Source organism: Dermochelys coriacea, chromosome 2 (assembly GCF_009764565.3).
Source record: "Dermochelys coriacea isolate rDerCor1 chromosome 2, rDerCor1.pri.v4, whole genome shotgun sequence".
Classification (NCBI taxonomy): domain Eukaryota; kingdom Metazoa; phylum Chordata; order Testudines; family Dermochelyidae; genus Dermochelys; species Dermochelys coriacea.
The window spans coordinates 181,670,846-181,815,024 of record NC_050069.1 but is presented as its reverse complement, the minus strand read 5'-3'; the positions used below and the strand labels follow the sequence as shown (position 1 = coordinate 181,815,024).

General features: G+C 41.6%; 1 protein-coding gene across 3 annotated transcripts; it reads right to left on the bottom strand.

Moving 5' to 3' along the window:
* Positions 1-37,217: 37,217 nt before the first annotated feature.
* DPY19L1 (dpy-19 like C-mannosyltransferase 1) lies at positions 37,218-136,659 on the bottom strand. Of its 3 annotated transcripts, XM_038390117.2 has the most exons (23): positions 136,111-136,652; positions 134,984-135,049; positions 127,909-127,933; positions 126,373-126,460; positions 125,583-125,720; positions 121,074-121,194; positions 119,083-119,176; positions 101,551-101,608; positions 94,354-94,445; positions 89,782-89,881; positions 85,866-85,943; positions 80,181-80,267; positions 78,382-78,441; positions 75,395-75,475; positions 71,455-71,556; positions 70,464-70,535; positions 69,678-69,727; positions 66,760-66,784; positions 64,986-65,105; positions 53,323-53,497; positions 46,272-46,371; positions 44,245-44,370; positions 37,218-39,130 (listed from the first exon to the last, which is right to left on the bottom strand). In XM_038390117.2, exons 1-23 carry the CDS (start codon positions 136,409-136,411, stop codon positions 38,974-38,976), a joined length of 2,316 nt encoding a protein of 771 aa, XP_038246045.1. In that variant the 5' UTR covers positions 136,412-136,652; the 3' UTR covers positions 37,218-38,973. The 3 variants fall into 3 exon arrangements, with proteins under 3 accessions (XP_038246045.1, XP_043364685.1, XP_043364686.1); XM_043508750.1 differs by lacking the exon at positions 85,866-85,943 and having other exon boundaries at positions 136,111-136,653; XM_043508751.1 differs by lacking the exons at positions 37,218-39,130; positions 44,245-44,370; positions 46,272-46,371; ... (1 more) ...; positions 64,986-65,105; positions 66,760-66,784 and adding an exon at positions 66,795-68,040 and having other exon boundaries at positions 136,111-136,659.
* Between the last annotated feature and the right edge of the window lie 7,520 nt (positions 136,660-144,179).

Here is a 144,179-nt window from a genome sequence, read left to right as displayed (position 1 = left end):
TTGAAGTGTTCTCCGACTGGTTTTTGAATGTTATAATTCTTGACGTCTGATTTGTGTCCATTTATTCTTTTACATAGAGACTGTCCAGTTTCACCAATGTACATGGCAGAGGGGCATTGCTGGTACATGATGGCATATATCACATTGGTAGATGCGCAGGTGAACGAGCCTCTGATAGTGTGGCTGATGTGATTAGGCCTTATGATGGTGTCCCCTGAATAGCTATGTGGACAGAGTTGGCAACGGGCTTTGTTGCAAGGATAGGTTCCTGGGTTAGTGGTACTGATGTGTGGTGTGTGATTGCTGGTGAGAATTTGCTTCAGGTTGGGGGGCTGTCTGTAAGCAAGGACTGGCCTGTCTCCCAAGATCTGTGAGAGTGATGGGTCATCCTTCAGGATAGGTTGTATATCCTTGATGATGCATTGGAGAGGTTTTAGTTGGGGGCTATGCTGACAGCTTGTGCCCCACACTCTCAAAGAAACTGCGGAACCACCTGATCAACATCCTCTACAGCAAACAGGGAAAGATTAAGAATGAGCTCTCAAAACTGGATACTCTCATAAAGAACCAACCTTCCACATAAACTTCCTCATGGCTGGACTTTACAAAAACTAGACAAGCCATCAACAACACACACTTTGCTTCTCTACAAAAGAAAAAGAACACTAAACTCTTGAAACTACTTCATGCCACAAGGGGCCACAACAGTGGTTCCCTTAACCCACCCAGCAATATTGTTAATCTATCCAACTATACTTTTAGCCCAGCAGAAGAATCTGTCCTATCTCGGGGCCTCTCCTTTTGCCCCTCCACCCCCACAAACATGATACAGTTCTGTGGTGACCTAGAATCCTATTTTCGACATCTCCGACTCAAGGAATATTTCCAACACACCTCTGACCAACATATTAACCTACAGAGACCTTCCTACCAACACTACAAACAGAAGGATTCTGGGTGGACTCCTCCTGAAGGTCGAAACAGCAGACTGGACTTCTACATAGAGTGCTTCCACAGACGTGCATGGGCTGAAATTGTGGAAAAGCAGCATCACTTGCCCCATAACCTCAGCCGTGCAGAACACAATGCCATCCACAGCCTCAGAAAGAACTCTGACATCATAATCAAAAAGGCTGACAAAGGAAGTGCTGTTGTCATCATGAATAGGTCGGATTATGAACAAGAGGCTACTAGGCAGCTCTCCAACATCACTTTCTACAATCCATTACCCTCTGATCCCACTGAGGGTTACCAAAAGAAACTACAGCATTTGCTCAAGAAACTCCCTGAAAAAGCACAAGAACAAATCCGCACAGACACACCCCTGGAACCCCGACCTGGGGTACTCTATCTGCTACCCAAGATCCATAAACCTGGAAATCCTGGACGCCCCATCATCTCAGGCATTGGCACCCTGACAGGAGGATTGTCTGACTATGTAGACTCCCTCCTCAGGCCCTACATTACCAGCACTCCCAGCTATCTTCGAGACACCACTGACTTCCTGAGGAAACTACAATCCATCGGTGATCTTCCTAAAAACACCATCCTAGCCACTATGGATGTAGAAGCCCTCTACACCAACATTCCACACAAAGATGGACTACAAGCTATCAGGAACAGTATCCCCGATAATGTCACGGTTAACCTGGTGGCTGAACTTTGTGACTTTGTCCTTACCCATAACTATTTCACATTTGGGGACAACGTATACCTTCAAATCAGCGGCACTGCAATGGGTACCCGCATGACCCCACAGTATGCCAACATTTTAATGGCTGACTTAGAACAACGCTTCCTCAGCTCTCCTCCCCTAATGCCCCTACTCTACTTGCGCTACATTGATGACATCTTCATCATCTGGACCCATGGAAAAGAAGCCCTTGAGGAATTCCACCATGATTTCAACAATTTCCATCCCACCATCAACCTCAGCCTGGACCAGTCCACACAAGAGATGCACTTCCTGAACACTACGGTGCTAATACGCGATGGTCACATAAACACCACCCTATATCGGAAACCTACTGACCGCTATTCCTACCTACATGCCTCTAGCTTTCATCCAGTTCATACCACATGATCCATTGTCTACAGCCAAGCTCTACAATATAACCGCATTTGCTCCAACCCCTCAGACAGAGACAAACACCTACAAGATCTCTATCATGCATTCCTACAACTACAATACCCACCTGCTGAAGTGAAGAAACAGATTGACAGAGCCAGAAGAGTACCCAGAAGTCACCTACTACAGAACAGGCCCAACAAAGAAAATAACAGAACGTCACTAGCCATCACCTTCAGCCCCCAACTAAAACCTCTCCAGCACATCATCAAGGATCTACAACCTATCCTGAAGGATGACCAATCACTTGATCTTGGGAGACAGGCCAGTCCTTACTTACAGACAGCCCCCCAACCTGAAGCAAATACTCACCAGCAACCACACACCACACAACAGAACCACTAACCCAGGAACCTATCCTTGCAACAAAGCCCGTTGCCAGCTCTGTCCACAAATCTATTCAGGAGACACCATCATAGGGCCTAATCACATCAGCCACGCTATCAGAGGCTCGTTCACCTGCGCATCTACCAATGTGATATATTCCATCATGTGCCAGCAATGCCCTTCTGCCATGTACATTGGTCAAACTGGACAGTCTCTACATAAAAGAATAAATGGACACAAATCAGATGTCAAGAATTATAATATTCAAAAACCAGTTGGAGAACACTTCAATCTCTCCGGTCACTCGATTACAGACCTGAGAGTGGCTATCCTTCTTCAACAAAAAAACTTCAAAAAACAGACTCCAGCAAGAGACTGCTGAATTGGAATTAATTTGCAAACTGGATACAATTAACTTAGGCTTGAATAGAGACTGGGAGTGGATGAGTTATTACACAAAGTAAAACTATTTCTCCATGTTATTTCTCCCCCCCATCCCACCCCACCCCCCACTGTTCCTCAGACATTCTTGTTAACTGCTGGAAATGGCTCACCTTGCTTGTCACCATGAAAGGTTTTCCTCCTTCCCCCCCCCCCCGCTGGTGATGGCTCTCCTTACAGTGTGTATGATAAAACCCATTGTTTCATGTTCTCTGTGTGTGTGTATATAAATTTCCCCACTGTATTTTCCACCAAATGCATCCGATGAAGTGAGCTGTAGCTCACAAAAGCTTATGCTCAAATAAATTTGTTAGTCTCTAAGGTGCCACAAGTACTCCTTTTCTTTTTTGCAAATACAGACTAACACGTCTGCTACTCTAAAAAAAACTGAGATTCTCATGAAATCATTCACTTGATTTCAGCAGCTGGGGATTAAACACCAACCCCTCCTCCCCCTGCAAAAAAACCCCCAACACCTCAGAGACACACTAAAATGGTAAGAGAGTTGATAATGCTGTATACTACAAGATCTGCCTTTCATATTGTATTTTGGCTCTTTGGCTTTCTGTCCCTGCTGGAACCAGGAAGTGCAGACACATGAAAATGAATAACAAAAATAGTTACACAAACCCAAAGTTTAAACTGGCATCACCTAGAGTTTTTGCTGCTTATCTCTGCTATTAAAGATGGATCCATGTTGCAAAGTTAAGATCCGGATTGTTGGCAGCATCCACATTCTCTCCCTAGGCACTTATACTTCACCCTGCATTGTGATATCTGAGCATCTCACAAAGATAACCATTGAAAAAGCTCATTGTTTGTTTGAAGCAAATGTAGGTAGCAGAATACCTGCCTGATGTGATCTCAGCTGCTGGGGTAGCAGAGCAGGAGGGCTGTTGTATTTTGGATTAATTTAAGTTTTACATTTCCATAGTGCTCAGACTTAAGTAGCAGGCATTGCAATAATCCATCTTGGAGGTCGCAAACATGGAGCTCAGTTGTAGGGGGGTGGAATTTATGATTTATGACCCTCTTTTTGAGAACTGGTATGGTATAGTACTGCAGGCAAGAGTAGCTACATTTGATACCAACCATGGGCAGTGAGTATAAAGGCCAGGGCAGGCTATGGCCTGACCCAGGCTATGGCCCTGTCCATGTTCTGCCCCGAGGCCCTGCCCTCCCTCCCCCTCTACCCTCAAGCCACTGGGGATTCACTTAGATCCAGCTGGTGGCCTGGAGCTTGGGCCCACTGGCAGCCTGGAGTGGTGCTCAGGCTGGCCCAGTGGCCAGCAGCCCAGGGCAGTGCTGGACCCAGCCTTGTGGTGCACTAGGGCCAGCCTGGCACTGGGTGGGGGGGAGGGCTCATGGGCGCAGCTAGAGCAGGTAGGTCAGGGATCCTCTGACCATGGTAGGGGCTGTCTCGGGGCTTCTCTGGCCGCAAGGGAATGGGGCCTCGGGTGGAAGGAATGGGGCAGATAGGCTAGCCTCCCCCAAAATGGGGGTTCACCCACCACCCACGATACCACCAATATGTTCTCTTTCTTCAGATATGCATTTTAATTAGGAGAGGAAGAGGACAGATCATGAGCACAGTGTTCTCAGAATATTGATCATGCCACACAGTGTACTCACTACAATCATTAGTTATCACAATTGGATTGGACCTGGGCCCTTCTACACTAAAAACATGAGTTCTAGCACTTGAGCTAAAGGAGTAACTCCTTTAGCCAGTAGCAGTGATAGACTCCTATTCCCTGTCAACCACGTTGACATGGTGACATAAGCTAACGGTGTATACAGCTTGATCATTCTAAATTATTACTATTATAAGCAGGCCTGGTAGCACTGCCTAATATTAAGGTTGCCTGACATTTTCCTTTTAAAATCCTGTTTTTAAGTGCTTGTACCTTTGTTAAACCTTAATGGTTCAGAATGAGGCAGGGGACTGCAGGAAGAGAAAGGACAGTCTCATGCTTAAGGCAGTCTCATGGTGCCCTGGAGAACTGGATTCAATCCCTAGCTGTGCCACAGAGTTACTATGTGACAATAGGCAAGGTGGTGGCCATAAATGGCGTGTTCCTCATGTTGATACCCTGGGGTCTGATTTAGCAGAAGTGCTGAACTCTCACAGCAGCAACTGAAGTTAGTGGAGCTGTGCTTTGAGCACAGAAAGTGCTATATAACACTAAGTACTCTGAATAAATTAGGTCCTAGTCATCGTACATTGGGCATTGTAACAGAGTGGCAATCACTCTCATGAGCGCCCCCTGGCGGAGTGCATGCGCCTGGACTCTCACTCTCTAATTGCAGTGGGTCTTCAGCAACTCAGCCCTCCAGCCGAGTCACGCACAGTCAGTCTGTGAAGCAACACAAACCCCTTCCGGGGTAAATAGTCCAGTAGGGGCCTCATACACTGCCCCTCCTCTGTTGGTCTGCATCTTTCTGCCGCCCTCCCTGGGCTCAGTCCTTAATCAGTTCTGCAGACCCTTCTGGGCTAGCTTTCAAATAGTCCCTCAAACCGGGTATGGGGCTGTGCCCCCAGGGCTTCCTTCCCGGAATCTCGTGACCCTATCTGGCCCTGCTCTCCAGTCAGACCACTAAACAGTTCAATTCCCCTTCCAGGTGTGTATCCCAATTCAATACCCAGTGGTTAATGGGAGGCGAGGAGGGGATGACAGACGCAGGCCCGCCCAGTACTCCAGGTCCCAGGGACCCTATAGAAAGCCATCTCCTGCTGCGTCCCTTTAACTAAACTATGTTTCTGTTCCCTGGGCCACTTCCCCATGCCCTCAACACCTTCAGAAACGCTTCACCCTTACCGTAGGCCTTGGAGACATGGACATTTTAAAGGTATCCCAGATGTGAAACAAAGTCCAACAACAATCAAGGTTGCCAACTCTGATTATCAAAAGATCTTTTATCAGAAGAGATATTAAACTGTACTTCAGTGGAGTTTTTGAGACCCACAATTCTGTCATTAAGGATCTGTCACCACTTTAAAACCATGCTTCCTTCAATCTATGATCCAGCTTTCAGGAAAGTGATTTTTGCATTTGAAATGCTTACAATGGTTAAGGTGAGCTATCTGGAAAAATCTCTGTGGGTCTGAATCTGATATCAGTCGGGGTGGTGTAAATCAGGAGTCACTCCACTGCAGTCAATGGAATTAGCCAGCTTTATACCTATGACACACCACTGACTTCAGGGGAGTTACTCCTGACTTACTACCAAAGTAAGAGTTAAGTTACTGACTCTCTTCAAATCTTGTCTCAAATAACCATTACCCTGGCCTATATAGTATGGCTTCTAAATAGACTGGTGTAAAACCTACCAGTTTTGGTTGTCAGAGGTATTGGCTAGAACTAAATGAACATAGCAAGAAGCATTTGGGAATATTTTTATGAACAAAACCTATTATTTGCTTTGCTGCTATTCATGACTCCTCTTATTTACAAACATTCAGATGACTGAGGAATCAATAACCTGCTGGCCTTTTCCCCCTGACAATGCAAGACAGGTCAAACTGCAGGGCATAGTCTGGGCTATACTATGCTATATTTTAATTATAAGTAGTTCAGAACACTTGAAACTGCTCTTTAGACTGCTAAGCTACAAATAAAGTACACTCACTAGACTGTCCAAAGTGAAAACCATGGTTCTGTGCAGTTTTGCTAAAACTCAGAATGGTTTCAGAGTAGCAGCTGTGTTAGTCTGTATTTGCAAAAAGAAAAGGAGTACGTGTGGCACCTTAGAGACTAACACATTTATTTGAGCATAAGCTTTTGTGAGCTACAGCTCACTTCATCGGATGCATACGAAAGCTGATGCTCAAATAAATGTGTTAGTCTCTAAGGTTCCACAAGTACTCCTTTTCTTTTTTCAGAATGGTTTGTTTGTTTTCCTGGAATCTCAGGGAAAATGTCTCCTATAGCTGGAAATTATGCCCCAAAAATTTTAAGGCAAAAGGTCCTTTCTGCACATAGTCATCAGGATATAAAAAATAAACCCTGGAATAGTTGTCTCATTGCAGACTTTATCGTGAAGCCACATTGGTGGTTCCTACCTTGTACCACAAATCTATTATATAGTCTAGTTTTTAACTAGTATAGGAATAATTAAAATTATTAGAGAGACAAGTTGGGTGAGATATCTTTTATTGGACCATCTTTTGTTGGGGAAAGAGACTTCTTTCACTAACAGAAGTTGATCCAATAAAAGATATGACCTCACCCACCTTTTGTCTCTCTAATATCATGGGACCAACATGGCTACAACAACGCTGCAAATAACTAAAATTATATTTAAGACAAGCTTGTTATTCTTCTGAGAGAAAGAAAGAATTTCTTCCATCTGCCACCTCCTTTCAACATCTGCTTCATTGACTGTGCACCTATTCAGGTCTCTGACTGGCTGCTGACCTTTCCAAAATGAAATGATCATTTACACTGTTAGAGATATCTTGTCTACTTTGTTTTTTCTACCTGAGTTTTCAGGGCAATTGCCATGTAGCCTATTGGCAAAGCATTAGATGTGATTCCTTTGTTGTCTGCTGATGGCTTCTGGGTTCTTGATGTCAGTCACTGATTTCCAAAAAAATATTTTATTCCATCTTGTTTATGAAACATTTTTGCTGTTGGCACATGAAAAAAAATTAAGAGGACCAATAACCGAGCCCTGGTCTACACTAGGCGTTGAGGTCGAATTTAGCAGCGTTAGATTGATGTAACCCTGCACCCATCCACATGACGAAGCCCTTTTTTTCGACTTAAAGGGCTCTTAAAATCGTTTTTCTTACTCCACCCCCCGACAAGGGGATTAGCGCTGAAATCAGTTTTGGTGGGTCGAATTTGGGGTACTGTGGACGCAATTAGATGGTATTGGCCTCCGGGAGCTATCCCAGAGTGCTCCATTGTGACCGCTCTGGACAGCACTCTCAACTCAGATGCACTGACCACGTAGACAGGAAAAGGCCCGCAAACTTTTGAATTTCAATTTCATGTTTGGTCAGTGTGGCAAGCTGCAGGTGACCATGCAGAGCTCATCAGCAGAGGTGACCATGATGGAGTCCCAGAATCTCAAAAGAGCTCCAGCATGGACCGAACGGGAGGTACGGGCTCTGATCGCTGTATGGGGAGAGGAATCCGTGCTATTAGAACTAAGTTCCAGTTTTCGAAATGCCAAAACATTTGTCAAAATCTCCCAGGGCATGAAGGACAGAGGCCATAACAGGGACCCAAACAGTGCCGTGTGAAACTTAAGGAGCTGAGGCAAGCCTACCAGAAAACCAGAGAGGCGAACAGCCGCTCCGGGTCAGAGCCCCAAACATACCGCTTCTATGATGAGCTGCATGCCATTTTAGGGGGTTCAGCCACCACTACCCCAGCCGTGTTGTTTGATTCCTTCAATGGAGATGGAGACAACATGGAAGCAGGTTTTGGGGATGAGGAAGACGATGATGAGGAGGCTGTAGATAGCTCATAGCAAACAAGCAGAGAAACTGGTTTTCCCAAAAGCCAGGAACAGTTTCTCACCCTGGACCTGGAGCCAGTACCCCCTGAACCCACCCAAGGCTGCCTCCCAGACCCACCAGGTGGAGAAGGGACCTCTGGTGAGTGTACCTTTTAAAATACAATAAAAGGTTTAAAAGCCAGCATGTTTAATGATTAATTTGCCCTGGCATTCATGGCTCTCCTGGATGTACTCGCAAACCCTTTGCAAAAGGTTTCTGGGGAGGGCAGCCTTATTCCATCCACCATGGTAGGACACTTTACCACTCCAGGCCAGTAGCACGTACTGGGGAATCATTGTAGAACAAAGCATTGCAGTGTATGTTTGCTGGTGATCAAACAACATCCGTTCTTTATCTCTCTGTATTATCCTCAGGAGAGTGGTATCATTCATGGTCACCTGGTTGAAATAGGGTGCTTTTCTTAAAGGGACATTCAGAGGTGCCCGTTCCCGCTGGGCTGTTTGCCTATGGTTGAACAGAAACGTTTCCCACTGTTAGCCACGCTGCGGGGGCGAGGGGGGGGGGAATTGCGACCTTGTAACGAAAGCACATGTGCTATGTATGTAATGTTAACAGCCAGGTTTACCGTGAAAGAGAGCGTACCCATTGTTCTATAAAAATGTGTCTTTTTAAATACCACTGTCCCTTTTTTTTCCTCCACCAGCTGCATGTGTTTCAAGGATCACAGGATCTTCTCCTTCCCAGAGGCTAGCAAAGATTAGAAGGCGAAAAAAATGCACTCGCGATGAAATGTTCTCTGAGTTCATGCTGTCCTCCCACACTGACAGAGCACAGACAAATGCATGGAGACAGACAATGTCAGAGTGCAGGAAAGGACAAAATGACCAGAAGGAGAGGTGGCGGACTGAAGAGAGGGCTGAAGCTGAAAAGTGGCAGCAGTGTGATGAGAGGAGGCAGGATGTAATGCTGAGGCTGCTGGAGGATCAAACTAATATGCTCCAGCCTATGGTTGAGCTGCAGGAAAGGTAGCAGGAGCACAGACCACCGCTACAGTGTCTGTGTAACCAACTGCCCTCCTCCCCAAGTTCTATAGCCTCCTCACCCAGACGCCCAAGAACGCGGTGGGGGAGCCTCCGGCCACCCAGCCACTCCACCCCACAGGATTGCCCAAGTAACAGAAGGCTGGCATTCAATAAGTTTTAAACTTTTAAAGTGCTGTGTGGCCTTCCCTCCTCCACCATCCCTCCTGGGCTACTTTGGTAATTATCTCCCTATTTGTGTGATGAATTAATAAAGAATGCATGAATGTGAAGCAACAATGACTTTATTGCCTCTGCAAGTGGTGATCGAAGGGAGGTGGGGAGGGTGATTAGCTTACAGGGAAGTAGAGTGAACCAAGGGGCGGGGGATTTCATCAAGGAGAAACAAACAGAACTTTCGCTCCGTAGCCTGGCCAGTCATGAAACTGGTTTTCAAAGCTTCTCTGATGCGCACCGCACCCTCCTGTGCTCTTCTAACCGCCCTGGTGTCTGGCTCCGCGTAACCAGCTGCCAGGAGATTTGCCTCACCTTCCCACCCCGCCATAAACGTCTCCCCCTTACTCTCACAGATATTGTGGAGCACACAGCAAGCAGTAATAACAGTGGGAATATTGGTTTCGCTGAGTTCTAACCAAGTCAGTAAACTGTGCCAGTGCGCTTTTAAACGTCCAAATGCACATTCTACCACCATTCTGCACTTGCTCAGCCTGTAGTTGAACAGCTCCTGACTACTCTCCAAGCTGCCTATGTATGGCTTCATGAGTCATGGCATTAAGGGGTAGGCTGGGTCCCCAAGGATAACAAACATCCCTAACAGTTATTTTCTGGTCTGGGAAAAAAGTCCCTTCCTGCAGCTTTTGAAACAGACCAGAGTTCCTGAAGATGCGAGCATCATGTACTTTTCCCGGCCATCCCACGTTGATGTTGGTGAAACATCTCTTGTGATCCACCAGTGCTTGCAGCACTATTGAAAAGTACCCTTGCGGTTTATGTACTCGCCGGCTTGGTGCTCCCATGCCAAGATAGGGATATGGGTTCCGTCTATGGCCCCACCACAGTTAGGGAATCCCATTGCAGCAAAGCCATCCACTATGACCTGCACATTTCCCAGGGTCACTACCCTTGATAGCAGCAGATCTTTGATTGCGTTGGCTACGTGCATCAGGGCAGCCCCCACAGTAGATTTGCCCACTCCAAATTGATTCCTGACTGACCGGTAGCTGTCTGGCATTGCAAGCTTCCTCAGGGCTATTGCCACTCACTTCTCAACTGTGAGGGATACTCTCATCTTGGTATTCTTGTGCCTCAGGGCAGGGGAAAGCAAGTCACAAAGTTCCATGAAAGTGCCCTTACGCATGCGAAAGTTTCGCAGCCACTGGGAATCGTCCCAGACCTGCAACACTATGTGGTCTCCACAGTCTGTGCTTGTTTCCAGAGCCCAGAATCGGCGTTCCACCGCATGAACCTGCCCCATTAGCACAATGATGCCCACATTGGCAGGGCCCGTGCTTTGAGAGAAGTCTGTATCCATGTCCTCATCACTCTCATCACCGCGCTGTCGTCGCCTACTCGCCCCGTTTTGCTTTGCCAGGTTCTGGTGCTGCATATACTGCTGGATAATGCGTGTGGTGTATAATGTGCTCCTAATTGCCAAAGTGATCTGAGCAGGCTCCATGCTTGCCGTGGTATGGTGTCTGCACAGAAAAAAGGTGCAGAACACTTGTCTGCTGTTGCCCTGACGGAGGGACGGGTGACTGACGACATGGCTTACAGGGAATTAAAATCAACAAAGGGGGTGGCTTTGCAAGAAACTGAATGGCCGCCTCAAGGATAGAACTCAAAACCTCAAGGAAAGAACTCAAAACTGGGTTTAGCAGGCAGTCGATTTCACAGAGGGAGGGAGGGAGGAGAAAATGAATACAAAACAAATCTGGTCTATTTCTTGTTTTGAGCCACTTCATCTATCTTTATACATCATGCTGGCAGCAGACTGTGCAGTACGACCGCTAGCCATCGTCACCTCCTGGGTGCTCGGCCGAAGACGGTGCAGTATGACTACTGGCCATCGTCTTCTGCTAGCTGCAGATTAAAAGACAGTGCACTGCCGGCAGGACTCAATCGGCATGAGACGAAACAAGGGAAATGACCTGGCTGAGTCACTCCCACGTTTGCCCAGGCGCCCGGTTAAAAGGGCACCCAGGACTACGTCGACGACGGCTACCAGTCATACTGCACTGTCTGCTGCCAAAAGGCAATAAACTACTGCTGTGTAGCAATGCAGTGCCACATCCGCCAGCACCCAGGAGACATATGGTGATGGTTAGCTGAGCGGGCTCCATGCTTGCCGTGGTATGGCATCTGCACAGGTAACTTAAGAAAAAAGGTGCAAAACGATTGTCTGCCCTTGCTTTTACGGAGGGAGGGAGGGAATGGGGGCCTGACGATATGTACCCAGAACCGCCCGCAACAATGTTTTAGCCCCATCTGGCACTGGGATTTCTACCCAGAATTCAAATGGGCGGTGGAGACTGCGGGAACTGTGGGATAGCTACCCACAGTACAAAGCTCCGGAAGTCGACGGTTGCCTCGGTACTGTGGACACAGTCTGCCGACTACATGCACTTAGAGCATTTGTGTAGGGACACACACACTCGACTGTATAAAAACGCTTTCTACTGAACAGACTTCTATAAATTCGACCTAATTTCGTAGTGGAGACATACCCTGAGAAACCAACCCTATTTCAGTATGTTCTGATGTGCATTCCATAAATCCAAGAGCTTTGCTCTTGTATTTACTGAACTTTGTTTCATGTTAAACTGAGACCAACTGGTGTTAGGTCTATTAAGCAGTTATTATTCCAATGAAGTAAACTACGCTCTTAGATTTCTGCTCTGAACTGCAAGTAGATCAAACTGTAATTTGCTTTATTTTGCCATTGCAGTGAAGTTGATATATAGTTCAGGGGTTATGTTTTCTTTGAATAAATATCCAAAAGTTTGGATAGTCTATAAAAGTCTGCTAAATCTGACCAGAGAGGCTCAGTTTGGGCTCACTTCTAAAACAAAGGCTTACGGAGGGAGATTCATATTCTTTTTGGAACATGTTCACCCATCCCTAAACTTTTTTCTATAGGTTGATTACACCATGTGTGAAGCTGTGCTTTACAGGCACTCCTTTTCTCTCTCACACAGTGGGGGGGGAGGATGCCTAAAGCAAAGAAAAACATCTACATTATACTCAGTCTATCAAAAAATAAATATATCTACATACACTATACACCCTCCATCAACCTATACCCACCCATACAGCTGCTGGTGATTGATCATGGAATAAACTGCATTTATCTTGCACCTTTGACCATCTCACCTGCACTCTGCCCCCTAATCTATCACCACCAAACTTCAAACACTCCACATTTCTAAATAACCTCAGACAGCTGCCATTTAAAACAAGAAATCACCCTGTCACAAAAAATGTTTTCTTTTCCCCTAAGTGTGGAATTTCTTCTCCTTTTCCCTGCAAATCAGACTTCTGGCATGAGGTGTAGGATGCTCCGTCGTCAGTTCTCCACCAGGGACACATTTAAAGTTTGCTATCTCCCATGAACTTCAATTGCAGTTATGAGTGCTCAGCTCTTTGGAAATGAGACTCATGTGTCTCAATTTAGGCACACAGAAAATGAGGAACAATTAGAAAGGTTTGGTTTAAGTGACTTGACCATCATCCATAGGCGGAGAGAGGCAGGGATATGCTTTAATTCTCCAAGGTAGGTAGCAACACTTATAGTTAAGGTTGTCGGTCAGTTCCCATTTTAAGAACTTCTTTTCAGTTACTTAAACACAGCCAAATTTAACTGTTGGCATTGAAATTTTCCGTGGTGGTGATGGTGGTGGTGTGTGTGTGGGGGGGGGGGGGGGTGGAGGGGTATTGGTCTGCCTCATCTGACTTTTTTCTTTTGGAAATTTCTGCAAAAATGGTTCAGCAATTTATCAGAACAAGATTAAGAAATAATATATTGCTTTACCCTGGTTAAATTCCTACCATTTCCCTGAGAGAGACTGGCACCTCCATTCTTTGGAGCAGGGACCTGAAAATGGGCAGTGAGGAAGTCACCCTGTTGGCTTTTTGTGAAGATTTTCCAATTTTGGGTAAGTCACACATCTCCAAAAAAGCTCAGTTCACACATGGTCAGTTCACACATGGTCAGTTGTTAGAATTTGGCAGCTAAGTTTTCTGAAGAATGTCTGTAGTAAGCATGCTCCAGTAGCAGAGTAACACTTCCCCTACAGTTGCTGACCCCAGCTTCTGCTAACTGCTGAAGTGCCAGGCCTAGGAACTAAGAGCCAGGAGACTGCCTCTCCCGTGCTCCCAACCTCTCACTGCTCCCCATGCAGGAGCACAGCCGGTATGCGGAGGAGGAAGCAATACGAGTCAAATGCAGAAGGGATAAGAACTGGACTTGGTGGGAGGGACTAGGACTGGCTGGGCAAGAAGACTGGAACAAGGGGAAAATGAAACTGGATGAGGAGCCTAGGGTGCTGATGAGACTGGGAAAAAGAGTATGAGGGCAGACTGAGATGAGGAGAGGAGGGACACACAGGATGTGTTGGTGGGGAACAAGTCTGAGACTCAGGCAGGGACCTCAGTGATGGAGATTGGGATTAGGCCAACGAGTTGGGGAGGGGGAGACTGGGCCAAGGAACCATGATGGGGAGGGGAAAGAAGAAGGGACTGAGAGAGGCTGGAGGGGATGGGACTAGAAAAGTCTATAATAGTAGTCACCAAACTGTGGGGCGTGACCCATAGGTGGGCAAGGAGGAACATTCGGGGGGTGCAGCAGGACTTGGGTCGGGGCCTCCCAGCCACAGCCTCGGCCCCTGGCTGCAGCTCCGGACTCTGCAGCTTCCAACCCTGCTACTGCCTGTGGCCCCAATCACAGTTCCTGACCATGACCCAGGCTCCTGACCACAGCTCCTGGGGGTGGGGGGTGGACAGACTAGATTATGGGCAGGTAGGGTGACAAAGTTTGGGGCCCACTGGTCAATACACAATAGAATACACTCCCCTCCACAACCTGGAATGGAACCCAAGATTCCTGAGTCGTAACATTCCTCTGTCATCAGCAAATAGCTGTGAAACCCACTTGCAGGGGCAATCTTAATTCTGGCATTTCCTAACTTTTCAATGCTTATCTTTGCAAACTTTATATTCTTTAAATGTAGTTATTGTGTGATAAACATATACATTCACACTCTGCACACCTGCCATACATAATGGTCCATGTCCTCAGCTTGTGTTAATCACTGTAGCTCCTCTCACTTTAATGAGATGATTTACATCAGCTGAGGATTTGGCCCTATATATCAAAGCACTAGATTTGCTATATGCTTACATCCTATTTATATGTTGGAACAATCTTGCTAATTTATATGAACAGTGCATCTCACCCACCTGCTGAGCTGTGACCATAGTAAACAAATAGCTTCAGCAAAACCATGTATTCATTTACAAGGGAATAAAATCTACCTAATTAGCAAAATTGTATCTTTCTATAACTTTAAATTTACTGAACTGTAAAAGACTTAAAACAGCACACTATATTTAATGGTCTAATGCTTGTACATTTCATGTCAGTCATTTGCTAATTAGCAGGGTTTTACAAACATTTTCTGCATTCATGCTGTTTAATTGCCTTTAGCACTTAACACATTTAGGAAAACATTCATAACTATTTTGGTCCCAATATGCTAGTCTGGTTGCTGGTATCTTCCACACTTACTCTGTTAAAGGCAGCTGTTCTGGGAGGATATACGCTTATAAATTGTCCCATTTCTATCAGTGTTTCTGGACTATAGCTTTTTACAGTTACTCAGTTTCCAGTTATCCTTAGGGATGAAACTTTCATCATAGGGATGCTGGGAATATACACATCTGGAAAGAGTTAATTTATACTCCCCTAGAAACAAACCATCCAAATCTGATGCTCTAGTTTAGGGGGCATACAAATTTTGCCCAGTTGACTTGTTCTCTCTTTAAGCTGCCCTGGTGTAGCCAAGATAAGGGAAGCTACTCATAGGACTGCATTTGGCCTGCTGCTTTCATATCAGCTACCCCTGCTGTAAGAGAAATCAATCAATTTTGTTATGGATGGATGAACCCATGTTGAGGCCAATGGAGATGTTCCATATTGTACCTCTTCCTTTACAATTCTTCATTAGGCCTCTGAATGCTTCTCTATCTCTTCTGTTTCCTCCTCTGCATTTATTACCTGTAATGATGCTGGTTCTGGCAGGACCCAACTGAGAGTCCCAATTCAGGACAAATTGCTTAAAGCAGGGCAGTTACAGCCCAAGGCTGGGATTTCTATGCACACCAAGGCAAACCAAACCAGCCAAACAGAGAAGACTTTGGTTTTACCCCAATGGCTAACCACAAGTCACACAAGAAATGCTCTTAGATGCTCCAGTGCCACTCGTTATGGTGACAAATGGTTATGAAAACCAATACCCCAGTAACAGAAAAAAGGTTCTCTCAATCCCAAAAGACCAAGCCCCAGACCCAGGTCAATATACAAATCAGATCTTACCCACAAATCACGCTGCTGCCAATCCTTTAGAATCTAAAATCTAAATGTTTATTATAAAAGGAAAAAGATATACATGAGAGCTAGAATTGGTTAAATGGAATCAATTACATACAGTAATGGCAAAGTTCTTGGTTCAGGCTTGCAGCAGTGATAGAATAAACTGCAGGTTCAAATCAAGTCTCTGGAGTACATCCACAGCTGGGATGGGTCATTCAGTCCTTCATTCAAAGCTTCAGTGTAGCAAAGTTCCTCCAGAGGTAAGAAGCAGGATTGAAGATAAGATGGAGGAGCTGCAGCAGCTTTTTATGTTGTCTTGCCATGCGATCTGTCTTTCTTTGTTCCAAAGACAAGCTGTCCATCACATGGCCTGGAAAAACCTCAGAGTTCTGTCCATAGGCATGTCCCTGCACACCTTGCTGAGTCATAAGGCGAGTCCACCTTCTCTCAATGGGTCAACTGTATAGCTGATGGTCCTTAATGGGCCATCAAGCAGGCTAGCCAGAGCTGACACCAACTTATCTGGGGTGTCACCCAGAAGCATAGCACAAGTTTGAACTACAGACAGTATAGAGCCAATATTCATAAACTTCAATTACGAAAATGACATATATAGACAGCATAATCATAATCAGCAAACCATAACCTTGCCTTAGACACCTCATTTGACCCTCTTTTATAAGATTTGGTGCCACTACAGGACCTTGGTTGCAACGATGATCTACACGGTCCCAGATTATGTCAATAACGTCACATTACCCCAGATCTTTTTCCTTCCCCTGGCACCATAAGGGAACCAGATGTCTCCTCATCAACATTCTCTATAACAAAAACTTGAAGCTTAATGTGGTCAGTCATTTTTGTATGCTGCATAAACTTCTCAGCTTTGTGTTTCTCTTCCTTATAGGTTACTCCTTACACCTTGCCCTTTTCTCTCAGCTGTGAATCAGGAGTCACAGGGGGATGACGTTACATTTACAGGGTTCACTCCAAGTTGGACAAACAAGTTGGGAAGGATCTGCTGCTAAGGCTACCCCTAATCTTTTAGATCTGTCATTGATAATATGGAGGGAGAGACAATGGTGGCATGGAGATTGATGGAGAGGGATCCATTAACAGCTTAAGTTGCAACAAACATGAGCCCGTAGGAGGGGGTTTTGGCTTCCTTTTTATTCACCTTCACATGGTTCTTCTTTGCTCCTCTACTCCATCTAATTAATTCTGGTGACAGCAGCAAAGGTTGGCCTGACATGACAGTGCAACACAAAGAAGGGAATATTTTGGAAGAGATCATCAAAGGGCAGAAAATAGCTGACTGGTATCTGTCCTTTCATCCCACCTTTACACAGGGAGTGCTGTAAAGTCCCTCATGCCTACATCCGCCTCATCTTGCTCCTGACAGCAGTGACAGCCTCTGTAGCTCTCTGAATATTTCTGGCCTATGTGTTAGAGGATCTTTTCTCCTGAGATTTCCTTTCTGCTCTTGTGGACTCAAGAAATGTGCACGTCTCCCATACTCAGGAGGTTATCTGAAATGACCTATACTATAAACCTTTTTGTTTTTCCATCACCACCAACTTTTACACACACAAATTTTGAGAACATCAAAGCAAAAGCAGATCAGTGCTGAAGCTGGCCATGGGCCTATAATGAACAGTCTCCTTTTTGTTTCTCTTCAACATAAAGACCATCAGAGAAAATTGCCTTTATCTGGGAAACTTTTGGTACAAATTAGCTGTGTCTTTCTTGTATTTGTTTTCTCACAAATTCCCAGGAAAGAGTCAGGAAGGGGAATGTAGACACAGGGGGTTCTCAAACTTCATTGCACCACAACCCCCTGCGGACAAAAACAAAATTATTACCGGACCCCAGGATGGAGGACCAAAGCCTGAACCCACCTGAGCCCTGCTGCCCTGGGTGGGGAGGGGCCAAAGCCCAAGCCCCACTACCCTGGGTGGGGTGGGGGGGAAAGCCCAAGCGCAAGGGCTTTGGCCCCAGGTAGTGGGGCTCGGGCTTCAGCTTTGGCCCTGGCCCCAGCAAGTCTAAGCCATCCCCGGCTACACCATTAAAATGGGGGTGTAACTCACTTTGGGGTCCCAACCCACAGTTTAAGAACTGCTGTAATAACGTGAAATGTAAATAGGAGTGCACAGAGCAGACAGTTTCAGTCACAGTTATTTATTTAGTACAGCTGGAATGTAAAACTTTTGCCACCTGGACTGTGGGTTGAGTTGTCTGGAATTCAAAGGCTTTGGGAGGTGCAACCTGACAGTAATAAGATAATTAAGGAAGTAGTGGAACATTGTGCCAGGTAATATATGGAACAACAAAGATGTAATGGTCCCAAAACTATATAGAAATAGAGGATGTCAGCACCAATGGCCATGAGATGATGTTTGCCCAGCAAGGACAACAGGATTTTGGGGATGTTATGAAAATTTTAAATAGCAGACTGGTTCAATACCGATGCAATGACTAAGCAAGCAAACAGTGCTACTGTAAAACAATACAAAACTCTGCCCAGCCAGCAATAGCTTACATACTTACTTTAGTACCACATCCCTCATACATTTCATCTTCTATTTCAACACAACGAGCCCACAAGGGAAGTTGATATAGTTTGTGATTTCTGCTAATACAAAGTTTACCTACGCAGTACTAACCCCTCTGTCCAAATACCTGGAAAAGCAACACAACAACCAGATTTGCTTCTTCACCAGTGGCTATTCCCCATCTGCTCTTATATTAATCTTGAAATAATTGTGCCTGAGGGAGTTATGGATGGTTGGCCAGTGCCATAACATCATTCCTGAGAGGTCTATCTTTTAGAGCTGATCTAAAACCATGGCAACATCCCCAAACCCCATCAAGCAAAATACCAGCACGTGAAGAGGAAGCTGGATGAGTGTCCAGTGGAAAATGAATGTGCTGGTGTTGAGTCACAAATACCACCAACTCAGAAGCTGCAACAGATGGGCAGAACACAAAAATATCCTGAATGCTTCTTTCAGCTTTCTACTTTCTGATCTTTACTTAATACTCAAATCTAACCAAGCACTTTCTTTTTTTACTCCCATGTTTCTTTACCACCATCACCACCTCTAACTCTTCAGACATTTCCTGCAACCATAGTGGTAAAACCTTGATGTGAAGTGGACCAGTGGCAGGGGGTTGGTTTCTTCTTTTTACAGGGTTCTGGAACGCTTGGCCAAAAGTAAATGGTGGTTTTTGAGTACCCAATTTGGAGACACCTTTAAAGAGGCCTGGTTTTCAAAGCACTTTCTGAAAGTCTGAATTGGACACCTAAAATCATTAGTCACCTTTGAAAATCTTGGCCCTTGTCTTTTCTGTCCCCTGAGGTCTGTCCCACTTACTCCCTGATAATCCACAGCTCCAAGGGTATTTTCTTTCCCAAAGACTCAAGAAATAGCTCACACTGGAAACCAATTTTAGAGCTAAGCCATAACTCATCCACGTTTTTTGTAATGACTTCCTTGCTGTGGCTGATGCATATGAGACATTCATCCGGTCACCAAAATATCTCCTCACTGCACTCCTGTCGCTCTTACTTGGTTTGTTGGGCTTACTCTTCACCACTCTCTGGATCATTGCCCTGCTACTGTAACAGGTTGCTCTGGCAACATTCTGTATAACCGTTACACTCCCATCCTTCCTGCCCATGAGCCAAAGTCTTTGCTGGAACATAGGCCAGAGTTCTGTCTTTTCAGGATTTTTCAAAAAGCATTACACAGCGTTAAGACACACGGCTCTTGAAGAAAATTTCTGATAAATGGATGTTAATGTCAAAGTGAAAGTACTACACACTTCCTTAGTAAAACAAACTTTTAACGCATACAACACATTGTAAAAAGAGTATAAAATATTGTAAATATTTGGAATATTGTGAATAATTTTTAAACCAAAGTTAAACGGTACATGTCATGGGACTCCTTATACAGACTTCCCCCCTTTTGTTTCTGTTACAAACATTAAAATACAGCAGAACCCCATTTATCTGATCTAATTGAGACTGAACAGATTGGATAATCAAAAATTCAGATAATCCAGAAAATGGGGAAGTCCGAGGCTACAGTGCCATCCAGTGGCCACAGCAGGGACTGCCCATTTCTGGACCTGTGCGCAATGGTTGTTCGGTTAATACGGACAGCCAAATAATGGAGGGACAGATAAACGGAGTTCTACTGTATAAGGGCTCAACGTAATATTTTCTGTACATTAGCAGATGCATCAAAACACATTCCCTTCTGACTCTCTCTCTCTGAGACGATTTCTCACCTTTTATATTTTGAATTGGCCTTGTTAGCACTGACCCCACCCCCCCACTTTGGTAAGGCAACTCCCATCTTTTCATGTGCTGTAATATATATACGGCTTACTGTATTTTTCACTCCATATATCTGATGAAGTGGGTTTTAGCCCACGAAAGCTTATGCACAAATAAATTGGTTAGTCTCTAAGGTACAACAAGAACTCTGCATTGTTTTTGCTGATACAGACTAACATGGTTACCACTCTGAAACCTGTCACTCTTTGTAAAGTGACCCTAATATGTAGTGTGCGCCAACTGGACTCTACAGTGCTTGAGAAGAATGGTAGCATCTGAGTCCTTTCAAACGCATCATAACCCTGTCAGCAAATAAACAGTGTGGTGATCTTCACAGCTAGCAGCATTCCAGCCCTCGGGTTAATTGCTCACTGGTCCTTTCAGCTGCTGGTGAAGCAGAAGTCTGTAGCTTGTATCCAAAGTGGTACAGGTTCATATCCTGTATATCCTGTAAATATCCACTTGATGGATCTCTATAATGACAGGTTTCAGAGTAGCAGCCGTGTTAGTCTGTATTCGCAAAAAGAAAAAGGAGTACTTGTGGCACCTTAGAGACTAACAAATTTATTTGAGCATAAGCTTTCGTGAACTACAGCTCACTTCATCGGATGCATTCGATCAAGTGAGCTGTAGCTCACGAAAGCTTATGCTCAAATAAATTTGTTAGTCTCTAAGGTGCCACAAGTACTCCTTTTTCTTTTTGCGAATACAGACTAACACGGCTGCTACTCTGAAAAAAGAACATCTGAGGAACAGAGGGGGGTGGGGTGGGGGGGAGAAAAAACATGGGGAAATAGCTTTACTTTGTGTAATGACTCATCCATTCCCAGTCTCTATTAGAGCCTAAGTTAATTGTATCCAGTTTGCAAATTAATTCCAATTCAGCAGTCTCTCGCTGGAGTCTGTTTCTGAAGTTTTTTTGTTGAAGGATAGCCACCCTCAGGTCTGTAATCGAGTGACCGGAGAGATTGACGTGTTCTCCAACTGGTTTTTGAATGTTATAATTCTTGACGTCTGATTTGTGTCCATTTATTCTTTTACGTAGAGACTGTCCAGTTTGACCAATGTACATGGCAGAGGGGCATTGCTGGCACATGATGGCATATGTCACATTGGTAGATGTGCAGGTGAACGAGCCTCTGATAGTGTGGCTGATATGATTAGGCCCTATGATGGTGTCCCCTGAATAGCTATGTGGACAGAGTTGGCAACGGGCTTTGTTGCAAGGATAGGTTCCTGGGTTAGTGGTTCTGTTGTGTGGTGTGTGGTTGCTGGTGAGTATTTGCTTCAGGTTGGGGGGCTGTCTGTAAGCAAGGACTGGCCTGTCTCCAAGATCTGTGAGAGTGATGGGTCATCCTTCAGGATAGGTTGTAGATCCTCGATGATGCGTTGGAGAGGTTTTAGTTGGGGGCTGAAGGTGATGGCTAGTGGCGTTCTGTTATTTTCTTTGTTGGACCTGTCCTGTAGTAGGTGACTTCTGGGTAATCTTCTGGCTCTGTCAATCTGTTTCTTCACTTCAGCAGGTGGGTATTGTAGTTGTAAGAATGCATGATAGATATCTTATAGGTGTTTGTCTCTGTCTGAGGGGTTGGAGCAAATGCGGTTATATCGTAGAGCTTGGCTGTAGACAATTGATCGTGTGGTATGATCTGGATGAAAACTAGAGGCATATAGGTAGGAATAGCGGTCAGTAGATTTCCGATATAGGGTGGTGTTTATGTGACCATTGCGTATTAGCACCGTAGTGTCCAGGAAGTGGATCTCCTGTGTGGACTGGTCCAGGCTGAGGTTGATGGTGGGATGGAAATTGTTGAAATCATGGTGGAATTCCTCAAGGGCTTCTTTTGCATGGGTCCAGATGATGATGATGTCATCAATGTAGAGCAAGCAGAGTAGGGGCATTAGGGGATGAGAGCTGAGGAAGCGTTGGTCTAAGTCAGCCATAAAAATGTTGGCATACACTACAAAAAGAAGGATTCTGGATGGACTCCTCCTGAAGGTCGAAACAGCAGACTGGACTTCTACATAGAATGCTTCCGCTGACGTGCACGGGCTGAAATTGTGGAAAAGCAGCATCACTTGCCCCATAACCTCAGCCGTGCAGAACACAATGCCATCCACAGCCTCAGAAAGAACTCTGACATCATAATCAAAAAGGCTGACAAAGGAAGTGCTGTTGTCATCATGAATAGGTCGGATTATGAACAAGAGGCTACTAGGCAGCTCTCCAACATCACTTTCTACAATCCATTACCCTCTGATCCCACTGAGGGTTACCAAAAGAAACTACAGCATTTGCTCAAGAAACTCCCTGAAAAAGCACAAGAACAAATCCGCACAGACACACCCCTGGAACCCCGACCTGGGGTACTCTATCTGCTACCCAAGATCCATAAACCTGGAAATCCTGGACGCCCCATCATCTCAGGCATTGGCACCCTGACAGGAGGATTGTCTGGCTATGTAGACTCCCTCCTCAGGCCCTACGTTACCATCACTCCCAGCTATCTTCGAGACACCACTGACTTCCTGAGGAAACTACAATCTATTGGTGATCTTCCTAAAAACACCATCCTGGCCACTATGGATGTAGAAGCCCTCTACACCAACATTCCACACAAGGATGGACTACAAGCCATCAGGAACAGTATCCCCGATAATGTCATGGCTAACCTGGTGGCTGAACTTTGTGACTTTGTCCTCACCCATAACTATTTCACATTTGGGGACAACGTATACCTTCAAATCAGCGGCACTGCAATGGGTACCCGCATGGCCCCACAGTATGCCAACATTTTTATGGCTGACTTAGAACAACGCTTCCTCAGCTCTCATCCCCTAATGCCCCTACTCTACTTGCTCTACATTGATGACATCTTCATCATCTGGACCCATGCAAAAGAAGCCCTTGAGGAATTCCACCATGACTTCAACAATTTCCATCCCACCATCAACCTCAGCCTGGACCAGTCCACACAAGAGATCCACTTCCTGGACACTACGGTGCTAATATGCGATGGTCACATAAACACCACCCTATATCGGAAACCTACTGACCGCTATTCCTACCTACATGCCTCTAGCTTTCATACAGATCACACCACTCGATCCATTGTCTACAGCCAAGCTCTACGATATAACCGCATTTGCTCCAACCCCTCAGACAGAGACAAACACCTACAAGATCTCTATCATGCATTCCTATAACTACAATACCCACCTCCTGAAGTGAAGAAACAGATTGACAGAGCCAGAAGAGTACCCAGAAGTCACCTACTACAGGACAGGCCCAACAAAGAAAAGAACAGAACGCCACTAGCCATCACCTTCAGCCCCCTACTTAACCCTCTCCAATTCCTCATCAAGGATCTATAATCTATTCTGAAGGACGACCCATCACTCTCACAGATCTTGGAGACAGGCCAGTCCTTGCTTACAGACAGCCCCCCAACCTGAAGCAAATACTCACCAGCAACCACACACCACACAACAGAACCACTAACCCAGGAACCTATCCTTGCAACAAAGCCCGTTGCCAACTCTGTCCACATAGCTATTCAGGGGACACCATCATAGGGCCTAATCACATCAGCCACACTATCAGAGGCTCGTTCACCTGCGCATCTACCAATGTGATATATGCCATCATGTGTCAGCAATGCCCCTCTGCCATGTACATTGGTCAAACTGGACAGTCTCTACATAAAAGAATAAATGGACACATCAGATGTCAAGAATTATAACATTCAAAAACCAGTCGGAGAAAACTTCAATCTCTCTGGTCACTCGATTACAGACCTGACGGTGGCTATCCTTCAACAAAAAAACTTCAAAAACAGACTCCAGTGAGAGACTGCTGAATTGGAATTAATTTACAATTAATTTAGGCTTGAATAGAGACTGGGAATGGATGAGTCATTACACAAAGTAAAACTATTTCCCCATGTTATTTCTCCCCCCCACCGTTCCTCAGATGTTCTTGTTAACTGCTGGAAATGGCCTACCTTGCTTGTCACCATGAAAGATTTTCCTCCTTCCCCCCCACCCCCCTGCTTGTGACGGCTCATCTTAAGTGATCACTTTCCTTACAGTGTGTATGATAAAACCCATTGTCTCATGTTCTCTGTGTGTGTGTATATATAAATCTCCCCACTGTTTTTTCCACCAAATGCATCCGATGAATTGAGCTGTAGCTCACGAAAGTTTATGCTCAAATAAATTTGTTAGTCTCTAAGGTGCCAGAAGTACTCCTTTTCTTTTTGGGTCTCTATAAGGCTCTCATGCTATATGGCACCATCTTCTCCCCATAAACCCAACTAAGTCAGGCAAGAATTCACAAACCTTTACTAACAGACAAAATCCCAGTTTAGAGCAGTTATCTGACAATCATATGTGAGTTCCACAGGCTCTGTAACCTCCAGGGTAACAAATGCTTCCCCCAAGCTCTCCTTCTAGGTCCATCAAATACTCTGGTAGACCACACACTATCCTCATAGAGGGCTTACCTAGTAAATAAAAGCTAGAATATCACTGTCCTGTATCCAAAGTGCTGCAGGGATTAGGACATCAGACACATCTCTTAGTCCTGTGTTGATTAGCCACTGAGTCCACTGACTTTAGCTCCTGTAATTTGTAACCTTTTGCCCCATGTGCTCTGATTGGTTCAGTTCTGAGAGGGTGACTAGTGCATGACCTGCCAAGTGGGTTGCCAGCAAAACGTAGACAGCTGCAGAAACAGTGATGGAGCATGTCTAGTAACTGTCATATCCTGTTCTAGATGTTTCTGGATTCTTCTAGCTGAGTTGCCAGTGCTCTGCTATGCTCTCTACACATGTGCAGAAACATGGAATATCCACTAAGATCCATGTTTCCTCCCCACTGTTTTTCTCCCTCTCCCTGAGAGAGCCAAAGTCAAGACCTGAGTATAAAGCATGTGGGTTACACTACACCAGTGGTTCTCAAACTGTGGGTCAGGACCCCAAAGTGGGTCACAACCCCATTTTAATGGGGTTGCCAGGGCTGTCTTGCTGGGGCCGAAACCAAAGTCTGAGCCCCACCGCCCAGGGTGGAAGCTGAAGCCAGAGGGATTCAGCCCTGGGCGGTGGGGCTCAGGCTTCTGCTTCAGCCCTGGGCGGTGGGGCTTAGGTTACAGCCTCCCTGCCCAGGGCTGAAGTCCTCAAGCTTTGCTCCCTCTCCTGCAGGGCAGTGGGGGTCGGGCTTCAGCCCCACCACCTGGAGTGGCAGGGCTCAGGCTTCAGTCCCTCTTCCTGGGGGTTGGGGGTTGTGGAGTAATTTTTGTTGTCAGAAGGGGGTCACAGTGAAATGACGTTTGAGAAACCCTGAGCTACACTATATGATTTTTACTCAGAGCTTTTTTTTAAATCAGAATTCCCACTCTAGAATTAGAATGCTGGTGACATTCCTGCTCTGACATCCATGCCTATCTAATGTGTAAGGCTTGGAATAATGCTTACCCAAAACACATCTGATATTTATTATTTGTTCAGTATCAGCAACATGATCAGCAGTGTACAGTATTCACAAAATAAAGACAGACTTTGCCCTATAGAGCTTATTGTCTAAGACGCACAGAAGGCAAGAGCTACTAGTCTTAATCAGTATGCACGTTCCTCTTCTAATCATCAGATACCATGCATTTACGACAGTCTACTATAACGGGTGTCTAATACAGACAATCTGAGGGGACTCAAGAAATGTGCAATATATGGCCACTTTACTGACCTGGAGTGATTCCTTCAAGGTTTATATCCAGATAAGCCTTATCTGATGGACTCAATCCTGTTTCCTTCACAAGAGCTTGCCTCCCTTTCTGTAAAGTCTGGTCTACACTACAGGTCTATATAGGTGTAACTACATTGTTTGGGGGTGTGAAAAATCCACACCCCTGAGCGACGTAGTTATACCAACCTAACACCCCACCCCACCCCACCCAGTGTCCGGGGTGCTGGAACAATTTGTATAGTGGGGGTGCTGTGAGCCATTGAACCAAACTGTAAAGTCTCTATATGATGGAACCCACTTTAAACTCCCCTCCACCCTCCGCACAGCTAGTTCCAGCACCTATGCCCCATGTAGACAGCACTCTGTTGGAGAGAGAACTTGTCCCACTGACATAGCTACTGCCTCTCGGATAGGTGGATTAACTACACCAATGGCAGAGCTCTCTCCCATCAGCCTAGAGCATCTTCATTAAAGCGCTACAGCACTGAAGCTGTGCTGATGCAGCGTTTGAAGTGTAGACTTTCCCCAAGTCACTACGTCCTGATGCTGATGTGCACTTCAGTTCTCCCTTTCAAATAATTCCAATTAACAAGGTCTAGCATGGAGAATAGTTTTTAAAGGGCCCAGTTTACCTAGAGGAGCAGCAAGTGTGACCAATCTGTGACAGAATATCCAGGTATATGTACACTAGCTAGTCTGCACAACTCCAACAAATGGCTCCTCAACCTAAACCAAGTGTATTAGCTGATTATAGAAGAGACATGGCCATGCTATTGGAGAACAAGATCCTACACTACTTTTAAGTTTGCAATGATTGTTTTGCACATGCCTCTTATTTCCATAGTTTATTTTTGAGTGGTTGGCACGAGACACAATCAGTGGAAGGCAATCTTGTTCCAAGTGCAGTCTGAGTTCATTAAGACCAAGTTTCATTTCAACAGTTCTATTTAGAGGGAATAGTGACCAAGAGCTTATGAATACAAACACAGGGCTGTATTTATGTGAATTCATCAATTAAGGGCTAGATTCTGACATCATTACTCAGACAAAACATTCATTCTGGAAGGAGTCCCACTGATTTCAAGGCTTTAGGGGTAGAAAAAGCTGAAGCAAAGAGAACAAGTCACTAGAGAAGCATAAAGATTATGATATAAAAAAAGTGTCTGATAACAGATTTAGCACGTTCTCTCTCCTTTCAAAAATATATTTGATCAATTTAAATTGACATGACCTCAAAGCAATCAGTGAAGAAAACTTCTTCCAAATAGTCATAGCAACACAATACAGTGCTTAGCCTTGCTTGAAGGAAGTCTAACCAAAATGCTGATTGTGATGCTTGTGTCCTACTGAGAGGATTTGTGTGTATGTAGCTAAAAGATGTGGAACAAGGGCACCAAATTATGGTTAGTGCATTTAAGGTCTCTAGGGCAGGCAAGGCCATTGTAAATGAAGGTGCATTCTTTGTACAGCCTTGGACTTTGCTGAAAAAAATGCTGAAGCTACAACTGCCAAAAATATTTTCTTGTGACTAGCTTGAGTGGCCCTTGAAATACCACAGGAATGTAAGAATTTTTCCAATTACTAAACTAAATATTTCCTCCATCCACAACCTGCAGAACGCATTCCTAATTGAATGGGGATGAGAGTACAACAATGAGTGACAGCAACAAACTAATTTATCAAGAAATTTAGGAATTACCTTATTCCTGGATATTCTAAATATCTCGGCTATCTGAAGGGAGGCTCATCAAAATCTTTCCAGAAAGAGTAACAGTAAAGGCCAAAATTTTCCAAACTGTATCCTAAGGCTAGCCTAAGGGCAAGATTTTCAGAAATGACTCATTATTTTAGGTGTCAATTGTTAGGTACTCAATCTGAGTCATGTGTGCTCACTACTTTCTGAAAATCAAAATCCTCGAAGTTTGCACTGAAAAATACCCAAAATCCACAATCTCGGTCTAACTACATACATAGGCAATAAGGGTGGGATACACAAGTGGGACTAATTTTTTGGTGCCCTACAGCCAACGGGAATTCACAGTCCTGAGTTAGGCACGTAGGCTCCCAATACAATGCACGGGGAGCTAGGCCCATAAAAACGGATTTTACAAAAGACAGCATGCTGACTGGGGAGCCACCTATGCTCCAACCCCCAAAAGGAAGTTAGGTTAGAGGGAAGCATCTCTCTCCACTCAGGATTCACAGCTGCGTGCCTCCCAGAGCTAGGCACCTATGGTTGGTCAGCTTTTTTTCCCCCAAGAAAAATGGATGAGGTGGTCTCTCCCTTGTAACTTGTAGCCCAATGGCTAGACCACTCCCACAGGATGTGGGAGACCCAGGCTCAAGTTTTCCCTTCTATGTGATATGGAGAAGGGATTTGAACTTGAGTCACCTACCTTCCACCCACCTCTGGGCTATGGTGGACAGAGCCCTCTCAATCTCTTCTGGTGGAGCTGTTCCACTGCACATAAAATATTTATTGGGCAACAGAAAGAGACCGTGTATAGCCCAGGGGTTAGGACATTCACTGATGAGACTCAGATTTTAAGACTAGAAAGGACCATCATGATCATGTAGTCTGACCCACACATTGCAAGCCACAAAACACCACCTACCTACTCCTGTAATAGACCCATATCCTCTGGCTGTGTTACTGAAGTCCTCAAATCATGATTTAAAGCCTTCAAGTTACAGAGAATCCATCATTTACTTTAGTTTAAACCTGCAAGTGACTGTGCCCCATGCTGCAGAGGAAGCAAAACACCCCCACCCTGAAGGTCTCTGCCAATCTGACAAATAGAGCAATTCCTTCCTGACACCAAATATGGCAAATCAGTTAGACCCTGAGCATGTGGGCAAGACCCACCAGCCAAACACCTGTGAGAAAATTTTGTGTAGTAACTCAGAGCCCTCTTCATGTAGTGTCTCATCACCAGCCATTGGTATAGCTGCTACTAGCAGTTGCAGATTGCCTGCAATGGCATGTAGCCAGTCTCATCATGCTATCCTCTCCATAAACTTATCAAGCTCAGTCTTGAGGCCAGTTCAGTTTTTTGCCCCCACTTGAAGGGCTGTGTCCACATTGGTGCTTAACTTAAATAACTCCTCTCCTTCCCTGGTATTTATCCCTCTGATGTATTCAGATATGAGCAATCATATCTCCCCTCAGCCTTTGTTTGTTTAGCCTAAACAAGCCAAGCTCTTTGAATCTCCTCTCATAAGGTAGGCTTTCCACTCCTCCGATCATCCTCATACACCCCTTCTCTGCACCTGTTCGTTTGAATTCATTTTTCTTAAACATGGGAGACAAGAATTGCACACAGCATCCCAGATGAAGTCTGAGGTTCTAGTCCCTCTGCTCCAATAGTATTTGTTTATACACTGTGGAACAGCTTCTAACAGAAGTGATTGAGAGAGACCTAGCTCAGTGATTAGGGACCTCTCCTGGGAGATCAGAACCCCAAGTTCAAATCCCTTCTCCACATCAGGCAGAATGGGGAATTAAAAGTGGGTGTCCCATGTCTTGGGGGAGTGCTCTAAGCACTAGGATGAAAATTAACTACTACCACCTGTTTTGTTTTGAGTGCCTTCATCGGTCTGGGCCCTGAAGATAAGGTAGGTGGGGGGAATACCTAGTTTGTGAATCCTGATGAGGTTTGGGCATCAGTTAGGCACTGAGTTAGCATTACTGGGTGGTATCAGAACTCAAGCAGCTGTGCACATTCTCAGCTGGTGAAATATAGGTGTCTAGCGGACTTTTAACAATGAAAATGTATATGGTGACAAAAGCTAGATTTCCCCTTTTATTTTTAATATTTTTTTTCAGTCTTATCTCCCTTGTACCTCAATTGAGCAGTAACATACAAATTAGACTTAAAAGGACAAAATCTTGCTTCAATTATCTTGCAGGAAAAGGTTTTACTGAAACTTTAGACCAACAGTTCCATAGTTGCAGAAATGTATCCATTAATCTAACCACCTCTAGTCTCTTAACAGCAAAAGGAGAGGGAACTGCCATACAATGGCCGGTCAGTGAGGTCAAGAAGCTCAAAAGCTACAGCTGCAGCACTAGAGGGCTAATCCAAAACTCATTAAAATCCATGATAGCCTTTTTATAGACTTCAATAAGCTTTTGTTAGAAGAAACCTTCTCCTAGGGCCTGAACTTCAACAGCTTGGAAACAGGTTAGCCAGTCTCCAGGCTTTAGCCACTCTCTTTTTAAATCGTATATAAAATCAGCCACAATTTCTGCAGCATGTTTTTCTACTTGCTACTCAGCAGAGGAGCTCTTGGCAGAGACGCATATTTTAATAGAATGTAACAAAGCTGCTTAACTGCTAAATTATGAACCCTCTCAAACAGCTGGTCTGTCAGTTTTGCACATTTCTTGAATCTTATCTATAATTAAAACAAAGTGCTGGTTTTGAAACAGATGCCAATTTGTTCAGAGAAAAGATGAAGTCTTTGAAAGTGGCAGATGTATTTTGAGAATTATTTTGATAAGGTTTTTTCTTTCAGAATTACTCAACATAATGTTCTTTTTTTTTCAGGGAGAAAACAGAGCTGGATCAGCAAGAGTTTTTCAACCAAGAAACAAAATTAAACTCTGATATTTTGGTATTAAGACATACAAAAAACCCCAATCTTATGTGTAAGGCTTTCATTTTCAAGGAGCTGTGAAGTATATTTCTATTTGATCAAATACAGTGAGCATGTGTCCTATTAAACATGACATGCCAGGCTTTGAACAATATAAGATGAATAGACTGTATATCAAACACAATAGCCACGATATAAATCCAAGTGTAGCTGAATAATGTGAAGAACAGATCAGACTTATAGGTTATTTCAGAGTTGGCACAGATGTCCTAATCTCCTATAGATCTCAAGTGGGCAAAGGGGCAGGGGAGGAATCTGGGAGGTTCAGGGGGCCAAGTTAGTGGTTTATTTCTGACAAATAGAAGTTGCGTGCTCTCCAGCATAAGAATTTGGAGGACACTCCATAAACAGAACCAGTTTTCCTCCTGTTGAGTTTACCAGGGGGAGTAAGAGGAACCTGATCTAACTTATGGAACTTTAGGAAAGGCTAGAATTTAGGGCCTCCCCAGCAGCATAGTCCAGTGGGTAGAGTTCTAGATTAGGACTGGAAGGTTCCGATTCTATTTGTGGTATAGTAGAAAGAGAGCCTGAAACATAAGGCCTTGCATCAGGGGCCTGGTGTGAGGCCTAAGGCCTGAACTAAAGCAGCACTGAAGCTTTGCTGATGTAAAGCAAAATGAGAAGTCAGGCTCTGCCTGCTTACAAGCTCTCAGAATCTTGCAAGAACAAGGCTGATATTGCAGAAACACATTTCTAAGAGGAGCTAAGCACATTCCAGAAGGGTGATACCAGAACATCTCAATACCAAACACAGTCCCTAAAGATAACAGGAACCCAGTGACACATCCTAAAGATGAAGTCAGAATGACTGTGATGGATAGAGATGTACAAGGGGATGAGTTGTAACTGGCTAGGTCAGAGGGCGTCAACTAACTACATCATAGGGGCAGTACCTAACTTGTTTGCATTCATGTATGAAATGGAGTCTCAAAGGGAGTATCTTTGGCCAGCCTAGGGGGCAGTGGAAAGTCCTGCCACTGACAGAGCTGCATCCATTGTCACGGGCATATGCTAGTGTAACTGCAGGCATTGATCCGGGGAGCTAGGGCTGTGTTTCATCGGCAATAAACCTGGCTGGATGCTTTCATACCTTAACTGATCTTGTGGTTATTGGGCAGTTCACTCGAGGTCTGCTGTGCCAGTTTTCTGCGCAGAGCTGGGAGGCGCACACAGAGAACACACACGCGCAGCCGAACATCTAGCAACATCTGACCACACCGTTGATTTGTGAGATAAAATGGGCAAGTTATTTAATCTCTCCGTTCTTTTGTCTCCCAATCCTTGGTCTGTTTACACTGTAAACTATTCAGGGTAGGGATGGTCTCATGTATTTGTACACTCAGGTTGGGCATCTAGGCACTACTATAATACAAACAAATAATACTCATTGGGTATTCAGAAGAGCAGCTCTGTATAAGCTCAAAAGCTTGTCTTTCTCTCCAACAGAAGTTGGTCCAATAAAAGATATTGCCTTGCCCAGTCTTTCCAACATCCAGGACCAACACAACACCACCATTTCCTGCATTATAAAAGCATGAGTTTAGTCCCTCATGCCTACATCCCATGATTTTGTGGAGACAAAAAAGTTACTGCATATTCAAACTTAAGTCAGTAAGATGCTAACATTTCCCATCATCATTGCCTAAAGTCATAAAATGTTCTCTGATCACTTCCCCATGAATTATATTTCATATCACATAAAAATGGTGTCCAAAGTACAGTCTATACCTCCTCTGTGATGTTTTAGGATATTGTAGAAAAGCTTTTAAATAGCCATAATAGAGATGAAAAAGAACTTTTGGCCATTTAGCGTCATTCTCTGCCAATGCAACATTGTACGTTGCAATATAATTCCTAGTCCTTAGTTCAGTGAAGGGCCCAAATCCATTTGCTGTGGATGCAAGATCTTAACTACAGTTTCTGCTAAAAACTTTTCATATAGGCCTGAATGACTAGCTGACAAAGAACAATATATAGCCAAGAGAAAGCTGGGGTCAACAGATAACTGTGTGTTTCAAGTCAGTGAGCAGAGTCAGCATAACTCAAAATGTAATTCGGTGTCCTTATTGTGAGTTATAGCCACATGAAGCACTGAGAAAGGCCTCATGGTTACTCCCTAATGCAGGGAAGAGATAGTGGTACAATACCCCTCAGATCCCAGAGTTCGGGGAGAGGCCTAATATAATTGACCTGAGTTATGACACCCACCTCTCACAGATGTATGCCAATCCTAGCCCAGAGAAATGTAAGGGTAAACGTCTAAACAATTATTATTGTTTAGTACTAATTACTGCTTTATTGCTTTAAATTTCTAGGAACGTACCTGTGGGTCAATAGAGAGCGGCTACCTCATTCCCTTGGACACCAAAATTAGGATTTAACCTGTATACTTTAATAGACATAGTTTGGGGGTAATTACCTGTGTGTCAGCAATATGTTAATTTGGTCGTTGGACAAAGACATTATGTAATTTTTTAGACAATTGGCTTATTGAGCTTATCTTATCTTGCTGTTGGAACCTATCCAGGGGCTTGGGAAAACCCATCCCCATTGCTTCTCTCCGCCCAGTGAGCGACCTATATAATCTATTGTAATTAATTGTTCTGCAGTGTCTCTGAGCCTGAAAAGCAAGGTGACACTCTGCCAGTGCAGTGTATAATAAATTCCTGTGCTTGACTCTACAGTGTCCATTTTGATCCTTTATTCAGACTTGGGTTTAATGAAATGCAGAAGGACCCTCCACTATTTGGAAGATTGTTCCACAGCTACTAGCTCTCATTGTAGGGAGATTTTAAATAAATGTAGCATAATTTTCCATTTCATTCTATCCCATTGCTCCAATTATCACCATAAAAATAATGATCATTCCTTAATGTATACACTATTCAAATATTTCTATCTTTACACCTTCCTCCACCCCTGCAATCTTATTAGTTATCTCTAAAGCTGGCTATACTTAGGCCTTTTAGTTTTTGCTTCTAAATCAAGCTTTCCAGTCCCATGACCATTTTTGTTGCTCTTCCCCGTACAACCTATGTGTTAATCAAGTATCAGAACTGAACACAGTACTCACCCGCTAGTCTCCAGTACTAAATTCTTTGCTTATACTAGATCCGCAAAGATCTTAGAAAAGAGCATGAGTATTAACTCAGTGTTTAATACCCCTTCCAGATAGATCCCTGAAGTGATTCTTGATTATTCCCATATCCTCAATTGTTCATAACATTTGTTCCCCCCCATGGCCTATAATTTTCAAATGATGACAAAATTGAAAAATGTTTCCACTTAGACAAATAGACCTAGTAGATGGTTTTCTACAATTAAGCAGGGTTTTCTGAACTGCTTTGAGCGTTGCCCTTCCTCCTCATCTAACCACGTACCATCCACGTTGTGAGGGGCAGACTGTGCAACACCAGATGAACAGCTTGCTGTGGTGCTGAGTCAGCGAATTAGGAGGGAGAGGATGAGGTTTGGGAGGTCAAGCAGACAAACTGAGAAGGTCAGAGAACCCACATTGTCTTGGCCAGGTTGGTGCAATAAGTATCAGGTTGGCACAATCCAACCTGAGTTTGATGATAACCTGAGGGATGAGAGGAATAAGGGGAAAAAGGCATACATTAGGTCAACTCCCCAGTTCAGATAGGAGGCATTGAGTTCAGGACCCAGGACTGAGTCCTGCTCAGGAACAAAACTGATGACATTTCTTATCCTTTGTTAAGAACAAGTCAACCAATGGAATGTCTCATTCCCTGCAAATGGACCTCGTTATGGTGCTCTTTAAAGATCATTTGCTGTTTGAGAAAGTCCTGCTGAGTTGGTTGGCCAACAGGTTTTGAGATTCCAATAAGTATGCTGCTGAGAGCATATCTTCCTTGTTCTAAAACTCCATTGCCTCCTGACAATGGTGTTTGGAATGGGTTCCTCCCTCCTCCTCGGATATTACGTTGTGATGGCACTGTCAGTGAGTATGTGAACTGTTGCTCCCTGATCTGATTCAAGGGGTGATACACATTGTAAATGGTCCAAAACTCCAATATGCTGATATGACAGGACACTTCCTGCTCTAACCGCAGACCCTAAATGTGCTTCCCAACCTACTGTGGAGGCATTGGTGACTACTGTTCTGGTCAGCAGAAAAACAGACAAAGGGGAAACTCTTGCACACATTGTTTTGTTCTGCCCACCATTGTAACAAGTGCAATATTTCTGGAGGCACTTGGACATATCTGTCCAATGACTGGTAACTTGGGCAATAGACCAACTTCAATCATGACTAAAAAGAACAAAGATACAATCTTGTGTGTTGACTCATATAAGGGCATGTGGCCATATGGCTCAGTAGATTCAGGCATAGATGGACATGGTCAAAGGTGCCTAATTGTCTGGAATGACTTGAACAGAAGAAAGGCCCTTGAATTTGTAGATTCTAGTAGGGACACAGAGAATTTGATTTTTTGAGTTGAATTCAAAATTGACTTTGCTCCATTCAAAACCAGCCCCAGTCAATCGAAGAAGTCCAGTGTGACTGAAGAGTTGTTCCTTGGATGTGCCTCCGAGTTGGCAGTTGTCTAAGTACAGAAAGACATGAATTCCCCTTCTTCTGAGACAGAGTACTACCACTGTCATGCATTTATTAAAAGAAACATGGGGCTGATGACAGGCCAAAAGGGGACAACAGTATATTGATAATGCTGACCAGCGACAAAAAAAATCAAGAACTTCCTGTGACCTAGGAAAATTGCCACGTGGAGATAGGCATCGTGAAGACAGAGCAGCAAACCAGTTGCTGTGATTCAATGTGGGACGAACGGTAGCCAGGGTAAGCATGTGGAATCTCATGTACTTAATAAACTTTCTGAGATTGCAGGGATTGAGGATAGGTCTCATCCATCCCTGAGGCTTGGGGATGAGGAAGTACTAGGAGTAAAATCCCTTTCCCTGATGAGGAATCTCCTCTATAGCTCCAAAGCACAAAGAATCTGGACCTACTGAAGAAGCAGTGATTTTTGAGAAGGGCCCTTGAAAAGCAATGTGGAAGGGTGTCGGATGGAGAGAAAGTGTGTGGCGTAACTTGATCCCACAGGCTTAGGATACATCTGTCCATTATTATAGCATCCCAAGCACTGTAGAAGTGAGCCAGCCTCTCCTGGAACTGAGGAGACAGGGTTGAAACATTCACAACTGGGAAGCTGCTCTTGATAGGAATGTCAAATAGGCTGCCTGCCTGAAGATGGAGGAAAATGGGCTGGTTGGGTAAAACTAGAACCAGAAGATCTCTGTGATCTATGCCTTTTTCTAGGGAAGTTCTGTTGCCTATCAAGGTAGGATGGCTGTCAGAAGTATTGCTGGGAGCGATCTTGCTGGTGTTGCTGCTGACCCCCAAAATTATGTCTCTTTGAGGCCCATGTGTAAACCCCCAAAGATTGTAAAGTAGCCTGGGAGTCCTTAAAATAATGCAATGTCTCGTCAGTTTTCTGAGAAAACTGAAACCGATCCTCTATGATCTGTTGAACCTCAGGAGCTGTGCCAGAATTCTGTAACCACGAGGCCCTCCTCATTCTCACAGCTGATGCCACAGCTGATGGACAAGGCATCCATTACATCCAGCAAGGTTACTTTTCCTTGGGGGAGCAGAGGAAGGGGAACAATCCCTTTTCCTCCTGAATGAAAAAATCTAAGTCCTGATGTAGAGCCCCAGTCTGCACTGGCACAGGCACTCTCTGGGGGGCCTGAATCTGCGATGCTTCTCAGTACCTCCTCCATCCCCTCCTGCACCCTAAAACTATTATTATATTTTTACACTAATATTCTGTTAGTATTAGAAGATTTTTTTTGGCTTTGAAATTGAAAATCCCTATGCCACTCAAGAAAGGTCAAGAGGATAAGATAGTGTAACCTTCAAGATGCATTATTCACTTTCAAAGAGAGATGTGCCTCAATCAGTCTCAAAATAATGGCTGGGGGTACAGTCACTGACACCTCTACAGGTTCCTCTTTGAAGACTAATGTTTACAATATATATTTTTTTTTATTAAGAACATATCTCAGTAAATTGACTAATTGAAACTTGAAATTTAGGAATGAATTTCCACTCCAATCACATTTGGGGGTTAGGCTCATGATTATGTTTTGTACCTACATTATTAAGTGACATTTGAAAGGAAAGGAAAATGGAGGTTGACAGAATTTTTTTTAGAATTTTTTTTAAAGCATTAGAGACTCCTGATCTGTTCCATATCATTTGTCAAAGACTATTAATCTATGTTGTCTGTATCTGACATGATCATTATAATAAATTCTGTAAAATGTGATGTTTATAGTGAGTAAAAACACAAACATTCCATGAATTTTTTTATTTAGCTACATATAAGTACATGTGAACAACTGAAATAAACCCCATAAAAATACAGTACTTTTTTGTGCTGTAACACTATTTAGTCACAATGTTTATATAGAAAGATATCCTTTTTACTGCTTTCTTGAAACTCATCACCGTATTTTAAAAAAATTCTCTTCTCCTAAGCCCTTTTTAGTGATTGTTTCCTTATAGAAACTTTACCAAAACGTGTTTTTGTAAAAGTTAAAAAGTTAATATATATTTTCAACTCTTTATCTGAACCCTCCCAAAAAGCAATTTTTTTAAAAAAATCAAATACATAAAATACTGATCAGCTTTTATTCCACAGTTTTCACATATGTTCAACATTTTATTACTACTGTCACAGCTGTAAAAGAGGTTTATTCCTACAACATCTATTATTGCTAGATGCAGTCAGGGCTGAATATCCAGTATAGCCACCTAGACCACTGTCATGTCATTAGGCTGCTGACTGAACATTTATATAGTCTCAAAAGTTACAAATCTAGATTACTTGTGATGTTTTCCAGTGGCTGTAACATATAGAATTTATAACATCTTGTTTGTTAATAGTCTGTACAATATCCTTGCTCTAGTACACTGGGAAGTGAATTCCTCTGTGAAATTAAGTCCTGTACCATCCACAATGTCAGGGTCACATTATGGTGATAGAAATAAGAAAAAACTTCAAAGCAGGAAGGATAATTGCACTCTACATGGTCAGACAATTCAAGGAAAGTATATCTAACATTTGGTTTAGTGATTAAATTTACACAAACTTTTGACCATAATCATAGTAAGGTCAGGTTAATTTTGTTACAAGGGGTTTTTTCAATATTATTTCGATATTTTTAAAAAGCAGCATTAGTTAAATAAAGCTAGATGTCCAATATACAACAGAATCCTTAAACGGGATTTAATAGCATCTCCTACAGAGTTAAGATGAAACTTTAGCACTGAGGCAGTGCAGAGTTTATTCTATTACCTTACTAAAGCTACACAACAACAAGAATAAATGATGGATTATGCCTGAATAAAATATTTTTTCCCTTATTAAACTTCGCATGTGCATGTCTGGTTGTTTTGAATATACTAGAATGTTAAAAATCCTTGGGCAATCAGAGGCTAAGATATTGCTCAGTTGCAAATATTCCTCTCATTGCTTTAATTATTTTTTAAAATTAATATTGAAGTTAAGGTTCCAAGCACATGCAAAGTGCACAACATCTAAAATGTGCAGTTTCAAGACTGTTTAAATTTGTCTTTTAAATGGAAATAGTTTTTAAAGGCCTGACATGTTTTTAAAGTGATCCAAAATTTATCAGCAACCCTTCTTCAGTTTCTCTTAAAAACATCTTTCACACAGATATGGCTAAAGAAATTGTGTGACTTCTTCAGAAATGTGTGATCAGTATCAGATTAGCCAAAGAGGAATACTAGGAGGATCATTATACTGTGATGGTGATTTAAGAAGTCTGCTGCTAGGTGCTACAGCACCATCCATTAGTTCCCAATTACTAGCACCAATGGTTTAAATAATCTTGCTTTGCTAAGACAGACTGATAGCATTGTTTCACAATGTGATTGGTTTTGAGAATTGTAGTTACTTTCTACAGCCACTTAACTTTTGTTTGGATCAGTATTGATTAAAGAGTGTGCAAACATATAATCATTTGCATAGCAAACCTCAAGAGACTGATTCTGAAATAGAAATCCAAACTGTCTTCTATAATCAGAATTCCTTTAAAATGACAAATATTTAAAAATACACATTTCCTAATTTTAAGTTTAGTATAAAAGGTGTTTCTGATTTAGAACTTTTATACAGTTACCAGTTAAAAAGTTGAAAAAGCTTGACAGTTCTTTGCATTAAAGTGTTATTCCCTAGTAACCTTCAAGACTCTGTAAATACTGTTCTGGAACACTGGGTTGAAATATGGCCTGGGGTCCTTACTCATACGGTTACATAAAGGAATTTTGCCAGCATTGGCAGGTTCTTCCACATCCCATATTTCAGGCATACTGCAACCGGGCCTAGAAAATATTTGAATACGTAAACAAAAATAAAGGAGGACAAGTAAGGAAATGTAATGAAAGAAACATATGGCAAGTTTGTTTTATAAACCAAGGGTTAAAAATGACCTACAAAGGGGAAAAAAAAGGGTTTCTGAACTCTTGCTCCTTTATGATGAATTACGGAAAGCACTTAAGTCTTCTTTAAAGGTTTTTTTTCACTTGTCTTTATATTGGAAATACAGGTCATATTGGAGAATTAGTGAAAAAAATGGTTACCTACCTTTCGTAACTGTTCTTCAAGGCGTGTTGCTCATGTCCATTCGATTCTGGGTGTGCATGCACCCACGTGTGCGGTCGGCTTCGCAGTATCCATAGGGTTGGCTGTGGCGCCCTCAAGTGCGGTGCTCACATGCTGTATATTAGGTGCTGCTGGACCTACGCCCTCTGTTTCTTCTTGTCAGCAACTCTGACAGAGGGGTGGGAGGGTGGCTAATGGAATGGACATGAGCAATATCTCGAAGAACAACAGCTACGAAAGGTAGGTAACCATTTTTCTTCAAGTGCTCGCTCATGTCAATTCCATTCTAGGTGACTCACAAGCAGTATCCATGGAAGTGGGCTCAGAGTTCACGGTCTTGCAACTTGCAGCACTGCACTGCCAAAGCCAGCGTCGTCTCGAGTTTGCTAGGTACGTGCATAATAAGATGTGAAAGTGTGGACAGATGATCAGGTAGCAGCCCAACAGATCTCTTGGATTGGCACCTGTGCCAAGGCGGCCGCTGATGATACTTGCGCTCTAGTTGAGTGTGCCGTCACAGTTGCTGGCAGCGGCACTTTCGCCAGCTCACAGCAGTAGCGGATACAGGCCGTGATCCGGGATGAAATCCTCTGAGCAGACACTGGGTGACCTTTCATCCTATCTGCCACCACAACAAACAGCTGTATTGACCCGTGAAACAGCTTTGTCCTGTCAATGTAGAAGGCCAGCACCCTCCTGACAGCCAAGGCGTGCAACCTACATTCCTCTTCCAATTTATGAGGCTTTGGGAAGAAGACAGGTAAGCATATGTCCTGGCTGGTATAAAATTGGGAAACTACCTTGGGTAGGAATGCTGGGTGCAGCCGCAGCTGGACCTTATCCTTATAGAATACAGCATAGGGCTGCTCTGAAGTAAGTGCCCTGATCTCAGACGCCCTGCGGGCAGATGTTATCGCACCCAGGAATGAAACCTTCGAGAAGAAAAGAGGAGAGCAAGAAGCCAGAGACTCAAAGGGAGGCCCCACGAGCTGCAACAGCACCAGATTCAAGTCCCAGGGAGGGACAAGATCCCAGACGTGAGGGTAGACACGCTCCACACCTTTCAAAAACCGGGCCATCATGTTGTGAGCGAAGACCAACCTGCCCTGGAGCAGAGGGTGGAAGGCTGAAATAGCGGCTAGGTGGACCCTGATCGATGACAGGAACAACCCTTGGAGCTTGAGGTGAAAAAGATAATCCAGCGAGGCCTAGATAAATCATTCCGAGGCCCAGCATGTGAACCTTTTCCACTTGGCCAGGTAAGTCGGTGTGGTGGAGGGTACCCAACAAGACCTGTTGAAGATAGGCCGAGCATTCCTGTTCTTCTGCATTCAGCCATGCAGTAGCCATGCTGTCAAGTGCACCACCACCAGGTTTGGGTGCAGAAGACTGCCATGGTTCTGGGATAGCAGGTTCAGCCAGAGAGGTAGCTGCAGCAGGGCGGCTACCAAAATATCCAGCAGCGTGCCGAACCAGTGCTATCGCGGCCATGTGGAGGCTATCAGGATAACCTTCGCCCTGTCCTGTTTGATCTTCACAAGGACTCTGTGGATCAACGGCACTGGCAGGAAGGCATACATCAGGGCCCCTGACCATGGGAGCAGAAAGGTGTCTGACAGGGAGCCCCTATCTATCCCCTGGATTGAACAGAATACGTGGCATTTTCTGTTCTGACAAGAGGGGAATAAGTCCACCTGGGAAGTCGTCCACCTCCAGAAGATCATACTGATGAAGTGGAGTGACCACTCGTGGCAAGATGAGAAGTTCCTGCTGAGGTGATCTGTTAACACGTTCCTGGTCCCAGGCAGATATGCGACTACCAGATGAAAGCCATGCCACACACAGAAGTCCCAAAGGCAGAGAGCTTCTTGAGAAAGAGCCAACGACATAGCTCCACCCTGCCTGTTGATGCAATACATTGCAGCGGTATTGTTAGTCAGGACCTGCAACACCTTGCCCTTCAGGTGGGACAAGAAAGCCTGAAAGCCCAGGTGAACCGCTCTGATTTCCCTGACTTTTACATGGAGGACCAGATTGTCCTGCAACCAGTGGCCTTGCATGCTGACCTTGCCCAAGTGGGCTCCCCAGCCCAGGTCCGAAGCATTGGAGGCCAGGGTCAGCGATGACCAGCGAGCCTGGAGGCGGGTGGGTATACAAGTACTTGAATCCCATGGCTGGCACAAAGTGCTTTTTCTCAGCCCGCTTGGAGGTGGGAGGGATGGATGACAGGGCTTGCCAGAGGACCTTGGCTATTTTTAAGACTCCATGGTGCACTGGACATGCAACATGGGCAGGGGTAGATGCCGAGAGCACACCGAGTAAGATGTCCACCTGTTCAGCCATCTCCTCTACCTCCAGGCTCAACTTCTCGGCCACCCATTGAAGCAGGGCCTGGTGCTCTTTGAAGTTGTCCAGCAGGCTGGCACTTGAGGGCCCCGCCACCACCTCATCCGGGAATGAGGACAACGACTGGATCACCGGGGAGGCTCCAGAACATCCTCCTCCACGGGGGAAGAGGATTTTGGGGTGGGCACTCGCTCCTCTACCTTGACCTCTGAGTGCACTTTGCGCATCAAGCCTGGTGCCGCCAGCTGTTGCTCCAAGATGGCAGTCAATGAATGGTGCGAAGGGGGCATCGGCATCACAGGCATGCCCCACGCACTCCATTAGGGCCACTGTGCTGGCCACTGGCTGTGTGGCCAAGATGGCATTGCAGAGGTCGATGAAGCCTCAGGTGCCCAATTGTGCCAGTGATGCCTCGGTGAGGGACTAAATTCCCTCCCTGTGCCAGAGGAATCCCCTTCTGGTGACTACAGTGGGGCTGTCGATGCCTGCATTTTGAATAGGAGGACCGGGGATGGGGGGACTGGTACTGCGATGGAGACCCTTCCCAAGGTGCAGGGGACAGGGATCTACGCCGAGAAGATGACCGGTGAGAGGATGGATGATGCTGGTGATATGGTGGCAGGTGCCTCCCTATAGGGGATCTGCGTGGAGAGGGCAGAGACCGCAATCATGGTGCCAGTGATCTAGGGTAACCTGCAAAGCACCTGGGTTGCAAAGCTGGAGATCTGCAGCGTGGAGACAGAGAGCATTGTCTTGGCTCTGACGATTGGCGACACTCACTTGCCCTCTGGGGGCTTGATAGCTGGCTTACTCTGGTAGGGAGCCTTTACCACTTCCTGCAATGCACGTGGTGCCAACGATGCTGGTAGAGGCCTCTGCTCTCTGGGTGCCAGGAGAGCTTTGGAAGGTGCCATAAGCCTGGGTCCCCAACCGCTCCCGGGAGTTGGTGGCAGATCCCTTGGAGGGCGGGGGGTTAGGGCCCCCCATTGGGGAGGCACGTCCATGTGGCTCTGGTGTGGGTGGGTGGCCGGCCCAAACTGGGTCCTTTGCCTGATACCCCATGGCCTTTCTTGCTCAGTGCCGGGGAGGCGTCTTTCTTTTTGGGCACTGGTGATGGAGATCAGTGCTGGGCATGCACTACGCACCAAGGCCGAAGTTTAGTTCTTTATTTCTGGTACTTAATTATGGTTAAGTTCTGGAGTCTGGCCAGGAAGGCTCCGACGCCAGGTGAAGAGCAGCCACCATGAGGAGGGCCCTCCAATGGATGTCATGTTGTTTCTGGGTCCTGGGTCGAAAGTTCTTACAGCTGTGATACATGCAATTCCCCCAAGCACTTCAAGCAGCTGCTATGTGGGTCTCTAGCAAGCATAGGCCTGTTGCAATCAGAGCAGGGTATAAAACCCAGAGACCGGGGCACACCCCACCTGGGGCGAAGTCCCCGTTGGGACTCTAACTTCTAACTACACTATAACAATCACTTAAACACTAATTACTATAAACAAACTGTTTACAAGGCCCTAAGGCTTGAAGACAGTAGAAACGAAACAGATAGCTCTTGCTAGGCAAGGAAAAGGCACTCTGACGAACCACCACGAGTGGTAAGAAGGAACTGAGAGGGTGTAGGGCTGGCGGCGCCTAATATCGACGCATGAGCATGGCACTCAAGACGGCGCCACAGCCGACCCTATGGATACTGCTAAGGCAAAAATATCCGACGACCGTGCGCACACCTAGAATTGAACAAACATGAGCAAGCATTCAAATAAGAAATTATATTACACGAGCAAAGAAAAAAGTATATAGTCAGAAAAAGTCTTGTTTGGGTTTTGTAACATCTATTGCATTTCCTGCCTAATTAGCATTTTGCAGAAAAATATTCAACATCTTTGGATCTCATTATACATACACATCTGCAACTACCTTCACAGCATAGTGATCTGCTTGCTCTGCATTAACTTTCATTGTGTTCTTCAATTATGTTTAAGGTTATAATCCTAAAATGTTCACAGACAAGCTTAAACTTTACACATATGAATGAAGTCAATAGAACTACTGTGTGTAGAGTTACTTGTGTATTTGAAGGATCTGGGCCCAAATTTGTTTCTGGTACTTAATTATGGTTAAGGATAAATGTAAATTCAAACTGCATATCAAACACAAATTAGCTAATACCTAATGTTCATATGCCTGTGGGTGTGTTTGAACAACATGCCCCCACATAAAGAGGCTCAGTGTCTGTAAAAGTTGTAAAGTCTATTTTTCTATTCACACATCCTAATTCTGTTTGTGTGGATAGAGAGCCTGGCTCTGTCTGTATTAACCCAATTCATACAATTTAAGAACTTGTGCTAAATGTTAAATAAATCTGCAAGTTCTAATGACACGGTTACCATAATTCTCTCATCAATCTTCACAATCCAAAGACAAGATCCAGTATATCCTCAGCTATACTTTGGACAGAATATTGATTCTAAATACTAATACTTACTTAGTTCTTCTTATGCACCACGACTCTTCTAAGATGTAATAATTCACTCCTAGTTTTAACAAATCTTTTTTCACTTCTTTTGCTGGTTTTCGACTATACATGGAATACACTATTTTAGTTCTGGCCCTTTGAAAATAAAAAAATCCATAAAAGTTGTTAGGAAATAGGATGGGGGGGGGGTGAGGAGAACCAAATTATTTAGGGTAGATAAAATAGCCAGCCTGAGATACCATAACGAGGAGGATTGTATAAAAAAGGCAGACCGCTTTGTAAGAAAAGCATGTAATAAAATTATATTTATGTTAGAGTACTTGGGTTTAACATTTCTTAAGTTATATGCCATCCTATTGTAGACATGGCACCAGGAAACACTGCAGCTTCTTATTTCATACCGACTGTGTATCACTTGTGGGAGAGAAGCAACGACTTTCTACTGAATTGGCCTTTAAGACACATTTATATTTTAGATGATTCAGTTCCTGACATTTTGTTCTAACTTCACTCAGATTCATTCCACAGATTTTGACTGAAGTGGGTTATGTTTCTTCTGGTTTAATGAGAAACCAGATGAATTTCCTGGTGGACCTGTTTGCCCACCCAGGAAAGTGAGCTTCCTTACATTTGTAAAGAGACACTTCAAAAACAGAACTTGTTTCTTTCCATTTCCCACTAGCCTGAACAGAACATGATTTTAGTTTAAAGACAAGAAAAGGTGAGCAGAATCACCAAAAAGGAAAGCCTGGCATTGTGATCTACTGTCAATCCACTGAAGCAATGTACATAATCATATAATAACCTTAATAGAATTCTATTTCTCCTGTAAAAGAGAAGGTTGGTGAAAGTCTGAAGACATGCAGTGAATCATTTAGAATATTCTCTACAAAATCCTGTCAGTCTAGTGCTCATATGATTGTGGGATGGGGAAGTAAGGCAAATAGCTGTTTTGCAGACTTGTCCCAAAATATTAAGGCTCTGATACCAAGTACAATTGAAGGGGATTGTCTGGAGACAGAGAGCAACATGATTATAGTTGGATCTTACATGTGACTAGAAACATACTATAAACATATGGCACTATCTGTGTGCTCCCCTTCCCCTACCCCCTTTCCACAAACTTGAGTTGCCGAAGACTATTGCAATGATACTTGTGGATAAGATGTTAAAACTTTTTAAATAAATGAATTTCAGAAGCCAATTTACACAAAAAGTTCAGGTTTTGAAAATTGCAAGGAAAACAAATTAAGCCATCAAATGCCATATGAAATGAACTGATTAAAAAAGTGTGCGCAAAATTTGAATTTCAATCAATCAATCTTAATAAAAGAAGTTCCTAATTTAATTTAAATAATACAGATTTAATATTTCAAGAAAACACAACCCTTGCTTACAGTAATCACTAACTAAATAAAGCTGCAATCTTGAGAACTGGTCTGTTCACTGGGCCCTGGGAAAACAGAGCAACAAGAGATTTAGTAGCATGATGTTGCTTCAGACTTCATAATTAATTACTAAGGCTTTATTTATACTTTAAATGCTACAGTGGCACAACTGCAGCTGCATTACTGTAGCACTTCAGTATAGAGACTACCTATGCTGATGTGGACTTCTCCCGTTAGTGTAGGTAATCCACCTTCCCAATGGACGGTAACTCAGTCAACGGCAGAATTCTTCTGTTGATCTAGAGCTGTCTACACTGGGGGCTAGGTTGGTTTAATTATGCCACATAGTGATGTGTATTTTTCATACTCCTGAGCGACACAGCTGAGCTGACCTAACTTTTTAGCATAGACCAGCCTTAAGTCTGAACCATTACCGTCTCTCTACTACTTCTATCCCACAATGGACTACTGTCCTTCAACTTGTTGATGTCTATTTTAAAACAATGTTGATTAGTCAAATAAAAATATGACCTAGAACTTCATGGATTTTTAAAAAATTGTACTAAACAACATGTGATCATTCCTATTGTACATCACAAGGCTAAAATAGTTAATGTTAGAGGAATAAAACTGAACTTTGAAATTTACCTCAGCCCTGCATCTTCATAATGGGGATGATTTACAATTGGTCGAAGGGCAGACAACTTGACACTTGCCATTGTAGGCATCGCTCCTGCAAAAACAGCATCTGTAATATATAATGAAAGACTTATTTAAAGCAGGGAGAATAAAAAAAAGGGGCAAAGAGATTTTCAGTTTCAAATAGTCAAACCAGGACAATACAACAGAATAAATGTAAAGATGGAAAGATCTGTTGCACTTTAAAAAAAATTAACACCTGACTGTGATACAAGTCCGTAGTAGTGCATGCAGATACTTTCATGTTTACATCTATCTATTTACAGAGAAGCAGCTCATTTTCTGATTTATTTGTCTACCTTTGAACAACAGGAGAGGAACAAACAGGGACATGCCCAAGAATGAATAGGGCTTGCTCTACTGATGAAATGAAGAGCAAGGCCCCAGTCTGCATAGGAATTCATGCGGATAGAACCCTACAAAAAATGAGCTGCTTCTCTGTAAATAGATAGATGTAAACATGAAAGTATCTGCATGCACTACAGTATAGAGACTACCTATGCTGATGTGGACTTCTCCCGTTAGTGTAGGTAATCCACCTTCCCAATGGACGGTAACTCAGTCAACGGCAGAATTCTTCTGTTGATCTAGAGCTGTCTACACTGGGGGCTAGGTTGGTTTAATTATGCCACATAGTGATGTGTATTTTTCATACTCCTGAGCGACACAGCTGAGCTGACCTAACTTTTTAGCATAGACCGACTGTGTATCACTTGTGGGAGAGAAGCAACGACTTTCTACTGAATTGGCCTTTAAGACACATTTATATTTTAGATGATTCAGTTCCTGACATTTTGTTCTAACTTCACTCAGATTCATTCCACAGATTTTGACTGAAGTGGGTTATGTTTCTTCTGGTTTAATGAGAAACCAGATGAATTTCCTGGTGGACCTGTTTGCCCACCCAGGAAAGTGAGCTTCCTTACATTTGTAAAGAGACACTTCAAAAACAGAACTTGTTTCTGAAAGCTTGGTTCAAATAATCTGTGAAGAGGTGCTCAAAAGACAAAGGCCAAGGATTTTCAAAACTAACTAACTATTTATTTGGGATGACAAGCACCCTCTGGAAAAAAAAAATCTGATTTTTTAAAGCAACTCAAGTTGAGCACCCAAAAGGAGGCATGCAAAAATCACTGGTCATTTTGGAAAGTCTTGAGTACGGTCTTAAGGAATTAAACTATTAAATTTGTGGACTTAATATATTTTATTAAGTTTTTTTTGGTCGTGAATCTGTGTATTGACACATTCATGCCAGTGTCAATTTTTACTTGATTTCTGATGCATGTACACCCAAATATTTCCCACCTGACTGTGATACAAGTCCGTAGTAGTGCATGCAGATACTTTCATGTTTACATCTATCTATTTACAGAGAAGCAGCTCATTTTCTGATTTATTTGTCTACCTTTGAACAACAGGAGAGGAACAAACAGGGACATGCCCAAGAATGAATAGGGCTTGCTCTACTGATGAAATGAAGAGCAAGGCCCCAGTCTGCATAGGAATTCATGCGGATAGAACCCTACAATTTATGTTAAGTCCATTTAAGTCTATTAGTGATACTACAGCAGTGCCTAGGGGTCCCAAACAAGTTTGAAGCCCAACAGTATTAGGCTCTATACAAAATTATAGTAAAAAACAGCCTCTGTCCAGAAGAGCTTATAAAACTAATAGAGAGGGGAAACAGAACCAAGTGACTTGTACAACGTCAAGCAGCAGGTCACTGACAGAGCTAGGACTGAAATGAAGGTCTCCTCAGTCCATATGAGCTCAGTATTTTATCCACTAGATCATGATGCTTCAGTCAACTAAGCACCATATATGTACAAAGGTCCACAAACATGGCTCCAATTGCATGAATGATACCCAAGTACGTGAACGCTGTTGCACTTAAGAACACAAGCATTTTCAAAAAGTATGTTCATCATATTTCAGGAGAAACGTTTGAGACAATAATGAACTTTCCTTTAGGAATTTTTTTTCTTCTGAATAGAATTATACTGAGGTTTTAGACAAAATGTGATTGTCTTCAAGAAAAAAGGCACGCAAGATGTTACTAACTTATACTAACTATTGTTCTTTGAGATGTGGGTACAGACATACACCCAGTACACCAAAGCCAGAGAACTTTGCCTAGCAGTACCCGTAGAGGTGGTGTACATATCCTCTAGCTCCTTAGTCCCTCCCCAGGCTATTTAGGGGCAGTGCTTCCCCAACCTCCCTCTCAGCACACTAAACATCAAGAATTGAGACTCCTATGTAGAGGGGACGGCGGGTGTGTCATAGAATACACATCTGCACCCACATCAAAAGGAACAGTAACAGCACATGTAAAAAGAAAAGGAGTACTTGTGGCACCTTAGAGACTAACAAATTTATTAGAGCATAAGCTTTCGTGAGCTACAGCTCACTTCATCGGATGCATTTGGTGGAAAAAACAGAGTAGAGATTTATATACACACACACAGAGAACATGAAACAATGGGTTTATCATACACACTGTAAGGAGAGTGATCACTTAAGATAAGCCATCACCAACAGCAGGGGGGGGGAAGGAGGAAAACCTTTCATGGTGACAAGCAGGTAGGCTAATTCCAGCAGTTAACAAGAATATCAGAGGAACAGTGGGGGGTGGGGTGGGAGGGAGAAATACCATGGGGAAATAGTTTTACTTTGTGTAATGACTCATCCATTCCCAGTCTCTATTCAAGCCTAAGTTAATTGTATCCAGTTTGCAAATTAATTCCAATTCAGCAGTCTCTCGTTGGAGTCTGTTTTTGAAGCTTTTTTGTTGAAGTATAGCCACTCTTAGGTCTGTGATCGAGTGACCAGAGAGATTGAAGTGTTCTCCAACTGGTTTTTGAATGTTATAATTCTTGACGTCTGATTTGTGTCCATTCATTCTTTTACGTAGAGACTGTCCAGTTTGGCCAATGTACATGGCAGAGGGGCATTGCTGGCACATGATGGCATATATCACATTGGTAGATGCGCAGGTGAAGGAGCCTCTGATAGTGTGGCTGATGTGATTAGGCCCTATGATGGTATCCCCTGAATAGATATGTGGACAGAGTTGGCAACGGGCTTTGTTGCAAGGATAGGTTCCTGGGTTAGTGGCTCTGTTGTGTGGTGTGTGGTTGCTGGTGAGTATTTGCTTCAGATTGGGGGGCTGTCTGTAAGCAAGGACTGGTCTGTCTCCCAAGATCTGAGAGAGCGATGGCTCGTCCTTCAGGATAGGTTGTAGATCCTTGATGATGCGTTGGAGGGGTTTTAGTTGGGGGCTGAAGGTGATGGCTAGTGGCGTTCTGTTGTTTTCTTTGTTGGGCCTGTCCTGTAGTAGGTGACTTCTGGGTACTCTTCTGGCTCTGTCAATCTGTTTCTTCACTTCAGCAGGTGGGTACTGTAGTTGTAGGAATGCATGATAGAGATCTTGTAGGTGTTTGTCTCTGTCTGAGGGGTTGGAGCAAATGCGGTTATATCGTAGCGCTTGGCTGTAGACAATGGATCGAGTGGTATGATCTGGATGAAAGCTAGAGGCATGTAGGTAGGAATAGCGGTCAGTAGGTTTCCGATATAGGGTGGTGTTTATGTGACCATCGCTTATTAGCACCGTAGTGTCCAGGAAGTGGATCTCTTGTGTGGACTGGTCCAGGCTGAGGTTGATGGTGGGATGGAAATTGTTGAAATCATGGTGGAATTCCTCAAGAGCTTCTTTTCCATGGGTCCAGATGATGAAGATGTCATCAATGTAGCGCAAGTAGAGTAGGGGCATTAGGGAACGAGAGCTGAGGAAGCGTTGTTCTAAGTCAGCCATAAAAATGTTGGCATACTGTGGGGCCATGCGGGTACCCATCGCAGTGCCGCTGATTTGAAGGTATACATTGTCACCAAATGTGAAATAGTTATGGGTCAGGACAAAGTCACAAAGTTCTGCCACCAGGTTAGCCGTGACAGTATCGGGGATACTGTTCCTGACGGCTTGTAGTCCATCTTTGTGTGGAATGTTGGTGTAGAGGGCTTCTACATCCATAGTGGCTAGGATGGTGTTTTTAGGAAGATCACCAATGGACTGTAGTTTCCTCAGGAAATCGGTGGTGTCTCGAAGATAGCTGGGAGTGCTGGTAACGAAGGGCCTGAGGAGGGAGTCTACATAGCCAGACAATCCTGCTGTCAGGGTGCCAATGCCTGAGATGATGGGGCGTCCAGGATTTCCAGGTTTATGGATCTTGGGTAGCAGATAGAATACCCCAGGTCCTGGCTCCAGGGGTGTGTCTGTGCGGATTTGTTCTTGTGCTTTTTCAGGGAGTTTCTTGAGCAAATGCTGTAGTTTCTTTTGGTAACTCTCAGTGGGATCAGAGGGTAATGGCTTGTAGAAAGTGGTGTTGGAGAGCTGCCTAGTAGCCTCTTGTTCATACTCTGACCTATTCATGATGACGACAGCACCTCCTTTGTCAGCCTTTTTGATTATGATGTCAGAGTTGTTTCTGAGGCTGTGGATGGCACTGTGTTCTGCATGGCTGAGGTTATGGGGTAAGCGATGCTGCTTTTCCACAATTTCAGCTCGTGCACGTCGGCGGAAGCAGTCTATGTAGAAATCCAGGCTGCTGTTTCGACCTTCAGGAGGAGTCCACCTAGAATCCTTCTTTTTGTAGTGTTGGCAGGAAGGTCTCTGTGGATTAATATGTTGGTCAGAGGTGTGTTGGAAATATTCCTTGAGTCTGAGACGTCGAAAATAGGATTCTAGGTCACCACAGAACTGTATCATGTTCGTGGGGGTGGAGGGGCAAAAGGATCTTGGGAGACAGACCAGTCCTTGCTTACAGACAGCCCCCCAATCTGAAGCAAATACTCACCAGCAACCACACACCACACAACAGAGCCACTAACCCAGGAACCTATCCTTGCAACAAAGCCCGTTGCCAACTCTGTCCACATATCTATTCAGGGGATACCATCATAGGGCCTAATCACATCAGCCACACTATCAGAGGCTCCTTCACCTGCGCATCTACCAATGTGATATATGCCATCATGTGCCAGCAATGCCCCTCTGCCATGTACATTGGCCAAACTGGACAGTCTCTACGTAAAAGAATGAATGGACACAAATCAGACGTCAAGAATTATAACATTCAAAAACCAGTTGGAGAACACTTCAATCTCTCTGGTCACTCGATCACAGACCTAAGAGTGGCTATACTTCAACAAAAAAGCTTCAAAAACAGACTCCAACGAGAGACTGCTGAATTGGAATTAATTTGCAAACTGGATACAATTAACTTAGGCTTGAATAGAGACTGGGAATGGATGAGTCATTACACAAAGTAAAACTATTTCCCCATGGTATTTCTCCCTCCCACCCCACCCCCCACTGTTCCTCTGATATTCTTGTTAACTGCTGGAATTAGCCTACCTGCTTGTCACCATGAAAGGTTTTCCTCCTTCCCCCCCCTGCTGTTGGTGATGGCTTATCTTAAGTGATCACTCTCCTTACAGTGTGTATGATAAACCCATTGTTTCATGTTCTCTGTGTGTGTGTATATAAATCTCTACTCTGTTTTTTCCACCAAATGCATCCGATGAAGTGAGCTGTAGCTCACGAAAGCTTATGCTCTAATAAATTTGTTAGTCTCTAAGGTGCCACAAGTACTCCTTTTCTTTTTGAGAATACAGACTAACACGGCTGCTACTCTGAAGCACATGTAAAATAACTCCTTTCTTCTTTGAGTGAGTGCAGACATGTATTTCACTTAGATGACTGACAAGCACTATCAGGACATGTGGCTCACAGTCTATTCTGAGAGCAACTGCAAGACTGCCTTCCCAAAATTTGCAGAATATCATCCTGCTTTGTAAAATTACGTATGAAAGACCAAACAACAGCCCTGCAAATGTCCAATATTAAAATATCACTGAGAAATGCAAGGGATGTCACTTGGGACCTCACTGAAGTAGTCATGGCCACAAGAAACACTGTCTTTTGGCTTCTTATAGAAAAGACAAAGAACAAATTGCCTGGGGCTCAAATGGAAACCCCATGAGGGTAGCCAACATAGTGCTAAGGTCCCTTTGAGGAATCACTTCCTTTACCAATGGAAAGAAACAAGTGACCCCTTTCATGAATCTGGCTACAAAGGCATTTGAAAAACTGACTTCCCTTGGATAGAGGATGAAATGCTGAAATTGCTGCTCAGAGGACCCTCAACGAACTGACAGACAGGCCACAGGACTGAAGATATATTAAGAACTCCAAAATGTCCTGAATGCAGGCTTGCCTCAATTGAACTCCCTGGGGCCAAGAACTAAGTTGAAATACATTTCCACTTAGTGAAATATGTAGTTCTAGTAAAAGAAAGACTTTCTACTACTAAGTTGAACTTGAACAGCTGTGGAACAGTGCTCCTTCTGATCTAACCATGCGGCATCCGTGCGGTGAGATACTGACTGACTGGAGCTGGATATCAACAATAAAATCCCAGAAAGACTGAGATAAAGAAGCTTGAAGTAAACTATCACACCGATTGCTCCAACTCTAGCCATACATGGCAAGAAGGAACTGATGGTGGTCAGGGTGGCACCACCTTTAAATAGCCTGAGGAGGAGCTAAGGAATCAGAGGACACAAGTGCAGCACCTACTGTTACCTGTAAGAAAAATTCTCTGGTTTTGGTGCATCTGAGTGGAATACATGTCTGCCACTTGCAGAACAGAGGATTCTCACCTAAACATAAGTGAAATACAAGGAACATATCCCAGCATTCCAAATGTTAGTTAAAAAAAATTGTTTAAACTTAATCTGTGTCAAAAACCATATTTGTAATAATACAATACTATTTTGAAAAATGCAGTTAGCATTTTAAATTAGCTTAATCTTGATTCAATTCCAGCATCTAATAAGGTTTAACTGCTCCTGGCTGACTGCATTTTGACAAATTATTGGTAAAAATTCCTTCAGTTACAGCTCAAATAAGGACATCACCACACAGAACTAAATAGTTTACCTTGTCTGGTACTGGATTTTATCCATTCTAAAAGTTCTTCCTGTGGCAAATTGCTAAATTCTCCCATTATGTTCCACTGATTCTGAAGGTTTGCTGATCCCTCTATTGCCATTATTGCTAAAATAGCAAAGACCAATGTTTTGGGCTGAATTTTGCCAAAGAGCCATCCAAACAACTGAAATATAAAAGCCAGTTAATTCCAAAATACCTACAGTATTATACAATATTCATGTCTTATGATTTTAATTTCTCCAGTAGAAACAAGTCACACATATTACAATCAATCAAAGATGTTCTTTTAGGGCCTAGGGTTAATTCTGCCTTTTTTTAGGGTTAATTTTTAGGGTTAATTCTGCCATTAACTTCAGTGAGAGTAGGATTAAGACCGTAAGTATTCATTTAAGTTGACTCCACTGTAGTATGTTGCTCCTACTTTTCTTATACTAGAAAATATGCATTAATGCAACTTGAAATTTTCAGTGATCATAAAGTCAGGGAATGCAGCAGTTAAGGTTCATTCAGCAATGTCATCTAAATCTCACATATGTAGTATTTTATATTCTTGTCAAATGAACAGTTCAATATATTTCTGATCATGTTGTATGTATTTCATAAAAAGATACAGGATAAGTCCATTTTTTTTTAAGAATCTAGAAGCAAATCAAAAAGGAAAGAGTTAATGGTAGAACTTTACTGTTACATCACATCTATTCTTTCCCTCTCCTACACTGAAAGAGATAGGCTTTGTTTGAATAACAGTGCAAATGGTTTGAAGCAGACTTCGAAGTGCACATCTCAGTAAAATGAGTATTGTGTAGGGAAATAGGAATTCTGTTTTTACTGTTCTATTGTTTTGCTTGATCAAGGACAACCAATCCCTGCCACACTTTCCCTAACCCCCCAAGTACCAACAAAACATATCCCTTAATTTTTATTGGCAATTTCTGAATTAAAAAAGCAAGGGTTTACACTTCATGCTTATTACACCTGGTAACACTGTAACTACTTGGCGCTAGCTAAATGCATTCCGATTAATCATAATTTATATAATTACTGTACTATTAAAGCAGCAGGAATTACCAATCAGTGTTAGGCGAAATTATTTAATTTCCAATTAAGACCTCCCAATAATCCAGCAATATCAATTAAACATGTGCCATATAACAGTATTTTAATTTTTATATAATACACTGCCTCTAGCAACAGAGAGGGAACATGGTCAAAGCACCATCGTTCTACAGGGTACAACATACACTCCACTGTTTCTCCCAGAAGAGCCCATCTCCTTCCCCGCTGAGGATCTAGTGCGAGCAGCAGCACTAGTCTGGAGCATTCATTGTACTCTGGCCCCAGAGTGGGTGCAGCAGAGGGTCGGAGGGCAGTCAAAGCTTCTTGTTTCTTCTTTCCACCTGAGTGCTTCTCTACAAATCTGGGCATTAATCAGACCACTAGTTTACATAACCCAAAGGGAGCAATCTGCAGTCTGTTGAATGAATGAAGCATAAGGAGCTTTTTATATGGGCTTGCGATGATTGTTTTGATAATAAAAACTTCTATTTGGAAGGGTGAAAAAAAAAGTTTATAACCACATTTAGATGGTCATAACTTATGTTACTTTCTTGGGGAAAGTGCTTACAACAGAGAACAAAAGTAAGCAGTCCAATGTGTAGATGCCAGAATACCACAAACCCGTGTTATGGACATTTATAATCCTACTCACTCTAAAAATTAAAATGTCATTTTATATAAATATAATATGATGCTGACCGATTAATTTGACTGCTGATCTGTTTTAGTAGTTGGTAGCTCTTTGGCAGACGTACTAACAGCTACATGGCAAACTCAGTTTAAGAGAGAATGAGTTAGAACATTTAAACTCCTTAGTCAGTTTGCTGCTTTTCAGGTGAAGAAAAACTACACTCCCATAATGGTTCTATAAAAACCTGATAAAATTAACAGTATTTTGTATATATGCACAACCCAAAGTGATTGAACATACATAAAATGCAACAAAAGAATCTCCTTTTATATGAGGTTGTGACTAGATTAGGAGGATTCTCATGTGGTACATGATTCATAAATATGCTCCGCTAAATAAATCTTTAAATGTTTGCAAGGAACATTTTCTTAATTTTCAAGTCCATCAGAATGTTTTCTGCTGCTTTTTAAAATTCCACTTAGGATGGAGTAATTCCTCCTAATTTAGAGAGCAAACACACACAAACAACATCAGCTCTATCATCAATGTGTCCCCCACGCCGCAAGATGCTGCACTGAGCAAACTGTGCTCAGTTTGATAATGAAGGGTATAATCATCCATGTGATGCCCTTAAAGAAAAACAACCAACTGCAGAACTAATCCCATTCCACAGATGCCATGCTGTAAAACTCTTAGTGGTGACAAGGCATTGTACTTTTACCATGAGGCAACCTAGATGAGGTCAACCATGGATGGCGTTATAGTGCTGACCTCGCCTAGCTATTTCACAGCAAAAACTGCCGCCTTGTTTCCGCTTAGGAGTTTACAGCAAGATAACTATCATGCATTAGTTATCTCACTGTCAAAAAATGCCCACCTTTGAGGTTTTATCTTCACTGAATCTCCCTCCTACTATTTATCTTGGGGACTAGATTAGATGGTCCAGATCGCTTGCCGTTCTGTCTTATGTTCCTAAATCTTTGTAAACTGTTTTCACCCTTACCACTCTCATAATTGCTTAATCCTGACATCCATCCCATAGATATCAAATCTTCCCAGAACCTTATTCTAGACAAGCCTGGACAATCATTTAGTCCTGACTCCCCTCTAATCTTAGTCGGACCAAAAAGCAATTATTCTGTCCGGTTCTTTTTATACATATACAGCCAGATTCTTGAGTCTACCTGAGATATTCTTGGCTGAGAACCCAATGGGGGAGGCTGAAAGCCACTTTTACACTTCCTTGGTCCTGGAGGTAGTGCGAGGTCTTCTCATCCCCTTTGTGTAAGATAGAGCAGACATGAGGTTGCCCTAATCTATGCTGGATGCAAGAGCTCCTAGGGCCATTCCAGTCAGTGTAAGGCATGTCAGCCATAATCTTTTCTGTCAACACCATATTTTATGTCATCTGTGGAGTCCCCTACATGTATCAGATTTGCAGCCCCCTTTGTGCCACAGGAACAGTACAAAGAAGCCAGGCCAGGAACAGAGAATCTGGCCCACATTTTCCAGGTTCCACCCACCTTCAAATCAGGTAATGTTCTAAGGGTTAAATTATCAAAGATTTTTCCTCCTCTTGATGCATAAGAAAATTGCTCTAGGAAGAAGCTAGACTCCATCTGTCAGATTTAAGTCCCAGTACCCTATCCTGAATGTGTAAATACGGTAAATGGAATATATAGGTACTTTAGACCTTTTAATTAATTGAAGGTTTTATACTTACTCTGCAAAGTTAACATTTTGTGCATACTGACATTAAAAATGAAGTTTGTCATAATGCTTTCCTCCCACATGTTGCAACAATGGTTTCAAATTAAATTGACGAGTGGATAAAATTTTGATTATTTCAACTGCTCACTTATCCAGAACATTAGAGAGAGTAGTATTTGGACCTCAAATTAATATGCAAATAGCTAGATTATTCAATTAGTCAATCAGAAAACAATCTGATGGGGCCAGATCAGGATCATAGTTCTTATGCTCAGAACTGGATAATGCACATGAGCAATGTATAGTTAAAGCAAAATATATTACATTACGAAACAGTTACTTTAAGAATCTCAACTTCCACCGTTTAAAAAGGAAAGGCCATGACAAAGCTATATGGTATATGCAAGATTATGCATCTAGTGTTTTTGTTAACTAAAAAGATATTACACCTAATGATACTCTTAGAATTCTTTGCAAATTTCTAGTTTGGATGCTGTAAGCAATATAAACATATTTCAGTTAAGCACTGAAAAATAAGACTCAATAACCAAGTTTCATATCCCATGATGATAAACATTCTATGCAACAGAGGTCACTTTGAATTTATAGATAATGTTCATTGAAGAGTACATACTTTTCGTATTATGAAACCAAAGCTTTACCCAGGTTTAAAAATTCAGGAATACTTGCTTGGTAATTAAATTGTAAAACATTGCAAAATTAGTTACCAGTTACAAACAGCAGTACCTAAGCTTTCAACTTTGCTCTGTTCACATCTACTTTAAATAAGACAGACATGAGCATACTGTGTGAGAGAAAGGCTTAGGAGTGAATTGGAAATTACAGAAAATTGAAAGCCATGCACAAGTTTGTCTAAAAAAATCTGTTTGCTATAGTTCAATTAAATTTAACATTTAGATAACTGCTGCAGGAAAGAGAATATTTGATTTAAACTAGGGCTGTCAGTTAATCGCAGTTCACTCACGCGACTAACAAAAAAATTAATCGTGATTAATCGCACTGTTAAAAAACAGAATACCAATTGAAATTTATTAAATATTTGTGGAAGTTTTTCTACATTTTCAAATATATTGATTTCTATTACAACACATAATATAAAGTGCATAGTGCTCACTTTATATTATTTTTATTACAAATATTTGCACTGTAAAAATGATAAATAAAAGAAATAGTATTTTTCAATTCATCTCATATAAGTACTGTAGTGTAATCTCTATCATGAAAGTGCAACGTACAAATGTAGTTTTTTTGTTACATAACTGCTCTCAAAAACAGAAGAATGTAAACCTTTAGAGCGTAGAAGTCCACTCAGTCCTAATTTTTGTTCAGCCAATCACTAAGAAACAAGTTTGTTTACATTTACAGGAGATGCTGCTGCCTGCTTCTTATTTACAATGTCACCTGAAAGTAAGAACAGGTGTTTGCATGGCACTTTTGTAGCCATCGTTGCAAGGTATTACATGCCAGATATGCTAAACATTCGTATGCCCTTTCATGATTCGGCCACCATTCCAGAGGACATGCTTCCATGCTGATTATGCTTGTTAAAAAATAATACATTCATTAAATTTGCGACTGAACTCCTTGGGGGAGACCAATATGTCTTTGGTTCTGTTTTACCCGTATTCTGCCATACATTTCATGCTATAGCAGTCTTGGATGATGACCCAGTACGTTTGTTTTAAGAACACTTTCACAGCACATTTGACAAAATGTAAAGAAGATAGCAACGCGAGATTTCTAAAAATAGCTACAGAACTCAAACCAAGGTTTAAGAATCAGAAGTGCCTTCCAAAATCTGAGAGGGACGAGGTGTGGAGCATGCTTTCAGAAGTCTTAAAAGAGCAACACTCAGATGTCGAAGCTACAGAACCCAAACCACCAAAAAAGAAAATCAACCTTCTGCTGGTGGCATCCAACTCAGTTGATGAAAATTAACATGCATCGGTCCGCACTGCTTTGGATCATTATCAAGCAGAACACATCCTCAGTATGGACGCATGTCCAATGGAATGGTGGTTGAAGATGAAAGGACATATGAATCTTTAGCACATCTGGCGCGTAAATATCTTGCTACGCTGGCTACAACAGTTCCAGGAAAATGCCTGTTCTCACTTTCAGGTGACATCATAAACAAGAAACCGGCAGCATTCTCCCCTGCAAATTGTAACCAAGTTTGTCTGTCTGAGCAATTGACTGAAGTAGGACTGAGTGGACTTGAGGCTCTAAAATTTTACATTGTTTTATTTTTCAATGCAGTTATTTTTTGTACATAATTCTACATTTGTAAGTTCAACTTTCACGATCAAGAGATTGCACTACAGAGCTTGTATGAGGTGAATTGAAAAATACTATTTTTTTTGTTTTTACAGTGCAAAAATATTTGTAATCAAAAATAAATATAAAGTGAGCACTATACTCTCTGTATTCTGTGTTGTAATTGAAATCAATGTATTTGAAAGGGTAAAAAAATCCAAAAATATTTAAATAAATCATATTCCATTATTATTTAACGCGATTAATTTTTTTAATATCTTGACAGCCCTAATTTAAACAGATCTGTTAATAATTTCTTAAAGATGTGGAACAGTAAGACCAAACAACTATTCCTGTGAATCTGACAAAGAAAAATAGTAGTCTTTGTATAGAGTGTGGATTCAAGAAAAAGGAAGTCCTAACTGACTGGACATTGTTTAAGTGTAAAATGAAATACTACATTCCAAGAAAACAATATGTACCCTATTTTCATGGCTTTAATAGCGATTGCTCCAACTCCAATTTCTCTTGGTTTCCTTTATGTATCTGAACTCTTTTCTTATGCTATTTTTTTAAGAGGTTGTTCATAATTTTATCAAATGTATGAACACACAAGGAAAGGAAAGGGCAGAATGTAATATATTAGGCACTTGCAGAGTTTAAAAAAATATAAAAAAAATATCATGTCATGAATTTTGTCTCCATTTTTAAGTTTTTGGGAAAGTGGGGGAAGATGATTCTACAGAAATGTTTTTGTACTCGTATGAATATAAATAACCCCTTGGTCTTTTCTCCAACCATGAAATTTTTAAAAAAAGAAAAAGAAAAAACTTAAAAAGCTGATAGGGTTGCATTGCTGGCTTCATTCATTCTTCTCCAACTGATCCCAGATGGTCATGATGGGCAGCTGCTTGATGGTTCTCACCACCTGTGGAGCATTGCAGGCTTCGTTCTTACTATTACCAGTGAAGGAAACAGTAAGTGACTACATCAATAAACTGATGAGACATCTCTACAGGCACATCTTATCTAGTGCAAACAATGCTAGCTCCCAGCTGTCTCCGTGTTCAAAGTAAATTGGAATTGGATGAAAGCCACCGGCATAAACTAAATCACGAAAGCTGTTGATATTAATAAGATACTATTAAGCTCATCCCCCCAGTGTTCAAACAAGTGATGGTGTGGGGGTGTTCCTGCTGGACTCATTGCTTCTGAATAGCCAAATGGCATCAGAAACACTATCTTTCATTTTCAACTGACAAGGAGATCTTTGCTCTGGTAAAGTAACATAACCCACAATGATCCAGGCTGAATTACTGTAGTTCTCTCGCTCTAGTACTGAGGGCAACTATCATATGAAAACTTCAACTACTAAATCAACTCACCTACTCATCAAAAAGGCTAAAGAGTCTACATATCACCAGTACTTTGCATGCTAAATAGCTCCTCATTCAACTCTTCATCCATTTCAAAGTACTGTTTTTTCTCTCTGAGACCACTTCTCCCTTCATGACTTACCAGAGTAGTTACGATTGACCAGAGGGCTACAGCAGACTAGCCCCTGAGTTCCACTCTGGGTTAAGGTGTAGCAGAAGGTCAAACTGTGGCACACATTTCCTATGCTGTAATGGAAGAGTTCTAGTCTTGTCAAGATTTGAGCAAGATATAAAGATCCATCTGTTTACACAGGCTTTCCAACAATAACAAAGCAGCAAAAGAGCCCAACAGCATTTTCCTGGATAACAGAAATCAGCAACTAAAGTAAAGGAAGACTGAAGAAGAATTTATGCCTATTTTGTACAGAATTCACTATGAATCAATGTTTTAACCACCACCGACATATCACAGCGATGGGCATATTTGAAGTAGGAAGAGAGAAAAAAAGACTAAATATTTATTTTATTTCTTTCCTGGTTCAAAGGGCAACTTTTATGTCAAATTACAATACACTGACATTTGTTTTACTAATTACAGACCCCTGAAGATATAGTTTAAGAATGTCTATTTTGAGAATCTTAATGGAAGTTTTGTTAAAATACTGTTACTCACAAAAAAACTTAAAAAATCATGTTGCCAGTGCACTTTACAGATGCAGAACAGAGGCACAGAGAGATTAAGATCAAAACTTCGCACTCATTTTGGGTGCCCAATTTGAACTAGGACTTAGTTTTTCAGGGTACTTAGCATTATATAGCACTTTCTATGTTCATATCACAGCTCCCACCGACTTCAGTTCCAGCTGAAAGTGTGCAGCAGTTAAGCAAATCAGACCCCAGGATATCAAGACATGCACCCAGAAAATAAGGACACAATTAGTGACTACCTGTGAAAAATATGATTTACGTGACTTGCCCAGCATCACATGGGAACTCTGTGAGAGAGGCAAGAAAAGAAGCCAATTCTCCAGGGCTCCATGAAACTGGCAATCATGAGATCATCTTTTACCTTCCTTGACTCATTTACTACACACCTTCCAGCTTCGGCAAGGGTCTTACAGACAACAACCTCCTTTTCTACACAACCCCCAGAGCAGGTCTATCCTGTTTACTGAACAAGGAAAGGGAATGCAGGAAGGGAAAGAACACAAAAAGTGGTCATATAATAAGGAACATCTACTAACCTGTTCCATAACTGTTGTTCTTTGAGATGTGTGGCACATGCCCATTCCACTTCAGCTGCATGCATGCCCAGTGCACAGCTGTTGGAGATTTTTCCCTCAGCGGTACCTGTTGGGGTGGCACATGTGCCCTCTGCTACTCTCATGCTGCTGTGTGATGGTATAAAGTGTGGAACTGCTCCAAACTCTCCCCAAGTCCTTACCGGACAGACTCTGATACAGAAGGGCTGGTGGTGGAATGGACACATTCAACACATCTTGAAGAACAACAGTTATGGAACAGGTTAGTAACTTGTTTCTTCTTTGAGCGATTGCACATGTGCATTCCACTTCTGGTGACTCACAAACAGTTCAATCTTTATTCAGGAAGACTCCGAACCCACCCTCAGATTGAAGGACCACATGTTCAAACTTGGCATCATCTCGAGAGCTGAGACACTGCACTCTCCAAAGCAGTCATCTGCTCAGGCAAGACCATTGACTCTGGCACCAGCCCTGTTGATATCAGATGCCATCTTCCTGTGCCTCTTGCTCAGTACCGGGGAAGGAGTATGGATCCAAGAATTAGCAAGATGACGAGAAGCACCTAACACTATAAACTACTAAAACAAGGAAAAGACTTGTGATAGTAAGACAACACTCTCCAACAACCGTCATAGATGGTAAGAAGGAACTGATGGGGTTGGGGATAGCTCCACAACTATTTATACCATTGCACAGCAGCACGAGGGAACAGAAGCCACTTGTGCTGCCCTGACAGGCACTGCTGAGGGAAAAAATCCCTGACAACTGCACTGGGCACGCACACTCCTGAAGTGGAATGGACATGTGCAATCACTCAAAAAAGAAAAGACTATCATAATGCATGTGCACATTGGGCCTGAATTAAAATAAGCAACCTTAATACTGGCACTTCCTAATGGAGTGATTGACTTTGAAACCTGAATAATGTTCTTTTAACAGTTTTTACTGTTTAATTTCCTAGGTTTCCTAAAAAAACCAAAAAACGAAAAAAATATTCCAAATGTGATACCATACTGACACGTGGTTCATCAGCAGGGTTGGAACATGTAGATCCACTACACAGACCTCTGGCCCTTAAGCTAAGAGAGAAACTGATAAAAATAGTTAGGTTGTTAATCACTACGTAGACCAGCACTAGAGCGGGAGGAGACACACGCTTTGCCAGTACATTTCACATAGATTTGCTTACAGCAGTGGAATGGTGAGATTCAGAAAACTTGGGTTCCATTCCAGGCTCTGGAAGTGTGTGCGCTTTAATGGGCAGACTCTTCTACCTGTTTCCCTCAAGCTTGATGCTTTCCCTGCCCTATCTGCTCCAACCTTTCCCTTTCCCACCCCCTTGCTCTAGTCCTATTCTTTGTCTAGCCTACTCACTGCCTCCATTACTCAGTGTTCACATCAAGTCCCAGTTTCTTCATCCAACAAATCCCAGTTCTCCGCCTGCACCCCAACACTTTTTCAGATCCATCACCTCTGCCCATTACTCCCCCCCGCCACACACACAATGGTTTAGTCCCAGTCTCCTTGCCAGAACAGTCCCAGTCTCTCCCTTCCAACTCCCAGTCATAGTTGCTCTTCCTCCACCACCCTTAGTCCCAGACTCCTGTTCCTTTCCACCCCCAGTCTGGCTTTTGTCCCTTCTGCGTTTGAATCAGATCAGCTTCCTTCTCCACACTGACCGAGTGAACAAGGGGGGCGGGTCTTTGATAGGACGGGGCATAGACACTCCATTCTTAGTTCCAGTGCCCAGCCCAGAGCACTGGGAGCAGCCATTACTGGGAAAGTCTGACTTTGCCCCTGCTGCCATGCACTGAAGTATATTCTGTCACTCTGTGGGGCTGGCGTATGTGCAATCCTGTTACATACAGAAGCTGTGAGGAGCTGGGGCATGTCTAGCTGTTCTGTGCAAATGGCACATGTGCAGTCCAGTCACACACAGGAGTTGTGAGGGAGGGAGTGTGCACTCTGGTCAGCACAAAGAACTGACAGAGGCTCAAGCATGCTCAGTGAAGCTGAAATCTCTGGAGATTTACTGCTAAAATCTAAGGAGCAACCCAATAGCTGCGGCAACAAGAGGAGTTGGAGGAGGCAAAGAAATTGCCAGGAACTAGAGAGCCAGAGACCCCTGGAAGGGGTGGCCCTGAAGTCTGTGGACCAGGTATTGACTCAAGACTGCCTTCTGTTTGTTTGTTAACCTTTGCTGTAAAAGAATAAATCTCCTTAACTGAGACTGGGTGTGGTAGTGCATGCTTGGAGATAGGGTGCAGCGGCAGCCCCTCAGTGACAGATGACAAAAGGTTATCCCCGATACAAAGGCTTACTCCCGACCTCTTCCCCAAAATGGACATGTTTCAATACCCTGCTTCAATGCATGGCGGTGCTACAGCTTGCCAGAATTTTTGAACCTGGGCAAAATGTATTTTCCCCTAGCCTTTTTCTTGTAAACAGCTGAACTGTTTTGGTGGAAAACTTTCAAAAACTCAGCCTGAGATAGACACTTGGGCATGGAAGATTTCATCTCAACAGTTAAAATTTGGCAAAGTTATAAGCAAGTGAAAACAGGGTGTACACTGGAAATTGCCAGGCTCCACCTATAAAAACAATATTGTTGTATACTACAGTACTGTGTGTACTGTACATAATGACAATCAGGCAGAATGCATTTAACAGATATTTAGCTGTGGTTCTAAAGACTCAATCTGTATTTTGGGTGTGATGATCACCCTTCAAAAATGTAGAATACTTGTATGAATAGCCAGTTCCAACAAATATTCCACATCTGGAGAAATCTGGTCTGCTTTTCCATTATAAGTGATTTAAAACTAGAAAAATCTTATCTTCGTTTTGCATCCCAGTTCAACTTCAAAAGCAAGAATATGCTTTCAACATTCAAGCCTATCTAAAACTAAACTTCCACTGAGAATTGATATGTAGGCAATGAATCTAACAGAAAAATGGACTGTGATTATACACCAACATTAATTTTTGATAAAATTAGAATGATACAAAATCAGCAATAGCAATGAAATGTACAGTTAAAAACAAAATGTAACACTTGCTGTCCTATAACTAAGCTCAGTACAAGGCACAATAAGACAGAATTGTGTAACTAGAGCATAAGTCTATGCGTTTGTTTTAATTGTAATACTATAAGTGGAATGCTGATTTTTTTAAATGAACTTGCGTTTTTCTTTTAACTAATAAATATTATAGTTAAAAGATTCAGCAGTTATGAACAATAGAGCAGTTTATATAATTTTGGATAACAGTTCAGAGAACAATGTGTTACGGTAACATTAAAGGTTGAAAGACTTGCAGGGTTAAAGAACATCTCACCTGTTTTGAACAAATCAAGGAAGCCATAACGCATAAGTGAGGTGTCAGAAACAGTTTCAGTCTCATAATTAAAATACCAAGTACAGTATATGCCAATAGCTGCAATGCATGGTATACCAGCTGCCAAAGAAAAAAACCAAACACATACACAAAAGCATAAGCTAACATTTTGATACATTTTCATTTGATATTCAAAATACATTTTGAAAAAATGCAAAACTTAAATAAGAGTTATGTATTGCCAAAGTAAAATAATCTTCCAAATTTAAGCAACAGCAATGGATAAGTAGGTTTTGTTACTCATCCTCCCTGAGGATTGTGAGGTTTTTTGTTCTTTTAAGTATGCTTATATGCGGGTAGAAAGGAGAAAGGAAAAAGGAAAAGCAGCATAGAAGGGCTAGCTGGAGAGATGGCTGGATAATCAGGAGGGCAAGCTACAAGGAAGGCAGGCAGGCAGGCAATGATAGATGCAATGTTCCCTGCATGGCCGTCTCCTACCTCACAGGCTGGAAGAGGCTGTTTATTTAACAAATCTAAAATAATTAGTGATCCAGAGATGAAAGATGTGACAAATACAGTTGTTACCATTACTAAATTGTGCATCCAGTAACAAGGCCAGTTATTTGTAACATTGCTCTGATGCTCTTAAAATCAAATATCAATAAGTTCAACTCAGAGTACCAGTGCCAGACTCTTATCTCTCGACCCATCTAACCTCAGACACACATTACCTGAGGAGAACTTGTGATAAAAATGCAGCCACTCCAATCAATATCTCTACCTATTTGAATCATTTAAATATTTTTGGATGAATTAAGATGTTTCTAAAGAGCAAAACAGCATGATGTCCCTAAATAAATCAGGAAAAAAAATAAATAATTGGATGCCAGGCAGCTCTTTAGGAAGCTTCGCTCCCCCCCCCCCCTTTTTTTTTTTTTTTTTTGCACATTGAAGGAGATTCCTTCCTCCAAATTGGAAGCAATTGTCTAAGGGGCGTAGGCTTATTGGAAGCTATTTTCTACATGCTAGCCCCTAGATTCTAACTAGTTTTCTAACTGTAGTAAATATGGAAGGATTTTGTACTTCAGTCTAGGCTTCCTCAGTGCAAATTGCACTGAGTGAATGCTTAATTTCTAGTGATCTGACCCCTCATTTTAACTTAATCTTTCAATTGGCCTCCTGGACAAACAAATTTAAATTTAGGGATTTGAATGCCAAGATGGGATATAAGCCTGTCTACCTAAACTTTGCTGGCTCCACCCATCATCACACAGATGTCATATTAAGTGGGGCTGACTTTTTGAACTTAAAATGGAAAAAACCTCAAAGAAAAGCCATCACTCAAGAATAACAATCAACCAAATACTGAAAAACTGAATTACCTGCATTAATAAAATGTTAGGCATAACTGACAAAGAGCAGAAAGTAAAGTAATAGGATTTGTGTGTGGTAGTTAAGCGTACAAACAAGACTACAGAACACAGTCTTCAAACACATCAAGAAAAAAAATGAAAGTTGCAATCCAGGATATTCTATTTATATCATTCAAATAAAGCATAATATTTTCCCCCATTACAAATAGGAGGTATTTTGTATTTGTTATTTTAAAAAAGTTATTCTGGTGATACTAAGCAAGGAGTAGGGAATTAGACCAAAAAAGCTAAACTTTTGAGAAACATCATAGAAAGATAATTCTCATTTAAATTATATTAAAAATGTACAGTACTTATTCAAATTAAGGAGTCACACATGAAATCAAAGATGAAAGTCTTACCTCACCATGGTTAAAATGATCCTCTCTGGATAAAAGAGAAAAACCCCACAAATAATGTATTTGTTCATTGCACAGAATCATTAATATGTCCTATAGAAGTGCACTAATTTCATTTATGAAATGATCTGATAAATATATATATCACTTATATAGCCCTTTTCAGCCACAGATTTCAAAGCTCTTTACAAGTTGGATAAATATATTGGTCCCATATTTATGTTTTGGTGTATCTCCAATGCTGAAAATGCGCTTTAATACTTTAATTACTTCTACAAACAATCTTTACAGCAGATTAGCTATTTGGACACAGAGCTAGAAACTCCCTATCAAAAGGTAAGTACATGGAACATATCCTACTATGTATTGTTAAAACAAGTCAACCATTTACTTAGTTATGACATGCATGGTTTCTGGCTCCTTAGGAGGAAACCATGTAAACAAAACATTGTTTTTACAGCAATGTATGAAGTTTGTTGAGACCTTAAAAAAGATACTTCCAGAGAACCTTAACTTTGCTATTGAATTATTGTTAATCTGTTTCCATAAACTGATGCACGTATGCCTAATGTTCTTGCAGGATACTTGTGAGAAAAAATCCTCAAGCTCATGAGTTTCATATTTGTTAAAAATCTGATAAAGACCACATGAGCAAACATAAACAAGTCCCAGTAATGATCTATGAAAAAAAGACAAACTCTCAATGTAGCTGAATGTGTAGGATGAAGTGACAAAAATCTCGTTGCCTAATTCATCACTGTCATACATTAGTATCAAATACAGTTCCAAAATTGATTTAATGGAAAAGAGCAGATAGTAATAGACAGAGATTATTAATCTTGGTTCTGGATAAGAAGGCAATGATTCCTTTGGAGCGAAACACCAGGTACTCAGTACTTTGAGAAGCACTCCAAAGTGTTTCAGCAACACAACAAATAATGAGGATTTGACTCTACCCTCTCAATCCCATGTTAAATTTATTATCTATCCAGAGGAGAAAGTTAGAGTGCAAACACTGACAGAACAGAGGTTCATATTTTGCGATCACAAAAGGAATTGGTGTTAAGAAGCTCTTCAGCAGGGGAAGTTTGTATCTGTAGATGCTGCTCATTCTTTATTCTGAGAGCCAGATCACAGGAGAACCATCCAACCATAAACGAAGACAGTTTAGGAAATACGATGAACATTTTATAGGAGCACTTCCTACAGATTAAACCCAAATATCCTGGGGTTTCTAACTTGAACCTGATACTCCAGAAGGAAGGATGAAGATGTTTACATTCACTGTTTGCGGGAGAGAAAGGGAAGGGCAAAGGAGTAGAAATATTAGCCTAAGACTGTACAGCAAACAAATAGAAACTATGGTAATTTAACTCATCAATAAACACAAATACAAATAATAATATTTTTGAATGCTATACAGTAAAGGGAAAACCAGTTCCATTTAGTGAATAGCAAACAGCCAGCCAAAAACAGGTCAATATGCTATTTTGGATCTGAAGTATCTGGCATATATCAGTTCAAATGAAAAGAAAGAATCCTAACATTTCTTTTATAGCAAAAATGAAGGCTACTTACTGGTAACCACAGTTCTTTGAGATGGCTCTGCATATTCACACTTACTGGTATTAGGCCAGCTAGTGGTAAAACCTTCTCCAAGCAGTGTCCCTTAGAGTGCTCTCTCACCTCCTCCACCACCACCTTCCGCTACACCGTTCAGTGTTTCTGAACACATTCTAAAGGCAAAGCCATAAAATGGGGTGCAGCACCATTGGCCTGGAGCGGCGAACTGCCGCCAGTGGGATCCGCGATTGGCTGAACCTGCGGACGCGGCAGGTAAACAAACCGGTCCGGCCCGCCAGGGACTTTCCCTGAACAAGCGGTTGACCGGCTTTGAGAACCACTGCTGTACAATACACATCAGCTACCACCATCGCAGTATTCTTTGGAACTGAAAATGGACCTGGAACCGGGACTAAGTCCAGACCCAAACGCTTAAATGGGACCAATCTGACACAATCCTCAAATCCATCCTTTTGGATCCTGAAGCTCAGACCGGAACAGACTGATTTTGGAGCCTTAGAGAGACTGTTGGAATCAGATGGATCTGATAATGAGGCAAATGATCCGGCACTGCTAACAGTGTACGTCTTTACCTTAGATCTCTTCCTTTTTGGAACCAAGACAGCCAGAACTGAAAGCATGATCCTTGGTTCTGACACAGGCAGTTTTGAGGGCCCGATGGATGAAGCAGTGGGAACCAAAGCCAGACCCAACGCTGGTTCTGACTTCCTGAAACCCTTCAACTGCTTTGATGGAAGTCACAGGAGACGAAACTGGCCTCTTTGTCCCTGGATCCAATCACTGTCCAGGTCCACAGGAATTAGCCTCACTGAGAAGCATCTGGAATCTATTCTGCCTCTCCTGGCAAGCTCAGAGAGTGTAAAAGTCTGGCAGATGGAACACCCAAAAGGAGAATGGCTCTCTCCCAGGTACTTCAGGCACCTAATGTCTGATGCTGGGAAAACAGCAGGGCATGAAACACACCTCTTCATTCTCAGCTTTATCCTCTTCAGTTCCACCATAACCTGGAACCAAGATACTAACAAATTAACTACTTACCTACACAAATCACTGAACAACTCACAACAAACACATGGAGTAAAATGCCAGATCTGAAGGGACCGGAATGGTTCCTTTCCATCCAGGCACATGGTTGGAAGGAACTGAAGTGATAGAGGGTGCTGCGCATCCCTACATGGCCTCACCTTCAGAGATGTGGGGGGAGAGGTAGGAGGAACACTAGTGGACACTACTGGGAGAAGGTTCTACCATTAGGCACCACAATACCTATAAGAGGGAATATGCAGAGCCACTCGAAGATCATCATTAAGTTTAACATCTTAAAAGGCAATACTTACCGTTCACTGAGTTCTTTCTGAGATAAAACCCACACAGTATATTTAATTGCCTGTGAACAGAATGAAAGTTAACAAAATATGGACAAATTAGCATCTTTCTAAAGTATTTCTGAACATTTTAAAATTCTAAAATTAAATTAAGAGGGCTTGAGATGGTACGGTTAAAATATTAGTAAAGGCAGTTTTAATTCAATACGTTTTAGATACACATGCCAACAAAGAATTCTTACTAGACAAGCAGCCTGCATCTAGCCTGTCTGTTCTTGAGTAGATTAAACTGCAATGTTTTACACATAATGCAATATACAACAACAAAAAACAGAATACGTGCAAAATAAAACTATAGTACATTTTTAATAAAATTTCATTTTTAAATTGTTTAGAATAAAAATATTCAAGTTGAACAGGATAATTAGGAATAACTCTGGCCCCTCCCAACTATAAAGGTCCTACAAGCCCTCAAAATAAAAAGGGTACATAAGGGAGGACAAATTAGTCCTAAATGTATATTAAATGTTTAAAACTATCCTTTAATTTTTAAATGGCTGTTTTTACAGGCATGATTTTTATAAGGCAAAATGAAAGTTTTGGCATTCACTTCAGGTGGTGTAGGACTGGGTCAGTGGATTATATCATACAGAAGACGGTACAGCATTTCTTCCAAAAAAATATGGTTATCATTTCTACTGTAATTTACCTAACTCTTCCTTATTTGGATGAATGTACTGCCCTCTTCAGTACACCACCAAAAGAGGGAATAGTTAACTCACTAAATGAATAACTTACCTTCATGATGATTACCCCAAAAACCACAAGAACAATGGGAAGAAGTAACGTCTTTGTGTATCTTATTGGAGTCTGAAATGCAAAGAAATTTTTATTTCTTTCAAATTTAGTTTTATTTACTACCACTCTCACTTTGAAAGCTACCATGCTTTATTCCTGAAATATTTTTCCTCGGGATAGATTTAAATTTCAACATATAGCAAAAACAAGGTGAGCTGAAAGGAGATACAAGACTTCAAGCCCTATCCAGCTACCTAATTAATACTCATAATACTGATACAGCATTTATAAAACTAGTCCCCCTATGTTTAAGTAAGCTAGACATTAACATTACATAAAGTTCTTTTCCATTTTACAATTACCTTTAGAATCTTTCTGGAGGCTTCAATCTTATCTCCAGCTTATTTTCTTTAGTTATCAGTCTTAAGGCTAGAACTAAACAGTGGATCATCTCAAACAAACACTCACTCACCAATTCATTTTATAGCATTCAAAATTTATGATTGTGCCAAGACAAGTTTACTGGCCCTAAAAGCATTTTTACCCGTCCAGCCAAAGTGATTCTCTGCACAGACAAACCACGAGACAGTGGACCTCAAGATATGGTTCTCACCTACTTTTCGTCCCCTCAACATTTTTGTTACATATTGCTTATTATATAAAACAAGCAGTATCACAACATTTAAAGAATCTCTCCTTATACAGTACTTACTCTCTCATCCAAATCTAAGAGCTTTCAAGTCTGAAATCATACTGTTTCTATTTCTTCCCTCAAGAAAATCTACAATGAAGTTAAGTGGACTTAAAAACACACACACACAAACACTTTCATTGGACCCTCATGAATGTGGAATGCAGCTCCTCATGAATGTGGAAACAAAAGTCTTACAATGACAGCAAATAGCTCTCAGATTTGTTGGAAGAAGCAATCACAGTTGAGGTAAAATATAAACAAGTTACCTCTTCTGTAAATCAATTTTTAATAAGTTACCTCTTTTTCCATGAAGTCAAACTCTGCAGCACAGGTGTACATTAACGTATCAAAATCCTTGTAGCCAATAAATTTTGATTTTAGCAGGTTACTTATATGAGCCTGGTAAGAAATATAAAGCAAAAACCATCAGTAAATAAGAAATTGATCTCATATGCTGTAACAAAGTTCTTTTTTCATTAAAGATTTTGCTATTTAGTTCAATAAAAACCCTTTATTTATAGTACAAGCGTAAATGCACCAAGTCATTATTTGGATAGATTAAATGAGATTTTCAGGTACAAAATTGATAGGTTTTCCAAAAAACATACAGCAGAAGATTACAAGAAAAAAAAGTTGATTACCAAGTAACTGTGGTTCATCAAGAGCTTTGCATGATCCTACTTAGGAAGCATGCATCCCCTATCTTCTGTCCCCATCTAATACCCATGAACTTTGGGAACATCTTGGAATACCTAGCTAGCAAACAGCAGCAGCTAACAGGGGAGCTTTGCAAGGGAGTTCTCCAGGTGAAGGAGGAACAATTATGTGACCCTTGAGGTAAGTTTGTTATCTCTAGTGTGTGTGTTTGTGGTGTGCTTGTTGCTTGACTGAAATATACCACATGGTCTGTTTGTTTGGGGGACCATTTGCTGAGCCTAGCGGCAAGGCTGAGAGCTTCTTAAAGAGGCTTAGGTGCTAACAGGCTTAGGGATCAATCAATCCTTAACCAGCGGGCAGGGCTACTCAGGAAGACCAGGGTTTTAAAAAGCCTGCTCCTAAGGAGCTAGGGAACAGGAGCGGCTAACAGGGAAGTTTTGCAAGGGAGTTTAGAGGAGGAAGTGTGAGGAGGGGCTAGAGACACTAAACATTTTTTAAACTTAAAGCCAAAAACACCCCCTAATAAAAACAAAACATCAACAAAGGAACGAGTTGCAGGAGTAAAAAGAATGCAGGCAGAAGTCCAGCAACAGAGTGGGAGCTATCCAGTTTATTGCACCCAATGCAGCATGTATGATTGCCTGCCCTATGGACAGATGGCATGTGTGTGCATTCGGTGCAAGGAGCTCCTGGCCCTCAGAGACCGTGTACGGGCTTTGGAGACCAGAGTGACTGAACTAGAGGAGCTAAGGGACACCAAAGGTACATAGATGAGACTTTCTGGGACACAGTAGAATGGTCCCACCCCCGGTCTGACAGCCTCTGTGTACTGAAGAGGATGAAAGCCGCAGGGAAGGAGAACATCCAACTAGACAGAGGAAAATGATCCCATAGTTGGTACCCTCCTTCCAGATGATGTTCATAGGATATCAGGGTTGGACGGGACCTCAGGAGGTCATCTAGTCCAACCCCCTGCTCAAAGCAGGACCAATCCCCAACTAAATCATCCAATGTTTTTTTTTTTTTGCCCCGATCCCTAAATGGCTCCCTCAAGGCTTGAACTCACAACCCTGGTTTTAGCAGGCCAATGCTCAAACCACTGAGCTCTCCTTCCCCCTGACCAAGGTAGCAGAGGATGGTTTCAATCCATCGACCTCTGGGTTATGGGCCCAGCATGCTTCCGCTGCACCACTCTGCTGTGTGATTTTAGTATTCCATGTCCGTATCATCCTCCTCCTCCTGCACCATCATTAGCTTTATCAGGTGCATTCAGTGGGTCAGAAAATGCTGCCAAAACGTCCACCAGTGTTTCCCACAAACTCTGCCCATTTTGTGAGACAGGAGCAAAAACCCAAGAGCAAGAGAATTTCTTCCAATGGCGAATCTTCCATTTTGCTAGTTCAGGTCACTGGGAGCGTACAGACCACAAGGAGAGCTCATCAAGGCGTGTCCATGGGATGCAACAACTTGCCCTGACGTGCGGGGAAGACAGTCACGTTTTCCCCACATTGCACCACAACAATTTGGGAAGGCACTAGGAAGTCTGGAATATGGTTGCTTGGACTCGGACCTGCAAACTGCTGAGTAGATGCTGGAGCCCAGATATTCAGTGTAGATGCTCAAGCCTGGGGTTCCAAACACAGGGTTGGCAGAAATTTAAAAATTCAATAATAATGGGGGATTTCAACTATCCCCATATTGACTGGATACATGTCACCTCAGGACGGGATGCAGAAATAAAGCTTCTTGACACCTTACATGACTGCTTCTTGGAGCAGCTAGTCCTAGAACCCACAAGAGGAGAGGCAATTCTTGATTTAGTCCTAAGTGCAGCACAGGATCTGGTCCAAGAGGTGAATATAGCTGGACCGCTTGGTAATACTGCCCTTAATGTAATTAAATTTAACATCCTTGAGGCAGGGAAAACACCACAGCAGCCCAACATTGTAGCATTTAATTTCAGAAAGGGGGACTACATAAAAATGAAAAAACTAGCTCAACAAAAATTAAAAGGTGCAGTGCCAAAAGTGCAATCCCTGCAAGCTGCATGGAAACTTTTTAAAGACAACATAATAGAGGCTCAACTTAAATGTATACCCCAAATTAAAGAACATAGTAAGAGAACCAAAAAAGTGCCATCGTGGTTAAACAATGAAGTAAAGAAGCAGTGAGAGACAAAAAGGAATCCTGTAAAAAGTGGAAGTTAAATCCTACTGAGGAAAATAGAGAGGAGCATAAACTCTGGCAAATGAAGTGTAAAAATATAATTAGGAAGGCCAAAAAAGAAAAGTTAGCCAAAGACTCAAAAAGTAATAGCAAAATTTTTTTTGTGAGTACATCAGAATCAGGAAGCCTGCTAAACAACTCGTCGGGCCACTGGATAATCGAGATGCTAAAGGAGCACTCAAGGACGATAAGACCATTGCAGAGAAACTAAATGAATTCTTTGCATCGGTCTTCATGGCTGAGGATACGAAGGAAATTCCCAAACACGAGCTATTCTTTTTAGGTGGCAAATCTGAGGCACTGTCACAGATTGAGGTGCCATTAGAAGAGGTTTTGGAACAAACTGATAAATTAAACACCAGGACCAGCTGGTATTCACCCAAGAGTTCTGAAGGAACTCAAATGTGAAACTGCAGAACTACTGACTGTGGTTTGTAACCTATCATTTAAATCAGCTTCTGTATCAAATGCCTGGAGGATAGCTATGGAAATCATGAAACCCTGGAGTGGTAATTCCTCTCTCACTTCTGTGCAAGTAATCCTATAAATCTCATGAAAATACAATACCAAATATATAATACAATAAAGAATAATAAAGCCAAAATAGGAACAATTATCTTAACCAAAACTTCAACATTATTTTTGAAGATCTTACTATCATCTCTCTTCTTTGTATTGTTAACAATTTATTCTAGCTCTGGATGACATTTGCCAATTTGTTGCTTGTTGATTATTTTACTGTATTGTTTTATTACAGCATCGTTGTGTTTTCCTTCAATGCTTCTGATCAAAACATGCCAAATAGATAAAATGTAAATGTTTAGATTCTGTTTTCATGCAAAACCCCTTAATGATAAAGTAGGAGTGCAGAACAATGTTATCTAAATGTAAAATTTATAAATTCAGTGTTTCCCATGGTTTCCCATAAAGCATGAATAGGTCTTTAAAAATAAGTCACTAAAATTTTTTAAAACTCCGAAGACAATTTTACCAAGTTGTTTGCCATGTGTCAAAGTTTTACTTAGCAAATGCATAGTCCTACTACAGTGGTCAGTTAAGAGCTGAACAAAGTTTCACTTTTCCATGCTAACTCAATTTCTTGGAACATTACATTGGCTCACCAAAAAGTAACAGCATTCATTTATTGGCTTGGTTTAATGTTTAAGTCCATTTCATTTAGGAAGAAAGGAAATGGAATAATAAATTAGCAATCGTCTTAAATATTGTGCAGTTTAAATACCTTATTTCTCAGAGAAGAAGAAAACGTTTAAAGGATTAAATAAGATATGAAGCAACATAACTGTTTAAAATAAAACCTTTAACAATGACTAACATTTAAAAAAGCAGCACTTACATCATCAGCTACTCCAAATATTCGAGAAGTCAAATATTTCAAGGTGACTGTCCCAAATAACCAAGCAAATCCTTCAATGGCCTACAAAATAAAAGGATACATTCAGACTGAAGAAGGACAACAGAAGAAAAAAAGCATACTGGAGTTGTGCAGTTAGTGGAAAAAGTTCTCCCATGTGTTAGGAAAGTGTCAAGAATAAAGCAACTGACAATCACAAGAAGTGTGTGATTTGTAACAAAGTACATTCCAATAATTAAGAGTAATATTAAATCTTTTCCTATTGAAACTGAAAGATCTAGTACTGCTTTATGCACATTGCGCCAAGCACTACAGTTAAGACTCCCTCTTCTCTCCTAGTGCATTAAAACAATATCACAGCAAGAGTGCAGTCAGCAGAAATGAGGTTTCCAGAATCTTATTTTTAGCTCCTTTTAATAAAATATTAACATAATGGTTAACAGTGTAAGTATTAAAAGAGGATGAATAAAAACAAGCTAATGGAAAACAGCAGAATTGAGGCAGATTAGTTACAAATTGAGGCATACATATGGTAATTTTAAAAATTGATATATATCCCATTTTGTTCCTTTCCTGAAATAGTTCAGTTAATCTAATGTAGATAGCATGTCTTTCCATTTTTTAAAATTATTTTATTCTTGTTAATCACCTTTCTAGAGATGGTATTTCTTTTTTCAAGCAAAAGGGTGAAATATATCTGTGACACTGCATCCCATATTCTTTACAGAGATATTATGATATGATTATGACAATCATAATGTATTTTATGCAAGATAGGTCATCAGAGATATCATTGGAAAGATTATGATTTACTGAATACGATTATCCTACTTGTATGCAAATATCATTTTTGTATCTGAAGTTAGGAATATTGACTATATACAGAATATATATCTGTATTACAAAATGTGTTTACACCTGGGGAACGCCCACTACGCAAAAGACACTCAGTCTAGATGGCAAAAAGAAAAGGAGTACTTGGGGCACCTTGGAGACTAACAAATTTATTTGAGCATAAACTTTCGTGAGCTACAGCTCACTTCATCGGATGCAGTGAGTGTAGCTCACGAAAGCTTATGCTCAAATAAATGTGTTAGTCTCTAAGGTGCCACAAGTACTCCTTTTCTTTTTGCGAATACAGACCAACACAGCCGCTACTCTGAAATCAGTCTAGATGGCTGGCTGGGAAGGGCCCATTCAGGTGGATGGGCCATTAGGAGAAAACAAAAGGTCTTAGAGGCTAATCTACCACAGGAAGTCCTTCCTGAGGACGCTGTAAACAATCTCTGACTCATGGTTGCTAGGACCCTACAGGATCATGTGACCATGTCACCTGGTACTGGAATCCATCCTGGGAATACCAGTGTTTTTCCACTGACTAGTGTGGGAACGATGCTTGGAGTCAAAGGGGTCCCGCCCTATGGAAAAGCTATTTAAGGCAGGGGAGTGATATCATCGAGGTTCTTCACTGACTCCCCGCCCAAAGATGACTCCTGAAAACACCCAAGGAACAACGACTGAACTGGGGGGGGGGAAATGCTGGATCCAGGCTGAAGGAATTTTTAGCCTGTGAAAGAAACACATGGGGTTTTTAAGCTGGAAGCAAGGGCAGCTGGCCCCTTAAGAATCTCTGCAACCCCCTGGAAACATCATTTAGGGTGAGAATTTGCTACTCATATCCAACCTCTTTAGTATGTTACTCTTAGATTGAGTTTTTGTTTATTTGCTAGGTAACTTTCTTTGATCTGTTTGCTATCCCTTATAATCACTTAAAATCTATCTTTTGTAGCTAATACATGTGTTTTTGCTTCATCACAAACCAGCGAGTGGGAATCATAACTTGGGGCAAAAGTGTTGTATATTTTCTCTCCACATTGAGGGAGAGGGCGAATTTCATGAGCTTATGCTCTACAGATCCCTGTGCAGCACAAGACGCTATAATTTTGGGTTTACACTCCAGAGGGAGGTGGGCACTTGAGTAATTCCTGAACTGTAGCCTCCCCATGCAGAGCTGATCATAGCAGTGTATGTGCTGCAGCTGGTTGTGCCCCTACCTGTGTGTGTGCTGAAGGCTTGGAGAGAGTTTGGCAGGCTGGTCACAGCCATACAGTGTAAAGAGCACCCAGACGGTGGGTCAAGGGGGCCAGTGGTACCTCAGTTCCAGGTGGCACCCTGGGTGAACCCATCACATTTATTGGCTGCAGTTATAAGAAATTAAACAGAGTTGTTTAATTTCCATAAATTGGACATTTTTCGAGCCTCAAAGTAAAAGGAATTTACATCCATTATTTTTTAATCTAACTAGCATCCTTTAAAATTAGGATTACGATATGGAAATGATCCCCTTTATCATGGTATCCCCTCCAGAATTTTACTGTGTTCATTTTGTTTTGCAACTCTAGTGGGAGCCAATATTTAAATCATACTTTTCCACTGATATTCTCTCCATGATGATGAACTTGTACTATTATTATATTCTTTTAATCCTCTGGAGAAATTTGCTGATCATATCTGTTTCTCAAACTAAATCACTTTGTCAGTATTGCCCTGAAGTCCTAAAGTAAGAGTGCATACAATTTGCTTTTTTAATCAGATATTGGATTATTTTGCAATTTCCTTCCATAGTTTTGTCTTGGAGATAAACCTAGTTTAAGCGATCCAATTCTTATGATTTTGTAAATATTGTAACTAATTAGAAAATTCCTGTATTTTTAACTTCTAACAACTCTTACAGTGTGAAAGTTTTTAGTTCAAATTTGTCAAATTACTTATCCATTTTTTTCCTTTTTGTGTCAGTTTTCCTTGTGGGATATTAGTTGATTTTGAAATATTGATATTCAAAATATTACTTCAAACGATCAATTCTCACATATTCACTGCATTAGAAATACATGGATAATTTCCTGATTTGGCTGACCAATGAGTGGTAGTTCTTTTCTGATAAATTCTATTGGATTATCAATCCTTACCCATAAACTGACTTCTCTTCTGCTCCTTTTCAGCAGTTTTGGACTCAATTCAAGAATACCCTAAAATAATAATTAAAAATTAATGCACCTATTTTATGATATTTCCAATCATATTCTAGTAACGCATGAAAAAACTATGTATTTTTTCTACAGAGCTTGACATGTCACCAAATGAACATCCTTAAAAAGTAAAGTTCAAACCCATGTAACCTGTCAATCACATGACTGAATATCATCAGAACTGATACTCTTATTATTGCAGTTTCCATACACTGAATTAGAACCAGTCTTCTCTCTTCCAGGCAAGAATCTATTATATAGAGGTTCAAGTTTTCTTGAAAAAACATCAAAGGCAATACAAGCACAGAAAGCGTGACTATTTTCACCAGCAAAAAGAAACTTCAAAGTGAGGAATAATTACTAATTAAAGCATAAAAAAAATGTACACAAAGAATCCCCAAGGGAAGATGAGGTAGAATGACAGAAAAACATTACTAAACACAGAATCACTAAGTTTCCCTGCGTTTTGTTACTAAGTTACAAATTTGTTACCAAGTTCTAAATTTTCCTCTTGTATGCCCTCTTCGCCATTTTATGACAGCAAGAACCCTTACCATCAGTGGATGTTATGAGCAATAAAAATCAGAAATGGGGCATTAACTGAAGAGATGTAAGAAGCCTACTCTATACCAGACTAATGGCTATATGACATCAAGATTTCATTACAAATGGTTAAACAGAAAGTTTTTTTTGTAACTAAGGACATTTTAGCTTTTAGCTAACAAAGGAGCCATGGGTGTGGCTCAGCATCCCTTTTTCTCAGAAAAGATCTGAGACACAAAAAGTTAAAATAAAGAGACAGACATTGGGCTACCCTCTATACTTCCAGGATGGAACATCAAGAGAGACTGGTGTGGAAATAGGCTCTCTTTAGTGTCCTCCTACTAGCCTTGATTGATAATTTTGTCGTCTTCCTTCCTGGAGCAAGTACATGATTTGCTTAGGTAAGTTTTTTCTGTAAAAAAAATAGGGGAGAGGAATATACTGGATGACAAACCTTTAATGGTTTAAATAATGCTTGTAGTGTGTTCCTGAGTGAGTGGGCTTTCCAAGACTGTTTTCATATTGACATATAATTTCTGATTATTGTTGCTTCTGTTATTGGTCATACTGTTCTGTACTATTTGCAGTTTTGGAAAAAGTATATGTTTTAAGATTTTTTTTTAAATCTGCTTAAGCTTCAAACAGAAACTTACTTAAGCCACAGCTTTCATTTTAAAGTCCAGTTAGTTTATCACGTATACCTTGTAGGTCAGATGTTCTACAAAATTTGCCAGCATATAAATAACTTTTAGTACCCTGTAAAACGTGATTGTTCTAGCCTTACACATGAAAAAGTGTAAGTCCATGTTCAGTTTCTCGTGTCAAAGCTTTGATGTGTCAACATTTTATTGACTTTATTAACCCTTCCCCATTCCCCAAACGTCTCCCAAGACCACTGTTCCCTCTAAGCTGTGCGCACGCACACAGACCCTAAACCCTGCACATACGGTGAAACACCATGCGCACAAAAATTTGCACAGAAGCACAATAATTTTCACGGAAGAAATTTTTTGCGCACAAGGCCTGTCAAAAATTAGAGGGAACATTGCCCAAGACTAACCTTATCAATCTCATGGAAGTATAATCTTTTCTAACTATTTAGAGAAGTTACAATTCTCCATTTGATGCGCCCATCCATAGATAATGGTGCAGAAGTACATTCCTAAGCATCTGAAATGAATTTTTCCAAAACTTACCCAGATAACTGTTAAAGAGGCAGCATAATATGATGTCAACAACATTGAGTTGCCAAACATCAAAATGAAACACAGTGCAAGAGATGTCTGAAATAAGAAAATACAAAAATCTCAGAATATCTAAACCATCGAGTAATTCTCTCAAACACAACATATAGTATAAATAAAATAATTAATAACTGACAGCAATACCATGGTTTTCTTTAAATATATCAATATCTACATACTATGCAGCAACTCTCTAAGCTAGAGACCCAGCTTACAGAACTGTATTGAGACAGGTTAGTAATAAAGATTTTAAATGATGGCAATGTAGCAAATGTGAACTATGATGATGCAAGTAACTTGTAATAAAATATTTAACAGACTATATTTCAACCCCTATTATATTCTTTTTTCATTTTTTTAAAAGCTATTTCTGATGTTTTATTCATTCTTTCAAGTTATTTTACTAGGTCACTTACATATGCTGATAGTCAGAGACTCTCAGAATCCCGTGGACAAAAGTAGTAAAGAAATTTTGAGGAGGAAAAAAAAAAAAAAAAAAAAAAAAAAAAGGAGAGGTTACTCACCTTGTCCAATAACTGGAGTTCTTTGTGATGTGTGTTCCTTTCGGTACTCCACTTCAGATGCGCATGCACCCTGTATCTTTGATCAGAGATTTTTAGTAGCAGTGCCTGTTTGGCCTGCACATGTGCACTCAACATGCTTATGCCCCAAAGAGAGGCTGTATAGAACCGTACAAGTGACCCACCTTCAGTTCCTTCTCTACTGCAAAGTCCCACATAGGGAACTCCAAAGCAAAGGGGAAGGAGGGCAGGTAGTGGAGCACCCAAAGGGAGACATCTTGAACTCCACTTTCTGCATAAAGTGAGTAACTGCTCTTTCCTTGAGTTGTGTCCCTGTGGGTGCTCCACTTCAAAGTGACTCCTTAGGTCAAGGAGACGGGAGGTTTAGAACAGAGACCAGCGCTGAAGAGAGAACTGCATAGTCTACTGCAGCATCTGATCTAGCAGCATGAACCAAAGCATAACGGCTGGAAAAAGTATGCACTGAACTCCATGTTGCAGCTTTGCAGATCTCTCAGCAACTGGAACATTCTTGAGCAGGGCTACATACAGACTGCAATCAAATAGAACATGCAGTCACTTGCAGGGGAGTTTGAGCATCAACCAAATCATTACATACAATAATACATCCAGAGAGTCTCTTTGGGAGACAATATATTCCCCAAACCTATCCTCAATAGAAACAAAAGGTCATGGGGACTTTTGGATGTTCTGGTTCTGTTCAAGTAAAAGGCCAATGCCCTCTCAACATCTAGCATATGGAAAATAGCTTCCTGCGTAGAATAACGTACCTTAGGAAAGAAAACTGGAAAGTGAACAGTCTGGTTAATATGAAACAGAAGCCATCTTAGGTAAAAATTTTGCAGGGGGTTGTAATGATACATTCTCCTTGGAGAACAGAGTCAATGGAGGACCTTCCATTAGAGCCCCAATCTCTCCCACCCTTTGTGCAGAAATGAAGGTCACCAAAAAGACTTGTCTTCATGGACAAATGTAACAGAGCATTTAGCTAGTGGTTCAAAAAGCTGTTTCATGGGATGGTTAAAAACAAGGTTGAAATCCCAAAGCAGAGTAGGATCACTAATCTGCAGGAAAAGGTTTGTAAGACTTTAAGAACCTCATTGTGGTCAGATGTGTGAAAATTGAGAAACCACCTAAACGTGTGTGGAAAGCTGTTATTAATGCTAAGTGAACCTTGATGGAATTCAGAGACGTAATGTTTTCAATTCCAATAGGTAATCCAAGATTGTGGAAAGAGATGACTGGACAGGCGAAAGGTAACAGAGGTTACACCAAAGATGACATCATCTTCATTTCTGGAAGTAAGTGTGTCTTTAGATTTCTCCCTGCTATTTAATAGCACATGTTGTACTCCCAGTGAACAGGATGCCTCTAATCCTGAGAGCCATTGAGGAGCCATGCTTTGCATTGCAGAATGTTCAGATTGAGGTAAAGTGTTTGATCCACATCCTGAGACATCGATGGGAGAATTGATGGGGAGTTGCCACAGAGGGCAGAAGGTGAGTCTGACGAAGTAAGGATACAAAACTTGTCTTGGCCAAGTTGATATAATCGAAATGACCCTGGCTTGGTTGTGCTTGATCTTGTTGAGAACCTTTAAAAGCAATGGAATTGGTGGAGACCCATAGAGAAAGACCATTTGTCCATGTAATGAGAAAATCCTCAATCTCTAGGAGATGCCTGAGACCTCCTCTGGAACAGAATTTTCTGCACTCCATGTTGCCTGCAGTGGCAAAAGATTTCAAAGCTAGGACTATTTTGTTGGAGACTTGAGAGTCCAATTTTCATTAGCAATTTAGGGAAAAATTCCTCACTGACAGGAATGACTCCTCGAAAGGAGAGGCACCTTTTAAAACCCATGTAGCCCAGCATCCTATATTAAAAAAAAAAAAATTGGACTCCTCAGAACCAGAAAAAGAAATTTTTTTGGAGGGGAGAAAGAAAATGAGAACAACAGTTCCAATAACTATAAACTACTAAACTACTTACTATAATAACTCTAAAGAGAAAATAAGAACACACTAAATTCCAATTCTGGCCAAAGGCAGCTGAGAAGGAACCAAGCATGCTGGAACAATTTTTATAGCGGGGGTGCTGCTGACGGAAACCATGTATTTGGTGTTTATTACTACTTCAAGCAGGGAGTGTAGCAGTACCCCTAATTCCAGCACCACGAGAAGGAACTGAAGGCTGTTTGCCCACACAGCCCTACACAGCCTGGGTATGGGGAAGGAGTATGTGTAGGGTGCATGAGCAGGCCGGACAGGCAACATTACCAAAAATCTCTGATCAAAGGCACAGGGTGCATGTGCACCTGAACTGAAGCACCCAGAGGGACACTACTCAAACAACTTAATATTTCTGCCATACAGAAAGCTGTAAATTTCAATTAAACACCACTATAAAAACTGATAAACCAAAAATTTGATGTAGCACTTTAGTCATAGGCATACTTAACTATATCATAGTTTTCTCCACTATTTTTTTTTGTATACAGTTGTAGCTGCCAACTATGCTGTTCTGGCAAGAATTACTCTGGATTTTACAAAAATGTATGGATTCACAGGACCAGCCAATGTTTCAGAAGCTGATATTGAATAGGCCGGGGATGTGCTTCCAAAATCCATTAGAAGGTATAAGGACAAAAGCCATGAGGAGACTACTCCTTAAGAATCAGTTGAACCCACTGTGAGAGACCATAATCAGCAAGGGAAGAATCTGTAGGAATAAATTAAAATCCACTGGATGGCATAACAAAGTAAACCATTAAATCCATAGAAGGGATGGGGAGGCACTATAACACATTGGAATGGGGAGAAGTGGAGGATGGAGACTGAGAATCAATTGGTGGGAAGAGAGAAAAGAATTCAAGAGAAGGACAGAAAGAACGAATGGGGGAAAGATAATCATAAGCCTATATTAAGTTGTTTCTTCTAGTAGGTGTGCTATAGATCTTTGGATTCTCAATAATCTCCTCCTAACCAGTATATTGTTCAACAATGTATAATAGGGCATTTCTTAAGTCTTAATGACTGCACCACATGTAAAGCGGGGCAAACATTGTCTGGGCTTGCCGAGGGAGGGCAGCTGTGCTTTATGGCTGGGGGGGTGGTCAGAGACTGCTACAAAGGTGCAGCTTTGCAGCACTGACTCATCCCCCAGGAATGTGAGGTCTGACGGCCATAAAGGTGCAAGCTCTGGCGTGGGAAGCCCCTTTTTCCCCCCATGCAGCAGGCAAGGCAGTACCCACCCTCCATCCCCTAGTGGAGGCAAATATCAAGTCGGGTTAGGACCTGCTGTGGGCATTGTGCTAGTCGCTCCTTTTTAAGGAGGGCTGGGAAGAAATTTTTCCTGCACCACCAGATTGGCTTCGGTTGAGTGAGGTTTTTTTGCCTTCCCCATAGTGGGTGTCAGGGATGACCTTTTCTGATAAGAAGAAAAGGTGGTAGGCTATATATCGCAACTTATTTTGTAAGTGTGCGGTGGATGTCCAGTGCGGGTACTCCATAGGGAAGGCATCCAGTGACCAAATAAATGGCCTGGTAAAGGACTCATAATGAGGTGCTGGGTAAAGGAACAGAATGGGGGAGAAGGTTTGGGGACTCCTATGATTGGTACAACAGGAAGCCAACCCCCCACTTCCCTGGTCTCATAGCTACCTTAACCCTCCTATAAGTGGGGAGGATAGTAAGGTCCAAACCATGGGTTGGCTGGAGGGACCTGGATGGAAAATGAAGTGGGGCTGGAGAAAGCCCCAGATAATGATTTGAACAAACATGAATTTGCCTGCACTGTACACTTTATCTGACTGGTAGTCCCAGGCCTCTATATAATAAAGTTGTAGACTGATTAAAATCCATATCAAGTATCTCCTGTCCTTCTTTTGGTATGCCCAGACAATGAAGTGTATTACAGCAATTTGACTCTTCAGGAAGATCCTGAACACCACGGAAAAATCCAGAAAATAATGTGGTAGCAGATGTTTCTCAAAATACACAAATACAGAAACCTGTAAATGTATGACCAATATCCATGGGTGCCAGGTTTGTATAATTTTTGGTGGTGCCCAGAACAGGTCCAAGCAGAGCCATCCTGTTCATAGGACAGACCGGGGCAACCACCCCAGGCTCCATGCTTTGGGGAGCCCTGCGCTTCAGGCAGATGCAGGGTCCAGGGAGGTGCACCCCTGCAGGGAGGGGGACAGCGTGTCTCCATGCCCTGCACGCACCTGGAAGTGCCACCCCCGCCAATGGGAGCTGCGGGGACGATGCTGGGAGCAGGGGCAGCACGCAGAGCCTCCCCAACACCATCACCAGGGGCCACAGAGACGTGCCAGCAGCTAGGTACTTCCGGGAGCAGTGTGGGGCCAAGGCATGCAGGCAGCCTGCCTGAGCTTGCTATGCTACCAGACTTCTAGTGGCCCAGAGATCGCGATCAACTGGTAGAGGCTTCAGGATCGACCAGACGATCGCAATCGGCAGGTTGGTGACCACTGAATTGTATATAATTATGGATATATTTTTGCAGAGCCCCCCTTAGTCAGAAGCCCTGGGATGCAGCCCCTAAAGCCCCGCTTTAATCTGGCCCTGTTCATGACTTGTTCCAATTAACATCTTTGAACTGGCCATGATATTGTAGCAGAAGTGAAATTAGCTTTTTCATTAAAGGGAAAACAAATCTGTGCATTGTTAATGATTTAGGATATTAAAATACTTGGTTTACATTTACATATTTGTCTAAATCATAAAAAGATTTATTTATTAGCAAGACATCTGTAAAATATCTACTTCTACGACAGATTAAAATGTTGGTCTACCAAGTTTGACAGTATTCTTTTAAAACCAGTACATTTTTCTTTTTTTTCCCCCAATACACAATTAGTAAAGGCAGAAAATACTCAGTGTTCTATTTTAAAATGTCATTTTAGTGCATCTCAAGGTCTATGTATGGACAGGTTCTGTTCCTTTTTTCCCTTCACTTAGTCTTACTTACAGTAAGTCTTTATACTCACTACACAACTAATCAAAATATCTAAAACTAGCTTCTCTTGACTAGCTGATTTGACTAGATTAGTTTTTTTAAAAGGAAGTATTACCATATGTACACAAAGTATCTTCTGTAACTTGAGAAAGTCAATGTAACCAACAACATACACAGCAAACAACGAGGCTATCTGGAATTAAAAAGAGAAGATTAAACTAATTGAAAAGTATACATTCATACAGCATAAATACATTATTCAGCATCTATAGCTCCTTTTAATGGCTAAAGGCTTATGAATTTTTGCAATGGCTTATTTTGAAAGAAGGTGGGGCTGTGTATAACAACCAAAGAATACAAAATATAAAGCATTTCAAGAATAAGATTTAAAATGTTGCTTTACTAATTTTAATGACCCCCACTTGTATTAATAATTTGCTCTTGGATAGCACCTCCCGTTTTCAGATAAAAAAGCATTTGTTATTATTAGTCTTAACTGTGTAAAAATCAGGAAATATTATCTCCACTTTACTGATGAGGAAAATGAGGCATAGAAATTAAGTGACTGCCCAAAGTCACGCATGAAATTTATGGTGATGCTAGGAACCAAATTCAGCTCTCCAAAGTTCCAGTCCACTGTCTTAACCAGGAGAGCACCCCTGTTGTCTCTGCCTTGATTTTCTGAAAAATGAGGGTCATGTTATCAAACATTTTTAAAATAAACATTTTCCTGTAGTTTACATTTTTGGTGGCCACCTGCAACTAATTTTCTTTTTTGTGGTTATGAGACCCATCCACCCCTGCCCAGACTGTTTTGTTCAAAAGCAACACCTGCTACTTCAAAATACAGCAACCCAAAGTAGATAGAAGAGAAGAAGAGAAGCTCCTGTATTCCAGGCACCTTGGGCTGACAAGCAGAGGAGAGAGAGAAGGGCATCCTTGCTCCTCAAAAATACAAGAAAAGCTGAGGACACAAATACTTGTGTGGAAGAGCCTCAGGGATAATTCTGCCAATTACTTCTCCATATTATCCTCTTAACCAGTTATTCATTCATTTCCCAGCTTTTAAGTTAAGAGTCATAGGTGTTTTGCACCCTAGCTCAGGATATCAGATGCTTAGGAAGGTATGAGTGCTTTTTCTATGCCTCTCGTTCTGCACCCTTTCAGGGTGATATTTAAAGCAGCAGCTTGTTTTCTGCAGACCCAAATAGGGAGCAAGACTTCTGTTTCCAAAAGGGACAATTATCTGAAGAGTCCAGAATGCATTAAAAGTCACACGTAGTTTAAAACAAAAAACCTAACATGGATTAGCAATTAATTCACCATGTCCCCATTTTTTATTTATTTAAGAATGAGGTCAGTGATTGCAGCAACCCTTTGAATCAGGTAATCAGAGCTTTTGCGCTTAGAAGAGTAATTTTTCAGTGGGGAAGCTAGATATGACGACCAATGTTTTGTGTTGTGAAATCAAAGCCCTTACTTTTCCTAAACAGAGGTAAGTGCTTATCTACCTCTTATTGACTGAAAAATTCTTAAAAGCCCCTGATTACAGAACTTGCTTTTAAAATTTGTGCCAATTAGCACTTCTGGGCTTACATTTTTCTCTAATTCAAATGCATAAAGATGAGTATGTGCTGCCTAGAGATTATTTAACAGACTCTTTTAAACTACATTATATGCTCCTGGGGGAATTCTGTGCCACTGCATATGTGCAGAATTCATTCCCCCCCCCCCCAGATTTCTTTGCTTCCCCACAGAAAATGATGGGAAGGCAAAGGGAAGCCACAAGAGCAGTCACATGTCAGCATGGTTTCCAGAACCTGGAGCAGCTGGCAGAGAGGTAAATCTCCAAGGGGGTCGGGGTTGGGACGCCCCTGGGCATAGTTTGTGGGGCATAGCCCCTCAGAGGCAAGGCATGGGGGTATGCGGGGTCACATGCCACTGCTCCCCCCATTTCTGTGAGCACAGAGCTGTCCGGATGAAGGAGGGTTTTGCTACGGCTAGCTGACTCTGCAGCTGGATGCCATCTTCTGAGTTATAGTGCTGGTCAGGCTCCCTGTCTGTGTGTTGGAAGCCATCCTGTTTTCTGTACAATGGTGAGTGCCCGCAGTGGGGCAGGGAAAGAGAGGTGGGTTGGGGCAGGAAAAATGGGAGAAGGGGGGGTGGGAAGAGGCAGTGGGGAAGGAAGGGGGATAGAGTGGGGGGGTGTGGGGAGAGGGAGAGCCCGGCATGCAGTATTCCCTCAGCAGCAGCACTGGAGCTCCCCCATTAAGCAGACTCATCAAACCCCCACCCCATTGAGCCCCACCCCTTCTGTACCTGGATCACCCTGATGAGCCTTGCACACCTGGACTCCCACCCCAATGAGGCCCGCTTCCCCCTGAACCTGGACCCTCTCACTGAGCCCCCCACACTGAAACCACCCCTGCCAAGCACAATCCTGCCATACCCAGACCACCCCTGCTGAGCCCCAACCACCTTCCCCTGGATCCCCTGCAGAGTCCCATTTCCCCTGCACCCAACCCCACCTTACCCCACCCCACCCCGCAAACAAGCTCCTGGGCATCCAGATCCCCCATTGAGCCATCCACACCCAGATTGCCCCACACAGAACTCTCGCCCCACCACACTTGTATCCTGGCAGGCTGAGCCTGCCTGCCCACCCATCCCTGGAGTACCTGGTATAGAGGGGCAAGACAGCCCTTGAGCTGTGTCAGGTGCATCCTCACCACCGAGTCCCTTTCCTGGGGGGAGGATGGGAGAGCTCCAGGGTGATCTCCCACTTCTGTGCATCCAGTGGCCTGTGCTCCCACTGCCATGTTGGAGCTTCCACATTTATTTATTGACAAATAAAACTTGCAGAGTTTTAAAATATAGTTCACAGAATTTTTCTTTTTTGGCACAGAATTCCCTCAGGAGTACTTAAATTTGTTAGTCTCTAAGGTGCTACAAGTACTCCTTTTCTTTTTGCGAATACAGACTAACACGGCTGCTACTCTGAAACCAATTAAATCAGATGAGCTCTTTGCTGCTCTCAGATAGTAGTTACTGTACCTGGTAGCAGTAGATACACCAAAAGTCAACACTATCCATGTAAAATTAATGCTGGAATATATGTTAAACATAAAAAAATGTCCCAAGACATTTTAAAATAATTCCCTATTTGTATTAGTCACCTTAGTTTATTAAAATATTTTTTTAATTTTAATAAGTTGATTGTACTCAGATATTTTTATTTTTACTTTTTAGACTTCAAACAATTTGGGCAGTGAAACTAAACATGTTAATTTCACTTTCTGGTTCTAACGATGGAGCGTTTTTTCTTAATATATGCATTTCTTGGACTAAAAGGCAAATTACTTAAATTTCCATGCCTACAAAATTTTTGTAACTGAAATATTTGATTTAGTATCACAAAAATATTTGTTTTCATGTATGGTTTTGCAAAACTACATTTGGACTATTTCTATTTCGCTGGAGGCAGAGAAATCTGGGAAGGGTTCAAAAGGGGCAGACCTTTGCTCTAATAAGGACAAACATTCTGATATACTTTCAATCGCCTTAGAGAGAAAACCCCACAGTCAAGATTGTGGGACAAGAAGGAGACAATTTTGAAATAACTTTGGAGATGTTAAGACAGCAGTGAATGTGATGGTGCAATATGAACCTGGGAGCAAGAGAAGTCTGGCTGCTGAATTCTGGACTCTATTTAGAGAACAGATATTAAGAATGAACATAAAATCTAATTTTGGTTATTGTGCTACAGAATGACAATGGTTGCCAAAAAACATCAGAAATCCTATGAATTCACTTGACTGTACAAAGCAGTCAATTTATCTAAATAAGGTAAAGATTCTACCTGAATCTAAGTTTTGTAATGAACTACACACTTGTGTAAACATACTATGTATAGTGTTCCACTATAAAGCTTGAACATATTATTCTGAAGCTACATACACACTAAGCTATCGTCCGGTGTACAGGACCAGAGGTGTGTTTAATACATTGATATTCAATAAAAATGGTCTTACTTGTGTCAGAAGGACAAACTGAGCAAACTGCCAAGGAAGCATGAAAAAGACATTAGAAACGCACAGTGCAATCAAGCTTCCTCTATTAATATTCGGAGTCCTTGGGAAAAAAAAGAAATAGAACAGATACCAGTAAGTTAAACAATAATAGGCCTTTGCATTTCGTCCAAAAGAGCAGAAGAGAATAGTATCAAAAAATTAAAAATTGCCTTGTCGATTTATATTGCATGTCCAGTTACAACTGTGAACAGTCTAAGTAACTTTTGTATCAATTCCATAAGAATATAGAATAAGAATAATTAAAATAATTAATTCTGACCCTTGTTATTTCATAACTCACCTTTTGAAATAAAAGTAGAAGTTGAAGTAAACAAAAAATGTGCTGAGTGGCCCTACTAAGTAAGTCATGATTCATCTCAACATTCATCTCAAAATTGCAGTATTTCATTTAGAATTCCTTTCAGGCTTTATGAAGCATTCCAAATCTTCAGATTTCTCTAAAGATGCCCAAATTGCCTCATTCTCATTGAGAACATGACAGCCAGAATGATGCACTACTCAAGTGACACAGGCAAATATTTTGTGCAATATTTCTAGTACCATATTATAAACACAGGGGATATCAATGGTATTTGAGGACAAGAGTTCAGAATTTGACCTCACCATATATAATTATTTAATCTCCACTTGTCTACCTACCTATGGGGGAGTGAAAATATGGCAATTATTTGGGAGCATATAGGGCTCTGTACTCAAGGGTCACTGGCATCACAAAAAGGCATGTCTATGAGAAAAGGAGTAGAAACTTTCTTGCCAATTTGTAACAGTCTGGGAAAACAGAGGCAGCCACCTATGAGGTTCAAGAACTTCCAAGAAGAAAACTGTTTCCATGGGATATAATGCTAAAAAGAGAAGAATGCCCAGCTCATTCAGACTAAACGGTTCCATCTGCTAGAAGACAGCAAAGAAACTAGATAACTCAGCTGCAGCCAGACTTTATATTGGGGTCTAATGTCACAACATTTTTTAATTTCATCTATTAGGAGGATTATAGTTATAATCACTTGTGTGAATTGACCCACATGTCCTTCCTTGGAAGTTTTTGAGCCTCTTGGATAGTTGCCCATTTTCCCAAACTGCTGCAAGTCAGCAGGAAAGTTTTCTACTCCTTCTCCGACAGACATGCCCCTTTGTGATGCCAGTGACGCCTGAGAGCAGAGCCCTGTAGCCCACAAATGGCTGCCATGCTTCCACTCCTTCACAAGATGACAACTGGGGACAAAATTATATATGAGGCTATGAGGCAGGTGAGGCAATAACTGTATCTAGTTGAAGCATTCTAATACTCTCACCTGAATTTGCACTGACCCATGGTGTCCTCTGATTCCATTTTTCAGTTACCTCAGTCATCAAATAAATATTTCATAATGAAAAAGTGTCAAAGTTTCAAAATGCCCCCATGGATTTCTGTCTGAGTGACAGGGACCACCAATTAAAGTTTCATGGAAGAGTCATCTTCTGGCCATATTTCATCTGTTGTGGAGAACTGGAACCTTGCCACTAGCTGGAAGGACGGTATTGTGATCTCACTTTATAAGGAAAAGGGACTGAGCAATGAACGTAAGAGCTATAGGCCAATCACTTTATCGTCCAGGTCAGGGAAGGTGTTTGCAAATGTTCTGCAGGCACGTTTGAAGCCCTTGGTCTGTGTTGCCCCCAACAGTCAGGCTTTACGAGGAACAGTTCCACACTAGATGCCACCAGCCCTCCGCTCGTAGTCAGAGATACACTACGAGTTCAAAAACGCCTGCACGTAGCGTATGTCAAACTTACGGCTGCATTTGATTCAGTTGACCGAGTAGCACTATAGAAGGCCTTAAAGGGCGTAGGTGTCACAACCACTCTGCTGGACTTGATTAGAGAGCTGCATAATGGAACCACTGCCCACGTACATCTGGGGAATCGGATGTCAGCACCTTTTAAATCAATATCTGGTGTCATGGAAGGCTGTGTCTTGGCCCCTGCACTCTTTTGTTGGGCAATGGATTTCATAATGAAGCCTCCTTTGGACTATAGAATAAGCAAGTATCAGGAATAAAATCCCTTCCTCCATTATATTGAGGGGGCACTTCCTTTATGGCCCCTGACTGCACCAGAGTCTGCACTTCCTGAATTAGTATAACCTTGTGAGAGTGGTCTATGAAAAGGGTCAGGGAAGGAGGCAGGAGGAATGGAGGAATATTCATGAATTGCAGGGTATATCCCAGTTCCAGCATGCTTAGGGTATCTGATGTAATGTGGGTCCAGGCATTTAGGAAGTGGGACAACCTGTTGCCAAAGGGAGAGAAGATCTCTGGGAGTGGTTTGCTGCCTTAGACCAAAGAATGAAAAAGACTGCTTGGAAGTTTAAAGTTGTCTCAAGGTCGCAGAAGTTGAAGGAGGTGAAGACAGGGATCTCTTCTTTTGAGACCTAGAATGTCTTCTAGAGCTTTTGGGCTGTCTCACTGGGTAGTATGGTTACCTCTGCTGGGCCTGAGGCCAAAACTGCTTCTTTATTATAGCAGGGGTATAAATACCCATTGATTTCAGGGTTATCCTGGAATCTTTTAGTGTTCAGAGCTTCCTCTGTTTTTCCCCAAAACAAATATGAACCTTCAGAGGGTGTGGGACTTCAGCTGGTATGCTCGATACCTGCAGCCATGAAACAGGGTGCAAAGTGATAGACTCAGCGACTCGTGACAGCTGTTTCCTTCACCACAGCCCCCGAAGCGGAGGGGGCAAACAACCCTCACTATAAAAACCTTAAATTTCTTGTTCACTTTATCCACTTGTTCTGAAATTTAGGTCTCTAAAGCACAAAGGGGAAGTGGGAGGCATTCAGACTGTTATGACTACTGATGGGTGAAGAAGGCGGGGGGCAGGGCAGCTTCCACCCCCACCACCATCACTACCCCTTTATGCTCTGGGCAATTAGAAAAAGCACACGGACGGCTCATGAGCCCCCACAAAGGGTATTGCTATGGGAAAAAGTTATCCAACTCTGGTGCACTGGTGCCCACACATCTCATGTGGAATGACAAGGGCAATCACTGAAAGAATCATACATATGATTTCTTGTTTGTACAGTAAGGCTGTGTCTAAACTAGGAGTTTATTTCATTGCCAATGTTGCTAACACCAATGTAGCTCCACCAGCCCAGTGTTAAAAATGTTGTGATAATGGGAGCCTGGTCTACACCAGTAGTATCACTATTGCTACCAGTGGTAGAGACCCATTAGTATTAGCAATAACGGATAATGTCTGAGGGGGAAAAAAAAACTAGTATGTACAAGACTATAGCCTCTAAATGAATGCACTGTCTCAGGGATTCTGTTTTTTAACTCTTCACTCTTAATAACCACACATAAATTGGAAGCTACCTGAGAACAACGAGGAGTCCAGTGGCACCTTAAAGACTAACAGATTTATTTGGGCATAAGCTTTTGTGGGTAAAAAAACCCCACTTCAGATGAATGGAGTCAAAATTACAGATACAGGCATAAATATATATTGGCACATGAAGAGAAGGGAGTTACAAGTGGAGAACCAGTGTTGAAGGCCAATGCAGGGCTAGTCTACACTGGCAGCACTTTAACATGCCTTGTGTGGTCATGGCGCAGCACTGGGAGAGAGCTCTCCCAGCGCTCTTAAAAAACCCAAAACAAAAACAAAAAAAAACCACACAACACACACACGAGGTGTGGCTCCCAGCACTGGTGCACTGTCTACAATGGCACTTTGCAGCGCTGCAACTTGCTGCGCTCAGGGGAGTGTTTTTTCACACCTCTCAGCGAGAAAGTTTCAGCGCTGTAAATTGCCAATGTAGACAAGCCCTTAGTCAGGATGGATGTAGTCCACTCCCAATAATTGATGAGGAGGTGTCAATACGAAGACAGGGAAAATTGCTTTTGTAGAGAGCCAACCACTCCCAGTCCGTATTCAAGCCCAAATTGATGGTGTTAAGTTTACCAATGAATTGTAGCTCAGCAGTTTCTCTTTGAAATCTGGTTTTGAAGGGTTTTTTTTTTGTTGAAGTATGGCTACTTTTAAATCTGTTATTGAGTGTCTAGGGAGATTGAAGTGTCCTCCTACTGGCTTGTGTATGTTACCATTCCTGATGTCTGATTTGTGTCCATTTATCCTTTTACGTAGAGACTGTCCGATTTGGACAATGTACATGGCAAAGGGGCATTGCCGGCACATGATGTCAGATCACATTAGTAGATGTACAAATGAATGAGCCTCTGATGGCGTGGCTGGTGTGGTGGGGTCCTCCTCATCAATTATTGGGAGTTGACTACATCCACCCTGACTAAATTGGCCTTCAACATTGGTTCTCCAAGGTAATTCCCTTCTCTTCATGTGCCAATACATATTTATGCCTGTAATTTTCACTCCATGCATCTGAAGTGGTTTTTTTTAACCCATAAAATCTTATGCCCAAATAAATCTGTTAGTCTTTAAGGTGCCACCGGACTCCTCATTGTTTTTGTAGATACAGACTAACATGGCTACCCCTCTGATACTTGGTACCTGAGAATGTAGGTCAAAAGCAACATCTGAAGCACAAGGAATGGGTATGAGAAACTTTCACGGAGGGGTGGAGTCCACATCACACGTGTGCACTGAAAATAAAAATTAAATTAGTTCATAGTATGTTCTTCTACATTTTCATTTTTCCCCACAAAGCAATGCATTTATGATTTTAAATGATCAACTACAGAAACTGAAATAGTACAAAAACAAACTAGATGAAGACTCAGTCATAAGTTAATAAAATAGTGTGTCACAGACAAGACACAAGAGATGGAAGGAAGGAGCATGCACGCTTGAGTGAAGATGCAGCTTCAAGTCTCTAACGGTTGGGGGCAGGGATTTGGGGGGTTTAAACCACTACTACTGGCTCCTTCTCTTGACATGAGAGAACTAAAGCAAGAATATCTTACTCTTCCAAAAACAAAAATCTGACAGTTTGGGAGCAGTTTTGTCCACCAAGAACAAAGATGCCAAAGTAGCACAGGTTCTCCTCACCTCCACTTCTTTACGGCCATATCTTGCAATCCCTTATTTACAAAAACCGTCTTTGCTGAAATCAATGAATTATGCATGTGAATAAGGACTACTCAAACAGCAAGACTGTGACTAGCTAATGCAGCTACACATAAGAGTACACATAAGGGGAGCAGGGTGAGAGGGATAAGCCAACACACCTGTGTGCCTTCGTTAGGTCTCCCACACTGCGGTTTAAGCATGGAGAGAAGAAAGCAAAGACTGTGCACCCAACAGCTGTGTGGAATGTACAGAAACTTAGCTCTGTTCACCAACACACAAGCCAGTAACACTGAGCAGCTGAAACTAAGTATACCTGTTACATGGCTGCTGTAAATTACTCCCCCACATCGCTGAGCAAGTGATGAGAAGGCAAACCAATTGTGATTGAACCACAATTTCTTCCCAGAATGCTTTTGGGGTAGCAAAGCATGCAGCTGTGCCACCGCATATGGGCTAGGTTGAGCCTTTAGACTCAGTCCTACACAAGGATTTAAAGAAATGAGATCCTTGATTTTCAAAATTCAATTCACCCAGGAGTTAACTAAAACTTTATATAACTTGAATATTTCTTTACAGCATTTTTCCATTTCAAATTAATGTTATTGTGCAATTATACACAAGAGGCTTCACGTTACTTCAACTTTTGAAGGATGTTCCTTCCTATACATTAGCAATTTAACTGTGTGAGAAAATTTTGTTTGAAAAGAACCTGCTGTAAGATGTACTACAAATTCAATACAGTATCTAAATATAAAACCTTTTAATAACATGAAATATACAAGCAGAGCTAGAAGAAAGCCGTCTGTTGGTAATTAAACCTATCAGGTTTGTATTTTCCCATCCAACATTTTTAAAAGGAATCTTGAACAGACAAACATTTCTCCTTTGTATGCATTTACTGTGGCAATGGAAGGGGAATGACTTTGCTGGACTTTTACTAGTACCGAGACTTTTACTGAGGAACTGCTGGTAGCAATCAAAGGGTTTCTATGGACTTTTATGCTCACGTTAACTTACGTATCAGCAATATTTTCTCTCTACCCCCATCTATGTCTGTCTTGATTAATAACTGATTAGACAGCGTATGGTAGTATTTAATCTGCAGCACGAGTATGCGTATCGCAACCAACAAGGGCCTAAGCTCCCGCCTAAATTTGACATATTTTCCAATCATACTTAAGAGGCCAATTAGTGCTGTATATGCTGTGCTCCCACACAGCAGCAATTCCCAATATCAGAGAAAATGGTGAAACAGAGCACGAGCCCAAAGGCAGCTCAAACTTGGCAGAATGTGGAGGAACAAATTTAAGTTGTTAGATGTCCCCTGCTAACACGCAAGACAGGAAGACACAGAGTTCAAGGGACAGATGCTGTACAAAGGAGGCAGGAGAGAGGTAGAGAGTTTAAATAGAGGAAGTGGTTTAATCAAGGGAAGAAAACAAAACCCAGATTTAAGGAATGAAAATTATGAAATATTAAAAACATCAGCTGAAAAAAGGAAGCACACAGATGGAGTGATAGGAACAAGCTGTAGAAAACGGAGGCAAAACTAGAAAATAAACAGTTTATTGAAAAGAAGATATGAAGAAAAGAAAAACATTTTAAAGTGAAGTACTCAGCATAGTGACTAAACACAACACTGTGCTGCTTCATGTTTGTCCTTAATTTCCAAAACAAAATGTATTCAATTGACAGATTTATTTTTTTCTCGCCCTTTTATTTATTTTAACTGTCAGCCATGCAAACAACTCCTGATCAGGGTCAGCCTGGATTTTCTCTTACTCTTGCATCAAAGTAATAAAAGGATCTTTAGAGCAAATTATTTTCCCAGTTTACAACTGTTCATCCAGATTACCTTCAAATTAAACCCTCAGTAATATCTGTATAACCCCATTAGTCTTTAAATGATTTTTAACTGGTGTAATCTACTGGAACTTAGTAAACAATTCTTTTAAGAATTAGCAAGCAGGAACTGAATCACGCTCACGCTCAGCTGTATTGGCTCTGCAGCACAAACATGTAATGCTTATTTTTTGGTGAAGTAAGTAGATATTATGTTAAAAGCACAAATACTGTTAAGTGCTTTCATTTTTTAAATTATTTTTCAGAGTACAGCCACACGTAAAATGTACCTAACCTGCAAGATATAGAAAGGAAAAAGGAAAAAAATTGTAAAAGCAAAAAGTGATACATAGGATGAGCAACCAAAAAAAGGGAGCATTTACCTTATTGCTATATTGACTTTACCATGAGTTGTGCCATTTTCCTATGCTTGAAATGTAATATCGCTGTAAGGTAAATGTTTCTTTTTCAAGATAGCCCAAAGCAGCACATTAATATTTTATTTCATGCCAAAAGTTATTTGATATAACACGCAGACACCACACACACAGACACACACGTGACTCCTTTAGCATTTTGTTGAAGCTATAACAGTGTTAATCTGTGGTCAAGGACAGTGATGCCCACAACTGTATGCACGTTACATATGGTGCATACCATTGGCAGGGCACCCAGGGCTCAGGCTGCTGGGACGTGCGGCTGGGCAAGGTACCAGTGGGGAGCCCTGGCACCAAAGCCAGGCCCACTGCAGTAGCAAGAAGGAGCAGTGTTGGCTGTTTCACTGCCCACTCAGATTTGGCCCTGCAACCCCTGTCATGACAGGGAGGCAGATGATCGGACCAATACTGAATGAGTAGCATTGCAATCTGGTGTATGGGGGTCACAGTGCCACTGAGGTTTGACCCGGGTCTCCTCTATCATGATAGATGGGCCTCAGGGCCAAAACTGAGTGGGCGATGGAGCAACCACCACTGCTCCTCCTCACCACAGCCATGGGGCTGGCTCCTGCATCAGGGCTCCCCTGCCAGGGGTCTGCTTAGCCTTGTCCCGCTTCCAGCAGCTGTGTCCCCGCTTTTCTGCCTGCAGGACTCACTAGTGACAGCCTCAAGATCTGCTAGTACAGGGAGAGGTGATGAGTGCCCATACAGGAAAGCTGGCCAGGAGAAGAGTAGTGGGGAGGCCTGGATGGGGCAGACACAAAGGGGTTTGGTTTTATGAACTATGTGAAAAATGTGTGCACCTCTGAAGAAGGAACTAATTGGAAAAGTCAAAGGACAATGGTTAACTTGCATGGTGGGGTGCAGCACATTTATACCTGTCTGCTACCCTTAGGAATCAGACATTTTTAGAAATTGAGAAGTTGTGCCTGTCCCACACAAGTGAGAATCCTGCACAAATGGTATCTTCAGAGAATAATTATTTTTGAACTTCCATTTGAAATATATTGTATTAGCCATTTAGCTTCTCAGGTTTTTAATTAATCTTAAAAACAAGACTGTTTCAATAAGATCTGACATCCATCATCAAGAAGCTCTAATGCAATTAAATGTAGTTGAACATATTCAAAGACTTTTACCAAGCTCAGCTGAGCAAACTGGAAAAGGCAAAACTAGTTTCAACTCAGGATGGAGCCATATGGCAACTAGATTCAATCTAAACAAGACACAATGGTAAGTCAGGCAAAAAACGATTACTAACCTTCTGTACCTGCTGTTCTTCAAGATGTGTTGCACATCTTGAAGTCATATCTGGCCAGCAGGCCTCCTGGTTTGCAATCCTAGACCTGCAACACTTTCAGTAGAATAAACCTTTCTTACCGAATAAATCCAATTTCTTGGGGTCCTTTGCTTTTGGTGTTGTACCTTGATGACCCTACCTTTCTTTTCCATTGGCAGCGGGTACCACCAAGGAGCCGGGTACGGAGGGGGGAAGATGAGTGCACAAGAACTCATAGCTATGGGCAGGCACAAATATTTCTGTTCAGCTCTTTTTAATGTGCGGGGAAGGGAAGCAGGAGTCTGCCACAGGGCTTTAACAGGGTCCAAAATGGCCTCATTAAGAGGCAGGACTACTTTTGATGGGCCTGCCACCACTAAAATGTCAACCAGATTATGGGAGGACTCCTTCACTACCTCTTGGTGAGCCCTATAGTCATCCTGGGGAGGTGACATGCCCGCTCCTGACACAGCCTCACAGGGGAGGAGGAGGCCAGCACCAGCTGAGGATACTCTTCCTCCCTTTCCACATTGGAGGGTCCTGCAGAACCAGTTCCTGGAACTCAGCACTGGGTTCGGTATCCAAGTCTGGATTGGGTGTTGCCTGATGGGGACATAGTGCTCTTCTTTTGGAGGCCACCAAATAGCAGGATCTTGAATACGATCCCGTAATTGAAGGAAAACCCCAAAGGTTCAAATATATACTCAGTGCCAAATCTGACTTCCTCAGTTTGGAGGAAGGTCTCAACACTGCCTCTATGAGTAAAAACTTCACCCTGGCCTCCTGGTCCTTCTTTGTGTGAGACAAAGTCCCTGCAGATCTGGCAGTAGTGTAAGCCTCTCCTCAGCACTTCAGGCAAGTAGCGTACGAGTCACTTGGAGATATAGCATTGTTGCAGGAAGCACAGGGCTTGAAGCCCAGCGACCAGACATGCCTCGGCACCAGGTAACAGACCAAACTCTGCTAACTAAATGAGATACACAAACTACACTAAACTGACTAAAAACTGACTGTTTACAACTATATACAATTATAGGAAAAGGAAGACCACTGAGAAAGCTTGCCGAAGCAAGAATAGTCCCAGCGATTGTCATGGGCAGTAAGAAGGATCTGAGGGGGCGCAAGATCAGCTGGGCGCTTTACACCTGCACTATGTGCACACGGCACCAAAGGACACTTGAGCTGCCGCGATGGGTACTACTGAGGGAAAAATCTCTGGTGACTGTGCTCAGGGCGCGCACACACCTACAGCGGTATGCATACGTGCAATCACTCAAAGAAGAACACACATTTCTAAGTAAAAAACCAGAAACACAGCCAAAGGGCATTTAAAATCATTTATTCTTTCAAAACACAAGAGAGATGACAATAGCAGTAGAAAAAAAATCAGATGTTTATTTTCTAAAGGAATAAAGCTTTTTTCAAAAGCTTAGCATTATTTTTCTGCATAGACTTAGACAGTTTCTAAATGATGTGTAGCCTGATAAAGACTATAGTAGACTAAACATCAGTATACTGACAGAAAATACAGTTCAACTGGGGCTATCTGAACCTGAATTATCTGTTATGTATTCATTATCTACCCTTCCTGACTTTCAAAAACTAAAATGATATTGTAATCTATATAAAACTTGCTCCATTTGTGTTTCTTAAGAAAGATATATTGTGTTTTGTAAAACTATGATGGATTGTTAGAGGAGGTATCTGAAAAGATACTGATGAGCAACAGTGGTGGCTGTCAAACTCACTCTCATTGTGTCAATGATAGTGTGATTTTTAGAGGTTTGTACATGCACCTCAAGATTGAAAGGTGCAGTTTTATAAATTGGAGAAATAAATATTCTAGACATCAGAATGAACACATTTATTTGTGAAATGTCTACTGGCCAGAGGGGTCAAAGCCACATTTCCAAGGTATTAAGGTACCTAAAGATGCAGGTTCCTAGTGAAATTTTCAAAAGCACCTATGCTGGTGAGGCATCTCACCTACTCGCATGCTTTTGAAAATTCTACCAGGTGCCTACCTGCATCTTTAGGCACCTAAATACCTTTGAAAATGTGGTCTAAATGCCTTATAGAATAATACAACCATATGAATATACATCAAACAACTATGTTTGGCACAAGAAAGTTAATGCAACATTAGGGACACATTTTAATAGCGCCAGTGATGGTATTCAAAGCTACAGTTTTCATTTTTACAGCAACAATAACTATGCAAACAGTTTGAAATCCTGGCCCCTGAGAAGTCAATGGCAATTTTTCCACTGACTTCACTGGCGCTAGGAATTTCACATAGTATTGTCTTCTGAATACAGAGTTATGCATAATATACACAGTGTATATACAGTAACCAATTTACTTCTTGGGTGGAGATGGAAATCAGTTTTTAATTTCCTGATTTTTGTGCAATTAAAATCTCAACCTGACACATACATCAGGCTAAGTTTCTCCACAACCCACTTCCAATACCATCTCCTTTATATTTAAGGGGGAGAAAAGCGAAGCCAGAAGAATATTATTCAAATAAAAACCACCAACTACACTGATGGAAAGCTCTCATAATTGTATTCAAATAAACTTGGATTATATTATTAGGCAATAAGAATGCTGCTCATCTAAATTCAGTTTAAGGGCATTAGTAGAACAAAACCAACCAAGAATGCTAAGCCAACCTAAGAAAACAAGAAATGACTAAATAGTATTCATGTTTCTAGGTTCCAACATTTCTTATATGTTCTACCTTCCCTCATTAAAAAAAAGTTATCTGAAAGATAAATGACATCAATGCACAATATTAGTTACTGAGATTGATGTTTCATTATGAAGGAGTTTAAAGTAGGGGATTTCTGTTAAGAGTTCATCCACACGTAGGTATACAGGAAATGAAAACTGAAATTCAGTGAAAAAAAGCTGTTTCTATAATGGCATATTAAATACCACAAAAAGTTTACATTCACAGGTACTTTCAAAAAATACTACATATTTTTCTTTTCAATAATATTTTCTTACCTTTAAGCATATGAGATGTAAACTACAGGCATTCTCTATTTTTAAGAGAAAAATCACACCTGATTTAGTCTAAAACAATAAAAAAATTTTGAAGTCTAAAAGACCTACCTCCCCATGATTGAAAAAGTAGCATGATACCGTAACTAGACCTCCTAGACGGCTCCCACTGTGAAAAGAAAAATGAAAAGTGAGTGCAACAGAATTTCATAATATTCAAGTAATATCTTCTGAAACCCAAATTCACAAGATTTGTCCACACCCCAGAATATTTAATCTTTCACTTTTGAACAGACATTGTGACAGACATTTTTATTTGTTTATTTATTTTGAGGGGAGGAGATAGAAGAGAGAATTACAATGTAAACCAGTTAAGACTCTCGATAGGCAATATTAGGCAAACCAATATTAGTTTTAGAACAGTTCACCCTTCTTCTGCACCCTTGTATTGCACGTTTTTCCTGCAGAACTCCTCTGAATTTTCCTTACCTTTAATATATATCCAGTGGAATAATCTGGTTACCTAGGTCTGCTGAAGGCTTCCCTCTTAGACCAACATTTTTAGAGGCAGCAACTAATTACGTGTTCCTCATTTTCTGAGTGCCCAAAACTCGATACATCCAGAGCCTGATTTTCAGAACTGCTGGGCATTTGCAACTTCAGCTGATGTCAATAGGAGCTGCAGATTCTCAGCACCTCTGGAAAAAAAAAATCAGGTCCTAGGTATCTCAGTTTGGGCACCCAAAAAATGGGCACTCGAAGTTGGACACTTTTGCAAATTTTGGTCTGAATCTGTGCCTTGTGATGAATTGGGGCTCTCTCTGTACAACTTATAAATTCTGGTTGATATTGTGAAGTTCTATTACAAAAAAACTTATGTATTATTAGTACCTATATGCATGTAGATCTACCATTGCTGACAGGTCCTGCAGCAGGTACACACAAGACAGATTCCATGAGGAGTGCTTAGGACTCGATGACTAAGGCTGAGAGTCATTCACAGAAGTCATGGATTCTGTGGCTTTCCTGGACCTCCATGACTTCTGCAGCAACTGGTGTGACTGACTAGCCACTACTGGGGCAATCTCAGGCCACCCTTCCCTCCCCTCCCCACCCACTCCCCAGCACAGGCCGCCCTCCTGCCCTGGAGCATCTGCAGTGTCCCTGGGCCACCCTTAAGCACCCACGGTGCCCCTAGGCTGCCCCCTGTCCCCGATGACCTGCAGCACCCCCTCTCCAGAGCACCCAAGATTTAGTCAGGGGTATATAGTACAAGTCATGGACAGGTCACAGGGTGGATTTTTTGTTTATTGCCCATGACCTGTTCATGACTTTTACTACATATACCCATGACTAAATCTTAGCCTTATCAATGACCCTATTCAGGTGCAAACACCTGGGACAATGGGCAAGTTGCACCCTTAGAAAAAAACATGTTAGCTGACTCTCAGAAGGGAGAGGGGAAGGGAGAAGCAGTGTAAACTTACCAGGAGTAGAACAGGCCAGATGACCAGGAAGGGTTTAAACATACACACACAGGAACAAAAAGAGTGTGACAGGAAGAGGAAGCCTGGGGAATAAGGACGGTTGCACAAGCTGGGTATACAAGAGAAATGCAGGCTGTTGCATATGGATAGTCTGTGGAGGGGGCTTCTAGAAAGCCTGCTGCCTTCTGGACCCACATGGTTCCCCAAGGGCTCACAAAGGAAGGGAGAGCTAGTGAGGAATATTGTGGTTTCAGATGTTTATTATTTTGTATGATCTGTATTCTCTGGTGCTTTACATGATTAAGTAAAGAGCATAAATGAGTTACACTGTACAGTGTGTGTGTGTGTGTGTGTGTGTGTTCACTGTTTCACAACTGCTGCACGTTCCTGAGAGTTAAAATGTAACTAGAAGATTCACATCTTTTGGGTGGAGTCCTTGGAGAAGGGTATGTTTAAGTAACTGGGTTATCTCAGGGGCCAGCATTCATCCTGGGGGTCTAGGGCAGATGAGCTGAGATGCTCCCTTTCCATGAAAGCATAGCAGACTGAGCCCATGCCCAGGAAATGTGCCAGAGGAGCCAAAGGAGTCCTGCAGCCTACTGAGACTGAGGGAAGCCTGAAACACCAGTTAAGAATCCAGAGCAGCAGAGGCTTGGATTTCACTCACAACAGCCCTCATGAGTGGCACTTGCTAGGACATGACATGCCTCATTTCTCCATTTGTAAAGTGAAAGATAATATTTCCCTACTTCAGAGGTATTAAGATGATAAATTCATTAATGTGTGGGAGGCACTCAGTGGCCATGCTAATGGGCACCACAGAAAAGTTCATGAAAAAAATCAATGTCATATTCATTGCAGCATTTGGATGGTGTGAAATAAAGAAGGCATGGGATCCACACACTGATATTGAGGATAAAGATAAATCGTTAACAGCTGCCTCCTTTGCTGAGCATAGTACATCCTGTGCCTTGAAAGAGATAGGGGTGTAATTAGATTGTCATAACGAACAAGGGGCAGAATTAAGATTGCACTGACTACATGAAAACTGATATTTTCTAACTTTTGAGTGCTTGACTTTGCAGCCTTCCCATCTTCTTTCACATTTTTTCTAAATGGAATATACTACACAAAGAGCTCCATGGGAGTGGAGTCATGTGAAAACCATCAGCCTATAAGCTAAATTACACCTTTCCTCAGCAATGACAGATTGTAGGAAAACCTAACTGAAAACCTGTACAGTAACTCCTCACTTAACGTCATCCCAGTTAATATTGTTTAGTTGTTACGTTGCTGATCAATTAGAGAACATGCTCCTTTAAAGTTGTGCAATGCTCCCTTATAACGTTGTTTAGCAGCCACATGCTTTGTCCAATGCTTGCAGAAAGAGCAGCCCGGTGGAGCTAGCTGGTGGGGGCTTGGAACCAGAGAGGACCGGCAGTCCCACATCAGCTCCCCTAAGTTCCCTGTGTGGCAGCTGCCCAGCAGGCTACCAACTGCCCGGCAGTTCAGCTGTCCCATCCCCCACTGCCATCTACTGCTCCTGTACTCTGCCTTGGAGCTGCTCCCAGGAGCCTCCAGCTTGTTGTGCAGAGGGGGATGATAAGAGGGGTGCTATTGGCAGGGTGTCCACCTGCCCCTATACCCCATCTCCACAGAGCAGGGGTGGCGGGGGGAAATTCGACAGGGCTCAGGACAGAGGGAACTTGCTGGCAGCAGCTGCTGTCTCAACTGGAAGGAGCAATGTGCATCTCTCTCACACACACATACACAGGCTGTGTTTCCTCCCTCCATTCGTGCTGCCTTGTAGAGCGTGAAGCTACATTAACAACAATGTGCTAACCCTTGAGGGCTCAGCCCAGTGCAAGTTCATCATTTAGCAGTAAGGCATTCCCTAGGAAATATCCCACCCTCTGACTCCACCACCTCAACCAAGCTTCACAATCATCATTGATGTGTGCAGTATTAAATTGTTTAAAACGTATAGAGTGTGAGTGTGTGTGTGTGTGTGAGTGTGAGAGAGAGAGTATTTTGTCTGGAGAAAAAAAAAATTTCCTGTAACCTAACCCCAACATTTACATTAATTCTTATGGGAAAATTGGATTTGCTTAACATCATTTCACTAAAGTAGCGTTTTTCAGGAACATAACTATGTTAAGTGAGAAGTTACTGTACCAAAAGCTCAGTCAGGCCATCGTGATCATCTAGTCTGACCTCCTTTGCAGATCACAGAACCTCACCCACTCATTCCTGTAAAAGACCCCTAACCTGTGGCTGAGTTACTGAAGCCCTGAAATCATGATTTAAAGAATTCAAGTTACAGAGAATTCACCATCTACATTAGTTTAAACGTGCAAGTGTCCTGTGCCCCACAGAATATCAGGGTTGGAAGGAACCTCAGGAGGTCATCTAGTCCAACCCCCTGCTCAAAGCAGGACCAATCCACAACTAAATCATCCCAGCTAGGGCTTTGTCAAGCCTGATCTTAAAAACTTCCAAGGAAGGAGATTCCACCACCTCCCTAAGTAATGCATTCCAGTGCTTCACCACCCTACTAGTGAAAGTTTTTCCTAATATCCAACCTAAACCTCCCGTACTGCAACTTGAGACTATTACTCCTCGTTCCGTCATCTGCTACCACTGAGAACAGTCTAGATCCATCCTCTTTGGAACCTCCTTTCAGGTAGTTGAAAACAGCTATCAAATCCCCCCCTCATTCTTCTTTTCCACAGACTAAACAATCCTAGTTCCCTCAGCCTCTTCTCACAAGTCATGTGTTCCAGTCCCCTAATCATTTTTGTTTCCCTCTGCTGGACGTTTTCCAATTTTTTCACATCCTTCTTGTAGTGTGGGGCCCAAAACTGGACACAGTACTCCAGGTAAGGCCTCACCAATGTCAAATAGAGGGGAACAATCACGTCCCTCGATCTGCTGGCAATGCCCCTACTTATACATCCCAAAATGCCATTGGTCTTTTTGGCAACAAGGGCACACTGTTGACTCATGTCCAGCTTCTCGTCCACTGTAATCCCTAGGTCCTTTTCTGCGGAACTGCTTCCTAGCCATTCGGTATCTAGTCCGTAGGGGATCCTAGTCCCATGCTGCAGTGGAAGGCCAAAAAACCCAGATTGGTCTCTGCCAATCTGACCTGGGGGAAAATGCCTTCCCAACCACAAATATGACCATCAGTTAGACCCCTGAGCACGTAGGCAAGACCCACCAGCCAGACACCTAGGAAAGAATTCTGTGTAGTAACTCAGAGCCCTCCACATTTAGTGTTCCATCTGCAGCTGTTGGGAATTTTTGCTACTGGCAGTCGCCGATGGGCCACATGCCATTGTAGGCAGTCCCATCAGACCATGCCCTCCATAAACTTATCAAGGTCAGTCTTGAAGCCAGTTAGGATTTTTGCCCCCACCGCTCCTCTTGGAGGACTGTTTCAGAACTTCACTCCTCTAATGGTTAGAAAGCTTCACGTAATTTCGAGCCTAAACTTGCTGATGGCCAGTTTATATCCATTTGTTCTTGTGTCCACATGGGCACATATGTTAAATAATTTCTCTTCCTCCCTGGTATTTGTCCCTCTGTTCTATTTATAGAGAGCAATCATATCTCCCCTCAGCCTTCTTTTGTTTAGGCTAAATAAGCCAAGCTCTTTGAGTCTTCTCTCATAACGTAGGTTTTCCTTTCCTTGGATCATATCTGTTCCTTTCTCTGCACCTGTTCTAGTTAGAAATAATCTTTCTTAAACATGGGAGACAAGAATGTCACACATTATTCCAGATGTGGGCTCACCAATACCTTATAAAATGGTACTGACACTTCTCTCTCTCTCTACTGGAAATACTGTGCCTGATGCATTCTAGGACTGCATTAGCCTTTTTCTTGGCCACATCACACTGATGGCTCGTTCAGTCATCCTGCGATCAATCAAAACACCCAGGTCTTTCTCCTCATCTGTCACTTCCAACTGATACGTCCCCAGCTTATAGCAAAAATTATTGTTGTTAGTTCCTAAATTCATGACCTTACACTTTGCACTATTAAATTTCATCCTATTTCTATTGCTCCAGTTTCCAAGGTCATCCAGATCTTCTTGTATGATATTCCAGTCCTCCTCTGTATTGGCAACTTTGTATTATCCACATATTTTATTAGCACACTACTTGCTTTTGGTTGTCCTCTATAACCAGTTCTTCTCGGAGTTCTTCACTACTCACCAATACGAAATCTAAAATGGTATCAACTCTCGTTGGTTCAGCAACTGTTTGGTGAAGAAATCTGTCAGATATCACATCCAGGAAAACCTGGGCCCTACTCTTATTATTAGCATTTGTCCTCCAATCTATATCTGCGAAGTTAAAGTCTCCCATAATCACATAATTCCCAGTAGTATTTATTTCATTAAAAACATTAAAGAGGTCTCTATCTGTAACCAAATCAGATCCTTGTGATCTTTAAATATACCCCCAAGCACTACATCAGGGGAACCTCTACTAGCTTTCTTCCCCAACATGATTTTGGCCCAAATGGATTCCGTCTTATCCATTCCATCACTTCTATTTTCTTTACAGCCTACCACCTTTACCTTTATTTCTGTCTTTCCTGAACAGCACATACCCTTCAATATCTGTACTCCAGTCATGACTACTATTCCACAATGTTTCCGTTATCCCTATAATATCTAGTTTCACTTTCTGCAACAGTAGATCTAGTTCCTCCACTTTGTTACCCAGGCTCTTTGCATTGCTGTACAAACATCTTAATTATTGCTGCTTAGCTTCACCCACATTTCTTACCTGAAATCAGTAGTATACTTTTGCACTTTAGCATTCAAAATTACTAAATGACCCAACTAGTGTGTTATATAGTAGAAAGAAAGTCTTACTAAACACGGGTGAAGAATGTTTATGGGGTTGCAGCAACATCCTACATTAAGTCCCTCCCTTTTTTATTTGAAAGTTCTTACAGTAGCAAGAGAAGGTTCAACAAAATACAACACCTGAAGCCTCAAAAGATATCCAGTATGAACAATTCTTTAAAACTGTCAATATTCCATTGACAGAGCATTTGAGCAGTAGTAGAGAGGGAAAAGATAGTGTTCTCTCTTTTGTTTGAGTCCCTTTTTGGGAAGGCCTTGTTTCGTCGTCTTCTTGCCTGGCCAAACCTTTGATGGTTCTTCCAGACTGCAGTTGTGGGCCCTGCAACCTGTCCAGAGGGTGGCCAGTCAATTGTTGTTAGGTTGGTACTGAGATGGCAACTTCGTCAAGTGGCAACAGTTTTGGCTCCAGTGCTCAATCTCATGTCTCTTTCAGGGAGATTTACTGAAGCACACAAAACCAACAGCTTGTACACAGCTGAGGGATCCAGGACTGGAGCCATAAGTAGAAGTGGTGCTAAACCAAAGCAGGGGGGGTATGTCTTGGGTCCCATTGTTGAGGATCTCAGCACTGAAATGGTCTCAGTGCCAGCAATGGATCTGTCAGAGTCCCAGGCTACAGCCATTGATGTCAAAAGAGCCTGGAGCCTCATCCCTTGCCTTCTAGTTTGGGCAATAAAGGCACAGAAGATTGCAATTCATGCAGGTACAACAGGTACCAGAGATAGGAGTCAGATTCCAGTAAAATAGGAAGGCAAGTACCCCCCTCTGGAAGACCTTATGGGCCTCAAGGTCCAGCACAGTCCCAGGGAAGGAACCTGGAAGCTCCCAAGGGAAAAGGGGGAATGACATTTATCAGTTAACTACCTAAACTATCTACACTAAACTATTATTTCCAAAAAAAGATTAAAGATCTTGTCACTAGGGTCAGGAGGACTAATCCTACAGTAGCAGCAAAGGAAATGAGGCAGATGGGTGTGTGTGTGGGGGGGTTCCTCATACACTGTAGCATGCTACTGTCATCCTTTCATGAGAACATTTCCAAACCATCCAGACAGCACTTGAAAACAGCTCCAGAGGAGGGGTACCAAATCCCACATGATAATGCACAGAGGCTCTTGAAGAAATGCAGATGCCTTAAAAATTGCACTGTTTTGCACAATCCAGTAGTCAAAATTCAGGTAATAAGTCTTGCCTGCATGAATAAACAATGTATTTTTTTAAGTTTCTAGTTATAATATAAATAATTATATCTGCTTCAGCTAGTCATCATTTTGATAACAGAGTGATATGACACTAGCCTAATATGTCAAACTCAGAAGTCTGAGATCTAAGGTCCACAAATATTTGTGGCTACTTTGCATGTTCATTTACCACAAATCAGGGATTGGCATGTGTAAATATACCTACATACTATTTGTATTTGCAACCACACATGCAAAGTAGGTGCACAAGTTCTCCTACTTGCCAAAATTAAGCTTTAAACTTGTATTGAAAATAAAATCTTTCTTTTAAACAAAATTATTTCCGGGACTGTTATAAACAAATATTGAAGAGGAGAAAGAAGAGAAAGGAGAGAAAATGGAGCTATTGTGCTATTGTCAAAAATAAGACCCCAAATGCTATTGTCAAAAATAAGACCACATTTTTAGCTTGATGCCCATCCACCAGTCATAGGTTCTGGAACACGTGCCAATTGAAATTATATTGAAAATTATTTCATAGGTTTATTCATGGTACAAAGCATTGCTTACCTTCTGAAAATTGAGACTGCTAAACTGAGCAAAGTGGAAACAGTTTTCCTTTGAAGACAGATTTGAGAGTTCATAGAACATGATAAATGCTCACAGAAGACCTAAATGACTTCAAAGTTTCATTCACAAAGATGTATCCACACAAAACACTAAAAGGTATAAAAGTCAGCACAAAGACAACATTAGCAGTGCTGAATATCTATAAATCATATTGGTATCTTCCACACTAAATTTGTGCTATAGTTAATAGCAGCATGTCTTTGTAAAGGCATCTGGATATATTTTGAGAAAGAATACTACTCAAAACCTGTCAATTGCTTAATATTTTAAGTCAGAAGCTAAAAAGCAAAGACCTCATCTGAAAAACCAGCAAGATTTGCCATCAGGATTTAGGATTGAAAGCAGTGTCCAGCTGAATAGGTATAAGTGGTGTAGCTCCATTGACTTCAGCGGAGTTATGCTGATTTATACCAGCTGAAGGATCTGGTCCCACTTTCCTAGCTAACTGGTTGAAAATGGTGAGCAATTTTCCATTCATAATAGAAACTGCTTTAACGAGAACCTGAGTAACATGTTTACAATTTCTAAATTAGCAGAAATGGAAATTAGAATGTACACTTTACCAACACTATGAAAAAATATGGGGCTTTTTTTTGCAAATTTCTTGTGGAAAAAGTGTGTAATTCAGGAGATATTAACACTGAATTCTGACTTTTCAAAGTTAACTAAACCACATGGTTTTCTGTGAAACAAGGTATACAAGCAGAAACGAGAAAGAAAGTGTGTTGTCATTCGTGATATATAGAGCACGAGTAAAAGATTAAAACAAAGGAAAAACTAGCAATAGCACTGAAGCACAGAATAATCCTAGGATTTTGTAACTGAGCCATATGCACAGACATTCACATTTTATAGCATAGCCAGTAGTGATGGGATGAAGCAATGCATGGTTCTGAGGAATGTTAATGGGAGATAGGAACTTTGCAACACATCAGCTGTATGTTGCCAGTTCAAAGCCAGAGGCCATCCAAGACCTGTTTATTGGCCTTCACAAAACTTATTATGTGATCACAACCTATTCTGACAGAAATGTAACCACAGTTTCAGAAAATACCATCACAATAAAAACAAAAAACAAAACAAAAAAAACCTCCTTGATACTAGTCTCAACTGAAAGACTAAAATTTGAATAGTCATGTAGACAGAATAATCCTCTCAATCACAAGGCAATCTGTCCCCATCAGAGTTGAAACAAGCTGACAGGGCAGTTGGGGATCTTGTACTGTTAATGCTTTAGTTGTACCTCTTATATAGAGGATTCAGTTTTCAAGACCATTATTTCTGTACTTTTCATTAATGCTAAATTCTCTTTCACCAGTTAAAGGAATAATGGAAGAAGATTAAAGGAAACAAGACAAACAAGAGAAAGGAGTAGCATCTGAGGATATTTAAGTCACCATATTCCAATATGAATGCATCCGATGAAGTGAGCTGTAGCTCACGAAAGCTTATGCTCAAATAAATTTGTTAGTCTAAGGTGCCACAAGTACTCCTTTTCTTTTTGCATATTCCAATATGTATTTAACAAATATAAATAGGAAAATCTAAGTTTTCCACAACTCTATACTAGGCACAGAAGTAACACCCTGTATACAATATTTTAAGTACACACTACATTGTACATTCACGTGTGCGCAAGTTTTTGGGAAATGTGATGGGGTGTCCACTCCACCCTCACCCTGAAGGGGTTAATGGAGGCCAGATGAGCCAATTAAGCTATTAGGCTAAAGGTTGAGAGGAAAGCCCTAACTGGGGAAAGCTCACCGTGAGGGAAAAGGCAGGGCTTCTATAAAACCAGGAAGCTGACAGCAGGAAGGAGGCAACAGGGAGGTAGTCACTCACTCCCTGGGAGAAGGGAGGTGGGTTTGGGGGCTAGAGAGAGAGAAGTAGCCCATGGTTGCTCCCTAGGAGGAGGGTGTCGAGAAGCTAGCAAACCCAGAAGAGTGGGGAGAACCAGGAGGTAAGGATTCAGCCCACGGACTAAACAGCATGGTTGGCAACTGAGCAGACCTTGGCTGTGTTGTAGGGACCCTGAGCTGTAACCTGGTGCAGAGGGCAGACCTGGGTTCCCTTACCCACTACTAGGGAAGTGACACTGGTGTGGCAGCGAACTGGAGGACTCCCTCAGTCATTGTTGGAGTGACAGAGACTATGAAGGACTATATCCCAGAAGGGGGGAAAAACACTGAGTGAGCTGGCAGGAGGGCCAAGTCACGAACAGGACACCGTGGTTCCAGAAACGAGAGAGAAGCTACAGACCAGAGAGAGAGAGAGAGAGAGATGGAATGACAGTGTGAAACTGTAAGAAGGGTCATCGACCACATGAGCCAATTCCCAGAGGTGCTAGGACAAAGCCATTCAAGCCTAGTAGCGAGTGGAGCACCTTGTCACTGTTGGGCTTCTCTATATTAAAATACAAAAGAAACATTTACGAATACACATACAAAAAAAGATAGTAAATCTCTGTCTCAGCCTCTCACACACACGCCTTCTCATCTTGAGAAGGATGCGGTCTCTCTCTGATATCAGCCTCTGCCTAGCAAGTATGACAAATATAGTGGGGGAGCACAGCTGCTTCTGAGTGAGAGAACAAACTCCATTTCTGTTCTCCACATCAGAGATTCCCAACTTCTCCAAGGCACTGTCGTACAACTCTACCCCTTCTTCCACAGCAGCCTGGCAGTTACAAGGGGCATGTCCACATCACTGTACAGGACTTTTCCAATCCCCATTTTGCATCTTTCTCACCAAAGAACAGCTCCAGCACTTGCCTTTTCTCAATGCTCTGCCAAGTATAAGCAGCAGAGTGAAACTGACATGATCATCAATGCTAATGCTGCACATAAGGTTTTGATTAGGTTTCACTTAGTAGAACTATGAGCAGTAGCAGAAGTATGGTGGCTGCAGATGCATGATAAAGTATATATTCAGTCAGTTAATATTTCTAAAGTTATCTTTGTAACCAGAAGGCCTAGACATTATTTTTAATGAAAGCTTTACATAATTCTGCAAAGGGGGTGGCAATGATCCTCCTCTTCATTCAGAAAAGCCTTCTATTAACCAGCTGAGAATAGGTGAGTGAATTTTTCAATCCCATCAGTATTAGTCTGACATTCTAACATCTGGGGGTATTTGCTGTTATAATGTGAAGTTTAAGTAAATGAAAACAAATCAATTAATAAAATACAAAAAATAAGACTACAACCAAAATATTAAAGGCTATCTGAAAATGTATTTTTCTTTTAAACTTGGTAATGAAATGTCCAAACACAAAATGGCATTTGAGCTACTTAAATATGCTTTTTCTACAATATTTTTAATGTTCACCCTTCACTTTCTTCTCAAGCAACACCTGTGTGTGTGCTCTTCAGATTGTCATATCCACAACTGAATATTGATAGAACATGCATACTATGGAAAAAACCCTTCTCCTTCCCCCCCACCACTTTCCTATGTTTAATATTCTATTCTTACAAGACAAACATTAGAAAAATTTAAGGGGAAGGGTACAAACTATCTATGGGGAATAAGTGCATGCAAGTTCATCTTTTAAATGTTTTAACAAATATCTGATCCCTTATTTTATATCCCATAAAACTGGGATAGAAATTGCAATATTAGTTTTGTGTTCTAAATTGAACTGATGAATTACCAATTTGAAAGGGAAAGCAAAAAAATGTGAAAGGCCACAGTTTTTCTGAGTACTTATCTGAAAGTAAGCCACCAAATAATTTTCAAACATTGCCTTCTCGGAGATTAAAGGAACAATAATAAAAAAATTAAACTTCTCTGTTTAACACAACCAGCTACATTTCAATATTAGCATTTTTGTGTCAGTGATTTCTTATACCTAATCTAGGATTCTGGTACCTAATTTTCACTCTTAAGGAGAAATAGCCAATATTATAATTAAGGCCTTGACAAATTAGTTTTTACATTTCTTGTACACAACGTACATTTGGAATTCTTAGATGTTGCATCTTGAAAACTTGAGGCTAAGATGGAAGTTACATTTTGTGATTAACCATTTAGAAGGGGCCTATAACTGACTGAACTGACTTTTGTTGGCTCTAGAGTTTCATTTGTTCAACAGGTTTCAGAGTAGCAGCCATGTTAGTCTGTTATTTGCAAAAAAGAAAAGGAGTACTTGTGGCACCTTAGAGACTAAAATTTATTTGAGCATAAGTTTTCGTGAGTTATAGCTCACTTCATCGGCTGTAGCTCATGAAAGCTTATGCTCAAATAGATTTGTTAGTCTCTAAGGTGCCACAAGTACTCCTTTTCTTATTTGTTCAACAGAAGAACTTAAGGGCCTGATTCACTACTCCAGTTTTACATCAAAGTAACTCGGTTGAAATAAAATCCAATGGTTTAATTGGAGTAACAGCAGTGTGTAACTGAGGTGAAACTGTACTCACAGAGCAACACCCAGTTCACTGATGCACCAAGAACAATGTATCTGCTATATACCAGAGAACTGCCAGGGTCCAATAGAACACTAATATTTCAAAAGAAAATTGCCAATGCAGAATAGTCAGAAAGGAAAGGAGTATTGTTTCTCCAAACATGAACAATGTTTCAGCTAAGATGGAAACTTCCTTCTGGGTGTTGAAATGGACTCCTGATACCAATACTTTCAGCATCACAAAGTTGAGCTGAAAAACAAAAATTTCTCACACAAATCATTGAATTTCCTCATAAATTGACTAATATGTGAGTGTATTATATTAATATGAACAGTGAGCTACAGTAGCGTGGTAATACCTAGATCAAAATTTTTGGTGACAGAAGCCCAGGCCTCCGTCATTCAGGTCAATGTGAGTTGTTGCCAGTATCTTCATCTGGACCATGAATGGTCCCCATACTTGTTGCTTTTGTTATAATTTTGTTACTCTATACTCCCTCTATTATTTCTCCAAAAAAAACCCAAAGTTGTTGCAAATAAACACCATACTAATGTTGCTCATTTTCGATTACTCTGTTAGTTTGGTATTGTTTGTCAAAAATCATCTTCACATTAAACCACTTGAACAAACCTAAAGACCAAACAAATTTGTTTTAAAGTAGGACACTGTTACACCAAAACTTTAGTACTAAATCTAGTACTGAAACAGACTGACTAAAAAATAATCTGATGTGGACAAAAACAGTGTTAAGCAGCTAGATAGTACGTTCTGTTTTTCCGGAAATATGGAAGTACTACAGCAGTGCCCTCTTGTGGGGCTGTACAGTAATAAGGTCTTCATTATACTAAAAAATAGAGTTTACTGCTTTATAATTCAGAAATATAATTGTGTTGTGGGTCAAAAGAGAGACAGGAAGGTTTAGCTCTGGAGTAATGTTTTTTTAAACCAGTACTATTTACATTAGTTTGGGAGTTTTGAAGTTACAAGAGTACAAAACCTGCCCAAGAATAAACAGTGGTTATTTTGAAAGCATTTTGTCTTTAAACAGCTCAAAAAAATTGTGGATTTTAAAAATGAAATTTTGAAAGCTGCAAAATTGGTCCACAACATGGACTTATGTCTTGGGAAATTATTGTAAAAATGGTCAGGATATTAAAGTGTGAACTGTGTTCAAGAACTGTAAAAGTATGTTCCTTTGTGTTTTTAGTTTGCATACTTTCTGTCCAATTGTTAACTTGCTCTTAAGTTATGCAATATACATTTTTAAAATACAAAAACTAATTATGCTGACCAAACAAAGGATAAATCTTAGTTTATTTTCTGTTACAATAAAAAGCAATAAAATAATACAGTTTAAAAAAAAACTTCTGTAGAAGCAGTTAGGGGTTTAAAAAAAAAAGGATAAATATTCAAAGATCCTGCAGCCACCAAAAACTGTAAATCATGCAGAGTCAATGAGTTCCGGGTACAACTCTGTGAGGAGGATTAAACAAATCAACGAGGTGCTGAAACAGTCACAAAAATAAATCTCTTACAGAACTATGCAATGCTGCATCTAAGATGTAACCTTTCTGTTATATTAATACTAAAAATTTCAAGATCAAAAACACATGATTAACAAAGAAACAAAGGTGCTGCCTTCAAAAAACAAATTAAAAGTAAGAACTATGCAAAGTAAAGAAATAGTTTAAGGAATATACTGAAGGTAAACAATCCATGATATAATACTACAGTGTAAGTAAGTACCAACTTTTAATTGCACTATGCATGCTGTAGCATTATATATGCCTAAGGGGAGCATTAGCTTACCACATGGGAAGACAGTTTAGAATACTGAAGCACAGAATACTATTGAATTGCTGGTAAGCATAAGCATTTCCTGGAAAAAGTAATTATAGGGTTTGTTTGGGGAGAGAGTTGGGGGTGTTTCTTGGAGGAAGAGAAGGAAGGTTATACTAAAGACTTTGCTAACTTGGTCGTTTGATGATAACGATGCCATACTACTATGCACAAGTTGCAGAAGGGGGACAGCACACACATGCACATTAGGAACTACACATACTGTGGATCTCTTATCCAAATACTGGGCTAGTGTTGAAGGAGCAGAGGCACAAAATTAAGTTTTTTCTGACTTAAAAATAGGCTCTTTAGCTGGAAGCTGCATACTCCAGGCTTCTGAAAACTAGGAAGTTTAGTTTAATTAAGTAGGTCATATTTATGAGTGTTCTGTACTGAAATAATGAAGACCTAATTAGGTAAGTTTCAACTGGCCACTTGCTGGCAGAGCCAGCACTAAAGCAATGAACTGCTATTTTGACTTCCTAAATACAATACGCTGAAGTAGAGAGACATTTAATTAAAGAAAAATTATTTAATTATTCAAGGTAGTGGGGAGAACAAAAAAATAAGCTGTAGTTTAGAGGTAGCGGAGGGAGTAGAGCAATCAGTGGTAGCTCTCTGAGGTACAACACAAGGCCTAAAATTTAGTGTTCTTCACCACTTTGGCTAGAGGCGTAGATGGACTGAAACCCTCACAAATTGCACAGGCACTAGAGTAGGTACTTTTCATTATCCAAAAGCAACTCTTCAGTCAATTGAAAGAGCAGCAAAGATACAGAGCCAAGACCTGCTGGGGCAGCGGGAACAAAATCAACAGGTTTCTTCCAGGTTCTTCATCTTCTGGAACACCCTACAAATAGATTCCTAGAATAATAGGATAGATAATAGATAGAATAATAATAGAACCAGAAGGTTCCTGAGAACTATTTCATGAACAGAAGTTAGCATGGAGGAAGATTGATAAGCTTCTTCTGGTGATTAAGTGATCTTCTGCTCTCACTTCCTCTATCACTGATTAGACAAAACTGCCAACCTGATTCTATGTAGTATAGTTGTAGCCATGCATAGTCCTAGGATATTAGAATGACAAGGTGGATGAGGTAATATCTTTTACTGAACCAACTTCTGTTGGTGAGCGAGACAAGCTTTCATGCCACACAGACCTGAAGAAGAGCTTTGTGTGGCATGAAAGCTTGTGTCTCTCACCAACAGAAGTTGGCCTAATAAAAGATGTTACCTCACCCAACCTATTCTAATCACTTCAAAATGGTCATACTTCCCTTTGATTTTTCACGTCTCATGCAGATGTCTAAGCCCCCTCAATCTCCAGGTAGTCAAAAATTATAGCCATACTAGATTACCAATGGTTTTTCTAGTCCAGTATACTGTATCTGAGAATAGGCAACAACAAATGGTTCAAGGGAAAAACAAAAAACAAACAAACAAGAAACCCCTAATGGACATTTATGGAATCATTTGCCATGGGGAATTTTTCTTCACAATCCCTAGCAGCTACTGGGTGGCTTATGCCTTGAAACAAGGGTTTAATTACCTTATTCATCTTTACATTTACACATACAAATAAAAAATTAAAGGTATATATGAGAGTATGAATGCTCTCATACTCAATAAAAATGTCGAATCCTACCAAGTTATTAGCTTCCATATCTTGTAGAAATGAATTCAGTTGGTTGGTTGATTAGGGAAAGGGGAAGGTTTTAAAAAATCCTTTCATCAGTTTTAAGTGTGTTGCTTTTTTATTTCATTGGATGATCTCCTGTTCTTATGGGAGACGGAAAATATCATCCTATTTTCTCTCTTGCATTATTTTTACACTGATGATGTACCACCTTCCTTTACAGATGACAATGGAAAGTCCAGAGGATCAGCTTTTTGAAGCTCAAAAGCAGCACTTGGTCCAATAAAAGATATTACCTACCCTATCTTGCGTCTCAATAGAAAAATACTTCAGAAATATAAACTTCTATACAACATGAACTGCAGGTGGCTTGTGTTTAAATTAAACTATTTAATTACACTACTAAATCTCTAATTTGAGAATTTACATCCAGCACAGTCCAACTCAGGTGACAAAATATTGAGAACTTAAAAGACAATAATGAGCTTTGAGTGGCATTCACATAAAATGTGGATTTCACTTTAAACTGCCTGCAGTATCCTCAACCTGACAGGCCTCCCTTGTACGTAAAGGTTATCTGTTGTCTTAGAACATGCTGCATTCATCCATGCATTAGAATATCAAATACACACACAAAAAAAAAAAAAATCAGATGAACCCACTGTAGCAGAGGAGACACAATATCACTCCTGAAATTTGTTAGCTGAACTAGGCAACTTCCCATTTTCACTACTATGTTCGATTTTACCCCAATGTTGTTCTTCATTGCAGCTACTTGTAGTTGGGAGTGCCCAGAGTGTAATAAGTCATTATCTCTATACCACCATTCCATATTCAGAAGAGTACAGAAGGAGAGGAGAGCGGAAGCAAAGAGCAGAGAAGTATGGCATCTGTAAAGTAAGAGACCAATTCATCCATCTCCCACTCAATTATTTGTTTTTGCACCACAGTCTTATGAGAATAAAGGGAAGTACATCATGTTCAATAGAAAAAACAGAAGCATAACCAAGTCCATTTTGGTTCCTGAATTGAGTACAGATACTGTAAATAAATACAGAAATTCACAACAAGAGGAAATGTATGCAACTCTGTTTCTGTAAGATTGCACCAACTGAGAAGGAAAGAAACCTGTCTTAAGCTTTTTAGATAAGAAGCTTAAATCAAAAGAGCACAGTATAGCTGCAGCCAAAGCACTATAAAACTCTGGGTTTGGTTAGAGGCATAATTGAACAATTACATTTTAAAAGAAAATGCGTTACATTAATAACTGAGGTCATGATGTCAAATGTTATTAAAAATAGATACTATCTTGCTTACTGATTTCCATATGCTACCTCCTTGATATTTTTCATCTTCTCATATTTGCTTAGTTGTCATCCAAATTAAGGAATTAACAAGCACCTCTACAAAAACAGTACATGTTTAATACTAACGTGTAAATAATGCCCCAAAATAATTGCTTCACTGAGTATCCCAAAAACCACATTTTTACTTTAAAAAGTTATTAAAATGTTTACAAACACTATAATTTTAATAAAACTTGTTACCATTGAAAATACTTGCTGCTCAACTGTCTTACCTTAGGTATGTGCCATATATGAAGAACAATGACATCATTACTCCATTTAAAAGAAAGATCACAGCAACATAAAAGGAAGCGGGGTCTCCCAATCCTAACAAACAGCAATTAACATACAGATATTGACAAAAATATACTAATTGGACAGATTGTGTGTGTGTGTGTGTGTGTGTGTGTGTGTGTGTGTGTGTGTATATTCTAGCAACAAAAAGACAGAACAACATGTTGTATAGCATGTTACCTTACTACATTCATATCAGGAAAAATAAAAATAATTTATCTTTTGATATCTCCAAGCTAACAGAGGGAGTAGGGAAGAGGAATGCACCACCAGAGAACGTGTGAATCAGATGCAATCTCAAGACATTCAAAAAGAAAAAAGTGAGCTCTTCTCCTACAATAAAGGCAATTTTAAAGAGCCATGTTCAATACATAAATGCTGGCAAGAAAAAGATGACACCAGGGTCTGTAGACATTATTCCCTACATTCTGAAAACATAGGAGGGAATTTCTTCAAAACTGAGGATGAATTGGCTGGCATGTATGGAAGCCCTGAAAAGCATCAATATACTGCCTCTTAAAGAAGAAGTCAGAAGAATAATTCAGAATATCTTGCTTTTAAGTTAGATAAAAAGTGAACTGTGCAGACTCTGAACGGAGTCCTTATTTTTTGGGGTAGCTTAAGAATAATGAAGCATTAAAAGAGTTACAGCAAAAGTGAATTAGGTTTCTCTCAATATAGGGCAGTTCATACATACACAAATCCCACAATATATATTTACTATTCAAACTAATCCATTAACTTTTTATTCCATTACCAGTAGTTTTAACCTTTACATTTATTTTAAAAACAAAGAATATACCTCTTAATGTAAAACTGGATTTAAAGTCTGTTCCATAAAGGTTTTTAAATATTTTAATTAAATGTGAATCTTATTTATACAGCTCAGTTAAATTATAGCATATTTCTAAATTTCAAAAGACAAAATGAAAAGGTTTTACAAGACACCTTTTATACTTAAGGTATTATAAAAAGCCTTATCACACATTATCAAGCACATTCCTCAACATCTGAAATAGCACTTGGTCATGCCTGAGCTCTGGAACGAAAGATCAGATACAAGATCCTCACATCCATTCCAGCCCATTTAAACTGGGTGAAAGATCCAGATTACCCCAGGGGAGGATTCCCCTAGTGCAATCACTATGGAAGATGCTATGGAAGGCTGCCTTCTGAAATTCCCTCACAAGCTCTGGTGTATGGACATGTAGAGGGCAGGACCACAGCACTGCAGATATGCGAGTAGTACTGTCATTCAGACGGCAACCCAGGGAGGCTGCCTAATTTATACAGCCCCAAGGGCTTATCTAAACTATGCCAGGGGCCACTGTGGCCCTCAGAGCAACCCAGGATTGAGAGGCTCAAAGATGGCTTAAAACCAATTTAGGCTTGCCACTACAACAGTTGCTTGAGTTAGTACACTTGATTAACTGCACTCAGGCTAGCCTAACTCAAGTGAGATGGACCAAAATGCGATACATTCCATTTACACAGTCTAATTTGGTTAGCAGCTGAGGAATTACAATTCGAGCTGCTGTATGCCCACTACATTACTAACTCCCGTGTCCGCAGCATTGCGGCTTCAACTAATCCTCTTCAACATGCAATTAGCTCAGGCTAGACATTTTTGCACATGGGCAAGAGTTGGGTTAGGGGCAAAACTCAAGTTATAGCTCAAGCTAGTGCTGCAGTGAAGACAAGCCCCTAGTCCTCACCACCTGGACTGCAAGTTCTGTGCTATACCTCTACAAGGCATAGCACAAAAATCCCTCCTTTTCCATGTATTTCATATACTGTGTTGCAAAATTCGCTAAAACACAGGCTTAACTAAATGAAAATGAGCCAGTGATGAACACACTAACATTACTGTTTCCAAAACACATGCAAAACCACAAGAATATACTGGGGGGGGGAAAAAAAAAAAACTTGCCTTCACAGCTTTCAACAGGACTAAGCCCTTCTCCTCTGTTTACAGTCCAGCATGTCTTGGTCTGAAGACCAATAAAATCCATTATCCCTGTGTATATGCGGTACCAGCTGGCGAGGACCACCTGTGTAGAAAATAGGATTTGAAGTTTCTAAGTAGGAACTTAGATTTAGAGATTATCTCATACCTACGACAGCCTTTCCAACAGCCAGGAACTAGTAAAATGCCATGAAAGTGTTTCCAAGACTCTACATTTTTAATTTCTACAAAACTAAGCATTTTTGAGATGATTCACTCTGAATACCCAACATAAGACTAATGCTGAGCAATAGAACTAACACTATACCCACTTAACATCAGAAGTCTATATACCCATCAACCTAAGGCAGTGGTTCTCAACTTTTCCAGACTACTGTACCCCTTTTAGGAGTCTCATTTGTCTTGCATACCCCAAAGTTTCACCTCACTTAAAAATACTTGCTTACAAAATCAGACATAAAAATACACAAGTGTCGCAGCACACTATTGCGGAATAATTGCTTACTTTCTCATTTGTACCACGTAACTACAAAAATCAATTGGAGTATAAATATTGTACTTACATTTCAGTGCATAGTATATAGAGCAGTATAAATAAGCCATTGTCTGTATGACATTTTAGTTTATACCAATTTCGCTAGTACTTTCTATGTAGCCTGTAGTAAAACTAGGCAAATATCGAGATAAGTGGATACATCTCCAGGAAGATCTTTGCATACCCTCAGGGCTACACATATTGGCTGAGAACCACTGTATTCAGAACCATGTAGGAATTGGTATATTTGAACATTTTATGGAAGGAGCTTTATTAACCAACTTTGCATAGCAGATGTCTCTCAGATGGTCCCAAATTTTGCCCAAAGTTGGCAAAGCATGCATAGAACAAGCTGTCAGACAATAAAGTATCCAAATACCCTATTCACACCCCTCTAATACAAGATCAAATTCATCTGTCCAGGACACCTCTAGATATCTGATACAGAGAGATGGTTAACATGAAACTGAGACATCTCTTTAGGGAAAATAATCACACAGACACGAAGAACTGCATAATGTTCTTTATGGATCACTAAGTAAGAAGGAGAACACGATAAGGCTACCTCTTGGCATGACCAGAATAATAGTAATGGACAAATCCTAAGTTCCATATTAGTTTTTACTCCCTTCTTACTCAGGCTAATTCCTATACAGAGTGAACTGGAACTATCTTACTAAGGACCTCAGAATTTACAATACCACCACACTTCCATAGTGCTGCCTTCCATTCGAAGATCTTAATGCATTTTACAACCAAGAACGAATTAAGCCTCAACACTCCTGAGAGATAGAAAATCTATTTCCTGTCTGTAAAATGGGGATAATACTAAGGCACAAAAATCAGGGCAAGATAGAAAATCTGGCTGAACTGAGAATAGAACCTAGGCTACTCATCACTGAGATCTGTGTTTTAATTACAAGTGACCTTTAATCACAAGGCTATCATTTATCCAATTGCCATCACAAAGAACATCTAAACTGACTAGAGGAAAAGCAAATTCTGAAGTTCAAGAATGTCAGGCACACTCATAATTAAAGTTCCAAGCAATGAGAACTGTGACCTAACATAAGAGGTAGTTCAAAGAAAGTTGCACTTCAGGGATGAATCCTGGCCCCACTGACATTAAGAGGAGTTCTGCAATTGACTTCAGAGGAGATAGGATTTCAGCACAGGTTCCCCTTTTGTATCTCCTTTGTATGCACCAGAAGAAACAAATCAACTTACATTCTTAAAAAGCACATTTCCCTTTTTCAGCCCTCCTTGCAGAAACCTGAGGCGTGTGTGAATTAGATTCCTTAGCTACCAGCTCTAATGTCTCTTAAAGGACTAAATGGTCAACCAAACCTTAAAGAGCCACTGATACTTTTGTCACGAAGTGTGTCATCCGCTAATGTTACTGAGTGCCGCTGCACACTCTTTAGTATTTATTGAAGAGAGTCTCAAACACCCTTGGTGAGGTAAGTATCTTAGTTAGGCTCCTTTGAATATTCTGTCTGACAGACCCTGCTGTTTCATCAATACTTCACAAGAAATTCTATTTAAGTTATAAGTAACCTTTATCAGAATAAACTCGAGTCCATTCAAGGGCTGCACTAGTTTTAAGTATTATACACAGCTACTCATGTGCTAAACACTAACAATAAACTTGTCAAAGGCTTCCTTAGATGACATGGCTAATGATTAAGGCTACATTTTAGTCACTGGTATTTTTAGTAAAAGTCATGGACAGGTCATGGGCCATGAATTTTTGTTTATTGCCCATGACCTGTCCATGAGTTTCACTATACACTCATGACTAGAACTTGGGGGGGAGGAGGGAGAGGCTTCCCATGGGTGCTGTGGGAGGGCAGCCCAGGTGCTTGGGGTGGGGGGGAGCGCCTGGCGGCGCATGGCCGGGACCCTCGCTGGTGCTGGGGAGAGGGGGCGCGGTGGTGATCAGCCTGCGACCCCCACTGGTGCTGGGAGTGGGGTGGAGGCTGGCGGGGTCTGCAGGCTCCCTACCTGGCTCCATGCCTACCCCCTCCCAGCAGCAGCAGAGTTTGGGTGTGGGAAGAGAGCAAGGAGTTGGGGCACAGGACAGGGTGAGGTGGGCTCTGGGTGGCGCTTACCTGGGGGGGGCTGTTCAGAGCCCACCTCACACCACCCCGTGCCCCAACCCCTCCCCACACCCAAACTCTGCTGCTGGGGGGAGGAGACAAGACAGCCCCAGCAGCAGCTGGCGTGACTGACGCAGGTGCTGCCTGAACTGCCCCTGAGTCAGGCGCATCAGCTGCTGCAAAAGTCACAGAGGTCATGGAATCCGTGACAAACTCGCAGCATTACTAATGATTGATATAAATGGAGGAAAATTAGATGCAGGAAAACTGCTGTGTCAATCATACATCAATAGCCTCTTAGCTACCTGGACCACGTTCAAGTACTTTGTCAATGAAAGCTTGAGATCTGGGTTATGCCAACAAGATTCCAAAAGGAACTACATAGTCTACATTTCTTGCACTGTAGCCTATTCATGCTCTTACAGCATGGCCACCACTGTGTATCTGATTGACCCAGGTCTTGATGTCCTCATTTAGGATACTTATTTGTCATCTTTCATTTTAACTACTAATTGCAGATTAAGTATACACATTTGATCGGGTAGGTTCAGCTTTGCTAGGTCACTCTTTAGCTGAAGTCAAAATTCTCTACTGCTTCAGAATGAAAGGCACTTTGTATCACTCAAGCAGAACAGTGTATAAATGTTACACACTGGCATATTTTGTAACCAAAGGAGGGGAAAAATGTATGAGGAATAAGGTTCCTATTCTGTATATAAACTAGATTAATAAAAAACTTGATTTAGTCAGATGACGAAATAGTCTCAAATATTAGTAAATACAAAGTAATATCAGGCAGTGTGCCCTAAGAGATCCATGTTTTACATTTATTTCTCAACAATGAAGTCAAACTATGATTCATAGATCAAGGTCAAAATCTAATCTAACCTCTTGCGTACCACCAGCCAAAAATCCCCACTCAGTCATCTCTGCATCAAGCCAATAAAGAATTGTTATTTACTCTACAGTAACTGTGGTCCTTTGAGATATGTCGTTCACATGCACACAACCTGCTCCCCACAGTGCCTCCTAAACGGTTTCTTAAAGAAACTGTTGGTGATGTGAAGGAAACAGGTTACCCTGAAGTTAAGCAGCATCAGCAACCTGCCAGTCTTCAGGAGAGGGAAGAAAAACAAGAAAATAAGGAAAGAATGAAAAGAGATTGCAACTGAAGAATGGAAAATTAAGGTGTGAAAAATGTCTACAGTTTGATTGACTGCTGCCTGCTTGAAATCAGTTAGGGGGTACATACCGGAGGAAACCAAATCACAGAAACATAATAGCTACCTAATTTAAACGAAGAAGTTACCATACAATACTTAAATTCAGTTACAATACAATTAAATGTATATTTCAGGGAAAATTTCTTTCTGCCTATAGCAGTATCACTCTTTTCAGCACAATCTTTACTTTCTAAATAAAACACTAGGACTGGGATCGGCAACCTTTGGCACACGGCCCGCCAGGGTAAGCCCCCTGGCAGGCCGGGCCGTTTTTTTTTTTTTTTAAAAAAAACTTGCCATGTCCGCAGGTTCAGCCGATCGCAGCTTCCACTGTCCGCAGTTTGCCGTGCCAGGCCAATGGGGGCTGCAGGAAGTGGTGCGGGCCGAGGGATGTGCTGGCCACCGCTTCCCGCGGCCCCCTTTGGCCTGGAGTGGCAAACCGTGGCCAGTGGGAACCGCGATCGGCCGAACCTGCGGACGCGGCAAGTAAACGAACAGGCCCGGCTCACCAGGGGCTTACCCTGGCAGGCTACATGCCAAAGGTTGCTGATCTCTGCACTAGGACATTAACCAGTGTTTTCAAAGAAACAGGTACTCCTTTCAAAATACGGCTTACCTCTGGATAAAGATTGAACCTTTTTAACGTGTTAATCACCAGAGGATATTCAGTTAGTTTATCGTTCATAATCATCCACATTCCATTCCAAAATGATGGTGCTTCAACAATCGTCTTGAAATAGGAATAATAAAGGCCCTAAAAGGATGCATAATTTAGCAGAAATTAATCAGGTAGTACCATTTGTATTGTCCTACATAAGATTCCTTCTTTTAAGAGGAATTCATTATTATAAGACTAAGACAAAGCTAGTCAGCACAACTACATAATTTTCCGAGTTTCTTCATATTAGTACCATTTTAAAACTCAGTTGGGCAAAACACCCAGAGAACTTCCATTTTTTCCTCAAAAGAAGCATGAAATACTATAGAAAAAGGTAGTTAAAAATATTCCATGCAGTTAGGACATATATTTCATTAACAAAGTGACAGAGAAACTGGTAAATGGGGGTAAATGTTCACTTTTTAAATGTGTGCTTCATTAATTAGTAACTTTATAAAGTTATGAAATAGGGTATTTAAAATTTTACACATTTTATTGTATATTAGGTCACAATATCATGTTTAAAACAAAATATTTTTGAAACCCATTTGAAAGGGAACTCAATTTATATATCAAATTGGTACCTCAAAATTAACACATAAATATACGTTACTTATAAAGTATTTGTATGTGTTATTTTTTCTTGCTGTGGAATTTTGGAAATTATAAGTTGAATTATTCCAGACAAGCTTTAAAGACTATAGTGTCACTTTTTATTTAAATTATTTAGAAGAAAAAAAGATCTAACCATTTCAGTACGAAAAGCCATCTCTCTTTCCAGCGTTGAAAGGTGAGAAAAATGACGGTCATTTTCAAAAAGAGTTGTAATATGACACCTGCATGAACAAAACCTATTCAGTTTCAATTTTCAGGTTTTGAAACCAGTACTGATTTATACACACTAGGAAACTTTTAGTAAATGTTTTCACATCAGAAAACACAGCAGACCTAATGCAGCTACTGTAATTCAGTCTGCTGTCGTACTGATGATTACTTTCCATTCTCTTCTCTTCCCACTATCCATTTTAAGTGAGTTAACTAAAATAAAGAGAATGTGAATCTACAAGGGTCTCTTGCAATACCATTAAAAAGGGATTTTTTAAAAAAAATCAAATGCATATATAAAAAATATTTTATAATAAAGTGCAAGAGACACGTGGATCAAAAGCTAAATGCTCTTAGAATGAGCAAATCTGACTTCAGGGAAGGAAATTCTGATGTATGCCTCCCAAATCAGTGAAAGATGAAGAAAGTGGAACAAATGCTGCAATTAAATGGAAGTACTTTATATTTGCCCAGGGAAGTTTTCCCTGCCCAATGCCTTTTAAAGTACAATTATGTACCAGTATGAGGATATCAAATGGTGATTTTAATCTTAAAAAAAGGATCGTGAAGGGAAATAAAAAAAACCACTTGCCAGAGGAAATATATATTTTGCCTCTGCAAGCACGCTGAGTAGGGTTGGCTCCTTCTTTGGAAGAGAGGGGAGGAGAAAGGAACAGAACAGACAGAACAGCTAAGTGACACTATCCCTTTATTAGAAGTAGGGGGGTTGCAAGAAACACAGCACTAGATACTATTAGTTTTGGGGGTTTGTTATGGGTTTTGGTGGATTGGGATTTTTTGTTTTTTTTTTTTTTTGGAGAAGGAAAGAAGGAGGGCTAGGGGAGCAGAATGGCTGGAGTTGCTAAATTTTTTTCCACAGATACGTAGAAAAGCAGTCACTGATCCTTTCACAGATATTGCTCCTTTAAAAAGTGGGGAGTAGGACCTGGAGCTGAGGTCTTAGGAAGAGCAATAGTAACTGGGAGGCCAAGAGCCTACTGTGCACAAAAGAGAGCAAGCAGAAGCAAAGAAGCCCTGACAAGAGGCAAAATGGGATACAGAATTAGTACATTTATTAATGGGCAGAATTAAATGGGGAAAAGAAAGGATTTATTTGGGGGCCCTCATAACTGACTGGATGATAGGAAGGAGTACCAGTGAAAATATGCATGGCTTTGAGGGTCACAGCCATATAGGTATTTTTCATCCAGACAGTAGACTTAGCCCTTGGGCAAAAAAAGTTTAGGGGGAAATCTTTCAAGTCCAGAATCACAAAAACAGAACAACTCTATGTTAAAGATGATGACTTTCACTGAAAGGAAAGATATGAAGATAATGGATAAATTAGTCACCGCAGTGGCTTATCTATCTATACATATATATGATGCTTCCCGTTGTTTTAAAACGGTAATATTTTAATTACTTATACCAAACCTTAAGCCAATAAAAATAATCTTACCAGTGTAAAACTCCTGCTAAAGCAGCTGTTTAAAAAAAAAAAAAAAAGAAAGGAGGTATTATCAAACATTTAAACTTAAAAAATGTTCTTTAAAATAATTACAGAACAGTTATCAGGGACTTGCACACTGTGCTCAACTCAGCTTCTAGAAGGAAGGAATTGGAAGGAGTAACCTGTGCTGCTTCTGAGATGAACTTTTTTGGCCAACACTTAAACATCTGGAATTAAATGGACAGTATTAATACATAATACTTCAATATATACCATGGAGCATTCAAATGGACCAATTAGAATTCAAGTCATTTATTTCAAAAGGCAAGAAAGAAAAATAAGCTGAAAAAGCCAAATGTCACATCTAACTTGCTGACACAGTACACTTTATATATCTAAGACAGCAATACTAGTCAGATTTTTTTTTAAAAGTAATTCTACCGTTAGCATCTTGTATGTCACAAAATACCTTGCATTGAACAAAAACTAGAGGCAAAACAAAGTCTATATGACTAAAGGAAAATACATAGACATTGTGCTTGTTTTATGTTGAAGAAAAATGTTACTTACAATTACTATGAAAATCTGTAATGTAAATGTCACAGAAAAACATTCCTTCCCCAGCAAACAAAATGCAGCTGAAAAAAACATCTGACAATAATGTTACATGCAACTTTTAATAAAAACTTAAACGTTTGCTCATATAAAATTTACACTACGTCCTTAAATTTAGGATATTTTTACAAATACTTTTGGAATAAATTACATATAAGGGTAGTCTAGTAGTCCCTGTCTTACTTTTGAATTAAATTCAATTTTACAGTTTTAGCTTGTCACAGATTTTTGTACTGACAACATTTACATGCATTCTAGTGGAAAACTGGAAGTTTTGATTGCAAGGGAAGCTATACATAAGGTGTGTCAGCAATGTAACAGCTAATATTTAAATCACCAACTGTATATTTCAGAGTTAATTATGCTGAGAGGAATGGGGCAGTTCAAAACTCCACAAGCTATTACATCAGTCTGTTTGCAAACTCAGTAAGACAACACTGCATTATTGTATATTCAGTTAACCTTAACATGTTTTCTCCTCAACCATGATCGCAAGAAAGCTTAGATTCTGAAACAAAATTATTACAAAGAGTAGATTCTGTGATGCTGCAGAATGCAAAGGTTTTTGAATATAATTAGACCCACTAACTTAACCTTACATACATCTACAATGAGCAGTGTAAAGAGAAAAGATTCACATACTTACATACAACCTGTAATTGTTTTTCATAATGCATTAAAGCCAATTTTACAGTACTTCAATTTTAAAACTGAAATTAATTACATATTAAAACAAAGCACTGAAATTGTGTTTCATTTCCATCAAAGGTACTACATATATTTCATAGAGAAGCATATTCTTTAATTCAGTAGAAAAATTTACATTTTACTGAATCTGGTTTTGAAGTTTGTATTAGTATTAAAATGTAAATACATTCACTCACATTAGGTTTTACAATAATTTCTTATAGATCTTTTATTCAGCTTCACAAATGCCATTCTTTGTGCGTATATGATGAAATGATGTCAATAATATCATGCTTGCTTGCAGTCATTACCTCCACATCTGCATTTCAAAAGGTGGTGAGAGCTATTTTGCTCTATTATACCATTGTAAATTGAGTAGCTTCCTTGACTTTAGTGGAATTATTCCAGATTTACGCAAATGTTTTCCATTTACAGATCTGGCCCAGGATATTTTAAATTACATCAGAAATACATACTTAGTATATTTATAAAAAAGGTCACCTTAGTATAACTTGTGAAACGTTCAAAGAGATTAGAGAGGCTATAAAAATAAAAAACTCAATGGGAAATTTCAACTATCCCCATATTGACTGGGTACGTGTCACTTCAGGCTCAGGACGGGATGTAGAGACAAGTTTCTTGATGCCTTAAATGACTGCTTCTTGAAGCAGCTTGTCCTGGAATCCACAAGAAGAGAGGCAATTCTTGAGTTAGTCCTAAGTGGAGCACAGAATCTGACCCAAGAGGTGACTATAGCTGAACCACTTGGTAATAGTGACCATAACATAATAAAGTTTAACATACTTGTCAAGGGGGAAAACACCACACAAGCCCACCATGGTAGTGTTTAATTTCAGAAAGGGGAACTACACAAAAATGAGGAAACTAGCTCAACAGAAATTAAAAGGTATAGTGCCAAAAGTGAAATCCCTGCAAGCTGCACAGAAACTTTTTAAAGACACCATGTGGTGAGGCGGTGTGGCTCCCTGCTCCCTGTTCTCTCCCTGAGAGAAACAAGCCCCTCCGGACACCAGAGAGTGGGCGCAGCCAGGGAGCTCTGAGCCCACCCCCCAGAGGGTCAGGCATTGCCCCGGAAAGATAAAAGCCCGACCTCATGGCTCACTGGGGAGGCAGCTGCTGGGGAGGCCAGACACCTCTGGCCTAGCTCACAAGTGGGAAAGCCCAGCGGCCTGCGGAAAACCCGAGGACTGGCCCGACCTGCCCCATGCCAGCTACCCAGAGGAGTTGCCAAGTCTACCCCTGGCCAGCTATCCCAAGGATCCCATGGTGCTGGACCCCCGAGAACCCCACCCTGACACAGGTACCTCAAGAGGGGGAGTCTGGAAGTAGCCCGGGGGCAGTCGACCCTAGTCAGGCTGCAGCACTGCCAGAACCCATGTCAGTGTGTTGCGGCCAGGATCCCCACTGACACACCAGTGAGTCTTCTGCTGCTGCTAGGGCCCCTGGCTGGGACGCAGTGGAGTGGGAAGGCCTGCGTCCCTCCTGCCACCCAACTCACAGGTGGCAGTCTCCCCTTCTCCCAGGTCCTTTGGAACCTAGGGCCTGGGCCTGCTATTTCTATACTGTTGTTGTTCAGCCCCTGCCTGAGGGCCTGAGCACCTGACTCACCGTGCCCTGCCCTGACCCAGGGCCTGGGCTTACTGTGGTATTTCCACCTTCACAAAGGCTGTGGTGGAAGGCTCCTGCAGTCAGACTAATTCCCCGTGAGACCTATTCCCCAATTTGGTGAAGCGGTGGGGTTCCCTGCTGCCCTGGAGAGAGACAAGCCCTGGCTAGCGTCTCTACACACCCTAATAGAGGCTGAAATTAAATGTATACCTCAAATTAAAAAGCAGAGTATGAGGACCAAAAAAAGTATCACTGTGGCTAAACAACGAAGTAAAAGTAGTAGTTTGAGGAAAAAAGGCATCTTTTAAAAAGTGGAAGTTAAAGCCTCTTGAGGAAAATAAAAAGGAGCATAAACTCTAACAAATGAAGTGTAAATATATAATTAAGAAGGCCAAAAAAGAATTTGAAAAAACAGTTAGCCAAAGACTCAAAGTAACAGCAAAAAAAATTAAGTACATCAGAAGCAGGAAGCCTGCTAAACAACCAGTGGAGCTACTGGACAATCGAGATGCTAAAGGAGCACTGAAGAGCCATTGCGGAGAAACCAAATGAATTTTTTGCATTGGTCTTCACAGCTGAAGGTGTAAGGGAGATTTCCCCAACCTGAGCCATTCTTTTTAGGTGACAAATAGGAGGAACTGTCCAAGATTGAGGTGTCATTAGAGGAGGTTTTGGAACAAATGGATAAATTAAACAGTAATAAGTGACCAATATCCAATGGTATTCACCTAAGAGTTCTGAAGGAACTCAAATGTGAAATTGCAGAACTACTAATTGTGGTATGTAACCTATCATTTAAATCTGCTTCTGTAGCAATCATTGGAGGATAGTATGATGCCAATTTTTTAAAAAAAGCTCTAGAGGCAATCCCTGCATTACAGGCCAGTAAGCCTAACTTCAATACCGGGAAAACTTGTTGAAACTATAGTAAAGAACAGAATTATCAGACACATAGATGAACACTATTTGTTGCATCCGACGAAGTGCTGCTATTCACCCACAAAAGCTTATGCTCCAATACGTCTGTTAGTCTATAAGGTGCCATAGGACTCTTTACCGCTTTTTCAGATCCAGTCTAACATGGCTACTGCTCTGATACTATTTGTTGGTGAAGAGTCAATATGGTTTTTGTAAAGAGAAATCATGCCCCATCAATCTACTAGAATTCTTTGGGTGGGTCAACAGGCATATGGACAAGGGTGATCCACTAGATATAGTGTGTGGGGATTTTCAGAAAGCCTTTGACAAGGTCCCTCATCAAAGGCTCTAAAGCAAAATAAGCTGTCATGGGATAAGAAAAGGGCAACAAAAAATATTAGGGGTATGGAACAGCTTCCATATGAGAAGAGATTTAAGACTGGGACTTTTCAGCTTGGAAAAGAGACGACTAAGGGGGGATAAGATAGAGATCTATAAAATCATGAATGGTGTGGACAAAGTAAATAAGGAAGTGTTATTTATTCATTCTTATAACATAAGAACTAGGGGTCACCAAATGAAATGAATAGGCAGCAGGTTTTAATCAAACAAAAGGAAGAATTTGTTCACACAATGTAGTCAACTTGTGGAACTCTTTGCCAGAGGATGTTGTGAAGGCCAAAACTATAACTGGGTTAAAAAAAGAAAGAAGTTCATGGGGGATTGGTCCATCAATGGCTATTAGCCAGGATGGGCAGGGATGCTGTCCCTTGTTTCTGTTTTGCCAGATGCTGGGAATAGGTGACGGGTAAACAATTAATGATTACCTGTTCTGTTCATTCCCTCTGAAGCACCTGGCATTGGCCACTGTTGGAAGACAGGATACTGGACTAGATGGACTTTTGGTCTAACCCAGTATGGCCATTTTTATGTTCTCCTGTTGGAGTGCTTTTAATGCTCTTACTTGGAATATTAAAAAAAAATCCAATGCTCCATTCCGCAAAGATATATGCGCATACTAAATCTTTGAGCTCAACAGAACTATTTGGTTGCTTAATGGGACAACACCCATGCTTAACGGTAAGCACATATACACATTTTTTCAAGGTTTAGAAATTATTATGTAAAAGGACACTATTGCAGCAGAATTGAATGGCATACTAGCATTCAAGCATAAACATGTTAGCCTCCAAGCATAAATATGATTTGGGAATGAAGTACTATTGAAAAGGGAAGCCATTCTTAAGTCACAACATTTGGCACAGATCTGCCTCCAGAACAGAGGCTGAGATTTCTTCACACAAGTATCAAAATTTACTGGTAAAAGACTTATGCTTTCAAGAATTCAAGAAGGAATAACAATCATATTGTAATTTGTTATATTCTGTCTTGAAACTTAATTATGACAAAAGAATAAGGGTTAACTATTTTTCAGGCTCACTATATAAAGATTTATTGAAAAGTAAACTGGGTGAGGTTTTCCAAGAGCTCAGCTCCCAGTGAGGCATCTAAATGAAATGACCAGATTTTCCAAAGAAAGGACAACTGAAGCGGCAGGATGCTGAGCACTTTTAGAAGTCCTGCAACTTCTTTTAGGTGCCTAAATAGGAGCTGAGCTCTTGTGAAAAATCTCACTCCAACAGTCGGTGCTTAGTACTTTTGAAAGTCTGGCCCTTTCAAGATTAAGATTACAAAATTAAACCAACAACAAAACTGTAAACCAAGCTTTTGTCAAATGTTCACATTTTAAATCAGATTATGAAGTAGACCTCACATATTTACATTAGTATGGATTTATATTCTGTAGGAATAAATGGGTATGACATTTATACTTGGACCATTCACTTGTTAGCCCTGGGATTACGGCCAAATTTCAGCTCTGGAAATAATATTCTGCCTGCCTGAATCCCCTCTGAAATTTCAGCTGAACAAAGTATTCGATTCCTGCCTGAAACTGGTTGTTTAGCCTTTTAAACAACAGTTATATTTCAGTCTAAGAGGATGCTTTGTGTCATTGGTGAATGAAACGATTTACTGACAATTTACTTATCAATTTCGTCGTAATAACTTATAAAAATAGCAAATTTCTTCTTATTTCTCTAACACAATTTCTTCTAGAATCAGTAAATATCACCCAAAATTTTACAATACATTGAAGTTATTTGGAGTTAAAATAAGATTAAAAGATATTTAACAGATAAATAATTTAATATGTATGTTGATTTTACTTTAAGATCCAGCATTTTCATTTAACATGGCAAACAGATATTTTACAATGATTTCCAGTAGTGTGGCAATAAATTTATTTTTTGTCTCATAAGCATAGTATGTCTAGGAATCATCTTCCTCTCCTCCCCAAAAATATAATAAATTTGATATTATATCCACATATAGTTAAGTGCTCTTAAGCTAATACGGCCAACTAACAAAAAAGTGTTCCACAGATTACGGTATTGAAGCAATAAAGGTCACAAGCCAGGGCATTTCTTCAAAAATAATGACTGGCTAAAAGAAAGCTGATCACCCTAAACTTCCAACTTAGGCCACTAACCTCAGCCAGTCATTAATTTCTCCCATAAGTGTCCTGGGACAATGGCATTACTACCATATAAATTAAAAAAATTTGAAAAATATGGGGCTATTTCCCCCTCCTTTTTCAAAGTTACATACTGAACTCTTACACTAACAGAGTAATAATTTGTGTAAGTTGGTAGGGGAAGAGGATGTTTGTATGTTAAGAATCAAAAGATCTAACTGACTGAATAATTAGTAATTTATTACAAATTCTAGATGCATTTCTAGGGAATTATGAAAAATCAGATGTGTACACACATATGCACAGGTTCATACATATATGCACCCCTAATAAAATAACAAGCTGTAGCTGTGTTAGGTTGGATCTGCAGAAGCGGTAAAGAGTCCTGTGGCATCCGACCAAGTGGGTATTCACCCACGAAAGCTTCTGCTCTAATACATCTGTTAGTGTATAAGATGTCACAGGACTCTTTACCACTAAACATTATTGAAAATCCCATCCTAGATGTTTGTGAGGGTGAGTGAGTGGTTGTGCGTGCACAGGCACCAGAGACACATACACACAATGCAATAAGAATGATAACTAACATGCAAAGCAGCATCAGGGTTTCCCTCCTAAATTACATTCCCAACAAACTCGGATATAGTACATTTTTATAAAGCAGTGAGACCTTAAGAATTGGTATGTTTGTCTTCTTACCTAGTATAAAAGTGAACCATATCTTGCTATCTGCTCTCATGAAGGCCCCTTTTTCTTCCATAAATACTGTAAAAAGAAAATAACTGTCTTAGCAGTATTTAGTTTTAAACTTCAAAAAATTTTAAAAGCACTCTCATTTAAAGAGACTGTTCTCAGGCTGCACCATTAATATTCTATAGCCACCTTGATTTAGCTTCAAAACAGCTGAGATAAACTGGGCACAGAGTGAATAAACCTATTTAAAAACAAAAATCAAGGTGACTACAATAAATATTTTATTTCTACAGAGTGCACGTAAAGTGTTTTTAAAAAACACTTTGGACAAAAGAGAGAATACTTAACAAAATAGCTTTACATTTGAATTGTACAACTTTGTAGCATAAAGTTTTGACTTTTTTTCTTTTGAACCAATCAACCGCCCAGTCCTTCATCAAGGCACAGTCCAGTGCCAGGTAGATTATCCCAATAGGAACGAAGCTAAATAAAATGAACATCTTGTAAAAAAAAAAAAAAAAAGATGTCGTTTCTGATGCGGTATAAGTGGTGTGTGATGTCCTGTAATGTTTTTATAAAAACCTTCAACCTTCTAAGGTTTTTTTTCTCCTGCTTCCTCACGACTACTTGCAGGGTCCTTTCTCCTTGGGCAATTGACTCTAGAGTTGGAACAGTGAAACTGACCCCCCCACACCTGACTGCGGTCAACTCCCGTTAAATATACGTGGGGGGGGGGCAATAGAAAGAAACGTTTCCCCCCCCCCACACACACACACACACTTTTTCAATTAGAGGGTTACCCCGAAACACAATTTCCAGGCAAATTGGTTTCCAACCTGCCAGCAGCCCTTGGGCAGCGGGGAGCGCTCCCCGAGCAGGGCATGGGGGGGGGGGGGGGTTTAAAGCCTCTCCTGGCCCAGGGGCTGCGCTGCCTGTCGGGGAGGGTGGCTGCGGCAGCCTCGGCCCAGCAGCACCCCAGCAGGCTGGGGACAGGAGCACGGAGACGTGGCTGGGAGAGGGGCCCCGAAGCTGACGCTGCCTGAGGGGAGCAAATCCCGTTGACCCCGCTTCCCAACGGGGGCACAAGATGGAAGCGGCTGGGGGCACAGCCCGCCCGCCCGCGTCCCGCTCACCTCGGAGCCCGTGTCTCCAGTCCCGGAGCGACCCCTCTTGGCCCAGGCCCAGCATCTCCCTCACCCTCTGGGCCAGGGGGCGGCTGGGCTTCTGGGGCTCGCTCTTGGCCCCTTTCCTCCCGGTTCCTCCCTTCCGCATAGCAGCGCCGCCGCCCGCGTAGGACAGCTGCTGCCTGCCTGGCTGCTTTGGCTGCAGCCCGCGGCCGCTCCTGGGGCTCGCTCCGGGCTGGGGCGGGGGCGGCTGAGCGCCGGGCGGCTTGAGCGGCGACTCTTTGTGTCTGCCTCGGGTTCGCACGGCCATCTCCGCATAGTCCCCGCGAGCGGGGGCGGGGCGGGCTACGGGCGACGCCCCGGGGCGGTCACACGCCGCTCCTGCCCTGCCGGATCTCAATGGCCGGTGCGGGCCCGGGCCCGCGCCGCCTGCTCCGCCCCGGAGGCCACGTGGAGCGGGCGGGGCGCCGGGGCCGAGTCTCGCTCCCTCCCGGCACCGGGCGCTCTGCTGCTAACTGCCGCCGCAACGGCCGGGACGCCGGGCCCGCGCGCCGCCCTCGAGGCCAACGGCTCTGGCCCGCCTTCCTCTCGCTCCGCCCCCGCCCCCGCCAGTGCGGCTCTTCCTGCCTTTGCCCCTTCTGCTCCCCTGAGCCTCCTGCCTCACTCGTGCTGCAGGGAAGCTTCTCCTGGTCCCCTGGCCGCCTTGATCCCCCCTCCTGGGGGCTGCCCCTCTGCTCCTGCCCCACCCCTCTTCCTGGCTCCCTCGTGCTTGGTCGATTTCGTTTAAACCCTTTTCTTTCATCCAATAAACTGGGACGGTTTAGGCTTTAGGTTGCTTTTAAATGTCACCTGGGGGCGGGCAGCCTCGCTTTGTTCCCTGGAGCTAAATTGTCAATAGCTCCCCAGCCACAGGAGATGGCTCCCCTGGCCCTCCGCTGCGTGGCTGGCTGTGGTTTACGTGGTCGTTTGTTACAGCGATTGCAACAGCCTAGTTACGTCCTCCCAACAGCTTGGAGATCTTTGTGCGGTTTCTGAGGGCCAAAGGCTCAACTGGTGTCAATATGCACAGCTCCAAAGAAATCAATAGAGCTACACCAGCTAAGAATTTGGACCAGGATTTAAAGTCTCTGGCTTTCATGGCAAAGGATTTTTTTTTTTTCCCGAATGGCTTTCAGTGAATCATTTTAAGCTTTGCTCTCTAAAAAAAAAAAAAAAAAATCTCACTCATGCAAATTGTCACATCTAGAGAATGCTTTATAGTGTGTACTGTGCTGTAGGACCAGGACCCTTGTTGGGGGTACCAGAAGACTGTATTAAAGAATATCTGAGTTCTAGGCTTTTTTACTAAGCAGTCTGACTCCTTCATTTTATAAAAAGAAAAGAAGTACTTGTGGCACCTTAGAGACTAACAAGTTTTGTTAGTCTCTAAGGTGCCACAAGTACTCCTTTTCTTTTTGTGAATAGAGACTAACACAGCTGCTACTCTGAAACCTTCATTTTATAGGGGATGGCAAGAGTAGCATAACAGTAGCACACAGTATAACTGATTGCATGGAAACAGGGATAATCCTACATAATGTCTGTCTGGTTGTTGTGTATGTGTATGTATCTCTGGAACCTGAAATACTATTTCACAACTTTCTAAATCAGTCTTCTTAAGTAAATCACAATAGCTATCACTGCACCTCCTACACCAATAATTACAATTAGGAAGAATTACAATTCCTCTTTCTCTAGAGGCACAAATACAGGTGACTGTGTTCCAGCAGAACTCCCCTTCTTCATCCCAACTGTGCTTCTTTGACCAGGGGACTTCTGAGGCCAAACAGTATCAGATCTGAAAACAATGTTAAAATCTATATTGTTTAATTTACATGCTTAGAATAATTAATTAGAACACAGGGCAGGGCCCCCTCCCACAAATACATATCCCTTTAATGTAGCTTCTCCCCCAGATTCCTTTCATTGTTTTTCTCTGACCCCTGATTATTGTCTGTCCTGTAACTTATGTCTACTCCAACCACTTACACTCCTTGGTCCTGTTCTGTATGTTATTTCTGTTCAGTCTATCTTCTGGTCCCCTCTTTCTCTCTCTCTACTATATCCTTCTGCTTTTGGGTTTTCTAAATTTTCTCTGCATTTGTCTTTCCTCTTGATTCTCTTCCTACATTGTTCTTGGATCCTGCTCTTCTCTCCTCCCACATCAGCAGCTTTGCAACCTAAAACTTACAAAACAGTTGCAATTTTCATGTACTTCTGTTTCCTGAGTATCTTTTAGGAATCTTAATGTTGGAATTCAGAGTTTCAACATCATATTGTTCATCAAAAAGTTCCATCAATGCATGATAATATCAGCAGCATGAGTAAACAATTGCATCTCAGGCTCAGCTACCAAGGTAAAGATAAAGATTGTATAAAAGATACAATGATAATGTAAGATAAAAAAATATGTAAGACAATAAAAATAGTAAAAAGATTAAGATGAGAAGCTGGGTGAAGTGAGGCCTCGGGAAGTTATATGATTTACACAAGGTCAAACAGGAAATCCAACCCAGAGCTAGAACTCCAGCTCTCCTCGTTCATAGTCCTGTGTTTCAATTTCAAAATCACACACTCCCTGCATTCACACTTTGAACAACTCTTTTATTGTATAGCAGGAAAATATTTGGGAAAGGGAAGGTAGCAATGTTTTTTTAATAAGTAAAGGAACATGGGACCAGAGGTTTCCATGACAATGGAAAAGACAGTGGGCCTGACTCAAAGAGAAGGAAAAGATGGAGTATGGGCAGGAGCAGATTTAATAGTGGGCAAATGCCAACTGGAGTCTTCCCTGTGTTGGGCCCTCCTGGACCCCTCGCCCATCTGAACATCAAAGGGGTGCAGTAATTCACTCTGCTCTGCAACTCTTTGATCTAACCCATGCCAGACTCTGGACCTCCTGCCTAGCTTTGTGGTTTTTCTAGCTCTCTTGTCTGCTTCAGTCCCCCACACCTGGGCCTCCAGCCTCAGTTCCACTCCATTCCCTCCCTCCCATCATTCCATTCTCCCTTGCAACCTGTTTTCACACCCTCTCCCCAACTCCAGCCATACACGATGTCAGACCCTACCATTGGAGACCACCAGTTTACTTACCAGCTGGAAGTGCAGTTTTCTGCTGCAGCTTTTAGAGGCACAACATGAACTTTCCCGCCCAAAGGGAAGAAGCAGCAAAGGCGGATATATGCACATCCAATTCTGCTCTGCTCTAGGCCCACAATGTAACTTAAGCAGCCCAGCCTAGGAGCAACAGTACTGCCCAGAATTACCTTAGTCTTGTGGCCCCCAACAAACCCATCACTGGAGCTTATGGGAAAGGCCACATAGAGCACACTGCAGCTGCCGTATGCAATGTCTGTCCTGGGGTAACTCTCTGTTTGCTCGCTCCAGGCCCTTTACAGCCCCTATGCACCTCCACAGTAGTGTATGGGGCCATAGTAGATCCCAGAATAACAACCTGGCTCTCTATTCTTAAATTTGTGCCTAGATAGCGCTAAGGACTTGCGTTTCTTGTACCGTAAGGGGTATTTGAAGAGGGGGTAAAAATCCTCCTGGATGATTGCAGCAATCCTTGTGTCCTTTCTTCCCTATATCTCTGTCCACTTCTTGTTTGTTCTAGTAGTCTTAGCTCTGTGCACATGCATTTATCTGTCCATTGATAACTACTAATATGGGTTATATGCCATGCAAAGCTTCCAGCAGTGTATACCATAGGAGATGGGGAACAGGAAATGGGAATCCAGGACTTTTAAATGATTTCTCTTATTGAAAGCCTAAGATTTTAAATAAACTCTTCTCCAAATCGTACTTGTGATCATCAAACACAAAAGATAGATTTCTCTGCCCTTTGGTTGCATCTTATTAGATATGAAGCCTATGCAAAAGAAAAATAATTAAAGCATTTTGATTTGTTTGAAATAAAAACAAGGCTATTTATGAGACCAAACAGCTTAAAAGAATATTGTGAAATTCTATTCTACTCTTCCTGTCATCCTGGTTTGCCTTAAACCATAGCTATGTTTGTCTATTGACCAGATCACCTGGTCCTCATAAAAACCAGCAAGTAGCTCAGTTGAACTGTAGGGAGGAGCAGAACTGCGGGAGTTCCTAGGTCAGGGGATAGAACCCAGTTTATATAGGACTGACTAGGTCGAAGGGAAAAGGACCTGTCTGATACAATTGACATTGTGCTATTCTGAAGAATTAAAATTGAAGTCCTGATATAAAGAGGACTGGAATCCTCTAGCTGGAGGGTGATCTGGTGCACAGGCTGCTGAGTCAGCCTGCTGGCATACACTCACTCTCACTATTCCATCAGCTTCTAATGGGAGCCAGATTTTTTTTTTAAATAAAGTAGCAGCTATCTGTCGATAGATCTAATCACAATTATTATTTAAAAAGAGATAGGAGAGAGAGACAATTTTTATGTATATTTGTGACAGCAGAGATCAGAACACTCTTACATATTCACCTGGGGTTCAATTCTCCCCTTCAGGATACAAGTAACTCCCCTTTAAATCAATTGGAATTGTTCTGAACAATTATCCTGAAGGGAGTGAAATGGCCCAAAAGCAGCCCCCAGCCCGTGTCCCCACCCCCTGAGTCCCTACACAGGGCAGGTGGAGATTCTGCAGCTCCCCACAGTTGCCCCAGCAACTCTTACCATGGCCCAGCTACTGCTCTTTGGCCCCCAAGGCCCCACCCCCAGGTCAGAAGCCGGAGCCAGGTCAAGGTAAGAGCTGTGCAGGCAGCTGTGGGGAGCCGCAGACACTCCACCTGCCCTGGGAGGGGCGGGGGTTGGTCTTTGGCCCCCCAGGCTGGTGGAGGGGCCTGGGCTGCATGACCTGGCTCCAGCTCCGCCTTCTGGCTTGGCCGGGGGATGGGCCTCCAGGGAAGAGGCGGGACAGGTGTGGGGCCACGGACGGAGCGGGACACATCCCCCCCCTTCCACACACACACACACACTTTTAGGAAGAATTCATCACCCCTGCTTACATGCAAAAGACCCAAGAGTTGGCTGAAGAGATCGCTGGCCTGCTGGTGTTAATTGTTAATAAATCTTTGAATACTGGGGGAAATTCAAGTAGACTGGAAGCATGTAACGTGCAAATATTCAAAAAGGATGAGTAGGATGACCCAAGTAACTATGGGCTGGTTAGCCTGACATCAGTCTCAAATCAGTCCTGACATCAAAATACTCAAATACTGATATAGGATTCAGTTGATAAAGAATTAAAAGAACAGTATATAATTAATTTTGGTCAATATAATTTTATGGAAAATAGGTCTTGTCAATTACTGATTTTATTCTTTGAGGTTACAAGTTTGGATGATAAAGGAAATTACTTAGATGCAATAGACTTTTGTAAGGTGTTTGTCTTAGCAATGCACAATATTCTGATTTTATACTATACAATAGCACTATACAATAGCAATAAAGCAAACATTAAATGACATCGCAAAGTAGCTGTCATTAGGGAATCCTTATAAGATGGGGCTGTTTCTAATGGGGTTTCACAGGGATCAGTACCAGGCCTCACACTATACAACACTATCTGGAAATAAAGATAAAATCACCGCTAATAAATTTTGTAAATGACACAAAGATTGTCAGAGTGATAAATAATGATGAGGATGAGTTACACAGAGTTCATTTGGATCATTTGTTAAGTTGGACCAATTCAAACAAAATATGTTTAATATAGCCAAATTACAAAATTATACATCTACAGAGTAGGGGCAGTGTATCCAGAAAGCAGCAATTCTAAAAAAACTTTTAAGGGGTCTGTCAGGGGGTATATGTACCCTACATTAGCCCAGCAACCAAAGAATTAATACAGGCATTGTGAAACACTGATGATTGGCAGTCTCACAGCAGCTGGGAGGGGAAAAAAAGGGCTGGTAAGCAGACAGATGGGGTGGCTACATGGGCAGCGGGTATCATAGGCTGGGGAGGCTGTGCCTCCCCAAACAGCCTGGTGTGGCCCTGCCCACACTCCGCCCCCAGACCTCCTCCTGTAGTTCCTGGCACTCTGCCCTGGCCCAGGCTGGCTGGGGCTAGGCTGGCTGGCCTGCCTCCTCAAGAACTCGGGGCTGCTGGTGCTGGGGCTGCACTGCCCGCCCGGCACTCGTACCGTGCTGCCTGGTGCTCTGGGGGTGGGGGCGCTGCCACCCGGTGCTCCGGGGCTGGCCGGTGCTACTGCCTGGTGCTCTAGTGCACCAGGGCTGGAAGCGCTGCACCGCACTACCCGGCTGCCCAGCGCTGGACTGGGGCTGGAGGGTGCTCAGGGCTCCTGCGGGTGAGGGGGACAGAATGGGAGGGGAAGGGGCAGGGCATCGGACACAAGGGGTGGGACAGGGGCTAGCCTCCCTCAATCGCTGGGTCACTGGCCATCTATGGGTGGCTACCAGAGGAGTGAGCAGGTTTGACAAAGGAGCCCGTGCCAGCAAGTTACTAAAGAGCTGCCCAGAAGGGAGCGAACTGACAGACAGTCTGGAGAGTCTGCAGAAACTCAGGGGAACGTAGAAAGATGCTTAGGGCACTGTCAGAACTGAAGAACACTGAACCTGCTTATCTAGCTTGAGGGTCTTGAGCTGGAAGCCAATGGAGTGGGTAGGCCTGAATTCCCCATCTAACCCCCTGATGGACTTGTGAGTGAAGAACGAGTTTTCAGATTCCTGAGAACTTCTGAGAACCTATGTGAGCCTAGGGGCTGTGCCATGCTTGTCCAAAGGGAGAGTCATTGCGCTGATGCACTGTCCCACAGGATCATAGTGGACAAGTAAATCAACATGTGCTCCCAGTCCAATGCTGTGGCAAAAAGGGCAGGTGGAGGGAGGTGATTTTACTTCTGTATCCAGCTTTGGAGAGACTGATATTGGCACATGATGTACAGTTCTGTTGTCTATGGTTTAAGGAGCAATGTTGAAAATTGGAGAAAGTGCAGGAAAGAGTCACAAATGAGAGTTGGAGAAAATGCCTTACAATGGACTTCATAAGTGTGATCTGTTTAGCTTATCAAAAAGAAAATTTGTAGGTGACTTAATTACAGTGTTACCTTAAGAAAGTGAAAATACCAGGTACTATAGGGTCTCTTTAACCTGGCAGGGAAAGGCATAACAAGAGCCTATGACTGGAAGCTGAAGCCAGACAAATTCAAATTGAAAATAAGGCACTAAATCAGTGATACTCTAGTAGCCTCAAAGTATTCATTTCAGGAGCCAAATTAGCTATCAACATTACCTAAAAAAGCCATAGTCGCGTGAATTCATTGTTTCATTTACATACATATATATATTCTCACAGCAAAATGACTGACCAAAAATTCTACAGTTGGTTAATAACATAGTAGATGGTTAATAACTTAGATTAGCTAATAATTAAATCAGTGTTTTAATATCATGAGCTGCAGGAGACACATTTAAGAATCACTTGCAACTGCTGAGCCTCAGTTTGCATATCACTGCACTAAATGTTAACAATGAGGATGATTAACCATTGGAATAAACTACCAAGAGAAATGGTGGATTCTCCATATCTTGATGTCTTCATACCAAAACTGGAGGCCTTTCTGGAAAATTTGCTTTAGTCATACAGGTTCTTGGGCTTAATACAGGAGTAACGGGGTGAAATTTAATTGCCTGTGATATACAGGAGATCAGACCAGATGATCTGATAGTCCCTTCTGGCCTTAAATTCTATGAATCTATGAGTGATAGGCTAAACCTACCCAATTATCTTGTAATATCCTTAATAATAATAACAAAGATGGCTGTACCCATCTTACCTGGCTTAGAAGTTGAGTGGTCCCTAGTTCTTCTGTATGGGGATCCTCCACCCAGCTGTGCTCTTCCTGATCCAGACTTCCAACTTTTTGAAACTGGAGCTGCAAGAACAATTCATCTGTGGGTTGCAGCTCATGTTTTTCTCAATTAATGAGTAAATAAAACAGGCTTAATCTTTAGCATGAAAATCCACTGAGTCACAGATTTTCCAGCTATTATAGAATTTAGGTCAAATTCTTCCCAAGTGAAAGCACACT

Excerpts from the sequence above, each read along its gene's own strand:
- DPY19L1 (XM_038390117.2), bottom strand. The coding sequence starts at position 136,411 with ATGGCCGTGCGAACCCGAGGCAGACACAAAGAGTCGCCGCTCAAGCCG. Across the intron at positions 101,609-119,082 it reads ATATATGGCACATACCTAAG|TGGGAGCCGTCTAGGAGGTC; the intron begins GTAAGACAGTTG and ends TTCTTTTCACAG. Across the intron at positions 46,372-53,322 it reads AAAATCCAGTACCAGACAAG|ATGCTGTTTTTGCAGGAGCG; the intron begins GTAAACTATTTA and ends TATATATTACAG.